Here is a 144,179-nt window from a genome sequence, read left to right as displayed (position 1 = left end):
ACTTGAGGGGATTGAGGTGGCTGGGCGGGAGTTGAAAATAGCATTGTATGCTGATGATATCCTCATCTACTTGTCTAATATACAAAGAAACTTACCTATTCTTCTGTCAACTATACAACAGTTCGGTTCTTTTTCGGGATACAAGGTAAATATAAAGAAATCTGAACTTCTTTGGATTAGGCAGACAGATAGCTCTCCTATAAATGTACCTTTCTCCATAGTGAATGACTCATTTAGATACCTGGGAATAAATGTCTCAAGTAACCCTGACTCTTGGTACTCCCTTAATATTCTTCCTGTGTTGAATAAAGTTAAACTAGCCTTTAAGAATTGGCAGACTTTACCTTTATCTTTATCTGGACGCATAGCAGCTTATAAGATGATCTTATTGCCAAAAATATTATATATCCTTCAAAACACTCCCTTGATTTTAAGAAAGAATGATTTAAGTTTATTTAATTCACAACTCCGGTCCTTCTTGTGGCAGGATAGGAAACCCAGAACATCAGTTGCAAAACTATCCCTTCCAATAGGATCCGGAGGCTTGGCCTTACCTGATCTAAGAGCGTATAATTATGTTTTTTTAATTCGTATTCTGGTGGACTGGTTATTTAGTCGTAACTATGTTACAAATAATGATTTAGAGAACAGTATCGTGTACCCTCTCTCACCGATTGCGCTTATTCATGTGGATACTATTCATATCCCACCTCAAATTAAAAGATACAGATCTATATATAATATAATCTTAGCTTGGAAAAAGATATGTAACTTGTTAGGATTAGAACATCGGGTATCAAGATTCCTAACTTTTTTGGGGAATCCACAATTTCAGTCTGGAACACCATCTCCAATCTTCTTAAAGTGGAAGACCCAAGGGTTTGTTAATGCTCTCCAGATGCTTGACATAGAGAAAAGATGTGTGAAATCATTCGATGCTCTTAGGTTGGAATTTAATATTCCGCAGAGAAACTTCTTTGCTTATCTTCAGGCTAGACATTATGTTACAAAGTTATTGAATGAGTATGGCTGGAACTGGTCACTGGGACATTTGGAGAACTGGTTTACTTTGGCTAAAAATGGACTTATGTCAATATCTCCATGTTATTTGATTCTTGTCTCCGACAGAGGCATAATTAATCTTGATAAAATTGCTATTAACTGGGCAATATCGTTATCTCAGGAAATAGATTCTAAAATACCTTCTCTCTCAATTCAAGAGGTTGCTTGGACAACTCTCTCTGCTACATGGAGAGAATCTCACCTGAAGCTGTTACATATGACATACTTTACACCAGAAAAAGGAATTAGATGTGGCAAAACGAATTTCACTATTTGTCCCAAGTGTTTGTTCCCTTCTGCAAATCTTCTGCACATGTTATGGATCTGCCCAAAAATTAAGAACGTATGGTCATCATTCATAAAAGCTTTTTCCCCCACTGAAATTGAATATCTGATATATCCTTTACGCAATTCTGAACTAGTCCTGTTAGGGAGGTGGTGAATGGTTCTCTTCTATTACTCTCTTTCTTCTTTCCCCACTATATCCTTATTTCCCTTTTTCCTCCCTTTTCTTCCCCTTTTCCCCTCCCCCCCCCCTTTTTTTTTTTTTCTTTAAATTTTTGTTGTGTCTTTTGTTGTTGGATTTGTAGTGATGTTTGTGTAAAATCAAAAAATCAACAAGGTACAGAGTATAAAGAAGCATACTGTTATCCCTTGGGTTATTTTTTCTTTTCTTTTTTCTTTTTTTATTTTTTATTCTCCCTATCTTAGGCCTAGATTTGGAGTTTGGCGGTAGCCGTGAAAACCAGCGTTAGAGGCTCCTAACGCTGGTTTTAGGCTACCTCCGGTATTTGGAGTCACTCAAAATAGGGTCTAACGCTCACTTTTCAGCCGCGACTTTTCCATACCGCAGATCCCCTTACGTCAATTGCGTATCCTATCTTTTCAATGGGATTTTTCTAACTCCGGTATTTAGAGTCGTGTCTGAAGTGAGCGTTAGAATTCTAACGACAAAACTCCAGCCGCAGAAAAAAGTCAGTAGTTAAGAGCTTTCTGGGCTAACGCCGGTTCATAAAGCTCTTAACTACTGTACTCTAAAGTACACTAACACCCATAAACTACCTATGTACCCCTAAACCGAGGCCCCCCCACATCGCCGCCACTCGATTTTTTTAACCCCTAATCTGCCGACCGCCACCTACGTTATCCTTATGTACCCCTAATCTGCTGCCCCTAACACCGCCGACCCCTATATTATATTTATTAACCCCTAACCTGCCCCCCACAACGTCGCAGCCAGCTACCTACAATAATTAACCCCTAATCTGCCGACCGCAAAGCGCCGCTACTTAAGTTATCCTTATGTACCCCTAATCTGCTGCCCCTAACACCGCCGACCCCTATATTATATTTATTAACCCCTAATCTGCCCCCCTCAACGTCGCTTCCACCTGCCTACACTTATTAACCCCTAATCTGCCGAGCGGACCGCATCGCTACTATAATAAAGTTATTAACCCCTAATCCGCCTCACTAACCCTATAATAAATAGTATTAACCCCTAATCTGCCCTCCCTAAAATCGCCGACACCTAACTTCAATTATTAACCCCTAATCTGCCGACCGGAGCTCACCGCTATTCTAATAAATGTATTAACCCCTAAAGCTAAGTCTAACCCTAACACTAACACCCCCCTAACTTAAATATAATTTAAATCTAACGAAATTAATTAACTCTTATTAAATAAATTATTCCTATTTAAAGCTAAATACTTACCTGTCAAATAAATCCTAATATAGCTACAATATAAATTATAATTATATTATAGCTATTTTAGGATTAATATTTATTTTACAGGTAACTTTGTATTTATTTTAACCAGGTACAATAGCTATTAAATAGTTAAGAACTATTTAATAGCTAAAATAGTTAAAATAATTACAAAGTTACTTGTAAAATAAATATTAATCCTAAAATAGCTATAATATAATTATAATTTATATTGTAGCTATATTAGGATTTATTTGACAGGTAAGTATTTAGCTTTAAATAGGAATAATTTATTTAATAAGAGTTAATTAATTTCGTTAGATTAAAATTATATTTAATTTAGGGGGGTGTTAGTGTTAGGGTTAGACTTAGCTTTAGGGGTTAATACATTTATTAGAATAGCGGTGAGCTCCAGTCGGCAGATTAGGGGTTAATAATTGAAGTTAGGTGTCGGCGATGTTAGGGAGGGCAGATTAGGGGTTAATACTATTTATTATAGGGTTAGTGAGGCGGATTAGGGGTTAATAACTTTATTATAGTAGCGCTCAGGTCCGGTCGGCAGATTAGGGGTTAATAAGTGGAGTTAGGTGGAGGCGACGTTGAGGGGGGCAGATTAGGGGTTAATAAATATAATATAGGGGTCGGCGATGTTAGGGCAGCAGATTAGGGGTACATAGGGATAATGTAAGTAGCGGCGGTTTACGGAGCGGCAGATTAGGGGTTAAAAATAATATGCAGGGGTCAGCGATAGCGGGGGCGGCAGATTAGGGGTTAATAAGTGTAAGGTTAGGGGTGTTTAGACTCGGGGTACATGTTAGAGTGTTAGGTGCAGACGTAGGAAGTGTTTCCCCATAGACAACAATGGGGCTGCGTTAGGAGCTGAACGCGGCTTTTTTGCAGGTGTTAGGGTTTTTTTCAGCTCAAACAGCCCCATTGTTGTCTATGGGGGAATCGTGCACGAGCACGTTTTTGAGGCTGGCCGCTTGCCTAAGCAACTCTGGTATCGAGAGTTGAAGTTGCGTTAAAAATGCTCTACGCTCATTTTTTGGAGCCTAACGCAGCCATTCTGTGGACTCTCAATACCAGAGTTATTTTTATGGTGCGGCCAGAAAAAAGCCGGCGTTAGCTTTTCGGGTCGTTACCGACAAAACTCTAAATCTAGCCGTTAGTTCGTTAGAATAATGTACACCTAAAGAGTCTATGTGTAGTCAGAACTTACAATTGAATGTTCAATGTATATATATTATCTGCATATTTGTTATACCCAAGATTTGGGTTGAAAAAGTCTTGTTTTCTTCTTTCAATGTTTATGTTTTTTTTCGCTATTTGATTGTCATCTTTCCTTGTTGGATATAAATAAAAAAAAAAATATGAATCAAAAAGAAATATGAAAGAAAAAAAATGTGTTTTATGTCCCTTTAAGTTACAAGTTTTTTGTTTTGTTTGTTTTTTTAAATGAATAAACTAATGTTAATCGTGCTTACAGAGTTGTCTCTCTCTCTACCAGCAGAGCTGTGGGAGTGTTTATTATTAACTAGTAAGCATTAGAAGGAAGTAGAAAACAGATGATGTTGTTTTGGTTTCAATGTAAATTTAAATACCTTTCACTGAACATTTCTTCAGACAGAACAACAGAACTATGTTTTCAACATGTTTAAAGGGACACTAAAGTCAAAAAACATTTTCATGATTCAGATTGAGTATGTAATTAAAAATAAAACTACTTTCCAGTTTTCTTCTGTTATCAAAATGTGCACAATCTTTTCAAATGAAGACTTTCTGAGGAGTCAGCCTCTATGGAACATGTGCATGAATTCACAGTATCTACATATATCCGTTTTGTGATTGGGTGATCGCTGTCACATGATACAGGGGGCAGGTAAAATGGAAGTAACCTCATTTGTAATTCAGGCACAAGGGTTGATTTATTAAATGTCAAGCGGACATAATTCGATGTAGCGAATCATGTCCGCTCGACATCGCATACGCTGTCCGCATTTTACATTGCACAAGCATTTCTGGTGAAATGGTTGTGCAATGCCGCCTCCTGGTGAAATGCTTGTGCAATGCCACCCTAGCATGGGCTGTCAATCATCCCGATTAGATCGGATCAGGATGATTTCAATCCACCACCTAAAAGGTGACAGGTTAAGGAGCAGCGGTCTTACCACCGCTGCTTCTTAATTTACGTTTCAGGGATGTGCCTCCGAAGCAGCATCCGCTGCTTCATAAATGGCGCCCTCAGGCTGCTTTTTCATTGTTGTAATTAATTATTGTTTGCTATAAACCATGCATTTTTAAAGTTTAACACTTAAATGGACTCACTGGGTGGGTTCAGCGAGCTTGTGGTAGCAATTAGCGCTAATAAAATTAACCATAGAACTGATAACTGTGCCCCAAATGTCCCCAAAATACAGTGTAGTGTAGTTAAAATTAAAAATTGTAGCATCTTTATTTTTGAATAAAATAAGTGTACTCATCAGTATCTTGGGGGTAAAGTTGGCGGAAGTGGGGTGTTAGAAAAAAACGTCACTGAAAAGTGCCTTTACATTGTGGTCTATGGGATAATCATACACATATATATTTACAACTTGCTGCCATCGCTGCATGACTTACCCCCTTTGCTGCTTAAGTTCTCATGCTGTGTCTCACGGCATGAAAATAAGGCTCCTATTGGAGCCTATGGAAGCGCGCTCTTGTGAGCGCTATGCTTCCAGCAATGCAAACGCGAGCTCGTGTTCACATTGCTCTCATCCTGTAATACCAGTGCACATTAGTGTGTGCTGGTATTACTCAGTGGAGCGCTTTCACGATCAGGACCTAAATACATTTTATAAGCATAGTATTGAGGTTATTCTCTAGCTCCTGTTAGTCGTGGGTGTCGCCAGGTTGAAATTGACCTTTTTTTGCATTCCAGTGCTGATGTGTTTGCACATGTGCAGTAACTCTCCTTCAGATATCTGCAGTGTAACTTAAGTTCCAACATGGCAGCACCCATAATTAGTGGAAGGTGCATGAAATATATTTAGTGTTTAATGTTCTTTTAATGTCCATCAGCAGTTTACATTGTCCCGATTTTCTCACTTTGCACTTCCGAAATCTTATTTGTGGTTTACCCTTAGCATCTCCTACGGAAATCAATGCTAATTGCTTACACTGTACTACACTATAGTATTGTTTTACCCCTGATGAAATTGACCAAAGCTTACGTTTCTCACTAATAGATGTTAAGGCACAAAGAGTAGGCAAAATAGTGTGAAAGAATACCCAAAACCAAATACCTTTGTACAGTGTCTAAGGTAAAACATCTTTGCATGTGTAAAACGTAAAAGTGAAAAACTTTTTCAATCCGACTCTATCTCGAGAAGTGTTAAACAATCAGTTTATTTCCATTTGTATATAGGCATGATGGGTATACTGAGCATGTTTGCCCAATGATTATATTTATTCTAACTCTTTTTCTTTAATTAGTCTTTTATCAAGGTTTTTAGAAGATTGTTACATATAGCTTTTGCTATGACACACTAAATACAATCTCAGAAAATTTTCAGAATGAAACAGCAAGATTATCACAAATTTACAGGCAAGTCTACAAAAAAGTTATACCATTATAACAGAAATCTCCATTTTAGTGATCTAGAGGCCACTCCTGGGTCTATATATATTTACAAAAGGACATGTAGGAAATCTAGCATGTCTCTGTGACCACTTATGGGCCTAGAAGGTTAATAAACACAATAAGTGACGTTATATTTCTAAGTATCTTAATCGACTTGAAAGATACATAAGAAATAATGTCAACTATAAAATATTTAGTCAAAATTATTATAGCTCTCAAGTAAATAAGTCAACAATGTAGTTTATAGGTAAGAGTCTTGGGAAGTGGAGTGAGTGTATGTGAGTGGTTCTGGGTTTACAACTTTGTTGCAGTTCTGGGAGGTTTCACTTCCAGTTTAAAGAATCCTGAGGCTCTCTTTCTCCTTCTGGACGCCGTGAAGCTTCTCCCTCCCACCCTTGTATGGCGGCACTAGTGTTAGTAATTATATTGTCCGGACAGGGCAAGTCAACTCATAGATCTTTGGTAAGCCCAGAACTGATAATTTACCAGCTCCCCCTTTGTTGCAGTATGCTCGTTCGACTCACTGATCTGGGGCCTTTATGATTGGAGAGGGGTTACACCCTAGCGTTAGTCGGCAGTCTTGGCCCAGGCTACAGGCAGAGAGCGGAGAGGAATGACGTCATTGCAGGGGGAGCGACGTCATTGGGTGCATGCCTAAGGGTGCTTTCCTTGAGTTTGCGGTGGACCGAACAGCTCTAATTATTTCCTCTGTCTGGTAGGGCATCATAACTAGGCTCTGCACTGTGTCAGTTTGCCTGGGCCTGTGAACTGCTAGGTAAGGGTTAGGTTAGGAATCAATTGCTGAGTGAATGAAAAAATGTAGTAGTGTGATGGTTCTCTGCAGAGTCAGACAAAAGCTTAACCCACGATATCACATTAATCTCCCAAAGTGTGATAAAAAATCAATAATGTAAAAGTAGGTTAAAGGGAAAAGCGCTCTATGAGGAGAGCTGTCTGAAAAAATTCTCACAAATAAATATCTTCTACAATAGTGAGTAATAGGTAATAAATGATTTAATAATAATAATAATAATAATAATAATAAAATATGACATAATGATTTAATAATAATAAAATAATAATAATAATAATAATAATAAAATGACATCATTTTTATGTCATATTTTATTATTCAATCAAATTATTCAATTAAATCATTTATTAGCTACAGTCACTAGTCCTAAAGCCTGTGTACATGGGCCAATTTTTGCAGTACAGCGGTTCCACCCCTTGCTCTCTCTCTATCGCCCCTCTCTTCTGCTCTCTCTCTACCCCCTCTCTTTTGCTCTATCTCTCCCCCCTCTCGTTTCCTCCCTCTTTTACTCTCTCTCTCCCCCTCTCTTTGCGCTCTCCCCCCTATCTTTTGCTCTCTCTCTCCCCCTCTCTTTTGCTCTTTCTCTTCCTCTCTTTTGCTCTCTCTTTCCCCCCTCTTTTGCTCTCTCTCTCCCTCTCTTTTGCTCTCTCTCCCTCTCTTTTGTTCTCACTATCCCCCCTCTTTTGCTCTCTCTCTCCCCCTTTCTTTTGCTCTCTCCCCCCTCTCTTTTGCTGTCTCTCCCCCTCTCTTTTGCTGTCTCCATCCCCCCTATTTTGCTCTCTCTTTCTCCCCCCTCTTTTGCTCTCTCTCTCTCCTCTTTATTTTGCTCTCTTTCCCTCCTCTCTTTTGCTGTCTCTCTCCCCTCTCTTATGCTCTTTCTCTTCCCCTCTATTTTGCTCTCTCTCTCTCCCCTCTCTTTTGCTCTCTCTCTCTCTCTCCCCTCTCTTTTGCTCTCTCTCTCCCCTCTCTTTTGCTCTCTCTCCCCCTCTCTTTTGCTCTCTCTCCCCTCTCTTTTGCTCTCTCTCCCCTCTTTTGCTCTCTCTCTCTCCACCTCTCTTTTGCTCTCTCTCCCCCTTTCTTTTGCTGTCTCTCTCCCCCTTTCTTTTGCTGTCTCCCCCCTTTCTTTTGCTCTCTCTATCCCCCCTCTTTTGCTTTCTCTATCCCCCCTCTTTTGCTCTCTCTCTCCCCCTCTCTTTTGCTCTCTCTCTCTCTCCCCCCTCCCTTTTGCTCTCTCTATCCCCTCTCTTTTTCTCTCTCTCTCCCCCCTCTTTTGCTCTCTCCCCCCTCTATTTTGCTCTCTCTATCCCCCCTCTCTTTTGCTCTCTCTCTCCCCTTTCTTTAACTCTCTTTCCCTCCTCTCTTTTGTGGTCTCTCTCTCCCCTTTATTTTGCTCTCTTTCCCCCTCTCTTTTGCTGTCTCTCTCCCCCTCTCTTTTGCTCTTTCTCTCCCCCTCTCTTGTGCTCTCTCTCCCCTCTATTATGCTCTCTCTCCCCTCTTATGCTGTCTCTCTCTTCCCTCTTTTGCACTCTCCCCCCTCTTTTTTGCTCTCTCTCCACTTTCTCCCCCCTCTCTTTTGCTGTCTCTCTCCCTCTCTTTTGCTGTCTCCATCCCCCCTATTTTGCTCTCTCTTTCTCCCCCCTCTTTTGCTCTCTCTCTCTCCTCTTTATTTTGCTCTCTTTCCCTCCTCTCTTTTGCTGTCTCTCTCCCCTCTTTCTTTTGCTCTCTCCCCCCTCTCTTTTGCTGTCTCTCCCCCTCTCTTTTGCTGTCTCCATCCCCCCTATTTTGCTCTCTCTTTCTCCCCCCTCTTTTGCTCTCTCTCTCTCCTCTTTATTTTGCTCTCTTTCCCTCCTCTCTTTTGCTGTCTCTCTCCCCTCTCTTATGCTCTTTCTCTTCCCCTCTATTTTGCTCTCTCTCTCTCCCCTCTCTTTTGCTCTCTCTCTCTCTCCCCTCTCTTTTGCTCTCTCTCTCCCCTCTCTTTTGCTCTCTCTCCCCCTCTCTTTTGCTCTCTCTCCCCTCTCTTTTGCTCTCTCTCCCCTCTTTTGCTCTCTCTCTCTCCACCTCTCTTTTGCTCTCTCTCCCCCTTTCTTTTGCTGTCTCTCTCCCCCTTTCTTTTGCTGTCTCCCCCCTTTCTTTTGCTCTCTCTATCTCCCCTCTTTTGCTTTCTCTATCCCCCCTCTTTTGCTCTCTCTCTCCCCCTCTCTTTTGCTCTCTCTCTCTCTCCCCCCTCCCTTTTGCTCTCTCTATCCCCTCTCTTTTTCTCTCTCTCTCCCCCCTCTTTTGCTCTCTCCCCCCTCTATTTTGCTCTCTCTATCCCCCCTCTCTTTTGCTCTCTCTCTCCCCTTTCTTTAACTCTCTTTCCCTCCTCTCTTTTGTGGTCTCTCTCTCCCCTTTATTTTGCTCTCTTTCCCCCTCTCTTTTGCTGTCTCTCTCCCCCTCTCTTTTGCTCTTTCTCTCCCCCTCTCTTGTGCTCTCTCTCCCCCCTATTATGCTCTCTCTCCCCTCTTATGCTGTCTCTCTCTTCCCTCTTTTGCACTCTCCCCCCTCTTTTTTGCTCTCTCTCCACTTTCTCCCCCCTCTCTTTTGCTGTCTCTCTCCCTCTCTTTTGCTCTATCTCCCCTCTTTTGTTCTCTCTATCCCCTTTCTTTTGTTCTCCCTCCCCCCTCTCCTTTGCTCTCTCTATCTCCCCTCTTTTGATCTCTCTCTCCCCTTTCTTTTGCTCTCCCTCCCCCTCTCTTTTGCTGTCTCTCTCCCTCTCTTTTGCTCTCTCTATCTCCCTTCATTTGGTCTCTCTCTCCCATTTCTTTGCTCTCCCTCCCCCTCTCTTTTGTTGTCTCTCCCTCTCTTTTACTGTCTCTATCTCCCCTCTTTTGATCTCTCTCTCCCCTCTCTTTTGCTGTCTCTCTCCCTCTATTTTGTTCTCTCTATCTCCAATCTTGATCTCTCTCTCCCCTTTCTCATGTTTTCCCTACCCCCTCTCTCCCCTCTTTTGAGCTCTCCGCACGGTCTTTCCAATTCACTTCTATTATCAAATTTTGCACATTCCTTTTATATACACACTTTCAGAGGCACCCGCTCCTACTGAGCATGTGCACAAGTTCACAGGGTATAGGTATACTAGTCTGTGATTGGCTAATGGGTGTAAGTAAGGGGCCAATTTGTTAAAGTGCAGGCGGACATGATCCGCTGTAGCAGATCATGTCCGCCCCACATCGATAATTATCATTACACAAGCATTTTGTGTGAAATGCTTGTGCAATGCCGCCCCCTGCACATTCGCGGCCAATCGGCTGCTACCAGGAAGTGTCAATCATCACGATTGTATTCGATCAGGATGGTTGCTGTCTGCCACCTCAGAGGTGGCGGACGAGTTAAGAAGCAGCGGTCTTATGACCGCTGCTTCTAAGGCTTGCACGGAAACAGCAGCATACGCTGTTTCCTAAATTGGCCCCTTAGTGTTATTGCATTGTCTTTTCATTATGTACTTATTAGTTATGCAATTCTACTGTATTTAGTGGTCCTTTAACAAAATTAAATGCAAATTTGGCACACAGTCAAATAACTGCAGCGGAGTCTCCAGGGCTCGTCTCAGACTCCAGTACATAGAGGGAGCAGTAGCAAACAGGGCAAGCACACCCCCATCATGTTTTGGGGCTCCATGGTGCTGCATGTTTTGGTAAGCAGACCTTTCCCGCATGGGCCCCTGTCATACTTAAACCTTGCAGTATCTCCTCATGTAGTATACAGAAGATTAGCCACCTCTTGATTTTGTGAACAACTTGTACTCCACTACAGAGGGTCAGTCGCATCCCTCCCTATTGAGGCAGGTATTAAAGATAGGCACTCCTCCATCTCACCGAGATTCCATAGAAGGCAAATAGGGTCTGTCTCAATGAAACAATGTCTCCCACACGGCTACGTAGCACTGCGGTGCGCAGTAAAATCCATCTCCTCCGCCAAGTTAGCCTCATAATTATCTCCTTCTGTTTATTGGACCCTTGTTATCAGCATAAGACTATTGAATCTACTGTGCATCTTACGTTCAAAGTCGTCAAGCAGTGTTTACGTCATTATATAGAAAACCTCCATGTTCAAACAGATAAATAGAGATTTAACTTTCTCTTCATGCCCAGTTTACCTGGGGGGGGGGGCTGAGGTTCTCCTCCTGTAGAGCCACCAAAGACCTCAGTCATCTAGCCTGGGAGGGCTGGCGGTATAAAAGAGAGGTGTCACCCAATCCAGCATGATATTCTCTTTTTATCAAGACAATGTTCTGCGCTGGATGGCATTAAATAGAAAGGATTACATGGTGGTATGCAAATTTCCCTGACAGAAATTCCAGTTTAGAGGCAGTATTCGGCCATAGCCCACACATGCCCCCCCATATTTATTTAACTTTTTATATTTTAAAAGTTTTTTTTTTAAATGTATTTTTCATCACTGATTGTAAAAATAGCTTTTCCTGTTTTGATGAGGTTGCAGAAGAAAGTGCCTACAGCTATTCTCATCCTCTTAAATGGGATTTTCACATTTCCTATACTGTAAATTGTGAAACTGCTAAGTAACGAGGTTTTAAATATAGTCTAAAGTTGCATAACTCACTGTACAAACCATGATTTCAAAAACTCACTGTACAAACTATAATTTCCAAACTCACTGTGCAAACCATGTTTTCCAAACTCACTGTACAAACCAGGTTTTCCAAACTCACTGTACAAACCATCGGCTAGATTTAGAGTTTTGTGTTAGCCGTCAAAAGCAGCGTTAAGGGGTCCTAACACTGCTTTTTACCACCCGCTGATATTTAGAGTCAGCCAGGAAAGGGTCTACCGCTCAATTGCGTATCCTATCTTTTCTATGGGATTTGCCTAACGCTGGTATTTGGAGTCTTGGAAGAACTGAGCGGTAGAGCCTCTACCGACAAGACTCAAAGCGCAAAAAAAAGTCAGTAGTTAAGAGCTTTATGGGCTAACGCCGGAACATAACGCTCCTAACTACTGTGCTATAAAGTACACTAACACCCATAAACTACCTATGTACCCCTAAACCGAGCCCCCACCCCACATTGCCAACCCTCTAATAAAAAAATGTAACCCCTAATCTGCCGACCGGACACCGCCGCCACCTACATTATCCCTATGAACCCCTAATCTGCTGCCCCTAACATCGCTGACACCTATATTATATTTATTACCCCCTAATCTGCCCCCCCCCAATGTCGCCGCTACCTACCTACACTTATTAACTACTTAATAAATGTATTAACCCCTAAACCGCCGCACTCCCGCCTCGCAAACACTATAATAAATTTTATTAATCCCTAATCTGCCCTCCCTAACATCGCCGCCACCTACCTACAATTATTAACCCTTAATCTCCCGCCCGCAACATCGCCGCTACTATCATAAAGTTATTAACCCCTAAACCTAACCCTAACACCCCCCTAAGTTAAATATAATTTTAATTAAAAGAAATAATATTCCTATAATTAAATAAATTATTCCTATTTAAAACTAAATACTTACCTATCAAATAAACCCTAATATAGCTACAATATAACTAATAGTTACATTGTAGCTATTTTAGGATTTATATTTATTTTTCAGGCAACTTTGTATTTATTTTAACTAGGTAAAATAGCTATTAAATAGTTAATAACTATTTAATAGCTACCTAGTTAAAATAAGTACAAAATTACCTTAAAATAAATCCTAACCTAAGTTACAAATACACAACACTATCATTAAATTAAATTACCTACAATTAGCTAAACTAAAATACAATTACACTAAATTACAAAAAATATTACAAGAAGTTTAAACTAATTACACCTAATCTAAGCCCCCTAATAAAATAAAAAAAAACCCCAAAATAAAAAAATGCCCTACCCTAAATTACAAAAGTAATCAGCTCTTTTACCAGCCCTTAAAAGGGCTTCTGCGGGGCATTGCCCCAAAGTAAGCAGCTCTTTTACCTGTAAAAAACAATACAACCCCCCCAAACATTAAAACCCACCACCCACATACCCCTACTCTAACCCACCCAAACCCCCCTTAAAAAAAACCTAACGCTAACCCCCTGACGATCTCCCTACTTTGAGTCGTCTTCACCCAACCGGGCCGATATCTTCATCCAAGGTGCACAGAGGAGGTCCGTCATCCGTCATTTTTTTATTTTGGGGGGGTTTATTTTATTAGGGGGCTTAGATTAGGTGTAATTAGTTTAAACTTCTTGTAATATTTTTTTATTTTTTGTAATTTAGTGTTTGTTTTTGTTTTTATTATAGATTAGTTTATTTAATTGTATTTTAGTTTAGCTAATTGTAGGTAATTTATTTAATTAATTTAATGATAGTGTAGTGTTAGGTGTATTTGTAACTTAGGTTAGGATTTATTTTACAGGTAATTTTGTACTTATTTTAACTAGGTAGCTATTAAATAGTTATTAACTATTTAATAGCTATTGTACCTAGTTAAAATAAATACAAAGTTGCCTGTAAAATAAATATAAATTCTAAAATAGCTACAATGTAACTATTAGTTATATTGTAGCTATATTAGGGTTTATTTGATAGGTAAGTATTTAGTTTTAAATAGGAATAATTTATTTAATTATAGGAATATTATTTAGTTTAATTAAAATTATATTTAAATTAGGGGGGTGTTAGGGTTAGGGTTAGAGTTAGGTTTAGGGGTTAATAACTTTATTATAGTAGCGGTGACGTTGAGGGCGGGAGATTAGGGGTTAATAATTGTAGGTAGGTGGCGGCGATGTTAGGGAGGGCAGATTAGGGGTTAATAAAATTTATGATAGTGTTTGCGAGGCGGGAGTGCGGCGGTTTAGGGGTGAATACATTTATTATAGTGGCGGCGAGGTCCGGTCGGCAGATTAGGGGTTAATAAGTGTAGGTAGGTGGTGGATACGTTGGGGGGGCATATTAGGGGGTAATAAATATAATATAGGTGTCAGCGATGTTAGGGGCAGTAGATTAGGGGTTCATAGCTATAATGTAGGTTGCGGCGGTGTCCGGATCGGCATATTAGGGGTTAATAATAAAATGCAGGTGTCAGCAATAGCGGAGGCAGCAGATTAGGGGTTAATAAGTGTAAGGTTAGGGGTGTTTAGACTCGGGGTTCATGTTAGGGTGTTAGGTGCAGACTTAGAAAGTGTTTCCCCATAGGAAACAATGGGGCTGCGCTAGGAGCTGAATGCTGCTTTTTTGCAGGTGTTAGGTTTTTTTTCAGCCAGCTCAGCCCCATTGTTTCCTATGGGGATATCGTGCACAAGCACGTTTTTCCAGCTTACCGCTACTGTAGGCAACGCTGGTATTGAGAGTTGAAGGGAAGGTAAATTATGCTCAATGCTCCCTTTTCTGAGCCTAACGCAGCCACTCACACAACTCTAAATACCAGCGTTGTCTTAAGGGTGCACTGGAAAAAAAAGCAGCGTTAGCTACGCGGGTCTTTACCGACAAAACTCTAAATCTAGCCGCATGATTTTAAAAACTCACTGTAGAGACAGTGTTTTAAAAAACTCTGTACGAAACATGATTTAAAAAACTTATTGTACAAACCGTGGCCTAGATTACGAATTGTGCGTTAGGGTTAAAAAGCAGCGTTAAGCGGTCCTAACGCTGCTTTTTAACGCCCACTGGTATTACTAGTCTTGAAGGTACAGGTGTGCCGCTCACTTTTTTGGCCAGACTCCGAAATACCGCAAATCCACTTACGTCAATTGCGTATCCTATATTTTCAATGGGACTTGCATAGCACCGGTATTACGAGTCTGATCAAAAGTGAGCAGTAGACCCTCTCCTGTCAAGCCTGGTACCGCATTTGAAAGTCAGTAGTTAAGAGTTTTACACTACAACGCCGTAGCATAAAACTCTTAACTAAAGTGCTAAAAAGTACACTAACACCCATAAACTACCTATTAACCCCTAAACCGAGGCCCTCCCACATCGCAAACACTAAAATAAATATTTTAACCCCTAATCTGCCGAACCGGACATCGCTGCCACTATAATAAACATATTAACCACTAAACCGCCACACTCCCGCCTCGCAAACATTAGTTAAATATTATTAACCCCTAATCTGCCACCCCCAACATCGCCGCCACTATATTAAATGTATTAACCCCTAAACCTAAGTCTAAACCTAACACCCCCTAACTTAAATATAATTACAATAAATCTAAATAAAATTAATACAATTAACTAAATTATTCCTATTTAAAACTAAAAACGTACCTATAAAATAAACCGTAAACTAGCTACAATATAACTAATAGTTACATTGTAGCTAGCTTAGGGTTTATTTTTATTTTACAGGCAACTTTGTATTTATTTTAACTAGGTACAATAGTTATTAAATAGTTATTAACTATTTCATAACTACCTAGTTAAAATAAAGACAAATTTTCCTGTAAAATAAAACCTAACCTAAGTTACAATTACACCTAACACTACACTATAATTAAATTAATTACCTAAATTAAATACAATTAATTACAATTAAATAAAATTATCTAAAGTACAAAAAAAAATTTCAGAAAATAATAAAGAAATTACAAGATTTTTAAACTAATTACAGCTACTCTAATCCCCCTAACAAAATAAAATAGCCCCCCAAAATAAAAAAAGCCCTACCCTACACTAAATTACAAATAGCCCTTTAAAGGGCCTTTTGCGGGGCATTGCACCAAAGTAATCAGTTCTTTTACCTGTAAAAAAAAATTACAATTCCCCCCCAACATTAAAACCCACCACCCACACAACTAACCCTACTCTAAAACCCACCCAATCCCCTTAAAAAAACCTAACACTAACCCCTTGAAGATCACCCTACCGGGACATGTCTTCACCCAACCGGGCAGAAGTGGACCTCCAGACGGGCAGAAGTCTTCATCCAACCTGGCAGAAGTGGTCCTCCAGACGGGCAGAAGTCTTCATCCAGACGGCATCTTCTATCTTCATCCATCCGGCGCGGAGCGGGTCCATCTTCAAGACATCCGACGCGGAGCATCCTCTTCATCCGACGGCCGACGACTGAATGAAGGTTCCTTTAAATTACGTCATCCAAGATGGCGTCCCTTCAATTCCTATTGGTTGATAGAATTCTATCAGCCAATCGGAATTAATGTATAAAAAATCCTATTGGCTGATGCAATCAGCCAATAGGATTGAGCTGGCATTCTATTGGCTGTTCCAATCAGCCAATAGAATGCCAGTTCAATCCTATTGGCTGATCCAATCAGCCAATAGGATTTTTTCTACCTTAATTCCGATTGGCTGATAGAATTCTATCACCCAATCGGAATTGAAGGGACGCCATCTTGGATGACGTCATTTAAAGGAACCTTCAATCAGTCGTCGGCCGTCGGATGAAGAGGATGCACCGCGTCCGATGTCTTGAAGATGGACCGGCTCCACATCGGATGGATGAAGATAGAAGATGCTGTCTGGATGAAAACGTCTGCCCGTCTGGAGGACCACTTCTGCCCAGTTGGATGAAGACTTCTGCCCGTCTGGTGGGTCCACTTCTGCCCGGTTGGGTGAAGACGTCTCCCGGTAGGGTAATCAAGGGGTTAGTGTTAGGTTTTGTTAAGGGGGATTGGGTGGGTTTTAGAGTAGGGTTGGTTGTTTGGGTGGTGGGTTTTAATGTTGGGGGGAATTGTAATTTTTTTTTACAGGTAAAAGAGCTGATTACTTTGGGGCAATGCCCCGCAAAAGGCCCTTTAAAGGGCTATTTGTAATTTAGTGTAGGGTAGGTCCTTTTTTTATTTTGGGGGGCTTTTTTATTTTGTTAGGGGATTAGAGTAGGTGTAATTAGTTTAAAAATCTTGAAAATTTCTTTATTATTTTCTGCAATTTAGTGGGGGGGGGTTTCGTACTTTAGATAATTTTATTTAATTGTAATTAATTGTATTTAATTTAGGTAATTAATTTAATTGTAGTGTAGTGTTAGGTGTAATTGTAACTTAGGTTATGTTTTATTTTACAGGTAAATTTGTCTTTATTTTAACTAGGTAGTTATTAAGTAGTTAATAACTATTTAATAACTATTGTACCTAGTTAAAATAAATACAAAGTTGCCTGTAAAATAAAAATAAACCCTAAGCTAGCTACAATGTTACTATTAGTTATATTGTAGCTAGCTTAGGGTTTATTTTATAGGTAAGTATTTAGTTTTAAATAGGAATAATTTAGTTATTTGTAGTAATTTTATTAAGATTTATTTTAATTATATTTAAGTTAGGGGGTGTTAGGGTTAGACTTAGGTTTAGGGGTTAATAACTTTATTATAGTGGCGGCGACGTTGGGGGCGGCAGATTAAGGGTTAATAAATATAATGTAGGTGTCGGCGGTGTTGGGGGGCGGCAGATTAGGGGTTTGTAAGTATAATGTAGGTGGCGGCGGTGTCCGGAGCGGCAGATTAGGGGTTAATAATATTATGCAGGTGTCGGCGATGTTGGGGACGGCAGATTAGTGGTTAATAAGTGTAAGATTAGGGGTGTTTAGACTCGGGGTTCATGTTAGGGTGTTAGGTGTAGACATAAATTTTATTTCCCCAAAGGAATCAATGGGGCTTAGTTAGGAACTTTACGCTGCTATTTTGCAGGTGTTAGTTTTTTTTTCAGCTGGCTCTCCCCCATTGATTCCTATGGGGAAATCATGCACAAGCACGTTTTACCAGCTCACCGCTAACGTAAGCAGCGCTGGTATTGAGGTGAGATGTGGTGCTAAATTTTGCTCTACGCTCACTTTTTTGCGGCTAACGCCAGGTTTGTAAAAACCCATAATACCAGCGTTGTCTGCAAGTGAGCGGTCAGCCTAAACTGCTCATTAGCACCGCACAGCCTCTAACGCAAAACTCGTAATCTAGGAGCGTGATTTCAAAAACTCACTGTACAAACCCCGATTTTAAAAACTCACTGTACAAACTGTTATTTCAAAAACTCTCTGTACAAACCATGATTTAAAAAACTCACAGTACAAACAATGATTTAAAAACTCACTGTATAAACCATGATTTAAAAACTCACTGTACAAACCATGATTTAACAAAACCCACTGCACAAACCATGATTTCAAAACTCACTGTACAAACCATGATCTCTTAAACTCACTGTTTAAAAACTCACTGCACAAACTGCGATTTCAAAATCTCACTGCACAAACCGTAATTTCAAAATCTCACTGCAGAAACCATGATTTCAAAAACCCACTGTGCAGATTGTGATCTCAAAAACTCCCTGTACAAACGTGTTTTCAAATACTCCCTGCACAATCCATGATTTCAAAAACTCACTGCATAAACCCAGATATCAAAAGTGCACTGGACAAACCATGATTTCAAATACTCAATACACAAACCGGGATTTCAAAAACTCACTGTACAAACCACAATTTCAAAAACTCACAGTACAAACCATGATAATGATTTCAAAAACTTATTGTACAAATCGTGATCTCAAAAACTTACTGTACAAACAGTGATTTCAAAAACTCATTGTACAGATTGTGATCTCAGAAACTCACTGTACAAACCATGATTTCAAATACTCACTGCACAAACCGTGATTTCAAAAACTCACTGCATAAACCCAGATTTCAAAAACTCACTGCACAAACCACAATTTCAAAAACTCACTGTACAGTTTGTGATCTCAGAAACTCACTGTACAAAGCATGATTTAAAAAACTCACTGCATAAACCCAGATTTTAAAAGTCCACAGGACACACCATGATTTCAAATACTCACTGCACAAACCGGGATTTAAAAAACTCACTGTACAAACCACAATTTCAAAAACTCACAGTACAAACCATGAAAATGATTTTAAAAACGTATTGTTCAAACCGTGATTTCAAAAACTCACTGTACAGATTGTGATCTCAGAAACTCACTGTACAAACCATTATTTAAAATACTCACTGCACAAACCATGATTTAAAAATCTCACTGTACAAACCATAATTTCCAAACTCACTGTACAAACCCTCACCTAGATTACGAGTTTTGCGTTAGAGGCTGTGCAGTGCTAACGAGCAGTTTATGCTCACCGCTCACTTACAGACAGCGCTGGTATTACGGGTTTTTACAAACCAGACAAGAAGTGAGCGTTGAGCAAAATTTTGCTCATTACCGCACTCAAATACCAGCGCTGCTTACGTTAGCGGGGAGCTGGTGTAACCTGCTCGTGCACGATTTCCACATAGGAATCAATGGGGAGAGCCGGCTGAAAAAAAAGTCTAACACCTGCTAAACTCCTTAACGCAGCCCCATTGATTCCTATGAGAAATTAAATTTTATGTCTACACCTAACACCCTAACATGAACCCCTAGTCTAAACACCCCTAATCTTACACTTATTAACCCCTAATCTGCCGCCCCCGACATCGCCGACACCTACATTATAATTATTAACCCCTAACCTGCCGCTCCGGACACCACAGCCACCTACATTATACTTATGAACCCCTAATCTGCTGCCCCCAACATCGCCGACACCTACATTATATTTATTAAGCCCTAATCTGTTGCCCCCAATGTCGCCGCAACCTACCTACACTTTTTAACCCCTAACCTGCCGCCTCCAACGTCGCTGCCACTATAATAAACATATTAACCCCTAAACCTCCGCACTCCCGCCTTGCAAACATTAGTTAAATATTATTAACCCCTAATCTGCCGGCCCTAACATTGCCAACACCTACCAACATTTATTAACCCCTAATCTGCCATCCCCAACGTCGCCGCCACTATATTAAAGTTATTAACCCCTAAACCTAAGTCTAACCCTAAACTTAACACCCCCTAACTTTAATATAATTAAAAGAAATTGAAATAAAAATTCCTATCATTAACTAAATAATTCCTATTTAAAACTAAATACTTACCTATAAAATAAATCCTAAGCTAGCTACAATATAACTAATAGTTACATTGTAGCTAGCTTAGAGTTTATTTTTATTTAACAGGCAAGTTTGTATTTATTTTAACTAGGTACAATAGTTAGTAAATAGTTATTAACTATTTAATAACTACCTAGATAAAATAAATACAAAAGTACCTGTAAAATAAAACCTAACCTAAGTTACAATTACACCTAACACTACACTATAATTAAATTATTTCCATAAATTAAATACAAATAAATACAATTAAATAAAATTATCTAAAGTACAAAAAAAAACAACACTAAATTACAGAAAATAATAAAAAAAATTACAAGATTTTTAAACTAATTACACCTAATCTAATCCCCCTAACAAAATAAAAAAGCCCCCCCAAAATACAAAAAAAGCCCTACCCTACACTAAATTACAAATAGCCCTTAAAAGGGCCTTTTGCGGGGCATTGCCCCAAAGTAATCAGCTTTTAACTGAAAAAAAATTACAAATCCCCCCCAACATTAAAACCCACCACCCACACAACCAACCCTACTCTAAAACCCACCCAATACCCCCTTAAAAAACCTAACACTAACCCCTTGAAGATCACCTTACTGGGAGAAGTCTTCATCCAACACGGGCCGAAGTCCTCAACGAAGCCGGGAGAAGTCTTCATCCAAGCCGGGCGAAGTGGTCCTCCAGACTGGCAGAAGTCTTCATCCAGACGGAATCTTCTATCTTCATCCATCCGACTCGGAGAGGGTCCATCTTCAAGACATCCGACGCGGAGCATCCTCTTCATCCGACGGCTCTTCTGGAATGAAGGTTCCTTTAAATGACCCTTCAATTCCGATTGGCTGATAGAATTCTATCAGCCAATCGGAATTAAGGTAGAAAAAAATCCTCTTGGCTGATGCAATCAGCCAATAGGATTGAAGTTCAATCCTATTGGCTGATGCAATCAGCCAATAGGATTGAGCTGGCATTCTATTGGCTGTTCCAATCAGCCAATAGAATGCAAGCTCAATCCTATTGGCTGATTATATGTAAGTTAGGGGGCGTTAGGGTTAGGGTTAGACTTAGGTTTAGGGGTTAATACATTTCGTATAGTGGCAGTGACGTTGGGGGCGGCAGATTAGGGGTTAATAAATGTAGGTAGGTGGCGACGATGTTAGGGACGGCAGATTAGGGGTTAATAATATTTAACTAATGTTTGCGAGGCGGGAGTGCGGCGGTTTAGGGGTTAATATGTTTATTATAATGGCGGCGACGTTGGGGGCGGAAGATTAGGGGTTAATAAGTGTAGGTAGGTGGCGGCGACATTGGGGGCGGCAGATTAGGGGTTAATAAATATAATGTAGGTGTCAGCGATGTTGGGGGCAGCAGATTAGGGGTTCATAAGTATAATGTAGGTAGTGGCGGTGTCCAGAGCGGCAGATTAGGGGTTAATAAATATAATGCAGGTGTCGGCGATGTCGGGGACAGATTAGGGGTTAATAAGTGTAAGATTAGGGCTGTTTAGGGTGTTCGGTGTAAACATACATTTTATTTCCCCATAGGAATCAATGGGGCTGCGTTACTGAGTTTTACGCTGTGGTTTTGCAGGTGTTAGACTTTTTCTCAGGTGGCTCTTTCCATTGATTCCTATGGGGAAATCGTGCACAAGCATGTACGACCAACTCACCGCTGACTTAAGCAGCGCTGGTATTGGAGAGCGGTAAGGAGCACAATTTTGCTCAACGCTCACTTCTTGCCTTTTAACGCGGGGTTTGTAAAAACCCGTAATACCAGCGCTGTAGGTAAGTGAGCGGTGAGAGAAAACTGCTCGTTAGCACTGCATAGCCTCTAACGCAAAACTCATAATCTAGCAGCATGATTTTAAAAACTCATTGTAGAGACAGTGTTTTAAAAAACTCTGTACGAAACACGATTTAAAAAACTTATTGTACAAACCGTGATTTAAAAAACTCACTGTATAAACCCCGATTTTAAAAACTCACTGTACAAACTGTTATTTCAGAAACTCACTGTACAAACTGTTGTTTAAAAAACTCACTGTACAAACCATGATTTAAAAACTCACTGTACAAACCATGATTTAAAAAACTCACTGCACAAACCATGATTTCAAAACTCACTGTACAAACCATGATCTCTTAAACTCACTGTTCAAAAACTCACTGCACAAACTGTGATTTCAAAAACTCACTGTACAAACCACAATTTAAAAAACTCACTGCACAAACCGTAATTTCAAAATCTCACTACACAAACCGTAATTTCAAAATCTCACTGCAGAAACCATGATTTCAAAAACCCACTGTACAAACCTTGATTTAAAAAACTCCCTGTACAAACCACAATTTCAAAAACTCACTGTGCAGATTGTGATCTCAAAAACTCACTGTACAAACGTGATTTCAAATATTCCCTGTACAAACCATGATTTCAAAAACTTACTGCATAAACCCAGATTTCAAAAGTGCACTGGACAAACCATGATTTCAAATACTCACTGCACAAACCGGGATTTCAAAAACTCACTGTACAAACCACAATTTCAAAAACTCACAGTACAGACCATGATAATGATTTCAAAAACTTATTGTACAAATCGTGATCTCAAAAACTTACTGTACAAACAGTGATTTCAAAAACTCACTGTACAGATTGTGATCTCAGAAACTCACTGTACAAACCATGATTTCAAATACTCACTGCACAAACCATGATTTCAAAAACTCACTGCATAAACCCAGATTTCAAAAAATCACTGCACAAACCACAATTTTAAAAACTCACTGTACAGATTGTGATCTCAGAAACTCACTGTACAAAGCATGATTTCAAAAACTTACTGCACAAACCCAGATTTCAAAAATGCACAGGACACACCATGATTTCAAATACTCACTGCACAAACCGAGATTTCAAAAACTCACTGTACAAACCACAATTTCAAAAACTCACAGTACAAAACATGAAAATTATTTTAAAAACTTATTGTACAAACAGTGATCTCAAAAACTCACTGTACAAACAGTGATTTCAAAAACTCACTGTACAGATTGTGATCTCAGAAACTCACTGTACAAAGCATGATTTAAAAAACTCACTGCATAAACCCAGATTTTAAAAGTCCACAGGACACACCATGATTTCAAATACTCACTGCACAAACCGGGATTTAAAAAACTCACTGTACAGATTGTGATTTCAGAAACTCACTGTACAAACCATGATTTAAAATACTCACTGCACAATCCGTGATTTCAAAAACTCACTGCATAAACCCAGATTTCCAAAACTCACTGCACATACCACAATTTAAAAAACTCCCTGTACAGATTGGGATCTCAGAAACTCAAACCGGGATTTCAAAAACTCACTGCACAAACCGCAATTTCAAAAACTCATTGTACAAACTTCAATTTCAAAACTCATTGTACATACCCTGATTTAAAAACTCACGGTACAAATCCGATTTCAAAAACTCACTGTACAAGTCTTTTTTTTTTCTCAAAAACTCACTGTACAAGCCGTGATTTCAAAACTCACTGTACAAACCATAATTTCAAAAACTCACTGTAAAAACTGATTCCAAAACCTCACTCTTACTGTACAGAATGGGGATTCTATAACTGTAAGAAGAACATGGTTTTAAACAAACAAGACTGAATGGTAAAAAAAAAACATTCTTAAGTTGAGAATACTGTTCTTTACAATCCCCAAAAAAGTATGAAATTAAATTTAAATATTGTAATAATGGGTTTGCTAAACACCATTTGTGGAGATGTTGCAGTTAGGGTTTCTGGTTTCTAGTGGTTCTTATAAACCATGTTAGCTGTACAAGATACCACGTATATGTACACGTACAAGCCATTTTATTAGGTACACCTTGCTAGTACCGGGTTGGACCCCCCTTATGCCTTCAGAACTGCCCTTATTCTTCATAGCATAGATTCAACAAGGTGTTGGAAACATTCCTCAGAGATTTTGGTCCATATTGACATGATAGCATCACGCAGTTGCTGCAGATTTGTTGGCTGCACAAACATGATGCGAATCTCCCGTTCCACCACATCCCAAAGGTGCTCTATTCAATTGAGATCTGGTGACTGTGGAGGCCACTGGAGTACAGTTAACTCATTGTCATGTTCAAGAAACCAGTTTGAGATGATTTGAGCTTTGTGACATGGCGCATTATCCTGCTGGAAGTAGCCATCAGAAGATGGGAACACTGTAGTCATAAAGGGATGGACATGGTCAGCAACAATACTCAGGTAGGCCGTGGCTGAAATCGAGACTCATCAGACCAGGCAACGTTTTTCTATTGTCCAAGTTTGGTGAGCCTGTGCGAACTGTAGCCTCAGTTTCCTTTTCTTAGCTGACAGAAGTGGCACCCGGTCTTCTGCTGCTGTAGCCCATCTGCTTCAAGGTTCGACCTGTTGTGCATTTAGAGATGGTATTCTGGATACTTTGGTTGTAACGGTTATTTGAGTTACTGTTGCCTTTCTATCATCTCGAACCAGTCTGCCCATTCTTCTCTGACCTCTGACATCAACAAGGCATTGTTGTCCACACAACTGCCACTCACTGGATATTTTCTCTTTTTCGGACCTCTGTAAACTCTAGAGATGGTTGTGCATAAAAATCCCAGTAGATCAGCAGTTTTTGAAATACTCAGACCAGCCTGACTGGCACCAACAACCATGCCACGTTCAAAGTCACTTAAATCCCTTTTCTTCCCCATTCTAATGCTGGGTTTGAACTTCAGCAAGTCGTCTTCACCACGTCTAGATGCCTAAATGCATTGAGTTGCTGCCATGTGATTGGTTGATTAGTAATTTGTGTTACCAAGCAATTGAACAGGTGTACCTAATAAAGTGGCTGGTGAGTGTATATAAAATACATATACTTATGTTAATATCTGTCCCACCCACTACCTACGGACCATACAAAAGCAATCATGTCTTGCACAGTCAAAACTAAGGGATTAATGGATAATGTTTGCTTAATACCTGCTGAGTTTTTCAAAAGCTGATAAAACATAATGCAAAAATATAAAAACTGTGTGTTAAACGGTAGACAAAGCAGGATTATGAGAGCTGAAATTATTAGCACTTTAAAACTGTTGATTATCGGTAACAATCAGGTAGATTACGAATTGTGTGTTTTTGTTTTAACGCTGAAAAACTTGTCATTTCAGCGTTAAAACAGCAACACAGCCATAAAGTCTTGTTGGTATAGCTGTACCATAAGCCTTTAAGCCTGTAACGCAACGTCAGTCCCGCACTCAAAAAAATGACGTTTTTTTCATGGGACTTCCATAGCGCTGCCACTACGAGTTTTGCGGTGAGGCTAAAAAGCTTGCGTTACACCCTATAACGACAAGATCCATACCACCATCTGAGATGCGTTTTACGCAACAAAAGTGTTACAAACTACACTAACACCCATAAACTACCTATTAACCCCTAAACCGAGGCCCTCCCACATCGCAAACACTATTTTAAAGGTATTAACCCCCAATCTGTCACTCTCGACATCGCCGCCGCTAATAAAATTTATGAACCCCTATTCCGACGCTCCCCGACATCGTCGCCACTATACTAACGTTATTAACCTCTATTATTATTATTATTATTATCAGGTATTTGTAGAGCGCCAACAGGTTCCACAGCGCTTCCCTGCACCCCAACATCGCCCACACTATAATAAAGATATTAACCCCTATTCCGCCGCTCCCGGACATCGCTGCCACTAAATAAAGTTAATAACCCCTAAACCTCTGGCCTCCCACATCACTACTACTAAATAAACCTATTAACCCCTAAACCGCCAGCCCCCACATCGCAACAACATAAATTAAACTATTAACCCCTAAACCTAACCCTAAACCTAACCCTAACCCTAAACCTAACCGTAACCCTAACCCTAAACCTAACACCCCCTAACTTTAACATAATTAAAATAGAGCTAAATTAAAGTTACAATTATTAACTAAATACATACTTACTTGTGAAATAAAACCTAAGCTAGCTACAATATAACTAATAGTTATATTGTAGCTAGCTTAGGTTTTACTTAACAGGTAAGTTTGTATTTATTTTAACTAGGTAGACTAGTTAGTAAATAGTTATTAACTAATTACTAACTACCTAGTTAAAATAAATACAAACTTACCTGTGATGTAAAACCTAAGCTGCCTTACACTAAAATCTAACATTACAAAAAAAAAAAACTACCATTACAAAAAATAACAAACGAAATTATCCAAAATAATAATTATTCCTATTCTAATACCCTGTTTAAAAAAAAAAAAATACCCCAAAATAAAAAACCCTAATCTATAATAAACTACCAAGGGCCCTTAAAGGGCCTTTGTATGCCCTTAAAAAGACCTTTTGTAGGGCATTGCCCTAAAGAAATCAGCTTTTTTCCTACAAAAGAAAAACAAACACCCCCTAACAGTATACAAACCACCACCCCTAAAACCCACAAAATAAAAATAAAGTAAAACCTAATCTACCCATTGCCCTGAAAAGGGCATTGCCCTTAAAAGGGCATTCAGCTCTTTTTCCCCAAAACAAAAAAAAATACATTATCCAAAATAATAAACAAATTATCCAAAATAATAAAAATTATTCCTATTCTAATACTTCTAATGAAGTCCCGCTTGAACGATCTTAAAGGGACATTATACACTCATTTTTTCTTTGCATAAATGTTTTGTAGATGATCTATTTATATAGCCCATAAAGTTTTTTTTTTTTAAATGTATAGTTTTGCTTATTTTTAAATAACATTGCTCTGATTTTCAGACTCCTAACCAAGCCCCAAAGTTTTATTTGAATACCGTCAGCTACCTTCTCCAGCTTGCTCCTGTTTGTGTAAAGGGTCTTTTCATATGCAAAAGAAGGGGGAGGGGGGGAGGGTCTTATTTCCCACTTGCAGTGGGCTTTCCAGCTGCCTTTTCAACAGAGCTAAACTAAGAGGTTCTAAGTAAGTTTTTAAACATTTTTATACTGGATTTTTATATCAGTATCTGTGCATCTTATTCTTTATAGTAGTGTCAATTACATGCAGTTATATGAAAATGAGTGTATACTGTCCCTTTAATCCCGACGGCTCCATCTTCATCCAGGCGGTTTCATCTTCATCCATCGTGGGACCGGCATCTTCTTCATCCCTGCGGAGGCGGAGCGGTCAATGCGCGGAGGCGGAGGTCCAGGCAAAGGTCCAAGGCGGAGGTCCAAGCGAAGGTCCAAGACGGAGGTCCATCGATCCGACGTGGAGGTCCTCTTCATGCGATCGTCCGATGCACACTGAGGATTGAAATGCAAGGTACCCCTTTTATACTGGGGGTATCATTGCATTCCTATTGGCTGAAAAATTTGAATCAGCCAATAGGAATTAGGGCTGTTGAAATCCTATTGGCTGTTCAAATCAGTCAATAGGATTTAAGCAGCTCTCATTCCTATTGGTTATTAAATTAGGGCTAGGGTTAGGTTTAGGGGTTAATAGTTTAATTTAGGTTGTTGCGATGTGGGGGCTGTCGGTTTAGGACTTAATAGGTTTATTTAGTGGTAGTGATGTGGGAGGCCAGAGGTTTAGGGGTTAATAACTTTATTTAGTGGCGGTGATGTCGGGGAGTGTCGGACTAGGGGTTAATATCTTTATTATAGTGTGGGGGCGATGTTGGGGTGCGGGGGAATAGGGGTTAATAACTTTAGTATAGTGGCGGCGATATCAGGAGCGGCAGATAAGGGGTCAATAGATTTATTTTGGTGGTGGCGATATCGGGAGCGGCAGATTAGGGTTAAATAAGTTTATTTAGGTGTCGGCGATGTCGGGGGCAGCAGATTAGGGGTTTATGTTAGGGTGTTAGGTTTAAACGTATCATTTTTTCCCCCCATAGATATCAAAGGGGCTATGTTACGGAGCTTTTCATTCCGCAATCGCAGGTGTTAGGTTTTTTTCTAACACGCTCTCCCCATTGATGTTTTGTGCAGTATGGAGCTCAAAGCAACTATATAGCACGCACAAGCCGGCTTTTCTAAAACTTGTAATGGCAGCGCTATGGAGGGGGAAATAACGCAACTTTTGTTGCGTTTGTTAAATACCCTCTTTAGCGCAAAACTTGTAATCTACCTGAATGTAAACAGGGTCCAAGTGTTATTGTATTGTGTTTTTTAGTATGTGCTTGTTGATTATTAGTCCCTTAAATCATTTTAGATAGGCTCAGGAGCTGATTGGCTAACCCTTGTGCATTGCTGTTTCTATAACAAAGAATATCAAGAGAATGAAGCAAACTATTTAATAGAAGTAAAGTTGTATAAATTGTATTCTATATCTGAATCATGAAAGAAAAATGTTGGGTTTCATGTCCCTTAACCCTTTAAATGCTAAGCACTTTCCAATCTGGGTGCTAAGGTTTTCTTAAAGGGTTTCTTATTTTTAATATTTAAAAAAATATTTTTTATTACTTTATTTTTATTTATTTCTTGGGGGTCTGTAGCTGCTTAGATGCCTGAGATACATGGTGACGTCATCACGTTTATTGCGCGTGACGTCACCACGCAAAACGGAAGCCCCGGCGATGCCTTTCATTATGCAGCACCGATCGCCGGGGTAGGAGCGGGTGGGAGCCCCCAGATCTCCCTCAAGTTGGGAGAGTGCTAGTGACGGCTCTGAGCCGTAATTAGCACCAGAGTGGGAAACTCTGTGACGGCTCAGAGCCGTCATTAGCACTCAAGGGGTTAAAGGGACACTGTACCCAAATTTTTTCTTTCGTGATTCAGATTGAGCATGACATTTTAAGCAACTTTCTAATTTACTCCTATTATCAAATTTTCTTAATTCTCCTGGTATCTTTATTTGAAATGCACGAATGTAAGTGTAGATGCCGGCTCATTTTTGGTGAACAACCTAGATGATTGGTGGATAAATTCATCCACCAATAAAAAAGTGCTGTCCAGAGTACTGAAACCAAAAAAGCTTAGATGCCTTCTTTTTCAAATAAAGATAGCAAGATAATGAAGAAAAATTGATAATAGGAGCAAATGAGAAAGTTGCTTAAAATTGCATGCTCTATCTGAATTACAAAAGAAAAAATTTGGGTTCAGTGTCCCTTTAAGGATTTTGCTCACAGATAATGTAATAATTTGTATTTTTATTTTGCTTCTCTGTAACATAATTGTGTTGCCTTTTGCTTTAGATGTAAATATTGAATAATCTGGGATAAGTGTTATCAGAGGGACTTTTAGGCTGCTTCCCCAGAAATTCTCACATCTCCCTCCATTTCAACTCCCACCCAACAGCTGCACCCACAGATCCCCCAGGGGAACGGCTGCTGAGAAATGAACAGCCCAGTGATCTACTCTGCGCCACCACTTCCTCACTGTAACCTGCTTCACACTCACTACAGGGACCAGTGGAGGATGTTGCTCATCTTCATTCTCTGTTTGTTCTCCCCATCAAGACCCCACATTTCAGAGGACCCTAAGGTTGTCACTGTGCCCATTGCAGGTAGGAGAACAGAGAGGGTAGGGTGACTCCTTGTTCACACAGGATTGTGCTGTCTATGACTCGCTGCATCTTTTATTCCTTTAAACTCTGTGTATTTTGATGTTACATTTACATGGATTAGTCAGAATTGTGTATTCTATAACCTGTGAGGTATAATCTTCAAAGCATCTTGTACACCACAATCTTTACCTAATGTTACCCCAGGATTTGTTCTACCTGTGCCCTCTAAAGATTTGTGTTGTGATCATTACTGACTCTACTGTGATCATTACTGACTCTACTGTGATCATTATTGACTCTGTATTGTGATCATTACTGACTCTGTACTGTGAACATTACTGACTCTGTAATGTGATTATTGCTGACTAGTTATTGTGATCATTACTGACGTTTTTATGTGATTATTACTGACTCTGTAATGTGATCATTACTGACTCTGTATTGTGATCATTACTGACTCTGTATTGTGATCATTACTGACTCTGTCATGTGATCATTACTGACTCTACTGTGATCATTATTGACTCTGTATTGTGATCATTACTGACTCTGTACTGTGTACATTACTGACTCTGTATTGTGATCATTACTGACTATGTAATGTGATTATTACTGACTCTGTATTGTGATCATTACTGACTCAGTATTGTGATAATTATTGACTCTGTACTGTGATCATTACTGACTCTGTAATGTGATTGTGTTGTGGTCTTTATTGACCCCTCATGATTTCTTCTGCTTGTGCTCTCTAAAGACTTCTAAATATTACTATGACTCTCTATACATGTCTGTGTTGCCTGCTCTACATATTGTCAAACTCTCTCTGCACCTTCCTTTTAATGTATGTGACTCCCTGTGCTATCTGATGATATGTTGCCACTACTGTGACTCCCTGTGCTATCTGATGATATGTTGCCACTACTGTGACTCCCTGTGCTATCTGATGATATGTTGTCACTACTGTGACTCCCTGTGCTATCTGATGACATGTTGTCACTACTGTGACTCCCTGTGCTATCTGATGATATGTTGCCACTGCTGTGACTTTCTGTGTTATCTGATGATATGTTGCCACTACTGTGACTCCCTGTGCTATCTGATGATATGTTGTCACTACTGTGACTCCCTGTGCTATCTGATATGTTGTCACTACTGTGACTCCCTGTGCTATCTGATGACATGTTGTCACTGCTGTGACTCCCTGTGCTATCTGATGACATGTTGTCACTACTGTGACTCCCTGTGCTATCTGATGATATGTTGTCACTGCTGTGACTTCCTGTGCTATCTGATGATATGTTGTCACTACTGTGACTCCCTGTGCTATCTGATGACATGTTGTCACTACTGTAACTTCCTGTGCTATCTGATGGCATGTTGTCACTACTGTGACTCCCTGTGCTATCTGATTATATGTTGTCACTGCTGTGACTTTCTGTGTTATCTGATGATATGTTGTCACTACTGTGACTCCCTGTGCTATCTGATGATATGTTGTCACTACTGTGACTCCCTGTGCTATCTGATGATATGTTGTCACTACTGTGACTCCCTGTGCTATCTGATGATATGTTGTCACTACTGTGACTCCCTGTGCCCACTGATGTCCTGTGCTCTCCATTAAAGGGACAGTTTACTCAAAATTTTTCTCCCCTTTAATTTGTTCCCAATGATCCACTTTACCTGCTGGAGTGAATTGTTTATGTTGTTTATGTTGTCACTACTGTGACTCCCTGTGCTATCTGATGACATGTTGTCACTACTGTGACTCCCTGTGCTATCTGATGATATGTTGCCACTGCTGTGACTTTCTGTGTTATCTGATGATATGTTGCCACTACTGTGACTCCCTGTGCTATCTGATGATATGTTGTCACTACTGTGACTCCCTGTGCTATCTGATATGTTGTCACTACTGTGACTCCCTGTGCTATCTGATGACATGTTGTCACTGCTGTGACTCCCTGTGCTATCTGATGACATGTTGTCACTACTGTGACTCCCTGTGCTATCTGATGATATGTTGTCACTGCTGTGATTTCCTGTGCTATCTGATGATATGTTGTCACTACTGTGACTCCCTGTGCTATCTGATGACATGTTGTCACTACTGTAACTTCCTGTGCTATCTGATGGCATGTTGTCACTACTGTGACTCCCTGTGCTATCTGATGATATGTTGTCACTGCTGTGACTTTCTGTGTTATCTGATGATATGTTTTCACTACTGTGACTCCCTGTGCTATCTGATGATATGTTGTCACTACTGTGACTCCCTGTGCTATCTGATGATATGTTGTCACTACTGTGACTCCCTGTGCTATCTGATGATATGTTGTCACTACTGTGACTCCCTGTGCCCACTGATGTCCTGTGCTCTCCATTAAAGGGACAGTTTACTCAAAATTTTTCTCCCCTTTAATTTGTTCCCAATGATCCACTTTACCTGCTGGAGTGAATTGTTTACAAGTAGCTCCTTTACCCTTATATTGGCATTTGAAATTGTTAATTTAGCATGTGGTATCCCCACCTATTCTGAAAGTTTGTGGCCGCGCGTACCAGCTATAAATAAGCTTTGTAAACACAGCCATCAGAAGAAATTACACTCCGAGTGTGATAAAGCAGAGATAAGGTAATAAAATGTTGATTTTCCATTGTTCTCTCAAAGTATTGGTGATTGTTTTAAGGACAGATATAAGATAAAGAAGCAGGTATATGTGCACAATGTGATACAGTAATGAGATCTGATTATACCTTCAAGCTCAACCTATTTTATTAGGCTGTGGCTTCAAAACACAAAATCAGAGCTTTAATATACAGAAATAAACCTTAAAAAGCTAATTTTCATACATTTTTTACTCTGCAGTTGGTAAAAAAAGCAATTGTAAACACATTAAGGGAAAAACTATTTTACAGTATACTGTCCCTTTAAGACTGTGCTGTCTGATAATGTGTACCCACAATTGTGACTCTCTGTGACCTTAGATGTCCTATACTCACTATTGCAACTCCATGTGGCCTCTGATAACCGGTGCTCACTATCGTGACTATCTGTGTCCTCCTATAACTTGTGATCACTTATGAACTATACCATCCTACTTTCAAATTGTTATCCTATGACTCTATGTGCTTAATACTCTGAGCCCTCCCTTATTCTTTTCTCTGAGTCCCTTCTCTTAAAAGTAATCTTGCTACCTGTTCTTTCCCTCCCTGATCAGTGTTAGTCTGGGTCTCCTTCTTTGTCTATATCTATTAAAGTTGTTTAATCTCATATGTGCTCCCTAACGCTTAGATTATCTTGGTTGTGTTAACTCATTATACTCCTTTGTACCCTGCACAGTACGCTCCTCATTCTAATTACATTAATTACTTGTTCTATAAATGTCATTGTCCCAGTACACGTTCCATTGATGGACACCCCCATGTTTACTGGAGTCCTAGCTAAACACCAACACTGATGGTTCTATCACATTTAAAGGATCATGAAACCCATATTTTATTTCATGATTAAGAAAGAGCATGTGATTTTAAATAGCTTTCCAATTTACTTCTATTATTTAATTTGCTACTTTCTCTTGTTATCCTTTGCTGAAAGGTTTGTCTAATTAAGCTCAGGAGCAGCAAAGAACCTAGGTTCTAGCTGCTGATTGGTGGCTGCATATTTATACCGATTGTCATTGGCTCACCCATGTGTTCAGTTAGAAACCAGTAGTGCATTGCTGCTCCTTCAACAAATGATACCAAGAGAATGAGGCAAATATGATGATAGAAGTAAACTGGAAAGTTGTTTTAAATTGTACGTTCTACCTAAATTATTAAATAATTTTTGGGGGGTTTCCTGTCCCTTTAATACAGAAAAAAGAGAAGTTTAGAATTTATGTTCACCTTTATTTTAGTTGTAGCCAATATGATTTATGTAAAAAGAAAATATAAAATATAAATATTTTCTTGTTTTACTTGTATTGCCCCATCATAGTCATACTGTGTAGAGCAACTGTAGTTTTCGTTTCCTTTGTGCATTTGTTAGTGTGGATTTTTTTTAGTTTGAATTTGTTTTGTAAGGTTTTGAATGTGTTTTTGTGATGCCGGTGAACAGCGAATCCATTGTTGAATTAAGTCTAAATGAGCTGAACTAGTAACTTAAGGCAGTGACAAAGGGGGTTGCACATCTTTATGAATTTGGAGATTTTCTGGTTGCAATGTTACAGGAAGATTTATTAGTTTCAGAAGTAGATTTTAATGAATCTAGGCTATAGTCGGACATGACTTGATCTCACTCCAATAACTGATTTTGTTGTGTGTTTCCCTATGCTCGTACTTTGCTGATTGTAATGTTCTTTTTAGTTTCATTTCCTCTTTTAATCTGTGATATTTTAGTTACTATACACTTCCCCTCTTTGTTTATATGTACTTTCATATGTATTTATTTCATTCAATAATTATATTTTAATATTAAAGGAACAGTAAAATCAAAATTAAACTTTCATGATTCAGACAGAACTTGCAATTTAAAACAACTTTCAATTTACTTCGGTTATCTAACTTGTTTCGTTCTCTTTGTATACTTTGTTGAAAGGCATACCTAGGTAGGCTGAGGACAGCAGTGCACTACTGGGAGCTAGTTGGTGATTGGTGGCTGCACATATATGCCTCTTGTCATTGGCTCACCCAATGTGTACATCTAACTCCCAGTAGTTTATTTCTCCTCCTTCAACAAAGGTTATCAAGAGAATGAAGCAAATTAGTTAATAGAAGCAAATTGGAAAGTTGATTACAATGATATGCTATATCTAAATTATGAAAGAAAAAAATTGGGTTTCATGTCCCTTTAAGCATTATGTAATATAATTCATAACACTTGGGCTTATAGCAGCCAAATATTAATTAAAAGTTTAAATTTTTGATATTCAAAGAGTAGTTTAGACCAGTGTATATTATTATTAATAATATGATTATTATTGCCTTCTTTGTAAATACTTATATCTTTTTTTTAGGTAATGCCCTTTTACCTTGCGGTGAAGCTGATTTGCCTTTAAATGTAAATTTTCAATTGGAGGGAAAAAACAATACCTGGCTAAAACTTGAAGCAAATTATACAACCCAAGATCTAGATTTCATATTACCAAATCTGCTAATGCTACAGAATCAGAGCCTGGAGGATTATGGGAACTTTTCCTGCTTTGCAAACAATCAAACAAAGCTGACCAATGGTAAGAGCAATGCAGAATGTCACTGTTCCTATACTGTAAAGGGAACTGTGGATTTCAGTATGAGTCATTGTATGTACTTTTTGTTATGTTACTTCAAAAATATATGCCATGAAAGATATCAATAACCACATTAAACTTGCAGTCTTAGCTTTACTTGACCTTTTATGTTGTCAAGTTCCGGCCCTTACACACAAAAAACAACTGAATACTATTTTGCAAACAACCTAAACCCATAAATAAAGACATCAGACTTAGCGTTGGTGCAAATTGGCCGCAGCTCCTTTATTTAATAAATAACTTTAGAAAAACTTTAATAACTCAATAAATAACAGTGCAAATAATTGTAATCACGTTACACATAAACAGCGGTGCTAGTCCACCCTACTTTCTTTGTATATATGGCCATCACTCTATCCACTGGACCCAACCGTGCAAGTGATTGAGCCTGTCAGCGATAATCAACATAAGTCTCTAAGGAACCCCTTGCCCTTAGAGACCCCCATCTTGAATTCCCCCCATGGGAATGCAAAATACCATCACACTAACAATTGGCATAATCTCCTGTAATTGTATGGGCTAGCACCCCCGCCAACCAACTGCGATAATAACATCAATAAAAGACAAAGAACAAACAAAAAAAATAAAAAAACAGGGATGGGTGGGAGGGAGATGCTTCTACAAATTTTCAATAAACAACTGCTGGCTTTTCCGCTCAGTCTCAAGGCTAAATAACCTCACCAGCTCCGCATCTAACTCCTCCTATCCTCCCCCAGGCCTCTTCCTCCGCGGTCAAAGCTCCCTCTGGCTAAGCTTTGCACTGCCTACAGGAGCCACTTGACTTTTTATGTTGTCAAGTTCCGGCCCTTACACACAAAAAACACCTGAATACTATTTTGCAAACAACCTAACCCCATAAATAAAGACGTCAGACTTAGCGTTGGTGCAAATTGGCAGCAGTTCCTTTATTTAACCCCTTAATGACCGCAGCACTTTTCCATTTTCTGTCCGTTTGGGACCAAGGCTATTTTTACATTTTTGCGGTGTTTGTGTTTAGCTGTAATTTTCCTCTTACTCATTTACTGTACCCACACATATTATATACCGTTTTTCTCGCCATTAAATGGGCTTTCTAAAAATACCATTATTTTTATCATATCTTATAATTTACTCTAATTTTTTTTATAAAATATGAGGAAAAAATGGAAAAAAACACACTTTTTCTAACTTTGACCCCCAAAATCTGTTACACATCTACAACCACCAAAAAAATCCCATGCTAAATAGTTTCTAAATTTTGTTCTGAGTTTAGAAATACCCAATGTTTACATGTTCTTTGCTTTTTTTGCAAGTTATAGGTCCATAAATACAAGTAGCACTTTGCTATTTCCAAACCACTTTTTTCAAAATGAGTGCTAGTTACATTGGGACACTGATATCTTTCAGGAATCCCTGAATATCCATTGACATGTATATATTTTTTTTTAGAAGACATCCCAAAGTATTGATCTAGGCCCATTTTGGTATATTTCATGCCACCATTTCACCGCCAAATGCGATCAAATAAAAAAAATTGTTCACTTTTTCACAAATTTTTTCACAAACTTTAGGTTTCTCACTGAAATCATTTACAAACAGCTTGTGCAATTATAGCATAAATGGTTGTAAATTCTTCTCTGGGATCCCCTTTGTTCATAAATAGCAGACATATATGACTTTGGCGTTGCTTTTTGGTAATTAGAAGGCTGCTAAATGCCACTGCGCACCACACGTGTTTTATGCCCAGCAGTGAAGGGGTTAATTAGGGAGCATGTAGGGAGCTTGTATGGTTAATTTTAGCTTTAGTGTAGTGTAGTAGACAACCCCAAGTATTGATCTAGGCCCATTTTGGTATATTTCATGCCACCATTTCACCACCATATGCGATCAAATTTAAAAAAACGTTAAATTTTTCACAATTTTAGGTTTCTCACTGAAATTATTTACAAACAGCTTATGCAATTATGGCACAAATGGTTGTAAATGCTTTTCTGGGATCCCCTTTGTTCAGAAATAGCAGACATATATGACTTCGGCGTTGCTTTTTGGTAATTAGAAGGCCGCTAAATGCTGCTGCGCATCACACGTATATTATGGCTAGCAGTGAAGGGGTTAATTAGGTAGTTTGTAGGGAGCTTGCAGGGTTAATTTTAGCTTTAGTGTAGAGATCAGCCTCCCACCTGACACATCAGACCCCCTGATCCCTCCCAAACAGCTCCCTTCCCTCCCCCACCCCACAATTGTCCCCGCCATCTTAAGTACTGGCAGAAAGTCTGCCAGTACTAAAATAAAAGGTTTTTTTAATTTGTTCTTTTTTTTTTTTTAGCATATTTACATATGCTGCTTTGTAGAATCCCCCCTTAGCCCCCAACCTCCCTGATCCACCCCCAAAACAGCTCTCTTACCCTCCCCCTCTGCATTATTGGGGGCCATCTTGGGTACTGGCAGCTGTCTGCCAGTACCCAGTTTCAAGAAAAAAACGTGTTTTTTTTAAAAAAAAATAGAAATTCTGTAGTGTAGCTTCACCCCCCCTCACAGACAAACCCCAACACCTTAATTGATTATTAAAAAAAAACTTTTATTCCCTTTTTTTTTGCATTTTTTTTTAAACTTTTTTCTGTAGTGTAGCGGTTCCCACCCGCTCCCTCCCCGTGCACGCGCCCGCCCCCGCCCTTCCGTGCACGCGCGCGCGTCAGTGCGCGCGCCCGATCACCCACGCCCACGATCCCGCCCCTCCTGCACGTCGCCAAGGCCATCGATGGCCACCACCCGCCTCCCACCAGCCTCCCACCCACCAACGCGGTAAGCCAACAATCTCCGGTGCAGAGAGGGCCACAGAGTGGCTCTCTCTGCACCGGATGGCTTAAAAATGTTATTGCAGGATGCCTCGATATCGAGGCATCACTGCAATAACCGGAAAGCAGCTGGAAGCGAGCAGGATCGCTTCCAGCTGCTTTCCACACCGAGGACGTGCAGGGTACGTCCTCAGGCGTTAACTGCCTTTTTTTTGAGGACGTACCCTGCACGTCCTCGGTCATTAAGGGGTTAATAAATAACTTTAGAAAAACTTTAATAACTCAATAAATAACAGTGCAAATTTTTTTAATCACATTACACATAAACAGCGGTGCTAGTCCACCCTACTTTCTTTGTATATATGGCCGTCATTCTATCCACTGGACCCAACCGTGCAAGTGATCGAGCCCGTCAGCAATAATCAACATAAGTCTCGTAGGAACCCCTTGCCCTTAGAGACCCCCATTTTGAATTCCCCCCCATGGGAAGGCAAAATACCATCACACTAACAATTGGCCATAATCTCCTGTAATTGTAAGGGCTAGCACCCCGCCACAGACTGGCCTGAAACCTCAGCCCAGTCCCGCCAACCCAGCAACTGCACACACAGCCTGCTTAAAGTCGAGGAAAAACAACTGCAGACCAAAGTCATTTAAATGCACCCCATCCGGCAAATAAAATTCACCCTGTCCCACCTCTGCTAAGTCCGGATGATAAACCACTGAACCACCAAGCCTCCTGACAAATGACCCCATAAGCTTATTAACCTTGCATCTGCTTTTGTCTAAACGCACCAGGTCCCAAGCCGCCCTCCAAACCATCCTGGGCAAAATGTCAGACCATACAATCCTCAGTTTAGGGAATAATTCCTCCAACCTCCAAATGTCCCTCTTCATGCTTCTCACCAACTCCCTCTGGGACATAAAACCAAGATCATTGCCCCCAGCGTGGATTAACAACACAGTCGGAGGCTGAAAACATCTGCAGTAATCCACCACCAAAGGCAACAACCTGTCCCAACGAAGCCCCCTGACACCGAACCATTTAACATCACAGCGTGACTTGGGGATACCCAACTGTAATCCATCCACTTTCACCGAAGCCACTCTCCGAGCCCAATAAATAAAAGAGTGGCCGACTAACCACAAACGCTCCACACCTAGAACACAGAAAATAGAAATAACAACACCACCAAATTATACACCCAACTCTGGACGGACATACAGGCGGAACCGTCCAGATCCCCACCGGCCAATGCCTTTAACCACCGAATCAGATAAATCCCTCACTAAAGCCTCAGTTGCCGCCCCTATGCGGAAGGAATGGGACCCGAAATCTCCGGTACTGAAACCCAAATGACTCAATGACTTGTTAAGAACCGCCCTAAACTGGAATTGCGACAAAGGCCTAACATCTCGGTGGACCAACAATGAACTCCCCATCACAGGGCGAACACCCAAATAATCCCGCAAACAAAGCCAAGGACAAACTTCTGAACCACTGGGAAAGAGGACAACCGTCCTACCCTTTCCAACCTGATTGGCTGCCACTGAAAGTGAGAGAGGGAGTCTGCTATAGAACTACAAGCACCAGGAATATGTTTGGCCTTAATGCAAACATTCATCCGCAAACATTTCAGTACAAGCAAACGCAATGATCTCAACACAGGCAAAGATGTAGCCGTCAATGTATTCAACGCATACACGACTCCCATATTATCCGTAGAAAATACCACTGACTGATTACACAAATCAACCTCCCAGACAAACAGGGCAACCACAATCGGGAACAACTCCAAAAACACCAGGTTCTTAACCAAACCCACAGTAAACCATTCAGCCGGCCACTTAGCAGCACACCAGTGGCCCATGAAATAGGCCCCGAAACCACAACCACCTGCCGAATCAGTCACAAGTCCCAATTCCTCATTAGAAACCCTCACAGCCTGAATCAACGTCGAGCCATTAAAATCCAGAAAAATATGAAGAAAGAGAAGCGCAGCACGCTCTAAGTGTAATCTGTTTGGTAGTTATCAATTATCAAAACCCCCTTCCCTGGGTATTACTCACAGGATCGTTCTGTATGATGTGCGCATCAGGTTGTATACAACCATGGAGTTTGTTCCTCAGATAACCTCCCTCAGTGACGTCTGGAAAGCCTGTCCAACCGGAGAGATTGTTTCACTTTCCCACAGCAGTCCACAATCAAACATGGAAGGGATACCACTCCAGTGTTTAAAGTATAACACGTTTATTATGAAATAAAATATAAAAAACTTACAAATCTGTGTCTCTCAGCTCACCCAATAGGTGCCCACAACATCTGAGCCCTGGTAGCCTCCCTGAGACAATAACTTTAAAAATAGAACTTCTCTACGTACGTTTCGTTTCTATGCCAGAAACTTTTTCAAGAGTATGTTCCTTAAACAAATGTGCTCCTTATATACCCCCTTGCTTGCACAGGTGTCCTGATTTGAATTGATTCAGTTAACCCTGCATACATTTGATGTCATTTTATCTACAATCAACAAATTTGTATTTTTCAAATATTTCGTTATACATTTGAATTATACCACTTGTTGTAATAATTAAATCAATACACTATTAAAATCTGTATATGCTTATAAACTAACAAAATCGTAAAACTTTACCTTAAGATCAAAATACTTAAAGTGTTTAAAATATTTTGCCGCAGTCAGAATCAAACTCGCTGCTATTCTGTTATGAGGCCGTTATCTTAACCATTAGACTGCAGCCGCCCTTATAAATTATTCTTAAATTTATGCAGTAATATAAAATCTTTTTTTTTTTTTTTTTTTTTTTTTAAAAACTTAATACAAACTAAAATAACATATTTTGTATATATAAAACCCAGATGGATATAATTACAAAATACATAGCTGAGGATGGATTCGAACTTGCTTCCTTCAGATTGTGAGGCAGTCAACCTTACCATTAGACCACAGCACCCTTAATACATATGCTTAAAAACATTGAATGTATGTTATTAAAAAACCCTACAAAAATACCCAACTATTATTTAAAACACTCTAAAAACTTTTCCTGAGATTATTTATAATATAATTTAATGATCTATTTATCACAGTCTTGTGTATTACCAGAGGTACATTATATAACTAGACCCTATTATATTAGAAATGCTTGTATATCTAAGTCCACATTAAGTCCTTTTGGTTGAAGACAGTCTAACTTTTTTATCCAGTAAGTTTCTCTCTGTCTAAGTTTAAGTAATCTGTTGGTGTCCCAAATATTGGGGGGTATCCATTCTATTATTTTAATTTCTAGATCACTTATGTCATTTTGGTGGGCCATTTTAAAATGTATAGGTACACTATGGGTATCCAGATTATTTTCAATATTTGTTAAATGTTCTCTAAATCTATACTTTATTTTTCTTTTTGTTCTCCCTATATAAAACAGATTACACTTGCACTTTAACATATATACAACATGTGTGGTCATACATGTGCACCTACTTGTGATCTTATATTCTTTATGGCCATCAGAATTTGTGAACACATTGTTTCCTTTTTTCAGGTGGGGACACATGGCACAATCTTTTACTCTACATTTGAACGTGCCAGTATTACCTCCCCTCTCATTAAAATCCAACAAAAACCACCTCCAAACCCTCAAATCATCTTTTAGCTCCTTAGAGAGCCGCACAAAATGGTGCTGCTTCACAATCCCAACAGTAGCCAACGATAACCTCCTGCAGAAAACCCTCCCAATCGGGATAATTCTGCATCCAAAATTAAACTTGCCCACCAAGAATTGTAGCTCCCGGAGCGTAACCTTCTTCGTCAACAAGAAGCGGTCGATAACCTCCAAAAGATCAGAGACCTTATAACTGGGAAGCCTACATTCCATGTTAACCGAATCAATTGTAATGCCCAAAAATTCAAGTGACGTAACTGGTCCCTCAGATTTTTCAAGTGCAATGGGCACACCAAAATCAGACGCCACCTGATAGCAAACGTCCCTCAAAAGCCTACAAGCCCCCGAACCAGCTGGACCCACAAACAAAAAATCATCAAGGTAGTGGACCAATGACGAAAGGCCTGACCGTTCTGCGACAACCCATTCAATAAATGTGCTAAACTGCTCAAAAAGTGAACATGAGATGGAACATCCCATGGGCAAGCACAGGTCAACATAGTAAAAGCCATCAACACAACAACCCAACAGATGGTGCGACGTCAATTTTTGCTAACAAAGCCAAAGGACCAGCCTCCCTAACTAAGCTAACCGCCTGATCAAAAGATGCATATTTGACAGACGACAACTCCTGAGGAATACCATCATTAACCGATCCCCCTTTAGGAAACGATAAATGATGTATTAGCCTGAACTTTCCAGGCTCCCTCTTTGGAGCCACCCCAAGCGGTAAGATCCTCAAATCTGCAATGGGAGGACAATCAAACGGACCAGCCATTCTCCCCAAAGACACCTCCTTCTGTAGCTTGTCAAGGACTACCCCCGGCCACAGGCGAGCTGACTTCAAATTACCGTGAAAAACCCCTCAACCCCCTTGGGATGGGATCACGAAACCAAACTGAAAACCATGAAATAATAAAGCCGCCTTCTCAAGACAACCCCGACGCCTAGCGTACAGGGCGAGCCAAGGTTCCATCGCGCCGAGCTTCACCAGAGTCGCCTCCTTTGTCAGACGCATCCCCGACTCCGCCTGGTTTGCCTTTGCAGAAACACTTTGCATAGGGGTGGGAGCCCCCTCACCCAGAGCATTCGTGTTTAAACTTGCACGCGGCTCCCCATTTACAAAATTTTTCGTTAAATGCAAAGCAGTATCCCTTCTTAACCGTCGCCGGCGACCCACTGACGGAGGAGCCCCCGACTCCCGACCGACCGAAAGGACTGGGAAGCTCTCAAAGGTGTCATTATTTTGAGCCACAACCCCATGTCATGGTCGTCCCACCTCATATCTGGTTTAACCGACAGGCCATGCCCGTGGTTTAACCACCAGGCCATGCCCCTGTACGTCCGCTGAGCAGCTGCAACCCTGTCAAGGTAACAAAACAATGCCCCACCATGGTCCAGAAACATATTGGTCAACACACTTGCATATATTACAAAAGCCTGGAACCAATTAGTAAATGTTTTAGGCAACTTTCTATATCGCTTTCTCCGCTCTTCTTCCTCCTTCTTGGCCACGTCTTTCTTAGAGTCCTCAGGGATCTCAAAAGACTGCTCAAGCGGGAGAAGGGAGAACAATTCAATAAATTCCCTCTTATATATTTTTTCCTTCACCTCCGAAGTCAAATGCATCCCCAAAGGCCCGATGGAGCAGAGGCTGACATCGCTGTGTCAGACACCTTTAATTCTGCCCCCTCACCCTGCTTAGGGCCGACACTAGAAGGCACCCCTGATGGCCCAGAGTCCTGGACTACAACAGGGACGCCACCATCCTTGACTACGGGGACCGCATCACTGTGGACCTCGACCCTCCCCAACACTGGAACGCCCGTCGTCCTGACAACCAGGACCACACCCTCTCCACAGATGCTCCAGGAGCGGGCACGACTCCTTCCAACTTTGATAGCAACTCCTTCAAACCAGCCACTACTCTACCAGTCACAGAATCACTTTCAACACCCCTAACACAACTCTCTACTACATCCCTCCCCCGCACATCTAACAACCCTATCTCACCTGCTGAAGTTTCCTCCGAATGCTGACCACCTGAAGAACTGTCGAAGGCCGCCTGGAGCCCGCCTACGCATTGCTCTGTACTCCTTTGGACACCTCCTTGCATTGTGGCAGCCGTCCGTCCATGTTGATCCAGCTGCCGTGTTTTTTCCTGAAAAACAGTAGCACGTGAACCCATATCCAGGGGAAGAAAAACTCTGCCTCCCCGTTCCCCCCTATGCAGACTGGTACCCCTAGCCGTAAGCACTCCCCTCCCCTTTTTGGGAGCTCCACCTCCATCACCTCCAGACCATGCAGCTTCTGCCACCGGCCGTCCCCTAGATCTACCCCTAGTTACACCAATGTGGCCACCAGGTCTATTCGGCCATCTGTCACCCCCCCCACCACCCTACCATCAGGCCTATTCGGCAGTCTGTCACCCCCCCCCCTACAACCTGGCCCCACTCTGATCCCTGGCCATCTCCAACACCCTGTTTATAACACCCCGCCTCACCTGGCTTCCACCAACAGGCCGAACCTCCTGCTGCATGCTGTCATCAGGCTCCAAACAAATAGAGTCCGTCCAGGAGCCATGCAAGCCAGAGAAATCCTCCTCAAGGCCGTCAAAAACATCTGCCATCGCGAATGGACCAGGCTGAGACCTTGGCCATTGCCCAGCAAGACTAGGTTCTATAAAAGAAAAACTGACATGTGAGTCACCCACATCACCATCCTTCACCACCCTGGCAGAAAAAGCAACCCCTGGAGGAGGATGAAATCCTACAGGCCTACCCTCAGAGGATGACTTATCACCTGACCCCCCAAAACGGCTAACCGGTTTACCAATTGACCCAGGAGAGGGGGACACTTACTCTTCATCAGAAGAGTTTAAAAATAAATCCACTGACCCAGGGTCTAACTCGAATTCCTCCCCTTCCTCCCCAGACCCATACTCCAAATCCACTAGGACCCCCTGAGGCCTAACAACTTGATCACCCACACTTAAGTGAGCACCCTCAAGAGGCCTGGGGCTTAACACGCTTAGGCCGGATCGATCCTTCCCCTCCCAGCCACACTAACTAAGGATGATTGAGCAGTGGCCCACAAACCCTCCCCCTCACTACCACTATCGTCAACCACCCCCCCAAAGGAAAAAGGAGGCCCACCAGGACCGTCATAAACACCCTGCCCAGAAGGCCCCTCCCCCTCCGAATCAGGCCCATCCGGACCGTGAGCCACCTTACCAGTACCTCCTTCTGACATGATGGCTGGGCCAGAAAAGGCCCTCTGCTCCGGATCCCTGCCGCTCCCCCTCACTGATGACTTCACCGCCGCGGGCCCTGCAGGAGCTGAAGAAACCACCACCACCTTCGGATCTGCTCTCCTCCTACTGGCACACGAACCGGACCTTCTTCCTCCAACAGACCGCCGGCTCTCCTCAGGACTGAGCCTTGATGGAGGCTTAGATCGCCTTGTGGACTTCTTCCTGGCGACCGATTGCGCCTCCACCGGATTCAACACGGGAGCCCCCAACAAAGAATGGACCTGAGCCTCCAACCAGGTAGGTCCTTTTTATTTTGCAGCCTCCCGGAGCCTTTTCAGGAGCTCCTCAACAGCAGCCATGACGCAGGCTGGGCGGGGAAGCCACGCAGCTAGAGATGCTTCTACAAATTTTCAATAAACAACTGCTGGCTTTCCCGCTCAGTCCCAAGGCTAAATAACCTCGCCAGCTCCGCCTCTAACTCCTCCTATCCTCCCCCAGGCCTCTTCCTCCGCAGTCAAAGTTCCCTCCGGCTAAGCTTTGCACCGCCTACAGGAGCCACTTTGTGACATTTCAGGCTTTTTTTTTCTTGTTGTTGATACCTATAGAGACAGTTAAAGGCACAGTAAATCCACTGTCATGCATATAAATGAGTGCTATTTGCACTTGTAAAAAAAAATAATGAACCAAATTTTTGTGTCTTTCATGACTTAGGTAGAGCATATAATTTAAGCAACTTTCCTATTTACTTCTATTATCGGTAACCTTTCTTGAAGGAGCAGCAATGCACTACTGGGAGCTAGCTGAACAAATTGGGTGATACAGTGACATCTCACAAAGGGTAAACATCTATCTGTCTTACCATCTTTATGTAGGAAAGTTTATTATAGCTTATAGTTTACTGATTTATTTGTCATGCAATCTGTTGACACAGTAGCCACTTTACAGCCAGATCTTTTATATGTTTTTGCAATTCATTAAGAAAGAAGTGGTCAACACATTATTATACTGCAATGTATTGTTAAAGGTAGTACAGTAAAGTCATAATTAGACATTTATGATTTAGACAGAGCATACAATATCAATCAACTTCCCAACGTACTTATTTTATTTAATTTGCTTCCTTCTCTTGTTATCCTTTGCTGAAAGGTTTATCTAGCTAAGCACAGTAGCAGCAAAGAACCTAGGTTCTAGCTGCTGATTGGTGGATGCATATATATACCGATTGTCATTGGCTCACCCATGTGTTAATTTAGAAACCAGTAGTGCATTGCTGCTCCTTCAACAAATGATACCAAGAGAATGAAGCAAATTTGATAATAGAAGTAAACTGGAAAGTTGTTTCAAATCGTATGTTCTACCTAAATCGTGAAATAAATTTTTTTGAGTTTCATGTCTCTTTAAGATGAAAATTAAATTAAAAACAACACACATTTAATTTATTATGTATAATCAACTGGCAACATAACCAGGATGACCAGAGGTATGTGCAGCCTACAATTAGAATCTAGTTCCCAGGAGCATTGCTATATATGTATATATACCATTCATATGGAATAAAACAAAGTAAACCCAGCAAACCTGGAATAGCCTGATCCGGCTAGGTGCACGTAAGTCCAGCTGGCGACCTCCAGCCATACAATAATGTATAATAGTAATTCCACAGGACCTTTTTCAAAGTAAAATGTCCTTTATTAGAAACATTTGGACAAAAATGTATGCGACGTTTCGGGAACGCAGTCCCTTAATCATGCATGATTAAGGGACTGCGTTCCCAAAACGTTGCATACATTTTTGTCCAAATGTTGCTAATAAAGGACATTTTACTTTGAAAAAGGTGCTGTGGAATTACTATTATACATTCATATGGAATAGGCACTCCAAGGGTTAAATATATGCCATGTCCTTGTATGTAGATTATATATATATATATATGGTCAGCTTTCTGTAGCGCTGGGTGCGCATGCGCAGTTGTGCTCCACGGATGCTGTGGGAGCTGATGTATTTAAAAATATGAAGAACATTTTCGGTGAATAACATAGGAATGTAAAGTATTCCTATTTCCTAATGCACCTTTAGCATAGTTGATCTAGCGCAGTGTCAGGTTAGAGCGCGAGCGATAACTAATAGACATTTCTTCAGTGGGCCCCATAGAACTCTATGGTGCGAAGGAATTAGAGTGGTATCTCCCAAATGCTGAAGTTCTGAAGTTTGCAGTCCTCGGTCTTTCACTTGCATGCTAACTTTTTACTTTCAACTAGTAACACGCTCACTAATTTTTTTCTTTGAGCAAACGGGGAAAAGAATTTGCACGCCACTGCTAATCTGGCCCATAGACTTGCGCAGGGCCATAGACTTGTGTTAGAGCATGTAGTTTTTTGTAATAAAATTGACCATTTAAAGAATTTTATAGCCAAGAAGACCTACAGTATTTGGAGAGTGAAAGAAGAAAGAGACATTACTGGTAGCAAACATAAGATCCAAAAGAAGAAAAAGAGAGGATAATTAAAGTGACCAAGCGTATAACAAACGCTAGAATTTACGATTACTAAAAATAAACATTAGCTTCATTCATCGATTCGTAAAAATGATGTTAAACTCACCCTATCTGTAAGGAAAATAGATTGCTAACTCAATGGCTCTGGCCGCCCACGGCACAGCACTTTCTCCATTGAGGTAACGTTTCCACCTCTAGACCAATAGCCGTGTTAGGATGTCAGTTGACACGCACGGCTATTGGTTTAGAGGTGGAATCATCACCTCATTAAAGAAAATGCTGTAATGTGGGTGGCTGTAGCCACGGAATTAGCGATCTACTTTCCTTACAGTGAGTTTAACATTGTTTTTTACAAAACAATGACTGATGGTAATGTTTATTTATAGTGATGGTAAATCCTATAATTTGTTATACGCTTGGGTTTACCATCAATTTAACCTTTAAGTGTAAAGAAATAGATTTATCAGTATTTATAAATCTTGTTTTCTCTCACACACACCTTTTGGTGGTATTATATTCAGTTGCTAGTGGGATCCTTTTCAAAGTTACCCAAGGGTCATTTGTCCAACCTTTTCATTTAGGATCCTTATTCTTCAGGGTAGAGTGGTGGAAAATGATCTTTGAAGAATACCCTGAGAGTCTATCACCCAAATGTTGACCATGAAAAAGGGAAATAATTAAATTGATCAAATGTAGTGTGCAAGGAAGACCATTTTACTGCCTTCCAAATCTGCTCAAATGAGGGCTCATGATACGTGGTCCACAACTAAAACATATCAGCTAAATCATCTCTGATTAAGGTCTACTCATACAGCATGTGCTACTCTCAGCTGGCTTCTATCTGCTGGTATTAAGGCAAATTGTATTGATACAGAAGTTTGATAAAAGCCATTTCTCAATGACATGCATGGGTACCTGTTTAATGAATCCTCTCAATATACTAATGTATTTGAAAGACACAGGATTTAGATAAATCTATTATTGTTTTTAGTCTAATGGCTCAGACCCCGTAACTAAGGAACTATATAGATTGGATGCAAATGCTGGATTAGTTCTCAATTCAAGCACTTGGGCAAGCACCTACTGTCAATTTATTTCTCCAATGAATATCCGTAGCTTCAATATTCAATCAATCTCCCACCCCCATTTAATCACACTTGTGCCGGGCCAAAAGTCATTACATTTCTAAATATCACCACAGCAAAGTAATAGCCAAACGGGTCAATAACTCACGGTATGACGATTAATGGCTGGATTTCAGCTCTACCATTCTAAGCTACCTGCTCGGATAGCGGATCTTCGTAGAGACTCTAGCTCTTCCGCAGATATCCAGGAGCTACATGTGGCAGAATTATTACTAACCCACAATTTCTTTGCTTTTGAGGGTGAATTTTACCTCCAGAGGTGTGGGACAGCTATGGGGGCAAAGTTTGCCCCCTCCTACGCAAATTTGTTTATGGGATGGTGGGAGCTGTCCCACATCTTTGAAGGGGTTTACCCTGAAAAAGATTGTATAGTCTATTACCGTAGATATATTGACAATCTGATTTTTATCTGGTGTGGTGGAGCTTTGGAGGCAAGGCGGTTTGTGGAGGATCTTAATGAAAATGAAGCAGGGAATACATTTATCTTTGAATTTGGCACATATAGTATAAACTACCTGGATTTGACTCTGAAGGGGAGCAAGACAGGAAAAGTAGACATTGAAGTGTATAGAAAACCAATATCGGGAAATACTTTATTACATGCCCACAGTAGCCACCCCAAGAGAGGGTTCAACTCAGTTCTGAGAGGTCAGTTTATAAGATTAAAGAGGAATTGTACTAATATAGACAGCTACAATAAACATGCTGCTGATCTAACAGGGAGATTACTGCAAAGGGGATATAACCCCAAGTATATCAAGCTAGTCAGAGCTAACATTGATGACAAAGACAGGTCTGAATTTTTGAGATCCAAGTGTGCAAAGGGAAATAGGGAGTTTAAAGGTATTACATTTGTTACTCAATATAGCAATCAATTTTACCAAATCTGTTAAACTATTAGGAAGAATCTGTCCATGCTTAGGGCAGATGAAGGGCTAGAAGAGATTACTTCCAAAGGATGTAGATTTGCATTTAGGAAAGGAATGTCTATCGGTAATAAAATAGCACTCACCCAACTTAAACCCAAAGTAGAAAGAGCATGTTCTTGGCTACATCACAAAGGAGTGTATAGGTGCAGTAACTTTCAATGTAAAGCCTGTGACAGTCTAGATAGAAGAGAAGGCTTCAAAAGCTGTGTCACAGAGGAATCCTTCAAACATCAACTTTGTACTAATTGCAGGGCCACTTATTTAATATTTTTGCTAACTTGCATAGACTGTGAAGTACAATATGTAGGCCTCACTACAAGGGAGGTCAGGTATAGGATTCGTGAGCACCTGTCAAGTATAACACTGGGAAAACTAACCACACCATTGGTTCAACACTTTAAGAACTTACATAACAAAGACAGCCATTCTTTGAGATGAACTATTGTTGAAACAATCGTTTCAAACAATAGAGGTGGTGATAGGGAGTCCATCCTAGGCAAAAGAGAGCTGTTCTGGATACACAGACTGAGGACCAGGATACTGTATGGCCTAAACTCAGAACTTGATGTGATTAACTTTTGACAATAGGCTGTTTTGGTCTTAAGTTCTGTGTGTCCAGAACACCTACTCACTTTTGAGTTTATACTCACTATTGAGTTCACACTATACTTTGTCTGGTGTGATGAACCTAGATAGTGGAATACAGTAACAGTATGTATATGTCATTGGTATTAGCCCTGCATATGTGTATGTATGTATATATATATATATATATATATATATATATATATATATATATATATATATATATATGTGTTTTGAGCACTGGTTGTATAAGCAAATTAAGAAGCAATAGACATGATTTTTATATTTGTCTTGTGATTTGAGTGGTAGACCAGCACCTTGGAAATGTGTGTGTATATATCTACATTTCTATATATATACACATATGTGTATATACATGTATGTAGTTGTCTTGCAATAATTAGGCTGCACTATTCATGCATTCATTTTTAACTCTTCATTTTATTAAGTTTTTCAGAGATTGCCCCGTAACCTGTTATATTGCTGTCCCCCTAACCCTGGATTTCCAGATTGGGAATATTAATACCATCTATACAGCTATTATTATCAAAATAACTACTTTAAAGTATCGATCACTTGCCTTCATTTTAACTCCTAATTCAGTTTAGGAATATATTAGTTAAATCTGTATTTATTAATTGAATATTTGTTTATAGCATATTTAAAGTGAAGGTAAACTTTGATGAATGAAAGCCCGGTTTTTAAAAATACTATCAAAAACAGGGGCACTTTCATTCATCAAAGTTTAGAAAGCAGCCGTTTTGTTTAAAAACGTACCTTTCTTATTTTCACAGCCAGAGCAGCTTCCCCCGTGTGCAGATCCTCTCTTCACACGTCAGGAATGACTAATCCGGCTTCCTCCATGGCATGGCCTCAGGCAATGATTCCCCTGGGGGGGAAATCCGTGATTGGAGAAAGCCGGATTAGTCATTGCTGACTTGTAAAGAGAGGATCTCCAGGTGGGGGAAGCTGCTTCGGCTGTGAAAAGAAGAAAGGTACGTTTTTAAACAAAACGGCTGCTTTCTAAACTTTGATGAATGAAAGTGTCCCTGTTTTTAATAGTATTTTTAAAAATCGGGCTTTCATTCATCAAAGTTTACCTTCACTTTAAGCATATGTTCAACATTTGTATAAAGGTGGTTTATTGTATTACTGCTGTATCATATTTCCATGTTTCCAATGAATTACTGTAAAATGAACTTTGCATTGTATGTTTTAATGTACTGTAATTCGTTCACTTTTCTACCTCTCACTGTTGTAGGAATTGTATAATTGAAAGTATTCATAAAGCTATATCTATAAGGATGAGGAACAATAGCGTTAAATCCCAATTTGGTTTTAATCCAATCAGATGATACCTTTTAATTTAAAAGGGGCCGAATCAGGCCAACTGACCACACTATGACTACGGCTGATAAGCCGAAACCCGTCAGTGGCTCACTGGGATTTCATTTACTCACTATTCTTCCCACCATTGCTGCTATCTCTGATGATATTTTATTCTTTTGATCATAATAAAAGTTAATTTTGAATCGTCCTTTGGAGGTGCTCCTTTCATAACATTGTTGCTGGATTAGTTCTACCTCATACAAAGGACCATCCACATTCATGTACATTTTTTTTCCAATAAATACAAAACCACTTAAATAAATATGGCTAACAGAGGGTAGAATGATATCTACAACCACCATGTTCGCAGGAAACATTTTCATTGGATTGCAGAAGTTTTAAAGGACCACTAAACACAAATTGTAAACTACATGATTTTGAACCTTCATATCTGAGAATAAGTTTGCAATGAAAACTGCAACTTTATTTTGTCAAATGAGCATATTGTTTTTTGTTTATTCATTTCAATGATTTCCCTGTCCCCCAAAACAAAAGAATCCTTACTAACCAATCACAAACTAATATTCAGATATAGCACAAACTCTCACCTAGATTACGAGTTTTGCGGTAACAGGGGTGCGGTGCTAACAAGCAGTTTTCCCTCACCGCTCACCTACAGACAGCACTGGTATTATTGGCTTTTACAAACCCGGCATTAGCCGCAGAAAAGTGAGCGGAGAGCAAAATTTTGCTCCACATCTCACCTCAATACCAGCACTGCTTACGGTAGCGGTGAGCTGGCAAAACGTGCTTGTGCACGATTTCCCCATAGGAATCAATGGGGGAGAGCTGGCTGAAAAAAAACCTAACACCTGCAAAAAAGCAGCGTAAAGCTCCTAACGCAGCCCCATTGATTCTCATGGGGAAATACTTTTTATGTCTACACCTAACACCCTAACATGAACCCCGAGTCTAAACACCCCTAATCTTACACTTATTAACCCCTAATCCGCCGCCCCCGACATCGCCGACACCTACATTATATTATTAACCCCTAATCTGCCGCTCCGGACACCGCCGCCACCTACATTATACTTATTAACCCCTAATCTGCTGCCCCCAACATCGCCGACACCTACATTATATTTATTAACCCCTAATCTGCCACCCCCAATGTCGCCGCAACCTACCTACATTTATTAACCCCTAATCTGCCGCCCCAACGTTGCCGCCACTATATTAAAGTTCTTAACCCCTAAACCTAAATCTAACCCTAACCCTAACACCCCCTAACTTAAATATAATTTAATATAATTTAAATAAATCTAAATAAAATTACTACAATTAACTAAATCTAAATACGTACCTATAAAATAAACCCTAAGCTAGCTACAATATAACTAATAGTTAAATTGTATCTAGTTTAGGATTTATTTTTATTTTACAGGCAACTTTGTATTTATTTTAACTAGGTAGAATAGTTATTAAATAGTTATTAACTATTTAATAGCTACCAAGTTAAAATAAAGTCAAATTTACCTGTAAAATAAACCTAACCTAAGTTACACTACAATTAAATTAATTCCCTAAATTAACTACAATTAAATACAATTAAATACAATTATCTAAAGTACGAAAACAAACACTAAATTACAGAAAATAATAAAATAATTATACGTTTTTTAAACTAATTACACCTAATCTAATCCCCCTAATAAAATAAAAAAGCCCCCTAAAATAATAAAAGGCCTTACCCTATACTAAATTACAAATAGCCCTTAAAAGGGCCTTTTGAGGGGTATTGCCCCAAAGTAATCAGCTCTTTTACCTGTAAAAAAAAAGTACAATACCCCCCCAACATTAAAACCCACCACCCACACACCCAACCCTACTCTAAAACCCACCCAATACCCCCTTAATAAAACCTAACACTTTTGCTCTGTAAGCTTGAAAAAGCTTACAGAGCGAAACGATCGTCTGAACTTTTAACTCTCTCTGCGTCTTAACACTTGCTCTTGCACCGGAAGGAGGAGCTACTCCCATCTGTGGTCAGGTTGGACGGTTTAGCGGTTAAGTTTCTGCTGCCCGAATCCGCTTGCATCCTTCAGTGGAGTTTGCTTTTGTGAGCAATAATAAGCATTTAGTGCTCTATTAACCTCTGTGAAAGGTGTTATGTTAAGCATTTGTGACGCTTTTATTGTATTTTAATAAATTCTTTTATACTACACTGCCGTGAGAGTACTGTTTACCCACCAGTATAAAGTGGGTGTGCGCATTTCCTTGAGCTTGGGCATAAGCTCTAATCCATGTGAGTAATCATTTGGCTACAAGTTTGGTATATATTCCGGATATTGTTACAGAATCACACTATGTTGCAATTCGTTTTCTATTTTCTCTGAGAGATTCTAAGGATACAAAGAAACAGAAGATTTCCAGCAAGAATACACATATCCTTATATGAACTTTATGTTATTTTTTTCACGTTCTTTTTATGTTGTTTTTATGATTCTTTCTGAGTCATCACATTTATTTCACTTTGATCTTGTTTTGTGATGTTTGGTATTTTTGTATCATTTGTAATTATATTTAAGTTAGGGGGTGTTAGGGTTAGACTTAGATTTAGAGGTTAATACATTTAATATAGTTGCGGCGACGTTGAGGGCAGCAGATTAGGGGTTAATAAATGTAGGTAGGTGTCGGCGATGTTAGGGACGGCAGATTAGGGGTTAATAAAATTTAACTAGTGTTTGCGATGCAGGAGTGTGGTGGTTTAGGGGTTAATATATTTTTTATAGTGGCGGCGATTTCTGGTTCGGCAGATTAGGGGTCGAAATTTTTATTTTAGTGTTTGCGGTGTGGGGGGCCTCGGTTTAGGGGTTAATAGGTAGTTTATGGGTGTTAGTGTACTTTTTAGCACTTTAGTTAAGAGTTTTATGCTATGGCGTTAGCCCATAAAACTCTTAACTACTGACTTTTAAATGCGGTACCAGTCTTGACAGGAGAGGGTCTACCGCTCACTTTTTGGAAGACTCGTAATACCGGCATTAGGCAAATCCCATTGAAAAAATAGTATACGCAATTGGCGTAAGTGGATTTGTGGTATTTTCGAGTCTGGCCAAAAAAGTGAGCGGTACACCTGTACCTTCAAGACTCGTAATACCAGCGAGCGTTGGGACCTCTCAGCGCTGCTTTTTAAGGCTAACGCAAGACTCGTAATCTAGCCGTCTGTTTGCACATGTGCAGTTAAGAGAGACTGGGGAAGCTTGTCCTTATCTCTTCCCTTAAGGTGGTTTAGCACTGATTCAACTTAGTTACTATTGAAAAGAATGCTTCTCCTATTATGATTGTTGATGCAAAACTGATAATCCACCTTTTACAAACATGTGACTGATGAGAATCTTAGGGGAAGGGTGAAGTAAACAAAAGCTTGCATAAATTGCCTAATATTATTATTAACCTAAACCTCCCTGGGAAAAAGTGAAAAAAAGCTAAATTTTTAGATGTATTTTAAAGCAAAAGGCAGCAAAATAAATAATGAATCTATATTGCAATAATGTTTTACTTGCAATAATGAAACATTTTATACATTGCTAAAATTTCAAGTTTAATGGTTCTTTAAGGACAATAAATGTAGTCATATGAAGAAGTGACCTATAAGGTATTCAAGGCATGAGCAATTCAACTTCCAGCTGTATTAGTGCATTTGTCCATATATGCTGTTTTAAGAACATTATTACCATTATTGCAATAGTGATATTTCCCAATGCTCTAATTCATACAGCTTCACAGAAAATAGCACAGCTCTTCAGAGACCTCCACACTCACACTGCTGAACAGATACACAATAAAGAATCCCAAATGTGGTGTCAAGAATTAAAACATCAATTACTGAATAAATATGAATACAAGCCAAACAGTCTCAGTGGGGAAAAAAGGTATAAACATATTAACAAATTTCACACTAGGATTTTTGCCATACTTTTGTGCATATGTTCAGGAGTGCGATTGAGGAGGTACAGATTATCTAGCAACTCAATACTGTAAAGGTCCCTCAATAAATTTTAGAAAGGCAAATTTTAGCTTGAGAGATTTTTATCCCAGAGACACATCAAGCTAGTTTACAAGTGGAGTTCCAAATTTGCCCGTTTGCGGGCGCACTAATTAATCAGCCATTACAAGTGAGGTCACATTCGCATTGCTGACAACTTGTAATACCAGGCGCACATTAGCGTGCGCTGGTATTACACAGTGGAGTGCAAATATTGTAATCTGACCCATATATTACAATATAATACTCAAAACAATATTTTGAGCAATTTCTCTTCATGTGGGTGAATTATCACCCGAACATCTCTTTGTAAAAAGGGAAGATATTTTAACTCAATATTTATTCAGCTCACCAGAGTAAGTGCTCTGTGAACAGTTGCACTTCATCTACTATAAATCTGCAAGTTGGGGGGGAAAAAAACCCAGTAGCCAATCAGCATCAGCAGTGCTGAGTTTATGCATTGCTTTGCTGTGAACTCGTGAGATTTCACTTAAATCTCATGAGATTTCACATTAAACTGAATAGGAAAATTATATGACTGTTCCTGCGCATGCCAAATGCACACTCCTTTCTGGGACTAGTATTCTTTACAGTGGGGTGTGAATACTTTGGAAATTTTAAGGTACATATATTCCTTTTTTACAAAGAAATATATAGGTGATATTTTTTAGTCAGCTTTTTACAGCTATGCTGTATCACTTTCAAATGCTTCAACATTTGGGTATCATTTCCCTTTAAGAACTAAGCAGTGAATTCTATCCCTGTAAGATAAAAGAAACAAGAGAGGCGCCTGTGTGTACCAGTAGATAACCAAATGATAATTTTCAAAGAGACTTAATCAGGGTACTCACATTTGCAAAGAGCACTCAGACATTGCTATTGGAAACAGGCTGGATGTTTGACAGCAACCCAGCTCACTGATTGTAGAAACAAAATGACATCAAATCTGGAGAAGATGAGACAGTAATAAACCAAAAAGATATCAGTGTAGATTCTCATTCAGTATACTCACATTTGTGAAGAGCACTCAGACAGTGCTATTAGGCACAAACTGGATATTTAGCAGCAAAAAAGCTTACTGATATGATGGTAACACCGGCACTGTAACACAGGGACACAGGAACACAGGTACTCCAAAATATATAGAAGAGTCTCAAAGGATAGAGACTATCCTATGTACATTTTGTTCATTATACATTGGAACCGTGCCTTTCCTACCTACCTGTTACTCCTTAGGGAGTTATAGGCTGCATTTGTTGCAGTCTATTCTGCAGTTTTAGTTTATAGTCTCTATCCTTTGAGACACTTCTATATATTTTGGAGTACCTGTGTTCCTGTGTTCCTGTGTTCCAGTGCCTGTGTTACCATCATATCAATAAGCTGGTTTGCTGCTAAATATCCAGCTTGTACCTAATAGCACTGCTATTACAGTGAGTATACTGAATGAGAATCTACACTGATATCTTTTTGGTTTATTACTGGTACACACAGGCACCCTGTTTTGTATTATCTTCTCCAGATTTGATGTCATTTTGTTCCTACAATCAGTGAGCTGGGTTGCTGTCAAACATTCATCCTGTTTCCAATAGCACTGTCTGAGTGCTCTTTGCAAATGTGAGTACCCTGATTAGAGCTCTTTGAAAATTATCATTTGGTTATTTACTGGTACACACAGGCACCTCTCTTATTTCTTTCATCTTCCAGATTCTTTGACATCCACATGTGAGGAGAGTGCAGCATTACTGTATCATCGCCATCAGATCAAACCAACAATTGTCTTCACCTATCCTTGGCTGAACTACACAGATCTTATTGGACTTTGTTGCTTGTAAATGGTTTTGTCCATATATAGCATTGGAATATTATATGTATATGTCTATTGTACCTAGAATTGTGGGTGTTAACGATACTACCACTGGTACTCACATATAACTGTTTTTGTGTGTGTGTATAGTGTGCATGCACATTGGTGTGTGTATACTTGTGTGTATATATATATATATATATATATATATATATATATATATATATATATATATATATATATATATATATATGTATGTATGTATACACATATATAATTAATTTTTCACATAAATGTGTGTGTATATGTGTTGGTAGATGTTTTTGTGTTGATGTGTAGCGCTTACACACTCATTTATCATTTTCCTAATACACTTATTATAGTGCCCCCTATTTAGAGCTAGTTTATATTAGTCTATTCAACAATCAATTCTATCCCTGTGACAGAACCAACTTAACTCACTTGTCTCTTTATTTGCAGAGGCTTACAACTACACAAAGGACACTGACAATGTAGTGTTCATTTCCTGCCCCGATCCTCAAGACTGGACCAGCCTGTCCTGGATGAAAAATTTGGAAGTTATTATGACATTCAAGAGGGGGAGCACGGCAAATCGATTACACATGGGGTTGTATAAAGGGAAGTTGTACCTGTTTATACCCACTGTAACCACTGACGATGCTGGGATTTATATCTGCATCCAAGGAGATAATCAGACAACAAGAGTGATGCTGAATATTACTGGATATTTGGAATTGTCCCATAATAGGACAGGTGGGATACTTTGACTAAATACACAATGCTATGCTGGACCAAAACGCTATGCTGGACCAAACAAAATGCTCATAAATTGCATAAATAGCCAACAATTCATTAGTGTACACGCACACATTCTGCCTGCATGCACAGACACACAATCTATTATATCATGCATTAAGCACATTACCAATGGCACACATATCAAAATATGATAACAAAATATATTGGATGTCCCATTAGTACAGCATCATAAGAACCATTTTACACAATGGAAATATATTCCCATGCCTCGCAACATTTACATTTTGTACTGGCTTCTGGTGGAGTCTTGACAGCCCCTGGAGCAATGCTGAGTGGACCAGGGCAGAATTAGGGAGGTCTATGGCAGAATCAGGGTGGTCCATGGACACAGTCAATGTGCTCAATGGATGGGGAACAGGGTAGTCTACAAGCAGGGTCTATGTCGTCTATCAATGGGGTAATCGTGGTTCATTGACAGAGCCAATGTGATACAATGTGATACAGGGGGGGATTGGGTTTGTCAATGGGCGGAATAAGGATGGTCTTTGGAAGGAGTTAGGGTGGAGTCTATGGACTAAATCAGGGTATTCTATGTGTGGAGTCAGGAACGTCCATGGGAATTGGGAATCCATGATTGGGAAGTTCAGGCATGGCTGAGCATTTTTGGGATGCATAGCTGGTTACATTAAAAGAGGACAGAGGGACAGTATTTTTCCTGTGATGCTTATAAGTCACCTTGTACAATGACAAGCTAATAATATGGGCTCAATTACCAAGTCTACTCTTAGTTTACCAGAACGTATAGAACTTACTGTTCAGTAGTGTTGCTGGATTCTGAACTCACTTGGTTGTCCCCAGAGACACCCCCTACAATCCCATATTCTGAGACCAGTTATATGTCATATAAACCCACAGACAACAGTTATACACACTGCAGTAACAGCTATCATTACTAGTGATTAGCACCAGCTTCTAAGGAAGATACCTATATATGTATGTACATCAAAAGGAAGCTAGTCTATACTGGAAAATACTCAGAACTTAATAGCTTCTTCTGTTTATTCGGAATGTGATTGAGTTACCCCTGCTGTTAAATGGACATTAAACTCAAACTGAATCCCCCATAAAGCGCTATTTAATACTCCCACTCAAGCATTAACTGCGCTAGAAGTAAGCTTTTTGCATGCATCGAGTTGCGCGTGTATTATAAGTTGAAAGTATACTGATTTTGGACGTAAAAAGTTGAACTTAGTATAGCGCATGTGTGATAACCTGTTCCCCCATAGAAGTCAATGGAGCAAAAAAAAAAAAGTGCGCTAACCCGACATGAAATATTAATATTTTACATTCCCATATTCTTCACATAGCAGAATATGTTCTCTTTATTCATAAATACATACATATAATTTATTTATTTTGTGGTACAATATCTACTATATATATATATATATATATATATATATATATATATATATATATATATATATATATATATATATATATATATATATATATATATAGGTATAGACATATAAAGATATCTATACTGTGTATAGGGATATCTATTTATAAATACATAGAACATATTCTGCTATGTGCAGAACATTGGAATGTGAAATATTTACAGTAAATACACAATATAAGTTATATAACATTTTATTAAATATGAATAGTGCATAAATATATTTTTCACATGTTTTCATCTACTTAACTGTAAAGGGCTCCAATGCACATATATACTGTATGTATGTATATATATATATATATATATATATATATATATATATATATATATATACACACACATACATCTATAGACATGTATATGTATGTATCTCTATCTTAAAGTGCTTTGCTGTCCTTTTTTTTCTAACACCTGAGACCTCATATCTTTGAGCCCTTTTAACTTTTTTGCAATATTTTTTTTAATAATTTTATTAAACAGTGTGATTGTGATATAAAAATGAAAGTATTTTGCATAGGTTTTTTTACTACATCATTTAAATATCCCTTTATACGCCAATCTGTGTCAGTACCATACATACAACATTATTTATTCATTCAGCTTACTCTCTGTGCTTCTTAACAGGTTTTGAGATATTTCTGAACGATGGATACTGGATCATCAGTGCTGTTTCTCTGGGTTATTTGGCATTTTGCTCTACGATAATGGGATGCTACATGCACGTGAGACAGAGTGCGTTATATTTCTGTGTTTTAGAATTGTTATAATTTAAATTGCATATAGAAAAACATAATTTAAATTGCATAAAAAAATGTGAAATAACCAGCAGACAATCATAAGAAAGAAGGGATGGTGAGCCATAAGAAGGAGCGGGTAGACAATCATGACAAAGAAACTAGATATCTAAGAAAGATCATGTACACAATCCTGAGACATAAGAGATAGAAATCCATTAGGAAGGACAGGTGGCCAGTCATGAGAAAGAAAAGATAAATATCTATGAGAAAGAAGAGACAGGCAGTCATGAGAAAGGAGCTTTATATAGCCAGGAAAAAGAACAGGTAGAAGGTTATGAGGAAGAAGATATAGAGAATCATGAGAAAGAACAGGTAGACCATAATGTGGAACAGGGTAGATAGTTATGAGAAAGAAGAGATATATATCCAACAGAAAGAACATGAAGACCATTATGAGGCAGATCATCATTAGAAAACAGAGATAGATATCAAAGGAAAAAGAACAGTTAGACAGACGTAAGAAAGAATAGATATATATCTATGAGAAAAAACAAGTAATGGGTCATGAGGAAGAAGAGATAGATATCATTAAGAATGAACAGGTAGACCATTATAATTAAGAAAGGATATATATCAATGAGAAAGAACAGGTAGACAATCATGAGATAGAAAAGAGAGATACAGTATCTCACAAAAGTAAGTACACCCCTCATATTTTTGTAAATATTTTATTATATCTTTTCATGTGACAACACTGAAGAAATGACACTTTGCTACAATGTAAAGTAGTGAGTGTACAGCCTGTATAAAAGTGTAAATTTGATGTCCCCTCAAAATAACTCAACACACAGCCATTCATGTCTAAACCGTTGGCAACAAAAGTGAGTACATCCCTAAGTGGAAATGTCCAAACTGGGCCCAATTAGCCCTTTTCCCTCATGTGACTTGTTAGTGTTACAAGGTCTCAGGTGTGAATGGGGAGCAGGTGTGTTAAATTTGGTGTTATCACTCTCACATTCTCTCATACTGGTCACTGGAAGTTCAACATGGCACCTCATGGCAAAGAACTCTCTGAGGATCTGAAAATAAGAATTGTTGATCTACATAAAGATGGGCTAGGCTATAAGAAGATTGCCAAGACCCTGAAACTGAGCTGCAGCACGGTGCGCAAGACCATACAGTGGTTTCACAGGACAGGTTCCACTCAGAACAGGCCTCACCATGGTCGACCAAAGAAGTTGAGTGCACATGCTCAGCGTCATATCCAGAGGTTGTCTTTGTGAAAAGGATGTATGAGTGCTGCCAGCATTGCTGCAGAGGTTGAAGGGGTGGGGGGTCAGCCTGTCAGTGCTCAGACCATACGCCGCACACTGCATCAAATTGGTCTGCATGGCTGTTGTCCCAGAAGGAAGCCTCTTCTAAAGATAATGCACAAGAAAGCCTGCAAACAGTTTGCTGAAGACAAGCAGACTAAGGACATGGATTACTGGAACCATATCCTGTGGTCCAATGAGACCAAGATAAACTTATTTGGTTCAGATAGTGTCAAGCGTGTGTGGCGGCAACCAGGTGAGGAGTACAAAGACAAGTGTATCTTGCCTACAGTCAAGCATGGTGGTGGGAGTGTCATGGTCTGGGCCTGCATGAGTGCTGCCGGCACTGGGGAGCTACAGTTCATTGAGGGAACCATGAATGCCAACATATACTGTGACATACTGAAGCAGAGCTTGATCCCCTCCCTTCGGAGACTGGGCCGCACCATCATGAGATAGAAAGGATAGATATCAACGAGAAAGAATGGGTAAACCATTATGAGAAAGGAAGGATAGATATTAATTAGAAAGAACAGGTAGACCATTATGAGAAAGAAGAGAAAAATAGCAATGAGAAAGAACAGATAGACCATCATGAGATGGAAAGGATAATTATCAATGAGAAAGAACAGGTAAACCATTGTGAGAAAGAAAGGATAGATATCATTAGATATAATAGATATACCATTATGAGAAGGAAGAGATAGATATCATTAGATAGACTAGGTAGACCATCATGAGAAAACAAAATAGATAAAGAGCAATGAGAATATTATATTCAATAGAAGGAAGAGATGGAAAGTCATGAAAATAATGAGATAGACCCTCATAACAAGGAATAGTTAAACAGTCATGAGAAAGAAGATACAGACTGCTATAGAAATAATCATAAGAAAGAGGTGATAGATAGAAGTAAATGGTATAAGTTTATGTGATCATAGTAGTATCACACGCACTAAAGTCATTTGTGTTGGATAGCGCAGATGCTGAAAGCTGTATTAGCACAACACTTCGTCTCAGCTAACGAATTTCTGTTATGGTGAACATTAAAATTGCGAATAATTAAACCACAGTTGCTTTATTAGAACAAAGGTTAACACAAAACAGTGTAAATAGGGGCGCTATCACTTTAAAATTGTGCAATTCTGCACAAGTAAAGACTCAGATGCTTGGTGTGAATAGATACTCAAAGTGTCTTTTAAACACAATAAAGTGTAAAAAGGGGCACTATCACTTTAAGATTAGCCAATCTGCAATGACTGGGGAAACAAATAATTGATATAAATTGCTACTCAGAATTGCAATAAGTGATATGTAGCTATGTAATGTGTAAATACAAATTACAATAATGCATATATAAAATATAACCTATAGATATACTTCAAGGTGCAAAAATTAGAAAAAAGGATTATATATTTGTAAATAAAAGTCCAATTAAAATGTGTGTTTTTGGAAACACACACAGAGTTTATCAGGCTGCTCTCCTCAGGGTAATGGCCGTCCACTTCAAAACAGATCTATAGAAAAGGGAGAAGGCGTCAACATAGCGTGATTCTGCAAATATATGCTAGATATACAATTTTGAATCAAATATACTAACATGTATTCAAGCACTGTAATGTAGTGCAAACTAAGCAGACTGGATCCTCTGAGTTGTCCAGTGAACTCTCTCCAGGTATATATGACAGGAACAACTGCAAGGATTGTGTTTCTCTCTGCTGTGTGCTCTATAAATATAAGAGACAATCCCCACATAGCATAATACTGTATGAATAAAAATATTTTGCCAATAGGAGGATAAATTACACTCACTTGTGGTCTAGCACTGTAATGTAGTGTAGACTAGGCAGGCCAGAGCCTCTGAGCTGCCTGGCAAGCTCTCGTCCACGATCAAGTGAAACCAGGTGTATGGTGTATCTTTCAGCTTGCTTGCAGAGTTCAGGGTGTGGTTAACAACCACAAAAAAAAGGTTTGTTATTGTGAATAAAAAAAGTGGATCATAAATAGCAAGTAACTTTGGAAAACTTAAAAACAAGTGTTTATTAAACGCATAGATAAAATACAGTGACGCGTTTCTCAGTAATGTTACTGTTTCCTCAGGCTGATAAAAATGGTAATTACTTGCTACATTATATACACATAGCTGACCAATCGGAGAGCCAGAAAGATACACACACCCTTACTAGTCACATGACTTAGTAATAGGGATAGGTGTAACATGATAGTTTCATGCAGCATACAAACTATATATCTCTTATTTGTTTAAAATTGTTTTGGTGCATGTTGAAACTAAAAATACATTAGTTTAGAAATTGACTAAACTAATGGAGACCATATTGTCTTATCTAAAATATATATTTGTATATATATATACACACAACCTATTGCACATGTCTGACACACATCTGCAGGTACAAACTAAATGATAATAGTTGGCGTTATTTTCACTTATTATATAATAAAATAAAGTGAAGTACCGTGTTGCAATTCCTTGTACAGATGTATATTGAATTATATTGTATAAGCTATTATGAAACATTCAACGCTATTGAGCGTAACATCAAACTGTCAGCAGATCACTTTTTTGATCAGTATTGTGTAATTCTAATCTACTATCAAATATATGTGAAAATGGTTGTTGCTACGTGCACTACATTTGAGTGTCTTAAACTAATCAGGCAAGATAAATGTGCACTTATTCTATGATTTATAACACATTTATCTAAATGATTTGCTGCAACTGTGCACTTATCCTGTGATTTTTAACACATTTATCTTGCCTGATTAGTTTAAGACACTCAAATGTAGTGCACGTAGCAACAACCATCTCAACAATACTATGATAAGAACACTAACTAACTCTCGGCTAGATTATGGGTTTTGCGTTATGAGTCTAATGCTGCTTTTTCCCTACCGCCGGTATTACGAGTCTTGTAGATACAGCTGTACCGCACACTTTTTTGGCCGTCACGTAACGTAACTACCGCTCCTTTCAAAAAGACCTTTTTCAATGGGACTTCCACAGCGCCAGTATTACGAGTTTGCCTGTCCGGCCAAAAAGTGAGCGGTACAGCCTATAACTACAAGATCCGTACCGTCATCTGAAAGTCAGTAGTTATGGGTTTTATCAGCCAATAGAATGCGAGCTCAATCCTATTGGCTGATTGGATCAGCCAATAGGATTAAAGCTCAATCCTATTGGCTGATTACATCAACCAATAGGATTTTTTACCCTTTAATTCCAATTGGCTGATAGAATTCTATCAGCCAATCGGAATTCAAGGGACACCATCTTGGATGACATCATTTAAAGGAAACTTCATTCTTCAATAGCCAGCAAAAGAAGAGGATGCTCTGCGCCGGATGTCTTGAAGATGGAGCCGCTCCGCGTTGGAACGATGAAGATAGAAGATGCCGTCTGGATGAAGACTTCTGCCCGCCTGGAGGATGACTTCTTGCAGCTTGGATGAAGACTTCTCCCGGCTGGATGAGGATGGATGTCCGGTCTTCAAAAACTGTAAGTGGATCTTCGGGGGTTAGTGTTAGTTTTTTTTTAAGGATTTATTGGGTGGGTTTTATTTTTAGATTAGGGACTTTAGGCAATGTAAAAGAGCTAAAGGGGTTTTACTGTTGGGGGGTTGTTTGTATTTTTTTTTTACAGGTAAATGAGCTGATTTCTTTGGGGCCATGCCCCGCAAAAGGTCCATTTAAGGGCCATTGGCAGTTTAGTGTAGGCTAGGGGGGGAAGGGTTGGGGGGGGGTTATTTTGATAGGGCCATTAGATTAGGTGTAATTAGTTTAAATATTTGATCATTTCTTTTTTATTTTGTGTAATTTAGTGTTTATTATTTTTTGTAATTTAGATAAATGTTTTTTTTGTAATTTAATTTATTTCATTTTAGTGTAATGGTAGGTTTTAGTGTAACACAGGTTAGGTTTTATTTTACAGGTAAGTTTGTATTTATTTTAGCTAGGTAGCTAGTAAATAGTTAATAACTATTTACTAACTAGTCTACCTAGTTAAAATAAATACAACCTTAGCTGTGAAATTAAAATAAAACATAAGATAGATACAATGTAACTATTAGTTATATTGTAGCTAGCTTAGGTTTTATTTTACAGGTAAGTATTTATTTAGTTTTAAATAGGGATTATTTAGGTATTAATGGTAATTTTTATTTGGAATTATTTTAATTATGTTAAAGTTAGTGGGTGTTAGGGTTAGACTTAGGGTTAAGTTTAGGGGTTAATAACTTTAGTATAGTGGCGGCGACATTGGGGGCAGCAGATTAGGGGTTAATAAGTGTAGTTAGGTGGCAGCGATTTTGGGGGCAGCAGATATGGGGTTAATAATAGTAATGTAGGTTGTGGCGATGTTAGGGACAGCATATTAGGGGTTAGTAAATGTATGTAGGTGGCGACGACATTGGGGGCAGCAGCTTAGGGGTTAATAAGTGTAGGTAGGTGTTGGCGATGTCGGGGACGGCAGATTAGGGGTTAATAAGTGTAATATAGGTGGCGGCGATGTCGGGGGCATCAAATATGGGGTGTTTAGACTCGGGGTTTATGTTAGGGTATTAGGTTTAAACATAAATTTTCTTTCCCCATAGGAATCAATGGGGCTGCGTTACGGAGCTTTACGCTCCATTATTGCAGGTGTTAGGCTTTTTTTTAGCCGGCTCTCCCCACTGATGTCTATTAGGAAATCGTGCACAAGCACGTCAAAACAGCTCAAAGCAGCGCTGGTATTTGTGTGCGGTATGGAGCTCAACGCTGCCATATTGCCCACAAACGCCGGTTTTTGGAATTCCTGTAATAGCAGCGCAAGTTAGTACCGAGCCAGCCATAACGCAAAACTCGTAATCTAGCTGTCTATAATTTAGCACTTCACCATGTTTGATAGTAGATTAGAATTACACAGTACTGATCAAAAAAGTGATCTGCTGTCTGCTAACAGTTTGATGTTACCCTCAATAGCGTTGAATGATTCATAATAGCTTATACAATATAATTCAATATACATCTGGACAAGGAATTGCAACACAGCCACTTTACTTCACTTTATTTTATTATATAATAAGTGAAAATAAAGCCAACTATTATCATTTAGTTTGTACCTGCAGATGTGTGTCAGACATGTGCAATAGGTTGTGTGTGTATATATACAAATATATATTTTAGATAAGACAATATGGTCTCCATTAGTTTAGTCAATTTCTAAACTAATGTATTTTTAGTTTCAACATGCACCAAAACAATTTTAAACAAATAAGAGATATATAGTTTGTATGCTGCATGAAACTGTCATGTTACACCTATCCCTATTACTAAGTCATGTGACTAGTAAGGGTGTGTGTATTTTTCTGGCTCTCCGATTGGTCAGCCATGTGTATATAATGTAGCAATTAATTACCATTTTTATCAGCCTGAGGAAACAGTAACATTACTGAGAAACGCGTCGTTGTATTTTATCTATGTGTTTAATAAACACTTGTTTTTAAGTTTTCCAAAGTTACTTGCTATTTATGATCCACTTTTTTTATTCACAATAACAAACCTTTTTTGTGGTTGTTAACCACACCCTGAACTCTGCAAGCAAGCTGAAAGATACACCATACACCTGGTTTCACTTGATCGTGGAGGAGAGCTTGACAGACAGCTCAGAGGCTCTGACATGCCTAGTCTGCACTACATTACAGTGCTAGACCACAAGTGAGTGTAATTTATCCAACTATTAGCAAAATATTTTTATTCATACAGTATTATGCTATGTGGGGATTGTCTCTTATATTTATAGTGCACACATCAGAGTGAAACACACTCCTTTGCAGTTGTTCCTGTCATATATACCTGGAGAGAGTTTACCGGACAACTCAGAGGATCCGGTCTGCTTAGTTTGCACTACATTACAGTGCTTGAATACATGTGAGTGTATTTGATTCAAAATTGTATATCTAGCATATATTTGCAGGATCACGCTATATTGGCGCCTTCTCTCTTTTCTATAGATTTATTATAACAGCATTTTCTGGTGTATTAGGAAGTATGACAACAAGCACAAATAGTTAATACCAGGTTTTCCAATGCATTTATTTTTGCACATTTACTATTTGGTCACACAAGAGCAGGGCCTGTCATTCACCCCAGACAGTCTCACAACCTCTTCTTCTTAGCTTGTGGTTAGCAGACTTGCCTGCTTGATAACTGGAGACCATTGTGTGTACAATTAACTCTTTCCTTATCATTTTATCTCAGTATAAGATTCTCTATTTTATTATTTTAATGAATGAAGAAGTTATTGTGTTTATTAAAGAGATATCCAAGTGTAAAAGTAAAATACTCTATTTCCCAATTTCCATTTTTGTTAAACACATTGGGCTAGATTACAAGTGGCGTGCTATAGGTTAGTGCGGGACACAATAAACAATATTGCAACTGCGCTAACTAGCACACATATTACAAGTTGAATGTAAACGGTTGTGCTTGAGTACAAACAGAAGTTGTGCTCAACTGATTAGGGGGCATGAAAAGCTAGCGTAAAGTGTAAGTGTTAAACAAAATGTTCACCAAACAAATCAAAAACACATTAAAATAAACTATTACATTTATATATACACTTTCAGATAAACAATTTCAAATAAATATTAATACAATTTTTTTTTACAAGGGTTAAATAGATATAGTCTATGGCAAGGTATTTGACTGTAAATATGTGTAAGTGTGTGTATACATATATATATATATATATATATATATATATGTGTGTGTGTGTATGTATGTATTTATGTGTACATATACATATATATATACATATATATATATATATATATATATATATATATATATATATATATATATATATATATACATGTATACACATATAAACACATATATACACACCTTTTTGAGCTGGTTAAATACCTTTAAACATAAAATATCATTGTTATTTAATTTTTATATTTTTTGTTTTTGATCTTGTTTTGAATAGAAATACTTTACATTTCAATGTTCTTCACATAGAAGAAAATGTTCTTTTTTATTTTTATATATGATTAAGGCCACAAGCCGAAACATGTTAGACCATTTTTCACTGAGCTTTTTTCTATTTTAAGCTGTATCATTAAAATTTTGGATTTTATAAAGAAGATTTGTGCCGACTTCTTTTCATCTACTTTATATATATATATACCATTAATTGAAATATAAAGAACATTTTTTCCTAAGTTAAGAACATTGGAATGTAAAGTAGTCATAACTATCATCAGGTTTAGTGCTGTTAATGTGGTGTTGGGTTAGCGTGCAAGTGATAAGTGTTAGTTGTTGTTTTTAACAGCGTGCCCAATTGAAGTTTATGGGAGAAGAAGTTAAAGTGATGGTAAACGATGCTAACACTACTTTACAAAAATCAATACCTTTGAGTTTATGCATTATTATTTGTTTTAAAAAGTGAGTTATAAAAGAAATAATGACCATTTAATTACCTGTCACTCAAATTTCATTCCTCCGCCTTTTGTGAGGTATCGTGCTTCAGCGATGTGACGTGCACAGTGGGTTGTACTGCACTGCACTGCACGTCATTATAGGGTGTTGCTAATTGAGTTGATTGACAGCGCGCTTGAGGAGAAACTAATCATATTGGATACTTAAATCGCTTGTCAGAGACGATTCTGCACATGCGTTTATCAAGCTATGTACTATTACATAGCTTTAGGGCTGTCAATTGACACACGATTTGATTGGTGGTAAAAGGAAAGCCGAAAAATATATATATATATATACTGTCGAGTAGGGCCAGAGTGCGAATGGTACTTACAATATGCAACAGAGCAATATTGTAAGTAATAGAAGCTAAATAGTAAAGGGAAAAAAAAGGAAAATATTGTTTTTATATAATCTTCTTTCATTTGCAACTTAGTAGTTTGGCAGTGTTTATCATCACTTTAAGATGGTTGCGATACCCAAGTCTTGAAGTTAGTGTGCATCGGGTTTCGCTCACACGCAATATTTTTTCTGATGAATTGGAATAGAGAGGGGTCTGAATAACACGTTAATGTTGCACCAAAGACTGCAAATTGTGTTCTATGACATGATGCCTACCTATGTATATACTTTTGTAATATTTTATTACAAATCAATGAACCCTGGTTGTCTATAACCCATCCTTGTGTCCCTGGCCTACAATTGTAAAAAATATATGAGGAAAATAGGACTAATATTGTTGGTGTCTGGGGTTCGGGGGCAGCAGATTTCCCAGTACAAATCGGGAAACAAAAACTAAATACACCACTTACGTTTTTTTATTTAACGATAGCTTATTATACCATATCTATTATTATTTTATTATTATACTTTATTTATAAAGTTCCATCATATTCCGCAGCGCTGTCCATGGATACCGATCATTTAAATAAAACAATAATATAAAACTTCTAAGACACAGTGACAGGACAAAATTTACAAACACATACAGGAGGAATTGAGGGCCCTATTCCCGTGGGAACTTACAATCTAGAAGGGTAGGGGGTTGAGAAACAGGAGGTGAGGACTGCAAGATTGAAAAAGATGTTAATGCAGAGTTAGAGGAGGGAAATGTTGTTAGGTAAGAGAAATATTATTGAGTTGGGTGGTAGGCTTCTCTGAACAGAAAAGTCTTCAGAGAGCATTTAAAGGAAGAAAGATTTGGGCAAAGCCTGACAGCACGAGGGAGAGTGTTCCAGAGGGTAGGTGCTGCACGACAGAAGTCCTGCCAGTCTAGCATGGGAAGAGGTGATAGTCGCAGAAACAAGGAGAAGGTCATTGTTGGATCTTAGTGGGCGGCTAGAGTATACTTGTTGATTAGAGAGGATAGGTAGAAGGGAGCGCTGTTGGTGAGCGCTTTGTTTGCAAGGGTGAGAATTTTGAATTTAATTCTGCTGTGTATGGGGAGCCAATGAAGGGACTCACAGAGAGGTGCAGCAGATAAAGAGCGACGGGAAAGGTGGATCAGCCTGGCAGAGGTATTTAGGATGGAATGAAGAGGGGAGAGGCGGGAAAGAGGAAGGCCAGTAAGTAGGTTATTGCAGTAGTCAAGTCGGGAAATAACAAGGGAGTGGATTATTTGCACAGAAAAGGTAGAATCTTCGAAATGTTGCGTAGATGGTTGCAGCAGGAAAGCGATTGGATATGGGGCGAAGGATAGATTTGAGTCAAGTGTAACACCTATGCAAACATCTATACGAGTAGACTAGAACAAGAGCCGGCTCATCCATTAGGCAAATCTAGATGGTTGTCTATGGCATAAAACTCTTAGAAGCACATTCCAACCTTTTATACTGTGGCATCTTTAGAAATATATTATTGAGGGGGCACTGCCCAGAGGCCCACCAGTGTTTTGTGATGGGAGCGGCAGGGCCTGGCATTCTGTGGGCGGGACTGGGAATTCTTTTTGAGGGCCTGGTGATTCATGGGCAGGTTTGGATGATCTGAGGAAAGCAATGACTACAGTTGAGGGTACATGAGGAGCCAGTAATTATTCTGGGGGGCTAGTGCCCCCCTGGCCCTCCCCTGGTGATTCCACTGCTTGTATACATGTGAAGATGTAAATAGATTGTATTAGGCCTTACTTACATTTGCTTGCCTGCCAGTCTGTTGCTTTTGTCTTTATTGTTCAGGCCAATGAAAAACTGTAATGACAGCTCCTGCACAAGAAACAGACCTACTGAGGGTGATCAATATATACGCAAATGGATGTTACAGAACACAATATTAAGTCTTGTCTAGGGCACATAAAACCCTTTAGCAGGCCCTGAATAGAACGTACCCCTTTGTTTACTTATATTTTAGTTTGCTCTGCTAGAAGAGAAGTCTCTTAAATTGAGAGTGATAAAGCTCTGAATAATACATTAGAGTTTGGATGTTTCTGCCAAGATAAAAAAATAAAACAAAATAAAACTGCACTATATCACTATAGAATTGTAATTTTTCTTAACCATTTTCCCACTGTGGGTGCTCATCTGCCCATATCACTTACCTCTTAACATTTGTTGCTTGGTATTAGGAACTCAGGGGCCCATCGCCGTTTTGTGGTCAGACTGTGTTGGAAGGGGTGGGGCTGCAGGTGATGAGGGGGTGGGATTGTGGGGGTGTCAGGGTGGTTTGTAGGCATATCTGGATATCTCATAATTAGGGACTGCCCCTCTCTTATAGGGATAGCTGGGAGGTCTGATAATTTTGTGGGGCGCACCAGCAGTGATTTTTTACCATTATTTACAAGCTGCTAAAGAAACATTACTATTAGCAATTTATGGGAGTTAAAGGGACATGAAACACAAATATTTTCTTTTAGGATTCAGATAGAAACTACAATTTAAAACAACTTTCCATTTTACTTCTATTATCAAATTTGTTTCATTCTCTCGGTATCCTTTGCTGAAAGAGCAGCAATGCACTACTGGGAGCTAGCTGGAGGCCAATGACAAGAGGCATTTTTGTGCATCCACCAATCAGTAGCTTCTGAGTCTACCTAGGTATACTTTTCAACAAAGGATACAAGGAGAATGAAATAAATGAGATATAAAAAAAAATGTGGAAAGTTATTTAAAATAATATGCTCTATCTAAACCATGAAAGAAAAAATGTGGGTTTCATGTCCCTTTAAACTTTTTACTTTTTTGTCCATTTATAGTTCTATAGCTTATCTTTTTCTAAACTAACGTCTGTATTTGATGATAATATACATCAACTTTAGTTTCAATATTGAGTGTAAATCTGTGATCTTTCTACCTGTTACAGAACTGAGGACAAGGAGAGAGGCAAAAAACAGGTATGTATGTTATACAATCATTTATCTCTAAACCCCCCACATTCACCTGTAAGGACAAAGGAAGTGTTCGGATACATTCTCTGGATCTATAGGGGCAAAATCAGTCTCTTATAGGGGCCAGAATGAATGTTCATCAACCTCTTAGAAACCTTAAATGAACATAGATTTAAAGAGATATTAAACATTTTTTGAGATGGTAATATAAATTATATATATACTGTATATATGTATATATGTGTATATATATATATATATATAATCTACAATATACTTTCATGATTTATTTTGTCCCCTTTTCCTGTAATTCTTTTCTGAAATTGTGAACTTTTCAGTTCCTTTTAGAAATGGAAGTGCAGAACACATATTCCACAGAGCCATTGGCTGTACACTCTAGTGATCTAATTATATTATAAAGTATATTTGTCCGATGCAGTCATGTGCAGTAGAGATTGCACGAGGACAAACATACTTGGCCTTAACCACAGGCGCGAGATAGCTTCAGGAAGTTCCAGCACTCTCAGCTGTTAAGTTACAGCCGAGAGCTGGAGCTCCTGAAGCTCCAGACATATGCGGCATATGGAGCCAGAGCGCGATCGATGCTCCGCCTCCATATGAGGGCAGATGCCTGATAGTTACAGACACTGTGTGTGTCACCGTCTGTAACGATCTCCTGCTGGTGCTGGCAGGAGGTGTGGGCGGGAGGCGGGTAGGCGGCTCAGCAGTGGAGGGGGAGGGAAGGGGAGGAAGTGGGAGGGACCTACACTACAGAAACAGGGAACAGGGAGGGATGGGGCAGCTACACTGCAGAAAAGGGGTTTTGGGGGTGGAGGGGAATAAATGGTGATAGTGGGAGGGGGGAGGTGGTGGGACCACTACACTACATAAAAAAATAATTAAAATAAAAAATAATAATATAAAAGGGAGTTTATAGGTACTGGCAGACAGCTACCTAAGATGGTGGCAATAGTTAGAGGGTGTATGGTTAGAGAGCTGTTTGAGGGGGGATCAGGGAGGATGGAGGGTAAGGGGGATCCTACACTGCAGAAAAATAAAGAGATAGAGGGATATAGATAGAGGGATCGAGATAGAGGGATATGGAAAGATGGATAGGGATAGAGATAGAGGGTTATAGGGATAGAGGGTTATAACTTATAGGGATAGAGGGATAGGGATAGAGGGATAGAGATAGAGGGATAGAGATAGAGGGATAGAGATAGAGGGTTATAGGGATAGAGGGATAGGGATAGAGGGATAGATGGATAGAGGGATAGAGATAGATAAATAGAGGGATAGATGGATAGAGATAGAGGGATAGGGATAGAGTGATAGCGATAGAGGGATAAAGGGTTAGGGATAGAGATAGATGGATAGAGGGATAGATGGATAGAGGGATAAAGGGATAAAGATAGAGGGATAGATGGATAGAGGGATAGGGGTAGAGGGATAGGGATAGAGGGATATAGATAGAGCGATAGATAAATAGAGGGATATGGATAGAGGAATATAGGGATAGGTATATTTCTTTCCTTAAACATTTTGGCCCGTGTACATGGGCTTTAACACTAGTTTTGTCAATAGACAACTAATTTAACTTTAAAAAATGCATCTACATGTAATTCTCAGACTAATTTTTTCTTTGAATGCATCATTCTGTCTAGCATTTATTTAGTGTTTAATGTCCTTTTAAGAAATCTTAAAAGCACAATAAAATACTTTGAAGTGTTAGAGTATATTTCCTGCTAAACATACAGGGCCAGTTTACAAGTGACACGCTTTTTAGCTCTTTCGTTTGCATGCAAACACAGATAGAAGTAAATTTTTAACATGTAAGTAAATTTTTTGTGCACATACAAAGCCTGATGCATGCTAGCTTCAGAACGGATATTGCGACCGTGCTAACACATTCGCCCCACAGAATTCAATGGAGCATGTTATAAAGAAACCTAACACTTAGCACTACCATGCCAACCCAACACTGCATTAATCCTACAGCACTAAGCTCTATGGTTGTTATGCATATTTTACATTCCAATGTTCTTCACATAGTAGAAAGTTATTTGTATTTTGAAATAAATATTCCTATACTGTATATATATGATTAATTTTAGACAATATATATTTATACATATATATAATATATATATATATATATATATATATATATATATATATATATATATATATATATATATATACATACATACAGGTATAGATATACAGATATATATAGAAATATATATTTAAAAATCATGTCCGACAGACATCGCTGAATACGGACAGCATACGCTCTCTGCATTCAGCATTGCACAAGCAGTTCTGGTGCAATGCCGCCCCCTGCAGATTCGCAGTCAATCGGCTGCTAGCAGGGCGTGTCAATCAACCCGATCGTATCTGATCAGGTTGATTGCTGTCCGCAGCCTCAGAGCAGGCGGACATGTTATGGAGCAGCGGTCTTTCGACCTCTGCTTCATAACTTCTATTTTCTTCTGTTTCTGGTGAGTCTGCAGGCTCGCCGGAAACAAGGGGCATCAAGCTCCGTTCGGAGCTTGATAATTCGGCCCCTATATATTATGTGAAGAACATTGGAATGTAAAATAGTTTCAGTGCATGCACAGTAAAACACATTTTTAAATATTAAAATTCAATAAAAAGGATGTTTCATGTTTTAAGGTATTTGAGTGGAAAGGGCTCCAAAGTTTAAATATACAGTATATATGTGTATATGTGTTCATATGTATGTGTATATATGTATTTATATACATATACACTTATATAAATACATAAATTCACATATATATATATATATATATATATATATACACATACACATATTTAGACACATATATATACTGTGTATATATATATATATATACATACATACACAGTGTCTCACAAAAGTGAGTACACCCCTCACATTTTTGTAAATATTTTATTATATCTTTTCATGTGACAACACTGAAGAAATGACACTTTGCTACAATGTAAAGTAGTGAGTGTACAGCCTGTATAACAGTGTAAATTTGCTGTCCCCCTCAAAATAACTCAACACACAGTCATTAATGTCTAAACCGTTGGCAACAAAAGTGAGTACACCCCTAAGTAGCAATGTCCAAATTGGGCCCAATTAGCCATTTTCCCTCCCCAGTGTCATGTGACTCATTAGTGTTACAAGGTCTGAGGTGTGAATGGGGAGCAGGTGTGTTAAATTTGGTGTTATCGTTCTCACATTCTCACATACTGGTCACTGGAAGTTCAACATGGCACAAAATGGCAAAGAACTCTCTGAGGATCTGGAGAAAAAAAATTGTTGCTCTATATAAAGATGGCCTAGGCTATAAGAAGATTGCCAAGACCCTGAAACTGAGCTGCAGCACGGTGGGCAAGACCATACAACGGTTTCACAGCACAGGTTCTACTAAGAACAGGCCTCACCATGGTCGACCAAAGAAGTTGAGTGCACGTGTTGAGCGTCATATCCAGAGGTTGTCTTTGGGAAAAAGATGTATGAGTGCTGCCAGTATTGCTGCAGAGTTTGAAGGGGTGGGGAGATCAGCCTGTCAGTGCTCAGACTATACGCCGCACACTGCATCAAATTGGTCTGCATGGCTGTCGTCCCAGAAGGAAGCCTCTTCTAAAGATGATGCACAAGAAAGCCTGCAAACAGTTTGCTGAAGACAAGCAGACTAAGGACATGGATTACTGGAACCATGTCCTGTGGTCCGATGAGACCAAGATAAATTTATTTGGTTCAGATGGTGTCAAGCGTACATGGTGGCAACCAGGTGAGGAGTACAAAAACAAGTGTGTCTTGCCTACAGCCAAGCATGGTGGTGGGAGTGCTATGGTCTAGGCCTGCATGAGTGCTGCCGGCACTGGGGAGCTACAGTTCATTGAGGGAACCATGAATGCCAACATGTACTGTGACATACTGAAGCAGAGCATGATCCCCTTTCTTCGGAGACTGGGCAGCAGGGCAGTATTTCAACATGATAACAACACCAAACACACCTCTCTAATATCTACCAGCTCTGTGATGTTGTTCATGGACGGAGTGGAAGAGGACTCCAGTGGCAACCTGTGAAGCTCTGGTAAATGCCATGCCCAAGAGGGTTAAGGCAGTGCTGGAAAATAATGGTGGCCACACAAAATATTAAAACTTGGGGCCCAATTTGGACATTTCCACTTAGGGGTGTACTCACTTTTGTTGCCAACGGTTTAGACATTAAAGGGACATTAAACCCAAACATTTCCTTTCATGATTCAGATAGATTATACATTTTTTAAACAACTTTCCAATTTACTTCTCTAATCAATTTTGCTTTATTTGCTTGGTATCTTTTATTGAAGAAGCAGCAATGCACTCCTGGGAGAAAGCTGAACACATTTGTAAGCCAATTAAAATGGGCATACAAGTTCATCCACCTATCAGCAGCTAGCTCCAAGCTCCTGAGCCTATCTAGATATGCTTTTCAACAAATCATTTCAAAGGAATAAAGCAAATTAGAAAATAGAAGTAAATTGTAAAGTTGTTTAAAATGGTATGTTCTGTCTGAATCATGAAAGACAAATTTTGTGTTTCATATCCCTTTAATGGCTGTGTGTTGAGTTATTTTGAGGGCACAGCAAATTTACACTGTTATACAGGCTGTACACTCACTACTTTACATTGTAGCAAAGTGTCATTTCTTCAGTGTTGTCACATGAAAAGATATAATAAAATATTTACAAAAATGTGAAGGGTTGTACTCACTTTTGTGAGATATATATATATGTCTAAATATACAGTATAGCCCTTTCCATTCAAAAACCTTGTAATTTACCATATACCTTTTAACCCTTATAAAATTGTATTCATATTTATATGAATAATTTTCATCAGATAGTGTATATGAGTGTAACAGTTTATTTTAATGTGTTTGGTGCACATTTTTTTTAACACTTAGCCATTACGAGAGGTCTTCAGTTGCGCTAACCAGACGAGAGCAAAAAATGTTTGTTCTTGAGCAAACGTGTTAAATTTCAAGTTGCAATAAACGCACACAAGTTAGCACGGTCACAATATTGCTTATCACGTCTTGCACAAACAATAACGCACCACTTGTAATCTAGCCCACTGTTGGTTAATGTTTAAGGCATAATAAAGTGAGGGTGGGGGGTATTGCATAAACCTAAGCACTAACACTTTTTACTGCCACTGAACCACTGAATTTTTTGTTTCTGGGAAACATTTCTGCAGATGAATCACACCTTCACGCAAACTGCAATCAGGTGACATTAAAACAATGTTACATAAAGCTGTTCAAATTTAAATTGAACCTAATACAACTTCCAACCAGCAACACTCTCCTGCTGCACGTTGACGCTAACATTATTATGGTTGGAGAAAATCTTCTGTAGATGCCAATGTGTGAAGGTATATGCACACTGCACCAAGTGGCACAAAAAAAAAGTTAAAGGACAGTCTACTTGAAATTTTTTATTGGTATCCCCCATTATTTCAATAAAGGAATACCAAGAGAGCAAAGTAAATTTGATGATAAAAGTAAATTAGGAAAGTTGTTTTCAAATTGGATGCCCTATCTGAATCTATGAAATCATGACTAGACTTGTCCTTTAAGTAAAGCTGTTAAAGGGACACTAAACCAAAAAAAAATGTCCATGGTTCAGATAGAGCATGCAGTTTTAAGCAACTTTTCTAATTTACTCCTATTATCAATTTTCTCTTCGTTCTCTCCTATCTTTATTTAAAAAGCAGCGAATGTGATGCATAGGAGATGGCCCATTTTGGTTGAGAAACCTGGGTTATGCTTGCTTATTGGTGGGTAAATGTAAGCCTCCAATAAGCAGGCGCTATCCATGGTTGCTGAATTCTAAAATGGACTGGCTGCTAAGATTTACATTCCTGCCTTTTAAAATAAAGATAGCAAGAGAACGAAGAAAAATTTATAATAGGAGTAAATTAGAAAGTTGCTTAAAATTTCATGCTCTACTTTTGAATCATGAAAGAAATGTTTTGGGGTTCAGTGTCCCTTTAACATTTAAATTGAAACTAATGCAGCAAAAACTGTTTTTTTACTTTCTTCTAATGCTCATTTGCGGATATGAAGAAACTCCCACAGCTCAATTGGGGGACAAGGAAGTGTATCTGCAAGACTGACAAGAGAACATATACTTACAGTAGATTTTTTGCTATTTTCAGATAACAAAATACATTGAATATATTTTGAATTTACATCTTAGATTAAATAAAGAAAAAAATATTGAAAAATAAATAGCTAATTATTCATTTAATGATAATTAATAAAAACATTATACAGGCTTTTTAGTGAAAATAATTGCCGAGTTGCATTTACTGAAAATATTTATGGAAGCACAAGATAATTAAAATAAGGCAAATAGGTCGGATTTAGACTGTGCACACATTGATACAGTAGTCAAGATTATTGTGTGATCATATCATTCCTTTTTAATACCCCAGGTTCTTCAGGGTCAATACAGCACGGAATCTGTACACAAACTCCTTACTCAGCCAGATACAAGGTGGAGTTTTTGCATCCTCCTATTGTGTATGTATTTAAAGGGACATTAAACACTGAGATAGTTATATAAAATGATAAATCGTATACATAATAAAAAAACTCTGCAATATACTTTCATTATTTATTTTGTCCTCTTTTCCTGCAATTCCATTCTGAAATTGTGAGCTTTTCAGTGCCCGTTAGAAATGGAAGTGCAGAATACTGTTATATTCTACACAGCCATTGGCTGCACACTCTAGAGACCTATTTATAACTGTCCCCCTAATTGGCCGCAGCAGAGAAGGTAACCTAAGTTACAACATGGCAGCTCCCATTGTTTTATAGGCACTAAAAACTTTACACTTATTTTGGCAATATTTAAAACCAGCTAATGAAACTTTAAAAAATATGTCACATTATATTCTCAGACTAATCTTTTATTTGAATGCATCATTCTACCTAGGAATTTATTTAGTGTTTAATGTCCCCTTTAAGAGAGAAATGTGTGTACTCAATTCTTGTGACGTTAACATGACAGTCATGCTGAGTATCCTACATAAAATTGCAAAAATGTTATCAACAATTAAAATATTGCAATCAACAATAGCAGCTTAAAGAATTGTCAGCACATGTTAAAGGAACAGTAAAAACCACTGAGATTGTACTTTAAAATGTTTAGCGATGTAGTGAAATTTGCAATAAACTTTTTCATTATGAATTATGTCTCCTTTTGCTGTAATTTCATTCTGAAAATTTTGGGCTTTCCAATTCTTGTTAAAAATGGAAATGCAGACTCCAGACTTAGCACTACAGTTATTGGTTGAACAATCTAATTACCTATTTATAGCTGTCTCTGATTGGCCACAGCAGAAAAGGTACAACATGGCTGCACCGGTTGCTCTAGGAACACTAAAACCTTACGTTCATTTTTCAGTATTTAAACAACGAATATTTTAAAAATGCATTTGCATATTATTTTCAGGCTAATCTTTGCTTTGATTGTGTCATTCTATGTAGCATGTATTAGCGTTAATGTCACTTTAAAATGATGAACATGAAAAAAACCCACACAAACAATTTATTTGATTCAATTAATTAAAATGTTTTTAAGGATAAGATTAGAGTTAGTTTCACTTATGGTAAATTCCTTGGCTGCAATTTTTTTGGGAAGGGTTTAACAAGAGATTTCTACCGTTACGTTATACTTTATGTGTGGAGTAGTTTTATTTTGTGACATTTCAATTACACTTACAATTTTTAAAAAAAATCTATAGTCACTAATTTGACTTAGTTTCTTTTTCGAAAAGATACTGATATTTTACTGTGATATTTTTATAGCATATTTTCATCCAGTCAATGTTCAATTTAAAGTAAAGCTTCTATTAAAGGGACATAAAACTTCATTTTTTTCCATTCATGATTCAGATGAAACAAATTTTCAATTTACTTCTAATATCAAATTTTCTTTATTTTCTTGTTATCCTTTGTTAAAAAGCAGGCATGTAAGCTGAACTATATGGCAACTGTTTTGCAACAATGTTTTACATTCGCAAGAGCACTAGATGACAGCACTATTTCCTGTCATGTAGTGCTTGAGAAATGTGTGCGCTACATACCTAGGTATCTCTTCAAAAAAGAATAACATGAGAACAAAGCAAATTTAATAATATGAGTACATTTTAATTTTTTATAAATTATAATTCTCTATCTGAATAATGAAAGATAAATGTGGGTTTCATTTAACTTTAACATTGACGGAAATCCTTTTTTTTAAAGTTACAGGGCAGTTTCCATGATTAAACTTTGACTGTAAACTACTCACAGCTTCCTTTTGAAGCAGATTTAAATACTTCCTCATGCCCATTTCACAACATTAACCTGACTGTATAAAATACTTGTTTAATACATTCCCACCTTTATCTGTTATCAACTCAGCCGCAATAGACATACAATACCTGTATATTTAAAAATATTTAGTAAACAGCACCTGTTCCAAAACACCAGTGGATTGTATATGGGGTGTTTTTAGATATTAAAAAGATAATAATATTTATTTTTTTATATGTTTGATAAATGTTATATATTTTTTTGTAACTATGGTTTAGAAAATATATTCTTTCTATATATAGTAGCTGTATACAGTTTATGAACATTAGTTTTTGTAAGGTTACTTATACCAGTTTTTAATGTTACAGTACCACTTATCAGTGCCTTTTTTAGATGTAAAAAGAAAAACAATTCCTTTAAGGTCCCTTTAATATTTGGACTACTGCAGAATACAAATATTTTAGATGACACCGAACCTTTCGATTGTCACTACATCATCTGTCCCTATAAATGTGTGAATACAAAGATGGTTTGTGTCAATGGGACCTGTAACATGGACATATTAATAATTAGGCAGTATCTGATTTTTTATTTTATTTTATTAATACTAGGTACTAATGTGAAACTAACAGAAATCACATACCAGAACTGCACAGAGGTTATTCAAAAGGAGGTTGATAATGACCACTACTCTGACAAAAGTTCCTTTATGGATGAATCTTTGGGTGAGTATTTCACAGTGATAACAAGCATTTTCAATAATATTTTTTTTATTTTAGGCCTAAATAGCTCCACTGAGAACTGGCTAAAAGTTCTGATGCCAGCAGAAAGTAAATTAGACTATTACAATATATAGTAATTAAAATGAGGCATCTCCAGTACTTAATATACTGCAAAAGTGTAGACTCAAATAAAGTTTTGCACTAGTCTATCTGTTGTTAAGAGAAGACGTGTGTCATCTTTGATATAGCAGAAGCGAAATGCGTTAGATGACGCAAATGGGGTCAGTGAAGCATGCTAAATTGTAAGTGTATTTTAAAACTTTTGTAAAATAAACAGATGTATTTTTAATGTTTTTTTGAGTCTCCTACTAACAACAGATTATTTGGGCTAGTGCAAAACTTTCTACACATTGCAGTATAAAAAGTACAGGAGATGTCTGATTTTTAATTAAAGCGTTAATCCACATTTCAGAAATTTGTTCTGATATAGCGTGAGACTGTTGGCTGTGGTGGACCAGGCTGAAGTGGTATACCTGTCTATCATTACGTTATGTCTACAACTTAAAGGGATATGAAACCCACATTTTTTTCTTTCATGATTCAGATAGAGCATGCGATTTTAAGCAACTGTCTAATTTACTCCTATACACCAATCAGCAAGCACTACCCAGGTGCTGAACCAAAAATGGGCCGGCTCCTAACCTTAAATTCCTGCTTTTTAAATAAAGATACCAAGAGAACAAAGAAAAATTGATAATAGGAGAAAATTAGAAAGTTGCTTAAAATTGCCTGCTCTGTCTGAATCATGATATGGGCTTCATATTCTTTTTAATAACTATAACAGTCAAGGTTTTGTAATATTACATTACATAGCAAAGACACCACCCAGACTTTAGTACATTGAAAAAATTAAATAAACACATTGGGCAACAAACAATGCTTTGAAGCCATTGCAGGACAGGTTCGCTCATGCGAACACAGTGTTAGGTGAAGCTGTCACATATATTGATGCATCAATTTCCATGTTACCATATCACTGTGTATTATATTATTTTGCCCTGATAATATAACACACATTTGTGAGGAATATTATTATTCTGCCTTATAATATACATTGCACCATTTCTTTTGCTTGTGTGACAGCTGTAACTCTGATAGTCAGAACAGAAGAGGAAGTGAAGTCCGAGCACTGAGTCATGTTTGTCTCTGATATGCATCAAAAAATCCACAAAAAAATCATAATCCAAAAATAAAACTTGGGGGTGTGCAGACATAAAGTGCATCCTTACAAACACAAGTGAAATATTGTATTTAAATAGTTTTAATAACAAAACATAGACAAAACCTTGGTTACCAGATGTCCAGTATTTAAAGGGACATTGTACTGTACATTTTACTCCACTTTAATGTGTTGCCAATTATGTTTTAGATTACAAGTGGAGCGCAATTGATAGCAAGGGGGGATCAATCAATATTGCTGGACCACGATAGGATTAGTGTGCAAATTGGTATTACAAGTAGTGATGGGCAAATGTGTTTATATTCAAATTCGAATGTTAGAACGAATGTTATTGTAGAAAATTCGATTTACATAATAGAATGTTGAATTCAAATATAACATTTATACAACACAGTTGTAGACTAGAAATTCTATTTCGAATTTGAATGTCACAATTGAATTTGAATGCCACATTCAAATTCGAATATTACATTTATAAAACACAGTATTAGACTAGAAATACTATTTCGAATTTGAATGTTACATTCAAATTCGAATATAGCATGTGAATTTGAATATTACATTTATTAAACACAGTTGTAGACTAGACATACTATTTCGAATTTGAATGTGACATTGGAATTCGAATGTGACATTTGAATTTGAATATTACATTTAAAAAACACAGTATTAGACTAGAAATACTATTTCAAATTCAAATGTGACATTCAAATTTGAATGTAGCATATTACATTTATTAAACACAGTTGTAGACTAGAAATACTATTTCGAATTTGAATGTCACATTCGAATTCGAATATTACATTTCGAAATTGAATGAAAACATAGCTAAGCATTCTATTATTCGAACAAATATTCTTGAATTTTATTGAAAAATTCGAAAACGAAAATTCGAAAATAGAATGTTAGAATGTTATATAAACATTTGAAATTCGATTTGAACGAACGAATGTATCAAAATTCGTTTTAAATTTCTAATTTTTAGAAACATTCGCCCATCCCTAATTACAAGTCCATGCTAAAGAGGAATTACCAGAGAATGTTTAGATCATCCAACATCCCTTAAGCACGCTTGAGCGCAATACATTACAGCACAAAAAAAAATTAGAGTGACTTGAAACCTGAAGTGTTAGGGCTCTAATAAAAGTTTAACAAAACACATGGAAAACATATTAAAATAAAGTATTACACCCACACACATATATATATAGTGTATATATATATATATATATATATATATATACACAGTATATACAGTATATATATATATATATATATATATATATATATATATATATATATATATATAATATATATATATATATATATACGGTTAATATATATAGCAACCAATAACGAAATGCACTCTCAGGGTTTTTCAAAAAGTGTAGGTCAAACTGTATTTGACGTTTCGGGGAAGGTTACATCCCCTTCCTCCCTTTTTTGTTTATGTATATATTTAAAAATATATACACTTTTGAGCCCTTGCCAATCAAATACCTTAAAGTAAAAGTCAATCCTAGCGTTTTTGAAATGCTAGGATTGACCATTGGAACAAATAAAGTAAAACATGTGTGCTCAAGTTCTTCTTGTATCTGAACTCACAATGCAGAGCGTCTTCCTTATAAGAGCAATACACCTATTAAAGAATCACATACAACAGACTGACTGAATGGATAATAATAAGTGTGTCCAAAATTTCACTTGGGAAAAGTAAGAGTAACTCCATGAGATTCAAGCTAGATATTGATCATCCAATCTACACAAGAGATAGTCACCAAAGGACAGAAAACAACGCAGACACCTTCAAAATGTTTGCTTGAGAAAGATCAACTTTACAGTTCATGGAATCCTTAAAGGAAATAAATACAGAGAGAAGCAATATGCCAGGAGAATTTTCTTGAAGTAAATCATTCTGATCCTGCCTAACAAGGTAAGACCAGACCCAATATTCCAGGCAATTCTTCTCTGAACAAGAGAAATGGCAACCTGAGACGGCTGTTTTGGCTTCCTTTGGGCCTCATCAGTTAGTGGCAGCCATATCCCTCTAGGCACATTGGGCAAGGAGTCTACGTCTGGTTTCCCCCATCATCCTTAGGGAGAATTACCCATAGGCTATAATACAAATACATACAGAAAGAGAAGCAATCTGCCAGGAATGAACAACAGCTCAGTGGCTTGTTCTATGGCCTGGTTGTCATTGGTAAATGAAGTGTCATCCTCAAATGGAAAAGTGGTTCTATTTATTCTTCCTAAATAAGAACTGAAATAAACAGAAAAACAAGTTGTATATTTTTATAAAAGTGTTATCAATATAGTAATGAGATTATGTACTTTTTCTGTTTGCTGCAAAGTCAAGAGAATGAACTTTCTGTTTCCTTTTGAGATGTAGCCTGTAAAGTTAGCCAGGATTTCTCTTACATTCATAGTGAGACATCCATATAATATGAATATTTACCCCTAGGAAGAAGAAACATGGTTATTATGCTTGTCAATTCTTGAGAATGCTGGGATTAGTATCATTCTAACTGATGGGGAAACACACAGTTTTACTCTTGAGAACATGTACCTGCTATTAATATTTTTATGGGAAAATATGGAAACGTTTACTAACACATTAGCTTCTCATAAAGTAAATTAATTGTAAGATAGTTGAAGATAATGCTTACAACAATTCTCTAACTGGCTCTATAAGTATTTAGATCTGTTATGTAGTGTTAACAAATCGGACAGTATTGGAGACCTGGGTCATATGTAGGCAAGGGTAAATGTTTCTGCGTATTCATTAAAATTCTTCATTCATTCAGATATTTATTAATTCATTGTTATGAAAAGTGAATCTTAAATATCTGGCATTCATTTTATATTTCTTTTTTTCAATTAAATGGTACAAGTTGATTTCATCAAATATACTGTATATTTAATATCACATTTAACTCAAAAATTAAAATGTTTGAGATAATAAAAAATTTGATTGATGAAGTCTCGTAGACTGTGATGTAAGTCTATGATATTCAACAATTAAAAGTCTCTTTTGGTACTTTTAATGCATTTTTTTTCTTTTTTTAATCTGAATGACACATTCAATAAACGATTGTTACATCTAATATAGCAAAGTGTAACTTTAATATGTAAAATAATGTTACATTTATTATATAGAAACATCTGAGTGGTAGCACAGATTCAAGCCGAGCAAAAACGTATTCCAAGGGGCCGATTTATTATGCTGCAAATGCAGCAGTTTCCGCACGTGCCTTCAGGCTCGCCTGAAACATAAATTAAGAATCAGCGGTTTTAAGACCGCTGCTCCTTAACTCGTCCACCACCTCTGAGCAATCATCCCGATTGGATACGATTGGGATGATTGATACCCCCTGTGCATGGGGCGACATTGCACAAGCATTTAACTAGAAATGCTTGTGCAATGATAAATGCCGACAGCGTATGCTTAATCGGCCCCCAAGTCTTTTTGGCATCATACCTGGGTGGCTTTCAAATTAAATTATATCCCATATACAGTCAATATTGTATTTGTATTACAGGTGAAGCTTCATATCTGGAACCAGATAAGGATAAATTGTCTCAAGGTAAGGAGAGAGATTGCAATGCGTGTAGTTATCCCTCTAGAATGGATGTTGGTCAAGCTAAACATTCCCTGGATATTCAGTTTTACTGTGGAACAGATTGTGTGCTAATCCTAGCAAGGTTCCGCAATATTGAATATACAGTATATAAATGTGTGTGTATATATATATATATATGTATGTGTATGTATATATATATATGTATGTGTGTGTATATGTGTTTGTGTGTATAGGTATTATTGTTATTGTATTTGTATGTACAAATAAAGAATTACTACACTACTAGTCCATCATGCAGATTCTAGCACTCCCCAGACTATTCCTCAAGAAATAAAATATTACTTATTAACTTGTAATATGAATAAAAGAATTAAAGCACTATTGATGTAACTGAGAGGAGCAGCTGCCATTAGGATTTCTCAAAAGTTTAAAGGATATCCATGGCTAGAAGGCCAGCAACAATAGAATAGATAGTTGTTTATAATAATGGTCCTTTGCTTTTGGTCTGCTACCCAAAAAAACTGTATTTCTTTCCAATGGCATGGAGAGTCCACGAATCCATTCCAATTACTAGTGGGAATTCAACTTCTGGCCAGCAGGAGGAGGCAAAGAACACCATAGCAAAGATGTTAAGTGTCGCTCCCATTACCCATAATCTTCAGTCATTCTTTGCCTTGTACATCTGGGAGGATGTGCGAAGATGGTGTCTGAAGAAAATCACATTTTTAATCCTTTAATGGGTATTTTCCCTGCAAGCAAGGAATGGGGCAATGCTGTGTCCATGTAATCCTCTTTAGTAAGAGTAATGGTGGCTATTAGCGGCTGGAGGTCGGTAAGGTAGTCCTTACTTTAACTCCAACGTTCATGCTAACCCCTATAATAGAAAACCATGGTTGGTTACACTGTTTTTTTATGTATCTTCAGGTCCCTGTCAGCAGTCAGATGAGGCTAACAGACCTGTAGCTGCTGTGACTGCTCCGCAGCAGAAGACCCTGGAGGGTAAGTCCTTTCTTATATTTTCAAAGGGATATGAAGTATCAGAGGAAGGACTGGGATTATCAGGGACCTACTGGGACCTGCTACCCTCAGGAAAAGTTTGTATTTAACATGTATATCCTCTGGTATAGGATATCTTATGGCTGAGCAGCTACCTGGTCTAACCAGTGAAAATGGATGCCATTTTTTCCAACCTTATGACGGGTCTTATGTTCTGTGTAAGGACCCAGGCTTATGCTATGGGGATTATTCCCTATCGCTCCTATCCCGGCCATACCCGTTATTTTAGTGGCTAGAGCTTCTCAAGGGGACTCAGTCTTGGAGGGGTCAGATCCCTCATGTACTTTTAATGAGCAATTGTACAGATTCTACTTGAAACCCTGTAACAGTTTTCTGCGCGTTTCAATGGTGCAGGTTATGGCCTTATAGTTATCGAGCCATTATTCCTGTGAGTCTTTCCCTTTCCTTAGAGGTAGGGATCGCGCCGCGGTAGTCAGACCGCTTCAATTAAATGTGGGTACATGATGAGCTTGTGTGAGACAAGCCATATATATGAGACATATTGGCAGAGTATTTATGGGACAGTTAATCTGTCTCTGTTGGCGCCCTGCTTCCCTTAAGGGGATAACTCTGATGCTGCTGACGGGCTGTTCTAGTTAGACAGTGGGGATTGTGCAGCAAAATACTTAAAGGGACAGTCTAGTCAAAATAAAACGTTCATTATTCAGATAGGAAATGTCATTTTAATCAACTTTCCAATTTACTTTTATCATCAAATTTACTTTTTTCTCTTAGTATTCTTAGTTGAAACTAAACCTAGGCAGACTCATATGCTAATTTCTAAACCCTTGAGGGCTGCCTCTTATCACATGCTTTTTAAATTCCTTTTTAACACAAAGAGACTGAAAGTACACGTGGGCCATATAGATAACACTGTGTACAGGCACAGGGAGTTATTTAAGATTTAGCCCAACACAATGCTAACTGCAAGACAATAAATAATAAACAGTCATGTGATCAGGGAGCTGGAAGAAGGTTCTTAGATAGAAGGTAATCACAGATGTAAAAAGTGTATTGGTTGTGCAAAACTGGGGAATGGGTAATAAAGGAATTATCTATCTTTTAAAACGATAACAATTCTATTGTAGACTGTCCCTTTAAGAATAAATCTTTATTTTACTAGCGAGGGGCTGATCTCTAAGTCCCTTAGACTTAAGGCGCCTATCTGTTCTGCGGGAGTTATGGGTTAATCCCTTCCCGCGGCGAGACAGATTTTATGAAGCAATTTTTTTCTGTAATGGCGTCTCCTGCTAGGACACTGATTGATGCGCTACACTGAACATGGTCTCTACTTAAGGAGAGACAGGTGCCGTTAGCATTGTTTCGCTGTGAGTGTTTTAGGAGCTCTGTATAGCACATATGTATACCATGCAGGCTGCCACATCTCATTTTGCCTTTTTTAAGGCTATAATTGTTGTTTATTGGTTTCTTGCGTACTGCGAAGCCTTTTAGTACTTTGTGTAATTGAGTCAGAAGTCACTGGCTTTTGAGTTCAACAGCACAGGTGTTTTGTGTGTACTATAATATTTTCCAAAGGGTCACTCTCATATCATTGTATAGAGTGTATTTAAAATAGGATTTTCCTCCTGCTTCTGACTTGTCATGAGGTCTGGACCTAATGTATAATCGTATTTAAGGAATATAATCATTTCCAGTTTTTTTCCCTTCTTTTTAGAGACTAAAGTATATTCTGAATTTTTGAATATATTTCTCCCATTATCTGTATGTTTTAGGGAATATTACAATTGTCATGGTTCATCCGTATCCTATAAAGTTCAAGTATATATTAGATAGTGTTATAAGCATTCTCTGCTTATCTTATGTTAATTATCATTTTCTGGTGCCCTGCAGATAGGATACTACCCTCAGGTTTAGAGGTTAATCCTGGGGATGTTTTTAATAATTAATAGCATTTACCCATGGCATTTACCCCCATTTGGTGGTAGTCTTAATGAATATCATCGGTTTTTATTTTATCATGTATAAGGGTGCAATACCTTTTTTATCTCATTCTGAGGAGTTTTTCTTCCTGTATTGGTATTTTGTATATGCATACAATTTACTTACTTTATCTAAGTGATCTAGAGACACTGTCATGTTTTATTTATAAGGACTCAATAAAAATTCCTTTTATTATACCATGACATATATATAGTACAAAATAAGGTTTTCTGTGTTATACTGTTTTGTACAGGGAATCTGTATATTTATCTCTCTCATATTGAGATGATGTTTATTTAATGTTTGTGACATGTATGTTGTCGTATTTTATGTATAGTAACCTATCTTTCTCTTATTGAGGTGATATTTATTCATGTCTGTGACATTCATTGTTCCATAGGACTCATATTTGTCTGGAACATCATATTTTGTCTGTTTTATGTAAAGAGCCTAGTACCTTTTGGACTCTAGGATTATTATTTTCCTTTTTCCCTCATGAGGAAATTTTTTCTTATGCCTATGACCTCTTATGGTTCTAGGTCATATGTTTTTTCCTTAGTAATCTTGGGAATATTTTTGGAGTGGTAGTCTACAGATTAGACTAACTGCCTAGTAAGTGGCCAATGTAGCCAAGTGGTTATCTCTGTGGCTTTGCACCTCGAAGGTTGATGATTCAAATCCAGCTGCTGGTGCTGGATGTCAATTTTAAATCCTTTTACAGTTTGTTGTTCCTTGAATGTGTGGGTTCGTATTATTTTCTTTCTATTTTTTCTAGATAGGATCCTTTAATACTTTTTCATTTAAGAAGGTATTAGGCCTAGGACTGTTGCATTGCAAGTAGTCTTGGCATTTCAATCATTTTTCTTGATCCAAGAGTGAGATGTTTTAGATCTAAAATACCTCTATAAATTTCTAGGATCCATTCTTCTCATGGGAGACTATTAGTCCTTTCTCTCTTTAGTTCAGGAGGGTCAGTTCATGTCTACTTTCAACCTGAAGGATGCCTGTCTTCAGGTTCCTTTCCACAGGGAATATTTCCAATTCCTGCAGTTTGCCTCTTTGGACAAACACTTCCAATTTGTAGCCCTTCCCTTTGGCCAAGAAATTACAGTGGTTCTGTTCCTGGACGATATCTTGGTCCAGGTGCCAGTTTTTCCTTTAGCAAGATCACATACAGATTCTCTGTTGTTGATACTCTTCTCTCTTGGGTGGAAGGAGAATCTGGAAGAGAGTTCCTTGGTGTCAAATTCCAAGGTATGTCTTTTGGGGACGATCATAGACTTGATCTCATTGAAGATTTTCCTGACGGAAGTAAGGTAATCCAAATTTCTTGCTGTCTGTCTTTCTCTTCAGGTCCTATGTAAGTTCATCAGTGGCACTGTGTATGTAAGTAATTGGTCTCATAGTCGCTTCCATGGACATTACTCGGTCCTCTTTCAGAGGATAGTAAAAAACAAAAAAGACAAGAAACTATTTGTCTTGGTGGATCTCCCAGGACTATCTGTCCTAGGGTTCATGCTTCCTGAAACCATCTTGGGTTGTGACCTCGGATACCAGCCTTTCAGGCTGGGGAGCAGTTTTGGGTTCCTTAACAGCTCAGGGACTTTGGTCTCAGGAAGAGTCTGTCCTTCCTATAAATATCCTAGAATTGAGAGCCATCTACAATGCGCTAATAGCTTGGCATCAATTAGGTTTGTCCTGGTTTATCCGATTCTAAGGGACAACATCACTTTGGTGAAGTATTTTTCAGTGGGCGGAGTTTCACAATTGTCCCCTTTCTGCCATCCACTTCCTAGGGGTGGACAACTGGGAAGCATATTATCTGAGCAGGCAGACTTTTCATCCAGAATGGGTTCTCCATCTGGAAGTATTTTCAACGATAACTCTCAGGTGGGGAGTTCCGGAATTGGATCTGATGGCATCTAGTCTAAACACTAAGCTTCTGAAATACGGATCAAGATCAAGGGATTCACAAGCAGCTCTGGTCGATGTTCTGGTGGTACTATGGGACTTTGGTCTAATTTATCTGTTCCCTCAGTTTGCCCTTCTTTCTCGGGTGATAGCCTGTGTCAAACAGGAGCAGACTTCAGTGATGCTAATTGCTCCAGTGTGGCCTCGCAGAATTTGGTTTGTGGACCTGGTGAAGATGTTTTTTTCCCAGTTAAATTGCTTCTGAGAAAGGACCTTCTACTTCAGAGTCTCTTCCTACATCTAAATCTAGATTCTCTGAAGCTGACTGCTTGGAGATTGAAAGCCTAGTTTTGTCTAGGTGTAGTTTTTCAGAAAAAGTTAATTGATACTATGCTTCAAGTTCTTCTTGTATCTAAACTCACAAAGAAGAGTGTCTTTCTAATAAGAGCAATACACCCAATAAAGAATCACATATAATCGACTGACTGAATGGATAAGAATAAATGTGTCCAAAATGTCACTTGGGAAAAGTTAGAGTAACTCCATGAGATTCAAGCCAGATATTCATCATTCAAACTACACAAGAGCTAATCACCAAAGGACAGAAAGAAAAAAAATGCTAACTATTTCAAAATGTTCGCTTGAGAAAGATCAACTTTACAGTTCATGGAATCCTTAAAGAAAATACATATAGAAAGAGAAGCAATATGCCAGGAACGAAGAACAGCTAAGTGGCTTGTTCTTTGGCCCAGCCTGGACATAGCTTCTTTTAGCCCAATAGTGCTTTTCACAAAGAAGTACTTTCTGGAAGTATATTAGTCTGATCCTGTCTTACACGGTCAGTCCAGACCCAAAATTCCAGGTAATTCTTCTCTGAACAAGGGAAATGGTAACCCCAGACAATCATTTTGGCTTCCTTTGGGCCTCATCAGAGAATTGCAGCCATATACCTCTAGGCAAGGAGTCCACGTCTGGTTTCCCCCATCACCCTTAGGGAGAATTTCCCCATGGATCATAATACAAATACATACAGAAAGAGAAGCAATTTGCCTGGAACGAACAACAGCTCAGTGGCTTGTTCTATGGTCTAGTTGCCGTAAAGGAAGTGTCATCCTCAAATGGAAAAGTGGTTCTGTTTATTCTTCGTAAATAAGAACTAAAATAAACAGAAAAAAAGTTGTATATTTTTATGAAAGAGTTATCAATTGAAATGAGTTTATGTAGTTTTTTTTGTTTGCTACAAAGTCAAGAGAATGGACTTTCTGTTTCCGTTTAAGATGTAGCCTGTAAAGTTAACCAGGAATTCTAATAGTGAGACATCATTATAATATGAATATTTACCCCTAGAAAGAAGAAACATGCACCTAGATTACGAATTTTGCGTTAACAGGGGTGCGGTGCTAACGAGCAGTTTAAGCTCACCGCTCACTTGCAGACAGCACTGGTATTACAGGTTTTTAGAAACCGCAAAAAAGTGAGCGAAGAGCAAAATTTTGCTCCACATCTCACCTCAATACCAGAGCTGCTTACGTTAGCGGTGAGCTGGTAAAACATGCTCGTGCACGATTTCCCCATAGGAATCAATGGGGGAGAGCCGGCTGAAAAAAAAACCTAACACCTGCAAAAAAACAGCGTTCAGCTTCTAACGCAGCCCCATTGATTCCTATGGGGAAATACTTTTTATGTCTACACCTAACACCCTAACATGAACCCCGAGTCTAAACACCCCTAATCTTACACTTATTAACCCCTAATCTGCCGCCCCCGACATCGCTGACACCTAAATTATAATATTCACTCCTAATCTGCCCCTCCGGACACCGCCGCCATCTACATTATAGTTATGAACCCTTAATCTGCTGCCCCCAACATCGCCGAACCCTACAATATATTTATTAACCCCTAATCTGCCATCCCCCAATGTCGCCGCAACCTACCTACATTTATTAACCCCTAATCTGCCGCCCCCAACGTCGCCGCCACTATAATAAACATATTAACCCCTAAACCTAAGTCTAACCCTAACACCCCCTAACAAATAAAATTTAAATAAATCTAAATAAAATTACTACAATTACCTAAATAATTCCTATTTAAAACTAAATACTTACCTATAAAATAAACCCTAAGATAGCTACAATATAACTAATAGTTACATTGTATCTAGCTTAGGGTTTATTTTTATTTTACAGGCAACTTTGTATTTATTTTAACTAGGTAGAATAGTTATTAAATAGTTATTAACTATTTAATAACTACCTAGTTAAAATAAAGACAAATTTACCTGTAAAATAAAACCTAACCTAAGTTACACTAACACCTAACACTACACTATAATTAAATAAATTACCTAAACTAAATACAATTACAATTTTAAAAAATTATCTAAAGTACGGAAAAAAAACAACACTAAATTACAGAAAATAATAAAATAATTACAAGATTTTTAAACTAATTACACCTACTCTAATCCCCCTAACAAAATAAAAAAGCACCCAAAAATAATAAAAAAAAGCCCTACCCTACACTAAATTACAAATAGCCCTTAAAAGGGCCTTTTGCGGGCATTGCCCTAAAGTAATCAGCTCTTTTACCTGTAAAAAAAAAAAAGTACAAATACCCCCCAAACATTAAAACCCACCAACCACACAACCAACCCTACTATAAAACCCACCCAATCCCCCCTTAAGAAAACCTAACACTAACCCCTTGAAGATCACCCTACTGTGAGACATCTTCACCCAACCGGGCAGAAGAGGTCCTCCAGACGGGCAGAAGTCTTCATCCAGACGGCATCTTCTATCTTCATCCATCCGGCGCGGAGCGGGTCCATCTTCAAGACATCCGACGCGGAGCATCCTCTTCATCCGATGGCCGATGACTGAATGAAGGTTCCTTTAAGTGACGTCATCCAAGATGGCGTCCCTTCAATTCCAATTGGCTGATAGAATTCTATCAGCCAATCGGAATTAAGGTAGAAAAAATCCTATTGGCTGATGCAATCAGCCAATAGGATTGAGCTTGCATTCTATTGACTGATTGGAACAGCCAATAGAATGCAAGCTCAATCCTATTGGCTGATTGGATCAGCCAATAGGATTGAACTTCAATCTGATTGACTGATTGCATCAGCCAATAGGATTTTTTCTACCTTAATTCCAATTGGCTGATAGAATTCTATCAGCCAATCGGAATTGAAGGAACGCTATCTTGGATGACATCACTTAAAGGAACCTTCATTCAGTCGTTGGCCGTCGGATGAAGAGGATGCTTCACGTCGGATGTCTTGAAGATGGACCCGCTCCGTGCCAGATGGATGAAGATAGAAGATACCGTCTGGATGAAGACTTCTGCCCGTCTGGAGGACCTCTTCTGCCCGGCTTGGATGAAGACTTCTGCCTGTCTGGAGGACCACTTCTGCCCGGTTGGGTGAAGACGTCTCACGGTAGGGTGATCTTCAAGGGGTTAGTGTTAGGTTTTTTAAGGGGGGATTGGGTGGGTTTTAGAGTAGGGTTGGTTGTGTGGGTGGTGGGTTTTAATGTTGGGGGGGTATTTGTACTTTTTTTTTTAAAGGTAAAAGAGCTGATTATTTTGGGGCAATGCCCCACAAAAGGCCCTTTTAAGGGCTATTTGTAATTTAGTGTAGGGTAGGGCTTTTTTATTTTGGGGGGCTTTTTTATTTTGTTAGGGGGATTAGAGTAGGTGTAATTAGTTTAAAAATCTTGAAAATATTTTATTATTTTCTGTAATTTAGTGTTTTTTTCTTTTCGTACTTTAGATAATTTTTTTAAATTGTAATTAATTGTATTTAGTTTAGGTAATTAATTTAATTATAGTGTAGTGTTAGGTGTTAGTGTAACTTAGGTTAGGTTTTATTTTACAGGTAAATTTGTATTTATTTTAACTAGGTAGTTATTAAATAGTTAATAACTATTTAATAACTATTGTACCTAGTTAAAATAAATACAAAGTTGCCTGTAAAATAAAAATAAACCCTAAGCTAGATACAATGTAACTATTAGTTATATTGTAGCTAGCTTAGGGTTTATTTTATAGGTAAGTATTTAGTTTTAAATAGGAATAATTTAGTGAATTGTAATAATTTTATTTAGATTTATTGTAATTATATTTTAGTTAGGGGGGGTTAGGGTTAGACTTAGATTTAGGGGTTAATACATTTAATATAGTGGTGGCGACGTTGGGGGCGGCAGATTAGGGGTTAATAATTGTAGGTAGGTGTCGGCGATGTTAGGGCCGGCAGATTAGGGGTTATTAATATTTAAATAGTGTTTGCAATGTGGGAGTGCTGCGGTTTAGGGGTTAATATGTTTATTATAGTGACGGCGATGTCCGGTTCAGCAGATTAGGGGTTAAAAATTTTATTTTAGTATTTGCGATGAGGGGGGCCTCGGTTTAGGGGTTAATAGGTTGTTTATGGGTGTTAGTGTACTTTTTAGCACTTTAGTTAAGAGTTTTATGCTACGGCGTTGTAGTGTAAAACTCTTAACTACTGACTTTAAAATGCGGTACCAGGCTTGACAGGAGAGGGTCTACCGCTCACTTTTTGTCAGACTTGTAATACCGGCGCTATGCAAGTCCCTTTGAAAATATAGAATACGCAATTGACGTAAATGGATTTGCGGTATTTCCGAGTCTGGCCAAAAAAGTAAGCTGTACACCTGTACCTGCAAGACTCGTAATACCAGCGGGCATTAAAAAGCATCGTTGGTACCTCTCAACACTGCTTTTTAACCCTAACGCAAAACTCGCAATCTAGGTGTTGGTTATTCTGCTTGTCAATTCTTGGGAATGCTTGGATTAGTATCATTCTAACTGATGGGGAAACACAGTTTTACTCTTGAGAACATTTACCTGCTAGGAATATTTTTAGAGAAAAATATGGAAACACATTGGCTTCTCATATTGTAAATTAATTGTAAGATAGTTGAAGATAATGCTTACAACAATTCTCTAACTGGCTCTATAAGTATTTAGATCTGTTATGTAGCGTATTGGAGACCTGGGTCATATCTGTAGGCATGGGTAAATGTTTCTGCATAGTCATTAAAATTCTTCATTCATTCACTTATTTATTCATTCATTGTTATGAAAATTGAATCTTAAATATCTGGCATTTATTTTATATTTCTTTTTTTCAATTAAATGGTAAATAAAAGTTGATTTTATCAAATATACTGTAAATTTAATATCACATTTAACTCAAAAATTAAATTGTTTGCGATAATGAAAAATTTGATTGATGAAGTCTCAGACTGAGATTTAAGTCTATGATATTCATCAATTAAAAGTCTCTTTTGGTACTTTTAATGCATTTTTTTTATCTTTTTTAATCTGAATGACACATTCAATATACGATTGTTACATCTAATATAGCAAAGTGTAACTTTAATATGTAAAATAATGTTACATTTATTGTTTAGAAACATCTGAGTGGTAGCACAGATTCAAGTCGAGCAAAAACGTATTCCAAGGGGACGATTTATTATGCTGCGAATGCAGCAGTTTCTGCACGTGCCTTCAGGCTCGCCTGAAACATAAATTAAGAAGCAGCGCTCCTTAACAAGTCCGCCACCTCTGAGGCGGCGGACTGCAATCATCCCGATTGGATACGATCAGGATGATTGACACCCCCTGCTAGCGGCCGATTGGCCGCAAATGTGCAGGGGGCGGCATTGCACAAGCATTTCACTAGAAATGCTTGTGCAATGATAAATGCCGACAGCGTATGCTAAATCGGCCCCCAAGTCTCTTTGGCATCATACCTGGGTGGCTTTCAAATTAAATTATATCCCATATACAGTCAATATTGCATTTGTATTACAGGTGAAGCTTCATATCTGGAACCAGATAAGGATAAATTGTCTCAAGGTAAGGAGAGAGATTGCAATGCGTGTAGTTATCCCTCTAGAATGGATGTTGGTCAAGCTAAACATTCCCTGGATATTCAGTTTTACTGTGGAACAGATTGTGTGCTAATCCTAGCGAGGTTCAGCAATATTGAAAGTGTGTGTGTGTATAAATATACTGTGTATATATATATACAGTATATATATATATATATATATATATATATATATATATATATATATATATATGTGTGTGTGTGTTTGTGTATATATATATATATTTATGTGTGTGTGTATGTGTTTGTGTGTATAGGTATTATTGGTATTGTATTTGTATGTACAAATAAAGAATTACTACACTACTAGTCCATCATGCAGATTCTAGCACTCCCCAGACTATTGCTCAAGAAATTAAAATATTACTTATTAACTTGCAATATGAATAAAAGAGTTAAAGCACTGTTGATTTAAATGAAAGGAGCAGCTGCCATTAGGATTTCTCTAAAGTTTAAAGGATATCCATGGCCAGAAGGCCAGCAAGAATAGAATACATAGCTTTTTATAATATTGGTCCTTTGCTTTTACTCTGCTACCCAAAAAACTATTTCTTTCCAATGGCATGGAGAGTCCACAAATTCAGTCCAATTACTAGTGGGAATTCAACTCCTGGCCAGCAGGAGGAGGCAAAGAACACAATAGAAGAGCTGTTAAGTGTCACTCCCATTACCCATAATCCCCAGTCATTCTTTGCCTTGTACTTCTGGGAGGATGTGCGAAGATGGTGTCTGAGGAAAATCAAATTTTTAATCCTTTAATGGGTATTTTCCGTGCAAGCAAGGATTGGGGCAATGCTGTGTCCATGTAATCCTCTTTAGTAAGAGTAATGGTGGCTATTAGCGGCTGGAGGTCGGTAAGGTAGTCCTTACTTTAACTCCAACGTTCATGCTAACCCCTATAATAGAAAACCATGGTTGGTTACACTGTTTTTCTTGTATCTTCAGGTCCCTGTCAGCAGTCAGATGAGGCTAACAGACCTGTAGCTGCTGTGACTGCTCCACAGCAGAAGACCCTGGAGGGTAAGTCCTTTCTTATATTTTCAAAGGGATATGAACTATCAGAGGAAGGACTGTGATTATCAGGGACCTACAAGGACCTGCTACCATCAGGAAGGGTTTGTATTTAACATGTATATCCTTTGGTATAGGATATCTTATGGTTGAGCAGCTACGCGGTCTAACCAGTGAAAATGGATGCCGTTTTTTCCAGCCTTATGGCGGGTCTTATGTTCTTTGTAAGGACCCAGGCTTATGGTATAGGGATTAGGGATCGCCCCTATCCCGGCCAGGCCTGTTGTTTAGTGGCTAGAGCTAATCAAGGGGACTCAGTCGTGGAGGGGTCAGATCCCTCATGTACTTTTAATGCGCAATTGTAAAGAAGGGGTAGATTCTACTTGAAACCCTATAACAGTTTTTCACGTGTTTCAATGCCACAGATTATGGCCTCATAGTTATCAGGCCATTACTCCTGTGAGTCTTTCCCTTTCCTCAGAGGTAGGGACCGCGGTAGTCAGACCACTTCAATTAAATGTGGGTACATGATGAGCTTGTGTGAGACAAGCCATACCTGTGACACATATTGGCGGCGTATTTATGGGACAGTTAATCCGTCTCTATAAACGCTCTGCTTCCCTTAAGGAGTTAACTCTGATGCTGCTGATGGGCTGTTCTAGTTAGACAGTGGGGAATGTGCAGCAAAATACTTACAAATAAATCTTTATTTCTTTCCTAAGATATGGTGAGTCCACGGAATCATCAATTACTGTTGGGAATATCACTCCTGGCTAGCAGGAAGAGGCAAAGAGCACCACAGCAAAGCTGTTATATGTCACTTCCCTTCCCACAATCCCCAGTCATTCTCTTTGCCTTTGGTGCAAAGAGGAGGGGAAGTTTTGGTGTCTGAAGAAGATTTCACTTTATTATTTTAAAAGCCAGAGTAGGTTTGGTCTGACCTTTCCTCTCAAGATTGGGTCTAGCTGTACTCCACGTTAGTCTCTTCAGTAGGGCAGTGGTGGCTTTAAAGCAGTTAGGAACTTGTAAGGTGGGCCTTGCTGCATTTTCCTAACATATTTGGTGCCCATGATATAGAAAGCCAGAGAAGGTTTACGCTGTTTCTTTCTTTTTTCTACAGGTCTCTATGAGGAGCGGCATTCTCTCATACCTAGTAAGCTGTCCTCCTGCCGGACGGCCAGACTGCAGGTAAGTGCCTTTGTCTTCTGAGGATAGGAGACTCTGCACTTCATAAGATTCAGATGCAGCTTATATGGGGCAAATGTATCCTTGGTAAGAATATTGACAGGCAGGGAGCAGGCACTAAGTTGTGACTGGAGACAGGGGTTATGACTTTTTATGTTTTAATGTATAATCCTTTTTTCTCATTGTGGGTTCTGCTAGCAAGCTGTAGTTTTTTAGTAGCCTTTCTGTAGGTGGTCCACATAACTGCTTTATATGACTTATGCAGTCTGGATGCCTACTTTCCACACTTAAACGGTTGTGGAAATTTCTTTCATATTGTGTCTTATAGGCTGAGAATGTATTTACACAGAGACCGCCATACTTCTAAGACAGTTGGGCTGTATAGCGTCTGAATGCTACGATGTGTTAATTTGCTGTAACAACAGGGAATGATGCATGTAATGATGTTTGAAAAGACCAAATCTCCATGATCCTTGTGATCATTACTTTATTCTTTTGGCTGTCCGCCATTATTTTTAGGGCGGGAAGAGACACTATATGGTTAGAGATTGTAAGCGTGCCCTTGTATGTGATTCAATTTTTTTTTGGCGGTTTACGTGACCCATTTCTCCGCTTTGCTTTAGACTTGTGGTAGAAGTCAGTTAGCGGAGTGGAGTACAAAATGATATGTTATTAATTTCATTCTTGATCACTACACACGTAGATTGGTTGTGCTTCCAGGGCTGAGTTAGGCTGGGGAAAGTTTTTAAAAACAGAGATTTTTTAATATGAATTGTCCTACTTCAGTTAAGCTGAGATGTTTGAAAATGGTCTGGTTTTTCTAGCTTAGCACTAGTATCGTTCTCAGAAGCCCTATTTACATAGTTACATATGTACATATTTGTATGTTTTAATAAAAGTTTTTCTTTTCATTTACTTCTGCATCAAGAACATCTGTCTCTTGTTCTTTATGTTATTTGTTATAGTGCAAATGCTGCTTGCTTAGCTACTAATTTCTTATGCTGAGATAGGTTTTTGTCCTGAACCCAATGTCTCTCAGGTAGATGCTGTCTAGGCAATGCCACAGCTTTCTCCTTAATCGTCCCAAGCCTCAATGGCGTCACATGCGGTTCCCTGCAGTTCCTCTCTATCTCCTGGAGGAGTGTATTTGCCTACAGATTTTGCAGTTCAGGTATCCTCTGCGGTATCTGCGGCTTCATCTGTTCTTTTCCTTACCTACAGGGAAAACGCAAGAGGATATTTAAAATTCAGATAGTAAGGTTTCTGTTCCTCATTTTGCTACACAGGTCGCTCTCTCTTCTAAGTCTGGTGAGGAGGATTCACCTGTAGATTCTGAGGGTAAAATCTCAGATTCGGACAGTATAATTCCTTCATCTGATGCTGAAGTGGTCTCCTTCAGATGTATGCTTGCACACCTCGTGTACTGTTAAAGGAGGTTTTGGCTACTTGGAAGACATCCCCTGTCGTTGTCAACCTTTGAAAGTTTTGTGAACTTTATCATTTCTATGATGTTCCTTCCTATGAGGAGGTGTTTTCTAGACGTTCCTTGGATGTTTTTACAGGAAAAGGAGAAGCTAGGGATACCTTTCTTCCTGTTTCCCGTCCTTTAAAGGATTTTCCTGTCGCTGACTCCGTTAAAATGCATGGTGCCTTAAGTAGAAGGGAGCTTTTCTACTATGGCTCAGAGAACTTTGATCCCTATGGAGGATAGCTGCTCCTTTACCGATCCATGGATAAGAAGCTGGAGGTTTAATTGTTCATTTAGAGCAATGCCTTGTCTTATTAGACTTGCTGCACTAGCCAGTCGGGCTTGTGGCTGAAATTTTGGAAATCAGCTGAGAAGCTTACCTGTGGCTTACTGGTTCAGCCTGGGCTTTCTAGTTCTGCAGTTGCAAGTTCTTATTTTATGTTTCCTCCTAATCCAAACTTCTAGCATTTCTTTTCAAGGATGAGACCTTGTTGGGACTTGGTCTGGCAGAATTATCCTCTGACTTTACAGGAGAAATACCACCCGTCAAGAGAGTAGACTAAAGGAAAGTTTTCCTTTTCCTATTTCTGCAGGGTCAGTAATGTCTTTAGGAAGCCAACCAAACTTAGTCCATTCTAAGATTCCTCCAGGGGTAGATTTCTCCTTCTCGAGTATCTGCAATCCAAGTATGATGAGAAGCATTCCTTGAACTGGGTTCAGGACCTTTTCTGGGAGTGACAGTCCTAGTCCCAGTCTGGGAACGGGATCTAGGTATTTACCTCAAGTTTCTCAGGTTCTGCCCTTCAAAGTAGTTTTCATTCTCCTTTGCTGCAAGTGGGCCTGTTCATAACGAACATAGACCTGAAGGATGTGTATTTATTGTTCCCATGTTTTGGATCTTCTCAAGTCTCTGAGTTTCGTCTTCTTAGAAAGACTTTTAGGTCTTGGGGTATTGAAAGGGTGCTTTCTGGACAATATATGGTTCAGGTGTCATCCTTCCTTCCAGCAAACTCTCTTTTGGGAGATCTTGTCCAATTTACTTTCCCATGGATGGGAAATGAATCTGGAGCAGAGTTCTCGTGTTCCATCCACAAGGGTGATTTTTTTTGGAGGACCTTAATAGATTCTCTATCTAGGAGAAGATTCTATCAGCTAATCAATGATTTATTCCTTTTCCTCTCTGTGCTGTCTACAGTCCGGCCAACAGCAAGCTCTAATGGTCCGGTTGATAGCTTAACCATCTTGCAACCAGAGGGTTGAGATTTTGAATCTAGGGTTAGGATTCTTAGGATTTTGCCCTTTCTACAGGAAGGTCTGGAGTTTTGTCAGTCAGTTCTCTAAAGGGTCAGATTTCTGCATTATCTTTCTTGCTGCAAAAGCGTCTGGCGGACGTGCCAGATGGGCAATTTTTTTGTCAGGCCTTGGTCAGAATCAGGCCTGTGTTTAAGTCTGTTGCTCCTCCTGGAGCCTTAACTTTTGTTCTTAAAGTTTTGCAGCAAGCTCCGTTTGAGCCAATTGCATTCCTTAGATATTAAGTTGTTATCTTGGAAGGTTTTCTTTCTTATTGCTATCTCTTCTGCGTGGAGAGTGTTTGAACTCATCTTTGCAGTGTGATTCACCTTATCTTATCTTTCATGCCGATAAGGCGGTTCTTCGTACTAAGTTAGGTTCCTTTCTAAAGTGGTTTTGGACAGAAATTTTAATCAGGAAAAATTGCTGTTCCTTCTCTTTGTCGTAGTTCTTCTTTTCTGAAGAACATTTGTTGCACAACTTGGTGGTTGTGCATGCTTTAAAATGTTATTTACAGGTGACTAAGGATTTTCACCAGTCTTCTGCCCTATTAGTTTGTTTCTCTGGGAAACGTAAGGGTCAGAAAGCTTCAGCTACTTCTCTTTCTCTCTGGTTGAGAAGAATAATTGGCTTTGCTTATGAGACTGCTGGGCAGCAGTCTCCTGAGAGAATTACAGCTCATTCCACTAGGGCTGTCTCTTCTTCTTGAGTTTTCAAAAATGAAGCTTCTGTGGAATGGATTTGCAAGGCTGCAACTTGGTCTTCTCTGCATACCCTGTCCAAATTTTACAAATTGGATTCTTTTGCCTTGGCTGAGGTTCTTTTGGGAGAAAGGTTCTTCAAGCAGTGGTGCCTTCTGTTTTTTTTTACCTGTCTTGTCCCTCCCTAATCATCAGTGTCCTCTAGCTTGGGTGTTGGTTCCCAACAGTAATTGATGATTCCGTTGACTCACAGTATCTTAGGAAAGAAAACAAAATTTATGCTTACCTGATAAATTTATTTATTTCCGGATATGGTGAGTCCACGGCCCGCCCTAGGACACTGATTGATGCGCTGCACTGGTCTCTACTTAAGGAGAGACAAGTGCCATTAGCGCTGTTTTTCTGTGAGTGTTTTAGGAGCCCTATATAGCACATGTGTATACCGTGCAGGCTGCCGCATCTCATTTTGCCTTTTTTAAGGCTATAATTGTTGTTTATTGGTTCCTTGCATACTGCAAAGCCTTTTATTACTCTGTGTAACTCAGTCAGAAATCACTGGCTTTTGAGTTCAACAGCTCAGGTGTTTTGTGTGTACTATAATATTTTCCAAAGGGTCACTCTCAGGGGCGTAACTATACAGGGTGTAGGATTCGCCATTGCGACCGGGTCCATCGCTTTAGGGAGCCCACAGTCACTGCTGCCTCAAAGCTGTGCTCTTACTAGTACAGTTCCCTTCAGACCCGCGCAAACGTATTTTCAAAGAGAGCACAGGATCTGGATGGTGTGTGCTCTCTCTCTCTCTCTCTCTCTCTCTCTCTCTCTATATATATATATATATATATATATATATATATATATATATATATATATATATATATATATTATGGCGCAACTGAGGGTCCAGCAGAGAGTAGCACATCTTAATGTGCACTACTTACTTAGGGCGGACTGTTTAGAAAAAGGCGCGGTCTGGAGTCATTTGTTGAGTGATTGCCAGCTATCATTCATGTTGTAGAGCTTTTATTTAACAGCCTGAGCCTCCACTTTATTGGGGAAGACAAGGGATGAACACCGGCATTTGTGCACACACCTCTCATTAAAGGGACATTCCAGCCAAATTTGGAAACCACATGGATGCATTTCAGTTTTGAATAGAAGCATTTTTGTAATATACATGCATTAGCAAAAATGCTTCTAATAAAAGCTCTAGCTGTTTCAAAAGTGTATTTAAGTATGCACCGTGCACCAGCATTTTAAACACAGCACTTGCCCAGAGAGCCTAAGGTGCTTATATCATCTGGTAATTACTCATTATGTTAATTGCTAACATAATACAAGCCCCACTGCTGCTCTGAGCAGCTGCAGTATTTAAAATGCTGGTGCACAGAGAATATCTAACTTGTGGCATCTAGTGCAGCTGAGGCAGACAGCAGATTCAGTTCTGCGGGGCTTACTACAGCCCTCTCTAGCACTGCTGTTTTTGTTTACAGAGTAGTATTTCTGCCATACAGGGCATGTAGCGTGTTCTTCCTCACTGAGGCTGGAATCTCTTCAATAGCTTAAAAACATAATTTATGTAAGAACTTACCTGATAAATTCATTTCTTTCATATTAACAAGAGTCCATGAGCTAGTGACGTATGGGATATACATTCCTACCAGGAGGGGCAAAGTTTCCCAAACCTTAAAATGCCTATAAATACACCCCTCACCACACCCACAAATCAGTTTAACGAATAGCCAAGAAGTGGGGTGATAAGAAAAAAAGTGCGAAGCATATAAAATAAGGAATTGGAATAATTGTGCTTTATACAAAAAAATCATAACCACCACAAAAAAGGGTGGGCCTCATGGACTCTTGTTAATATGAAAGAAATGAATTTATCAGGTAAGTTCTTACATAAATTATGTTTTCTTTCATGTAATTAACAAGAGTCCATGAGCTAGTGACGTATGGGATAATGACTACCCAAGATGTGGATCTTTCCACACAAGAGTCACTAGAGAGGGAGGGATAAAATAAAGACAGCCAATTCCTGCTGAAAATAATCCACACCCAAAATAAAGTTTAACAAAAAACATAAGCAGAAGATTCAAACTGAAATCGCTGCCTGAAGAACTTTTCTACCAAAAACTGCTTCAGAAGAAGAAAATACATCAAAATGGTAGAATTTAGTAAAAGTATGCAAAGAGGACCAAGTTGCTGCTTTGCAGATCTGGTCAACCGAAGCTTCATTCCTAAACGCCCAGGAAGTAGATACTGACCTAGTAGAATGAGCTGTAATTCTCTGAGGCGGAATTTTACCCGACTCAACATAGGCAAGATGAATTAAAGATTTCAACCAAGATGCCAAAGAAATGGCAGAAGCTTTCTGGCCTTTCCTAGAACTGGAAAAGATAACAAATAGACTAGAAGTCTTACGGAAAGATTTCGTAGCTTCAACATAATATTTCAAAGCTCTAACAACATCCAAAGAATGCAATGATTTCTCCTTAGAATTCTTAGGATTAGGACATAATGAAGGAACCACAATTTCTCTACTAATGTTGTTGGAATTCACAACTTTAGGTAAAAATTCAAAAGAAGTTCGCAACACCGCCTTATCCTGATGAAAAATCAGAAAAGGAGACTCACACGAAAGAGCAGAAAATTCAGAAACTCTTCTAGCAGAAGAGATGGCCAAAAGGAACAAAACTTTCCAAGAAAGTAATTTAATGTCCAATGAATGCATAGGTTCAAACGGAGGAGCTTGAAGAGCTCCCAGAACCAAATTCAAACTCCAAGGAGGAGAAATTGACTTAATGACAGGTTTTATACGAACCAAAGCTTGTACAAAACAATGAATATCAGGAAGAATAGCAATCTTTCTGTGAAAAAGAACAGAAAGAGCGGAGATTTGTCCTTTCAAAGAACTCGCGGACAAACCCTTATCTAAACCATCCTGAAGAAACTGTAAAATCCTCGGTATTCTAAAAGAATGCCAAGAAAAATGATGAGAAAGACACCAAGAAATATAAGTCTTCCAGACTCTATAATATATCTCTCGAGATACAGATTTACGAGCCTGTAACATAGTATTAATCACGGAGTCAGAGAAACCTCTATGACCAAGAATCAAGCGTTCAATCTCCATACCTTTAAATTTAAGGATTTCAGATCCGGATGGAAAAAAGGACCTTGAGACAGAAGGTCTGGTCTTAACGGAAGAGTCCATGGTTGGCAAGATGCCATCCGGACAAGATCCGCATACCAAAACCTGTGAGGCCATGCCGGAGCTATTAGCAGAACAAACGAGCATTCCCTCAGAATCTTGGAGATTACTCTTGGAAGAAGAACTAGAGGCGGAAAGATATAGGCAGGATGATACTTCCAAGGAAGTGATAATGCATCCACTGCCTCCGCCCGAGGATCCCGGGATCTGGACAGATACCTGGGAAGTTTCTTGTTTAGATGAGAGGCCATCAGATCTATCTCTGGGAACCCCCACATTTGAACAATCTGAAGAAATACCTCTGGGTGAAGAGACCATTCGCCCGGATGCAACGTTTGGCGACTGAGATAATCCGCTTCCCAATTGTCTACACCTGGGATATGAACCGCAGAGATTAGACAGGAGCTGGATTCCGCCCAAACCAAAATTCGAGATACTTCTTTCATAGCCAGAGGACTGTGAGTCCCTCCTTGATGATTGATGTATGCCACAGTTGTGACATTGTCTGTCTGAAAACAAATGAACGATTCTCTCTTCAGAAGAGGCCAAAACTGAAGAGCTCTGAAAACTGCACGGAGTTCCAAGATATTGATCGGTAATCTCACCTCCTGAGATTCCCAAACTCCTTGTGCCGTCAGAGATCCCCACACAGCTCCCCAACCTGTGAGACTTGCATCTGTTGAAATTACAGTCCAGGTCGGAAGAACAAAAGAAGCCCCCTGAATTAAACGATGGTGATCTGTCCACCACGTTAGAGAGTGCCGAACAATCGGTTTTAAAGATATTAATTGATATATCTTCGTGTAATCCCTGCACCATAGGTTCAGCATACAGAGCTCAAGAGGTCGCATGTGAAAACGAGCAAAGGGGATCGCGTCCGATGCAGCAGTCATAAGACCTAGAATTTCCATGCATAAGGCTACCGAAGGGAATGATTGAGACTGAAGGTTTCGACAGGCTGTAATCAATTTTAGACGTCTCTTGTCTGTTAAAGACAAAGTCATGGACACTGAATCTATCTGGAAACCCAGAAAGGTTACCCTTGTTTGAGGAATCAAAGAACTTTTTGGTAAATTGATCCTCCAACCATGATCTTGAAGAAACAACACAAGTCGATTCGTATGAGACTCTGCTAAATGTAAAGACGGAGCAAGTACCAAGATATCGTCCAAATAAGGAAATACCACAATACCCTGTTCTCTGATTACAGACAGAAGGGCACCGAGAATCTTTGTGAAAATTCTTGGAGCTGTAGCAAGGCCAAACGGTAGAGCCACAAATTGGTAATGCTTGTCTAGAAAAGAGAATCTCAGGAACTGATAATGATCTGGATGAATCGGAATATGCAGATATGCATCCTGTAAATCTATTGTGGACATATAATTCCCTTGCTGAACAAAAGGCAATATAGTCCTTACAGTTACCATCTTGAACGTTGGTATCCTTACATAACGATTCAATAATTTTAGATCCAGAACTGGTCTGAAGGAATTCTCCTTCTTTGGTACAATGAAGAGATTTGAATAAAACCCCATCCCCTGTTCCGGAATTGGAACTGGCATAATTACTCCAGCCAACTCTAAATCTGAAACACAATTCAGAAATGCTTGAGCTTTCACTGGATTTACTGGGACATGGGAAAGAAAAAATCTCTTTGCAGGAGGTCTCATCTTGAAACCAATTCTGTACCCTTCTGAAACAATGTTCTGAATCCAAAGATTGTGAACAGAATTGATCCAAATTTCTTTGAAAAAACGTAACCTGCCCCCTACCAGCTGAACTGGAATGAGGGCCGTACCTTCATGTGAACTTAGAAGCAGGCTTTGCCTTTCTAGCAGGCTTGGATTTATTCCAGACTGGAGATGGTTTCCAAACTGAAACTGCTCCTGAGGACGAAGGATCAGGCTTTTGTTCTTTGTTGAAACGAAAGGAACGAAAACGATTGTTAGCCCTGTTTTTACCTTTAGACTTTTTATCCTGTGGTAAAAAAGTTCCTTTCCCACCAGTAACAGTTGAAATAATAGAATCCAACTGAGAACCAAATAATTTGTTTCCCTGGAAAGAAATGGAAAGTAAAGTTGATTTAGAAGCCATATCAGCATTCCAAGTCTTAAGCCATAAAGCTCTTCTGGCTAAGATAGCCAGAGACATAAATCTAACATCAACTCTAATAATATCAAAAATGGCATCACAGATGAAATTATTAGCATGCTGGAGAAGAATAATAATATCATGAGAATCACGATTTGTTACTTGTTGCGCTAGAGTTTCCAACCAAAAAGTTGAAGCTGCAGCAACATCAGCCAATGATATAGCAGGTCTAAGAAGATTACCTGAACATAGATAAGCTTTTCTTAGAAAAGATTCAATTTTTCTATCTAAAGGATCCTTAAACGAGGTACCATCTGATGTAGGAATGGTAGTACGTTTAGCAAGGGTAGAAATAGCCCCATCAACTTTAGGGATTTTGTCCCAAAATTCTAACCTGTCAGGCGGAACAGGATATAATTGCTTAAAAACGTTTAGAAGGAGTAAATGAATTACCCAATCTATCCCATTCCTTAGCAATTACTGCAGAAATAGCATTAGGAACAGAAAAGACTTCTGGAATAACCGCAGGAGCTTTAAAAACCTTATCCAAACGTATAGAATTAGTATCAAGAGGACTAGAATCCTCTATTTCTAAAGCAATTAGTACTTCTTTAAGTAAAGAGCGAATAAATTCCATCTTAAATAAATATGAAGATTTATCAGCATCAATCTCTGAGACAGAATCCTCTGAACCAGAAGAGTCCAAAGAATCAGAATGATGGTGTTCATTTAAAAATTCATCTGTAGAGAGAGAAGATTTAAAAGACTTTTTACGTTTACTAGAAGGAGAAATAACAGACAAAGCCTTCTTTATAGATTCAGAAACAAAATCTCTTATGTTATCAGGAACATTCTGCACCTTAGATGTTGAGGGAACTGCAACAGGCAATGGTACATCACTAAAGGAAATATTATCTGCATTAACAAGTTTGTCATGACATTTAATACAAACAACAGCTGGAGGAATAGCTACCAAAAGTTTACAGCAGATACACTTAGCTTTGGTAGATCCAGCAGGCAGAGGTTTTCCTGTAGTATCTTCTGGCTCAGATGCAACGTGAGACATCTTGCAATATGTAAGAGAAAAAACAACATATAAAGCAAAATAGATCAAATTCCTTATAAGACAGTTTCAGGAATGGGAAAAAAATGCCAAACATCAAGCTTCTAGCAACCAGAAGCAAATGAAAAATGAGACTGAAATAATGTGGAGACAAAGGCGACGCCCAAAATGACACCACATCCGGAACGCCGACATTTTTGGCGCAAAATAACGTCAAAAATGACGCAACTTCCGGCGACACGTATGACGCCGGAAACGGAAATGAATTTTTGCGCCAAAAAAGTCCGCGCCAAGAATGACGCAATAAAATGAAGCATTTTCAGCCCCCGCGAGCCTAACAGCCCACAGGGAAAAAAGTCAAATTTTTGAGGTAAGAAAATATATGATAATTAAAGCATAATCCCAAATATGAAACTGACTGTCTGGAAATAAGGAAAGTTGAACATTCTGAGTCAAGGCAAATAAATGTTTGAATACATATATTTAGAACTTTATAAATAAAGTGCCCAACCATAGCTTAGAGTGTCACAGAAAATAAGACTTACTTACCCCAGGACACTCATCTACATGTTTGTAGAAAGCCAAACCAGTACTGAAACGAGAATCAGTAGAGGAAATGGTAAATATAAGAGTATATCGTCGATCTGAAAAGGGAGGTAAGAGATGAATCTCTACGACCGATAACAGAGAACCTTATGAAATAGACCCCGTAGAAGGAGATCACTGCATTCAATAGGCAATACTCTCCTCACATCCCTCTGACATTCACTGCACGCTGAGAGGAAAACCGGGCTCCAACTTGCTGCGGAGCGCATATCAACGTAGAATCTAGCACAAACTTACTTCACCACCTCCATCGGAGGCAAAGTTTGTAAAACTGATTTGTGGGTGTGGTGAGGGGTGTATTTATAGGCATTTTAAGGTTTGGGAAACTTTGCCCCTCCTGGTAGGAATGTATATCCCATACGTCACTAGCTCATGGACTCTTGTTAATTACATGAAAGAAATCCAAGCCGCTTGTCAGTGTTTGCAGTGCTGCTGTTCAGCAAGCAAGTGTATCTGAAGTTTCCTCCCACGGGTAAAAGGTATGTGCTGTGTTACTTTCCCAACTATTATTATCACTTGTGCAAGTATAATTTAAAGGGATACTGAACCCAAATTTTTTTCTTTCATGATTCAGATAGAGCATTGCAATTTTAAGCAACTTTCTAATTTACTCCTATTATCAATTTTTCTTCGTTCTCTTGCTATCTTTATTTTAAAAAGAAAGTCCAGAACCCTGGACAGCACTTGTTTATTGGTGGATGAATTTATCCACCAATCAGCAAGAACAACCCAGGTTGTTCACCAAAAATGGGCCGGCATATAAACTAACATTCTTGCTTTTCAAATAAAGATACCAAGAGAATGAAGAACATTTGCTAATAGGAGTAAATTAGAAAGTTGCTTAAAATTGCATGCTCTATCTGAATCACACAAAAAAAAAATAGGTTCAGTGTCCCTTTAACAACCTTTGTCCTGCTGCTGCTAATTATGAGGTTTGAGGTCGTAATACAGGGCAATATTTATCCCCTTTGCCATGCCGTTTTGACCAGCCTCTCTCTTAGCACTTTAACTATTTCACTGCTAGAAGGACTTGCAGTCTGCAGTTAAAATGAGTGAAATCAGTTGACTAAAAATCGTACAATTACCTCCCAGCTCTCAAAAATGTGAAAACAAATGTAAATATTATTTAATAGACACACCAAGAAAAAGAAAAATGAATAAAAATCCTCTGAATCCCATTTATGAAAAATAAATAAATAAAACAATTCACTCCAAAACATCCAGTCTGGCTACGTATATTTCCCTCCTGTCACTCAATAAAACACAAGTATATATATTTTATTAATCTAATGTCTTTGTGCATGTCTGTGTTCCTGTGTTTCTGCTTCCCACTAGTAATTGGAATGGATTTGTGGACTCTCCATGCCATTGGAAAGAAAACAAAATGAATGCTTACCTGATACATTTATTTATTTCCTGGAATGGAGAGTCCACGACCCACCCTTAATTCGATTTAAGATGGCAGTTTTTGTGTATAAACCTCAGGCATCTCTATACTCTTGTGTCATCTTCTATTTCCACTTTCCTTCAACCGAATGACTGGGGATTATGGGTAATGGGAGTGACACTTAACAGCTCTGCTGGGGTGTTCTTTGCCTCCTCCTGCTGGCCAGGAGTTGAATTCCCACTAGTAATTGGAATGGATTCATGGACTCTCCATGCCAGGAAAGAAATAAATTTATCAGGTAAGCATACATTTTGTTTTCTCTGCTGTCAGCAACAACAGAAGATAAATGCAGGAGAAAACATATGAAAGTAGTTTATATAGGTCCTAATGTCACCCCTTTTTAACAGAAAGTTACTTTGTGAACTATTGTGGGGCCATAATAATTCTCACTAGAATGTCCTTATTAACAGAGTCAGAGAAAGACAGTGACAGAACAGAAGGTAGAGAAGAATGACAGAGATATTAGCAGATTAAGAGGACATGAGCACGTGAGGGTACAAACTGACACCTGCTGTCTTTTCAACAGGAGAATCTTATGAAAATGCAAACCAGGAAACCGTGGATGAAGTGAGTTTAGAAGGTAATGCGATATCATGAGACAGACAGAAAAATACCAGCGAGGATAGGGGCCTTAAATGATGTACTAGATTTAAAAAGACACATTCGCTTATGGCTGGTAATCCAATCAATGGTGGCATATATGCATTTTCTCCAATCACTGACCAATTTATAAATACTTAGGGCCAGATTATAAATGGAGCATTATTTTACGTTCCTGCTCACACACTAACTCCGCTAGAAGTAAGGGTTTTTTTGTGCGCAAAAAGCCGTACATCGAATATTGTGATTACGTTGACGTATTCCCGCATAGAAGTCAATGGAGCAAAAAAAGTGGAAAAAAAACCCCAAAACTAACACCCTACTCGCACGCAAACCCAATCGCATATTTTCAAGTGCACTAACCAAACTTGAAAATATTAATATTTCACATTCCAATGTTCTTCACATAGCAGAATATGTTCTATTTATTCATAAATACATATTTCTACATATATCTGATGGTATCTTGGTACATTATATTTCTATACCTATATATACATGATTATATATAGGTATAGATATATATAGGAATATCTATTTAGAAATACTTAGAACATATTCTACTATATGCAGAACATTGTTATGTGAAATATTTGCAATGAGACATAGCATGAGAACTAGCGCAGTGAAGGGGGTAAGTCGTGCAGCGATAGGCAGCAAATAAAAAAATAAAATAAAACGCTCATATATTTTATTTGCAAAAAGGTACTACACAATTTTTTGGGGGGCAGTTGGGGCCAGTGTTCCCTCTAAGGCCAGTTTTGTGAGCGACTCAGCAGTGAAACAGTTAATTAAAGCAATTAGCAAACACTTCACAATGCAGACTGCAAGGTGTGATTCCCTTATTAACTGTTTTACTGCTGGGTCGCTCACAAAACTGGCCTTAGGGGGAACACTTGTTGGGGCACATTTTAAAAACTAACCAGAGGTCTGACTGGTTAATTTTTTGAGCGTCAATTGCTTGGTTATTTATCGAGCTGGTTATTTATCGAGCGCCCGTAAACGGGCAAATTAATTAGCGCTCAACTTGTAATCTAGCCCTTAATATATGATAATTTTAGCTTAACTTCAGCTAAAATTTTATTTGGGTGGTCAGTAAAATCAGCCGGGTGGTGTGCCCATTAAATAGGTCCCAGGGAAAACACTGCAATGTATGTATTAAATTTACATTAATAAAATGCATTGAAATTCAAATTAAAAGTATACAGCAAAATGTGAATTTTAAGGGACAGTCTAGTCAAAATTAAACTTTCATGATTTAGATAGGGCATGCAATTTTAAAGGACCATTAAACTTGACATTTCAACAACGCATAAAGGGCTAGATTACAAGTGGAGCACTAAATTATTCCGCACCCGTAAACAAGCAAATTGACCCATTGCAACTGACTGGTTATTGCTACCGCAAGCTTGCGGTAGCAATTAGCACTCTGAAAATGAACCAGAGATCAGATCTCTAGTTTAATTTTCTAAATGTCCCCCAATTGCCCCCAAAATACAGTGGTGTGTTTGTTTTAAAAAATAAAAACAGTGAGAATCTGTATTTTTTAAGAATATAACTACACAAAGCAAAGTGGCGGTGCGGGTGTTAGGAAAAAACAGCACTGAAAAGTGCCTTTACATTGTGGTCTATGGGAAACTGTGTGTTTTCTATGGCCTAGATTTAGAGTTTGGCGTTAGCCGTCAAAACCAGCGTTAGAGGCTCCTAACGCTGGTTTTGGGCTACCGCCAGTATTTAGAGTCAGTCAGGAAAGGGTCTAACGCTCACTTTGCAGCCGCGACTTTTCCATACCGCAGATCCCCCTACGCCAATTGCGTATCCTATCTTTTCAATGGGATCTTTCTAACACCAGTATTTAGAGTCGTGGCTGAAGTGAGCGTTAGAAATCTAACGACAAAACTCCAGCCGCAGAAAAAAGTCAGTAGTTAAGAGCTTTCTGGGCTAACGCCGGTTTATAAAGCTCTTAACTACTGTGCTCTAAAGTACACTAACACCCATAAACTACCTATGCACCCCTAAACCGAGGTCCCCCCACATCGCCGCCACTCTATTAAAACATTTTAACCCCTAATCTGCCGACCGCAAACCGCCGCCACCTACATTATCCCTATGTACCCCTAATCTGCTGCCCCTAATACCGCCGACACCTACATAATATTTATTAACCCCTAATCTGCCACCCCCGCTATCGCTGACACCTGCATATTTTTTTAACCCCTAATCTGCCGCTCCGTACACCGCCGCAACCTACATTATACCTATGTACCCCTAATCTGCTGCCCCTAACACAGCCGACCCCTATATTATATTTATTAACCCCTAATCTGCCCCCCACAACGTCGCCGCCAGCTACCTACAATAATTAACCCCTAATCTGCCGACCGCACCTCACCGCTACTATAATAAAGTTATTAACCCCTAATCCGCCTCACTCCCGCCTCAATAACCCTATAATAAATATTATTAACCCCTAATCTGCCCTCCCTAACATCGCCGACACCTAACTTCAATTATTAACCCCTAATCTGCCGACCGGATCTCGCCGCTACTCTAATAAATGGATTAACCCCTAAAGCTAAGTCTAACCCTAACACTAACACCCCCCTAAATTAAATATAATTTAAATCTAACGAAATAAATTAACTCTTATGAAATAAATTATTCCTATTTAAAGCTAAATACTTACCTGTAAAATAAACCCTAATATAGCTACAATATAACTAATAATTACATTGTAGCTATTTTAGGATTTATATTTATTTTACAGGCAACTTTGTATTTATTTTAACCAGGTACAATAGCTATTAAATAGTTAAGAACTATTTAATAGCTAAAATAGTTAAAATAATTACAAAATTACCTGTAAAATAAATCCTAACCTAAGTTACAATTAAACCTAACACTACACTATCAATAAATTAATTAAATACAATACCTACAAATAACTACAATTAAATAAACTAACTAAAGTACAAAAAAATAAAAAAGAACTGTTACAAAAAATAAAAAAATATTTACAAACATTAGAAAAATATTACAACAATTTTAAACTAATTACACCTACTCTAAGCCCCCTAATAAAATAACAAAGACCCCCAAAATAAAAAAATGCCCTACCCTATTCTAAATTTAAAAAGTTCAAAGCTCTTTTACCTTACCAGCCCTGAAAAGGGCCATTTGCGGGGCATGCCCCAAATAATTCAGCTCTTTTGCCTGTAAAAAAACCCATACAATACCCCCCCCCAACATTACAACCCACCACCCACATACCCCTAATCTAACCCAAACCCCCCTTAAATAAACCTAACACTAAGCCCCTGAAGATCTTCCTACCTTATCTTCACCATGCCAGGTTCACCGATCCGTCCTCCGAAGTCTTCATCCTAGCCTCCGAAGTCTTCATCCAAGTCCAAGTGGGGGCTGGCGATCCATAATCCGGCTGAAGTCTTCTATCAAGCGGCGGCTGAAGAGGTCCAGAAGAGGCTCCAAAGTCTTCCTCCTATCCGGGCAGAAGAGTAGATCCGGACCGGCAACCATCTTCTTCAAAGCGGTGACCTCCGGCGCGGATCCATCCTCTTCTTGCGACGTCCTAAGTCCGAATGAAGGTTCCTTTAAGGGACGTCATCCAAGATGGCGTCCCTCGAATTCCGATTGGCTGATAGGATTCTATCAGCCAATCGGAATTAAGGTAGGAAAATTCTGATTGGCTGATGGAATCAGCCAATCAGATTCAAGTTCAATCCGATTGGCTGATTGGATCAGCCAATCAGATTGAGCTCGCATTCTATTGGCTGTTCCGGTTAGGATTTATTTTACAGGTAATTTTGTAATTATTTTAACTATTTTAGCTATTAAATAGTTCTTAACTATTTAATAGCTATTGTACCTGGTTAAAATAATTACAAAGTTGCCTGTAAAATAAATATAAATCCTAAAATAGCTACAATGTAATTATTAGTTATATTGTAGCTATATTAGGGTTTATTTTACAGGTAAGTATTTAGCTTTAAATAGGAATAATTTATTTAATAAGAGTTAATTTATTTCGTTAAATTTAAATTATATTTAACTTAGGGGGGTGTTAGTGTTAGGGTTAGACTTAGCTTTAGGGGTTAATCCATTTATTAGAGTAGCGGCGAGATCCGGTCGGCAGATTAGGGGTTAATAATTGAAGTTAGGTGTCGTCGATGTTAGGGAGGGCAGATTAGGGGTTAATAATATTTATTATATGGTTATTGAGGGGGGAGTGAGGCGGATTAGGGGTTAATAACATTATTATAGTAGCGGTGAGGTGCGGTCGGCAGATTAGGGGTTAATTATTGTAGGTAGCTGGCGGCGACGTTGTGGGGGGGGCAGATTAGGGGTTAATAAATATAATATGGGGTCGGCGGTGTTAGGGGCAGCAGATTAGGGGTACATAGGGATAACGTAGGTTGCGGCGGTGTACGGAGCGGCAGATTAGGGGTTAATAATAAAATGCAGGGGTCAGCGATAGCGGGGGCGGCAGATTAGGGGTTAATAAGTGTAAGGTTAGGGGTGTTTAGACTCGGGGTACATGTTAGGGTGTTAGGTGTAGACTTAGGAAGTGTTTCCCCATAGGAAACAATGGGGCTGCGTTAGGAGCTGAACGCTGCTTTTTTGCAGGTGTTAGGTTTTTTTTCAGCTCAAACAGCCCCATTGTTTCCTATGGGGGAATCGTGCACGAGCACGTTTTTGAAGCTGGCCGCGTCCGTAAGCACCGCTGGTATCGAGAGTTGCAGTTGCGGTAAATATGCTATACGCTCCTTTTTTGGAGCCTAACGCAGCCCTTCTGTGAACTCTAAATACCAGCGGTATTTAAAAGGTGCGGCCAGAAAAAAGCACGCGTAGCTAACGCACCCCTTTGGCCGCAAAACTCTAAATCTAGGCGTATATAAATATATATGTGTATGCTTATATACATAAATATGTATGTGTTAATATCTGTATATACACATACTAACACATAAATATATATGTATATACACATAGTAACACATAAATATATATGTATATACACATAGTAACACATAAATATATATGTATATACACATAGTAACACATAAATATATATGTATATACACATACTGACACATAAATATATCTGTATATACACATAGTAACACATAAATAAATATGTATATACACATAGTAACACATAAATATATATGTATATACACATAATAACACATAAATATATATGTATATACACATACTGACACATAAATATATCTGTATATACACATAATAACACATAAATATATATGTATATACACATACTGACACATAAATATATATGTATATACACACAGTAACACATAAATATATATGTATATACACATAGTAACACATAAATATATATGTATATACACATACTGACACATAAATATATATGTATATACACATAGTAACACATAAATATATATGTATATACACATAATAACACATAAATATATATGTATATACACATACTGACACATAAATATATCTGTATATACACATAATAACACATAAATATATATGTATATACACATACTGACACATAAATATATCTGTATATACACATAATAACACATAAATATATATGTATATACACACAGTAACACATAAATATATATGTATATACACATAATAACACATAAATATATATGTATATACACATAATAACACATAAATATATATGTATATACACATAGTAACACATAAATATATATGTATATACACATACTAACACATAAATATATATGTATATACACATAGTAACACATAAATATATCTGTATATACACATAATAACACATAAATATATATGTATATACACACAGTAACACATAAATATATATGTATATACACATAGTAACACATAAATATATCTGTATATACACATACTAACACATAAATATATCTGTATATACACATAGTAACACATAAATATATATGTATATACACATAGTAACACATAAATATATATGTATATACACATAATAACACATAAATATATATGTATATACACATAGTAACACATAAATATATCTGTATATACACATAATAACACATAAATATATATGTATATACACACAGTAACACATAAATATATATGTATATACACATAGTAACACATAAATATATATGTATATACACATAACACATAAATATATATGTATATACACATAGTAACACATAAATATATATGTATATACACATAGTAACACATAAATATATCTGTATATACACACAGTAACACATAAATATATAGTATATACACATAGTAACACATAAATATATATGTATATACACATAGTAACACATAAATATATATGTATATACACATACTAACACATAAATATATATGTATATACACATAATAACACATAAATATATATGTATATACACATACTGACACATAAATATATATGTATATACACACAGTAACACATAAATATATATGTATATACACATACTAACACATAAATATATATGTATATACACATATTAACACATAAATATATCTGTATATACACATAGTAACACATAAATATATATGTATATACACATAGTAACACATAAATATATATGTATATACACATACTAACACATAAATATATATGTATATACACATAGTAACACATAAATATATATGTATATACACATACTAACACATAAATATATATGTATATACACATAATAACACATAAATATATATGTATATACACATAATAACACATAAATATATATGTATATACACATATTAATACATAAATATATATGTATATACACATACTAACACATAAATATATATGTATATACACATATTAATACATAAATATATATGTATATACACATAATAACACATAAATATATATGTATATACACATACTAACACATAAATATATATGTATATACACATAATAACACATAAATATATATGTATATACACATAGTAACACATAAATATATATGTATATACACATAGTAACACATAAATATATATGTATATACACATAATAACACATAAATATATCTGTATATACACATAGTAACACATAAATATATATGTATATACACATAGTAACACATAAATATATATGTATATACACATATTAACAACACATAAATATATATGTATATACACATAATAACACATAAATATATATGTATATACACATAGTAACACATAAATATATATGTATATACACATATTAACAACACATAAATATATATGTATATACACATAATAACACATAAATATATATGTATATACACATAGTAACACATAAATATATATGTATATACACATAGTAACACATAAATATATATGTATATACACATAATAACACATAAATATATATGTATATACACATAGTAACACATAAATATATATGTATATACACATACTGACACATAAATATATATGTATATACACATAGTAACACATAAATATATATGTATATACACATAATAACACATAAATATATATGTATATACACATAGTAACACATAAATATATATGTATATACACATACTGACACATAAATATATATGTATATACACATAGTAACACATAAATATATATGTATATACACATAATAACACATAAATATATATGTATATACACATACTAACACATAAATATATATGTATATACACATAATAACACATAAATATATATGTATATACACATAGTAACACATAAATATATATGTATATACACATACTGACACATAAATATATATGTATATACACATAGTAACACATAAATATATATGTATATACACATAATAACACATAAATATATATGTATATACACATACTGACACATAAATATATATGTATATACACATAGTAACACATAAATATATATGTATATACACATAATAACACATAAATATATATGTATATACACATAGTAACACATAAATATATATGTGCATAATCATATACATATATATTTAAGATCTGCTGACCATCACTGCGCGACTTACCCTCTTCGCTGCCTAGTTCTCATGCCGTGCCTCAGGAAGCACGCTCGCATTGCACCTAACTTTTACGTGCGTTGGTATTACTAAGAGGAGCGCAAATATCGCCCTTGTGAAAGCCATATTTTGCGCTACACTTGTAATCTGGCCCAAAATATTTCATTATTGCAAGTGAAACATTATTGATATATACATTCATTATTTATTTTGCAGCCTTTTGTTGTAAAACACATCTAAAAAATGTGTTTGTTTCACTTTCTCCCAGGGAGGCTTTGGTTAATACTTTAAGGCAATTTATGTGAGCTTTTGTTTACTTTTCCCTCCCTCCCTAAACTTCAGTGGTGTCACGTGCTTTTAAATGGTGGATTATCAGTTTTACATCAACAATCAAGATAGGCAAATTATTCTTTACAATAGTAACCAAGTTTAATCAGTGCTAAACCACCTTAAGGGAATACAAGAGTGCAGTTTATCCCAATCTGCACATGTGCAAACAGAATTTGTGCTATATCCGAATATTAGCTTGTGATTGGTTAGCAGGGTTTCTTTTGTTCTGGGGGGCAGTTCACTTGGTATTCTTTGTTGAAAGCTAAATCTAGGTAGTCTCATATGTTAATTTCTAAGCCCTTGAAAGCCGCCTCTTATCTGAATGCATTTGACAGCTTTTCACAGTTAGAGGGTGTTAGTTCATATGTGCCATATAGATAACATTGTGCTCACTCTAGTGCACTGATTGGCTAAAATGCAAGTCTGTCAAAAGAACTGAAATAAGGGGACAGTCTGCAGAGGCTTAGATACAAGGTAATCACAGAGGTAAAAAGTATATTAATATAACAGTGTTGGTTATGCAAAACTAGGAAATGGGTAATAATGGGATTATCCAACTATTTAAACAATAAAATTCAGGAGTAGACTGTCCCTTTAAAAAAGACATGAAACCCACATATTTTCTTTCATGATTCACACAGAGTATGCGTTTTTAATAACTTTTTAATTTATTTCTATTGTCAAATTTCTTTCATTACCTTTGTATACTTTGTTGCTTATTGGTGGCTGCACATATATGCCTCTTCTCATTGGGTTTCACCCAGTAGTGCATTGATGCTCCAAAACAAAGGATACCAAGAGAATTGGGCAAATTAGATAAAAGAAGTAAATTGGAAAGTTGTTTAAAATTGTGTGTTCTATCTGAATCATGAAAAAAAAAATGTGAGTTTCATGTTCATTTTAAGTCATGCAGCATAATATTTAATGTACACAGGAATCTTATTTAAAGGGGGAATACATTTTAGCATTTTTAAAACGCTAGCCTGAATCTATGGAATAAATTAAATGGACCTTAATTCATGATTTGGAATTGAATATGCGCTAAAACATAATTTTATTTTGTTCATCACCCCCTCTGGCTGCCCACCACAAAACTAGCCATACAGTTACAGCACTCAGCCAGCTTGTTGTGTAACAGCTTTTACCTGTTGTCTTGTGCTCAGACTGCAGCTGGATACAAATCATACACTAATAGTTGTGTTCTTTATTTTATCTAGATGAAGATTATGAGAATGCAAACGAAGAAATAAAAGATGGATCTGAGGGTAATCGTATATAATATGTCTGCATTATGCTTTTCTTTTTTCTGTTCTGTGTAATGGGAGCACTTTTTTTTAAAGGGACATTAAGGGAACATGAATGTCAAAATTAAAGGGATACTGAACCCAAATTTTTTCTATCATGATTCGGATAGAGCATGCAATTTTAAGCAACTTTCTAATTTACTTCTGTTATCAATTTTTCTTCGTTCTCTTGATATCTTTATTTGAAAAAGAAGGCATCTAAGCTAAGGAGCCAGCAAATTTGTGGTTCAGAACCATGGACAGCATTTGTTTATTGGTGCTATCCAATCAGCAAGGACAACCCAGGTTGTTCACCAAAAATGGGCCGGCATCTAAACTTAAATTCTTGCTTTTCAAATAAACATACCAAGAGAATGAAGAAAATTTGATAATAGGAGTACATTAGAAAGTTGCTTAAAATTGCATGCTCTATCTGAATCACAAAAGAAAAAATTTGGGTACAGTGTCCCTTTAAGCTTTCATGGTTCAGAGAGAGCATGCAATACTGGGCACTACTGGGAGCTAGCTATTTATTGGCGGCTACACGCATATGCCTCTTGTCATTGGCTCACAAGATGTGTTCATCGAGGTCCCCATAGTGCATTGCTGCTGACTTTAACTACGTGTTTAACCCATTTGCGGTAGTAAAACCTAGTTATATACAAGCAACTGTGCAATAATAAAATGTATTTCAGCATATTCTTTTAGCGCCTTGTTTCATTTGCATGATAGAAAATAGTTGAATTTAATACCCCTTTAATTGTAAAACTAAATAGATACATTTTGAGTAGGGTACACCCAATATGTTTATATTGTGTAATGCACAGTCCTCTAAATAAAGATTTTTTTCCTATTTAAAGGGGCAGTCAAAACCAAAAATCACATGCTCTAATTTGTTAAAGCATTCTATTTTGCATTATTGATGCGAGATCTTTATAAATTAGGGTTAAACACACATGTAAAGTCTCGTTCAGGAGCATTGCAGTTCCTGAGCAGGACACAGTACATGATGCTACTGATTTGCTTAGTTCAGCAGAGCTTGCACCCTTCTGTGGGACAGTAAAGATATCTGTAAGGTGACAGCCTACCCTGGTGCATTGCCTCACTTGTGTTTCAGCATCCTCTGCTTAAATGGCTCTGTCAGCTGCAATGTAAGTTTATTGCATTGGCGGGTGAGAGAGACTGGTCTCTATATGAACTGCATTGGTACAGAGAGCCCCCCTTTGGTTGGATAAACAGCCGCAGATGCTTAGAAGACAAAATGCTGCCGGTTTGAGGGATAAAGAAAGCACCCTGCTGGACTAATATCATAAAGGCCATTTTAAAATTGGGTACAATATTCTGCTTATGATTTATAGATATTCTAACTGTTTTAAAGGAAACTTAAAGGGACAGTAAACACCTTGGGGGAGATTTATCAAGCAGCGGATGTTGCTTGCTCCGCCCGATGTTTCTGGCTTGCCCCTCACATTTTTGTAAATATTTTATTATATCTTTTCATGTGACAACCCTGAAGAAATGACACTTTGCTACAATGTAAAGTAGTGAGTGTACAGCCTGTATAACAGTGAAAATTTGCTGTCCCCTCAAAATAACTCAACACACAGCCATTAATGGCTCAACCGTTGGCAACAAAAGTGAGTACACCCCTAAGTGGAAATGTCCAAATTGGACCCAATTAGCCATTTTCCCTCCCCGGTGTCATGTGACTCGTTAGTGTTACAAGGTCTTAGGTGTGAATGGGGAGCAGGTGTGTTATTTGGTGTTATCTCTCTCATACTGGTCACTGGAAGTTCAACATGACACCTCATGGCAAAGAACTCTCTGAGGATCTAAAAAAAAGAATTGTTGCTCTACATAAAGATGGCCTAGGCTATAAGAAGATTGCCAAGACCTTGAAACTGATAAAGAAGAAAGAATCCTCAGAGCGTGCGCTGATGCTGTCCGATCGATTGTAGTCAGATGAGACTTCCAGAAAATGGCCGCACTCCCAAAGAAAATCTTGATGGATCTCAAGCTGTGAAGGATAGAAGAAGAGAGGCGCCACAAAACATAAAACAGTATCGTACGTCCAGATAAAACCCCTACGTTAGATGGTCACCCCGTGATACCAAATACTCACAGACAGAGTGGCACCAGAATCGTGCCTCAATGCGCGAGTCGGGACTGTTCAGAGTCGCCCGACAGACACACCCCAGCCAGTGAACGTCACTCCGTGTCTACCAATCAGACGTCGGCAATCGGCGAGCCTCCACAAATTCCGTGTGGCTACGATCGGTGCTCCTACCGCTGCAGGTAATGGGTGAAGGTGGAGGTGGAGATATTCACTCGTAGGGAATAGGAAATGGTGATGGTTTAAATACACACAGGAACAGAACAGGTACAAAAAAAGTCCGTATTTATTTGTTTAAAAGAAAACAACAGCAACGCGTTTCCCGGCTAGATATGCCGCTTCATCAGGCTGTTCTAAACATAGCTCTTGCTGCCAATAAATACCTTGCCTACACCTGTTAGTGGGCGTTCTAACAAGCTGTACCTGTCTTCCTGTTCTAAATTTAACTACTTCATCACCAGAAGTATATACATTCATGAGAATACTAACAGAACAAAATATTAGGACACACTAAATAAAATTAGAATTCCTATATCATTCACTCTATATATATGTAAATTGTACAGAGCATAATATTTGACATCACGATAAAAATGAAATTAAAAATATAAAAATATATAAAAACAAATTATATAAAAATTGTTTTCCACATGGGAACATAATTGTGTACAAATTTAAAAACATCCCATTATTGGACACCAATGGTGAAGATACTTTAAAATCATCTTAATAAGATAGAAATGACGGATAGTACAAAGTGGACCACCTTTACACCAAATGAGGGATTATAACCAGAACTATAATGCGGGCCGTTACATATGCAACTAGCAGGTGGTGATAGAGAAAAAGATGATAAATGTTATTTGTTAGAGCTGCATTTATTCAGAGGTAAATTAATTTCACAGCAGGCTTTAAGCAATCTCCTTAAGGTAAGCAAATGTCCATACATATGCACATTGACGGTTTTGTTGTATTTTACAAACCAAAAGTAACCGCCTTTCTGTATAGAATGTAAGACATATTACCGTAATGTCCAAGCAGCTGTAAACCGGATCGTCCGTTTCGTCTGAATGAAGACCGCCGTGCACTGTTCTCCTTTCAAAGTGCATCAACTCCGGACAGCCTTGTTCGGTTTACCTCTTTACCCGCTTGCAAGCGGTAATGGCAGCAAACTCCAGCAGCGTTCAGTCACAGTAACTCTATCACTCACGCTGCACAACCCGGAAGCTCCTCCCTCCAGTCTCCGGTCTCAGGATAGCAGCTGTGAGATCCCAGTAGGTAGCTATGCACACATCGAGTTGAATGGAGTCCCAGCACTCCACAGTGAAATAGAAAAAAGGTACAATGTGTTTCTTTTGCTCCTTAAGTAAAACACAGTGCAGAGTAGAGATAAAAGCAAAAAAGACTTTATTCGGTATATTCCATAAAACAGAGAAGTGTTCCTCAAAAGTTAAAAATGCGGTACAGAGAAAGTTTGACCGGTTTCGGTCATTGCGACCGTAGTCATAAACCTAAAAACAATTTGCCATCCTAAGGCTTTTAATCAGACTGTTGTTCTCCTATTGGAGAATCCAGTCACTCCCAATTTTAACTCTTTGTTAACTATTAGTAATACCAGACACAAGATATGATATGACCTTATGTTTAGAAAAAGGACATAGAAAACAATAGACAAATATAAGAATATACAAGGCATTATAAACATAATATAAATAGTATAATGCTTGATTTTCTATATTTAGCAAAATGCAAGATATTTGTACCTAAAAATCAAAATTAAGTGAAAAGTACAAAAAAAGGGCAATAGAAAAAGAAAAAGCAACAAAAATTTCAACAAGACCAACATTTGGTTTTAAATACTCATCTAGTGTATATAAATTGGATGTTAAATCCACATATGTGATCAAAGTATATCCAATCATGAATCAAAAATCAAAAAAGGGGGGAACAAGAGGTATAGCATACTGCTAATATTACAGTGAGTTTATATATAATGACCACAACATATTATATACACAGATAGCAAATTAATAAATAAATAAATAAATAAACCTTCCAACCTCAACACTTACAATTTAAGATGTTTCTTTTTCAATTTTAATGTGAATCATTTAATATGATGAATGGATGGGTAAAATCTAACCAGGTAGCAAAGGGATATTATAATTATATGTATTATGGTAAATGCCCAATGCCAAAAGAAAATATTTACTATATAATATATATTGCTACCACCAGTATGTTTGAGGGGAGAACCTATAAGACCTAATCCTCTAGACAAAGTATGCAAAAATGATTACGATAATTTGCAGAATGGACATATGAGGGTATGTATATTAATGAACATCTATACAGTCCTAGGAAATATTCATTACCTGTTCCAGTAATTAATGATGTCAAATTCAGAGTTGAATCCCACAGGTAGCAGGCTACCCAATTTATGTATCCAGAAAATCTCTTGTCTAGAGAGTATTTGAAACTTATCTCCTCCCCTTGGGGGTTTCTGGATCTGTTCGATAGCCTGCCACCTGAAGGATCCAACATCACCATTGTGTGTCTCCAAAAAATGTCTGGACAGGGCTGATACTGGCCTTTCACCATTGATATGGGCCAAGTGTTCTTTGACCCTCGTGCCCACCTCCCTGGTCGTCCTTCCTACGTACTGCCTGTTGCAAGAAATGCACTCTATTAAGTAGACCACAAATTTACTTTTGCATTTGACGCAGCCTCTTGTCTCAAATCTTTCACCAGTTGTTGCAGAAACAAAAGTTTCTTTAACATAAATGTGGTCACAAGATTTACAGTTACGTTTCCCGCACCTGTAAGTACCCTTGAAGTGCAGCCAGGAGCTTTCAGGCTTTTTATTCCTTAACATGCTTGGGGAAAGAATATTGCCCAAAGTCATGTTTCTCTTGTAAATGAACTGACAACCTTCACTGATGAAGGGCCTTAACTGTCTATCTCCCCTAAGAATAGGAAGATTCTTGCGAATAATATTGGAGACTTGGTAATACTGGTTAGAAAAGGCAGTCACAAACAGAGGTTTCTGTTTGTTACTATGTTGCTTTTCTTTTTTGCCTACTTTGCTAGAAGTAAGTAATTGACTTCTATCAATAGTCTGTACTTCTCTGTAGGCCCTGTCCACAATTCGCCTGGGGTAATCCCTGGCTAACAATCTACTTCTTAGTTTTTCACTCTCTCTCCTGAAATCTCCATCACGTGTGCAGTTGCGCTTCACCCGCAAAAACTGTCCTTTTGCTATTCCTTTGAAAACATGCCCAGGATGATTACTATGGGCATGTAGAATTGAATTACCTGTGATCGGTTTCCGGAAGAGAGAGGAAACTACACTCTTACTCTGATGATCAGATTTTAAGATGACATCAAGATAATGGATATTGGTACGGTGCCACTCATATGTAAACTCAAGGTTTACTGAATTGCAATTCAAGTAGGCCACAAACTCTTCTGCCATTTGTGGACCACCGGACCAAATAATCAAGATGTCATCTATGAATCTCATATACTTGATGACATTCCCAGAAAAAGTATTTCCATCCCCAAAGACGTGGAACCGCTCCCACCATCCCATAAATATGTTGGCGTAGGAGGGGGCAAACTTGGCCCCCATAGCGGTTCCACGCCTCTGGAGATAGAAATCATCTGCAAACCTGAAAAAATTGTGCTTAAGGAGAAACTCTATCACCCTGAGTATGTATTGTTGATGGTCACTTGACAATCCTGTATACATCTCTAGATGGAATTTAACTGCCTCAAGTCCAAACTCGTGTGGTATTGAGGAGTACAGTGAGACCACATCAATGGTCATCCAACTGTACTCCTCCTCCCACACCACTCCTTCTAGCTTGGACAGGGTATGTGTGGTATCCCTCAGATAGCTAGGCAGTCTCCGCACCAATGGTTGCAGAAACTGGTCTACCCATCTCGAGAGTGGTTCCATCAGTGAGCCGATGCCTGCCACTATCGGGCGTCCCCTAACATTATCCAGGCTCTTGTGGACCTTTGGAAGATGGTGGAAGATGGGCATCACAGGATTGTCAACCATAAGGCAGTCAAAGCTCTTCCTGTCAATAATGCCCATCTCCAAACCATCATCCAAAAGGTCCCTGAGCAACTCCTGGAATTGTACGGTCGGATCTCTGCTGAGAGAGGTGTAGGCTTCAGGATCACTAAGCTGCCTATGGGCCTCGCCCACATACATGCTCTTATCAAGGACCACCACACTACCCCCCTTATCAGATTGTCTAATGACTATACTGTCATTATTTTGTAATTTGGTCATGGCTTCTCTCTCCCTCCTAGTCAGGTTAGAGGGACCTTTGTGTTCTTGTTTGGAAAGAGTGGTCAGATCTTCGACCACCCTTTTGTGAAAAACTTCCAAACTTTTCCCTCTAGCCTGAATAGGATAGAAGTTTGACCTAGATCTCATCGTCACTGTATGGTTCTCAGGGCCTGTGTTTGGTCCACTGTTATGAGAAAGTTCCTCTAAATCTGTTAAAGAACAGATATCTTGGAATGTCATACCATCAAAGTTAGTATCAGCAGTTGACCCCTCTAAATTTAGTTCTCTCTCACTTGTTTCTGTGTTGGGAAAGTATTTCCTGAGCGTAAGATCTCTCACGAGTCTGTTCACATCTAATATGGTCTGGAAAAGATCAAAATCCCGTGAGGGAACGAATCCAAGACCATAATTCAATACTTTATTTTCAACTGGCGTTAGAACATATGAAGAAAGATTAATAACAGAATCCTCTTTTACTGGTACTTCTGTCTCGCAACATTCCTGTTGCCCCTCACTGGGTAACGATGCTCTTTCGACTCTACTTGTGGAGGGTGTGTATTGCCTCTGCCCCCTCCCCCTTGTGGTTGTCGGGTAGCCCAGTGAAAAACCTGAGTATCTGGGGCATTGGTATTTTGCTCCTGCCTACTACTTCTGGTGCCCATATGATAGTGGGATCTCCCACGTCCCCTACGGCCACCCCTCTTAGGTCTAGCCCCTTGATTTTGATGGTCTTTCAAAATACCTTTGATTGGTTGAGTGGGAATATTTACCTCCTCAACCCTTAACTGATGTGTAGACATTCCATTATCCTCTGATTCAGAGCCTGAATAACCATCTGTTTCAAAGCTTGAAGCAAATCTTTCTTCATCTGTTAAATCAGGCTCTGAATCAGAGAATGCCACTCTCTTTGGGGTTTCTTCCACCTGTGATCTAGACCTCCAATTACAATCAACAATACATACTCAGGGTGATAGAGTTTCTCCTTAAGCACAATTTTTTCAGGTTTGCAGATGATTTCTATCTCCAGAGGCGTGGAACCGCTATGGGGGCCAAGTTTGCCCCCTCCTACGCCAACATATTTATGGGATGGTGGGAGCGGTTCCACGTCTTTGGGGATGGAAATACTTTTTCTGGGAATGTCATCAAGTATATGAGATTCATAGATGACATCTTGATTATTTGGTCCGGTGGTCCACAAATGGCAGAAGAGTTTGTGGCCTACTTGAATTGCAATTCAGTAAACCTTGAGTTTACATATGAGTGGCACCGTACCAATATCCATTATCTTGATGTCATCTTAAAATCTGATCATCAGAGTAAGAGTGTAGTTTCCTCTCTCTTCCGGAAACCGATCACAGGTAATTCAATTCTACATGCCCATAGTAATCATCCTGGGCATGTTTTCAAAGGAATAGCAAAAGGACAGTTTTTGCGGGTGAAGCGCAACTGCACACGTGATGGAGATTTCAGGAGAGAGAGTGAAAAACTAAGAAGTAGATTGTTAGCCAGGGATTACCCCAGGCGAATTGTGGACAGGGCCTACAGAGAAGTACAGACTATTGATAGAAGTCAATTACTTACTTCTAGCAAAGTAGGCAAAAAAGAAAAGCAACATAGTAACAAACAGAAACCTCTGTTTGTGACTGCCTTTTCTAACCAGTATTACCAAGTCTCCAATATTATTCGCAAGAATCTTCCTATTCTTAGGGGAGATAGACAGTTAAGGCCCTTCATCAGTGAAGGTTGTCAGTTCATTTACAAGAGAAACATGACTTTGGGCAATATTCTTTCCCCAAGCATGTTAAGGAATAAAAAGCCTGAAAGCTCCTGGCTGCACTTCAAGGGTACTTACAGGTGCGGGAAACGTAACTGTAAATCTTGTGACCACATTTATGTTAAAGAAACTTTTGTTTCTGCAACAACTGGTGAAAGATTTGAGACAAGAGGCTGCGTCAAATGCAAAAGTAAATTTGTGGTCTACTTAATAGAGTGCATTTCTTGCAACAGGCAGTACGTAGGAAGGACGACCAGGGAGGTGGGCACGAGGGTCAAAGAACACTTGGCCCATATCAATGGTGAAAGGCCAGTATCAGCCCTGTCCAGACATTTTTTGGAGACACACAATGGTGATGTTGGATCCTTCAGGTGGCAGGCTATCGAACAGATCCAGAAACCCCCAAGGGGAGGAGATAAGTTTCAAATACTCTCTAGACAAGAGATTTTCTGGATACATAAATTGGGTAGCCTGCTACCTGTGGGATTCAACTCTGAATTTGACATCATTAATTACTGGAACAGGTAATGAATATTTCCTAGGACTGTATAGATGTTCATTAATATACATACCCTCATATGTCCATTCTGCAAATTATCGTAATCATTTTTGCATACTTTGTCTAGAGGATTAGGTCTTATAGGTTCTCCCCTCAAACATACTGGTGGTAGCAATATATATTATATAGTAAATATTTTCTTTTGGCATTGGGCATTTACCATAATACATATAATTATAATATCCCTTTGCTACCTGGTTAGATTTTACCCATCCATTCATCATATTAAATGATTCACATTAAAATTGAAAAAGAAACATCTTAAATTGTAAGTGTTGAGGTTGGAAGGTTTATTTATTTATTTATTTATTAATTTGCTATCTGTGTATATAATATGTTGTGGTCATTATATATAAACTCACTGTAATATTAGCAGTATGCTATACCTCTTGTTCCCCCCTTTTTTGATTTTTGATTCATGATTGGATATACTTTGATCACATATGTGGATTTAACATCCAATTTATATACACTAGATGAGTATTTAAAACCAAATGTTGGTCTTGTTGAAATTTTTGTTGCTTTTTCTTTTTCTATTGCCCTTTTTTTGTACTTTTCACTTAATTTTGATTTTTAGGTACAAATATCTTGCATTTTGCTAAATATAGAAAATCAAGCATTATACTATTTATATTATGTTTATAATGCCTTGTATATTCTTATATTTGTCTATTGTTTTCTATGTCCTTTTTCTAAACATAAGGTCATATCATATCTTGTGTCTGGTATTACTAATAGTTAACAAAGAGTTAAAATTGGGAGTGACTGGATTCTCCAATAGGAGAACAACAGTCTGATTAAAAGCCTTAGGATGGCAAATTGTTTTTAGGTTTATGACTACGGTCGCAATGACCGAAACCGGTCAAACTTTCTCTGTACCGCATTTTTAACTTTTGAGGAACACTTCTCTGTTTTATGGAATATACCGAATAAAGTCTTTTTTGCTTTTATCTCTACTCTGCACTGTGTTTTACTTAAGGAGCAAAAGAAACACATTGTACCTTTTTTCTATCTTAATAAGATGACACTAATACTCTATAGTAATTTTATTACAGAAAATTATAAGTGCAAATACGTCCCAAGATGATCAGACTATAAACTCTACCTGGTCATCATATACTGTCACTTATACATTGACCTATATGTAGGACCACCCTATATATATTTAGTAGTGTATGGGATAAGCCAGGTTATTAATAGAATATACTAAAGGCCCTATTACATGTGAGGAATGGCACTACATATTGTTGTAATCATAGTGCTCATGAGTTTAATACCTCTAGAGCATATGTATATAGGGCGTGTTGCTTGATAATTGGGAGGACTAACTGAATACTCTAAACTCAGTTGACCAAAAAGTTACACTGAACAAGGGCAGAGGGAGACTCACTGGACTCCAAAATTATCTCAAAAGGCTGCCAAATCTATATTAAGGTTAAGGCCATTAGGATGTAAAGTTTTGAGAGTATGGATCCAGTAAGTCTCCCTCTGTCTCAATCTAGATAATCTGTTATATAAATGAGATACAGGAATAAATTCTATGGGACATATATTAAAGCAATCAGTATGACCATTATGGTGATAATTACAATGCCTAGGGACACTATGGTTCTTTTGATTCTTTTTCATATTTCTCAGATGTTCTGACCATCTAATACTCAATCTTCTGGAGGTTCTGCCTACATACTGAACCCCACAAACGCAGGATAGTAGATAGACTACATATCTAGACGCACAGGATATGTGGCCAATAATTGAAAAATGTTTGCCTGTGACATTTGATTGGAATCTCATTTGCTTATGTCTAATTCTAGTGCACAGTTTACAATTCTTCATATTACATCTATAAGAACCTATTGGTAAAGTGCCAACCCTATGATGTTTATTCAGGATTTTATGTTTCACTATCTTACTAGGAGCCAACATTGATTTCAAACTGGGTGCCTTTTTGTATACTATATTAGGTTTATCTGTCAAAATCTTCCCCAAAATGGGGTCTTTTTGGAGAATTCTCCAATGTTTATTAATTATCTGACGTATTTTCTTATGATGACGGTTGTAAACCGTAATAAACGGAGTAAATGTCTCCATAAAATCTTTCTGATCTTTTTTTATTAGTTTATATTAGTTTTTATTTGCACTTATAATTTTCTGTAATAAAATTACTATAGAGTATTAGTGTCATCTTATTAAGATGATTTTAAAGTATCTTCACCATTGGTGTCCAATAATGGGATGTTTTTAAATTTGTACACAATTATGTTCCCATGTGGAAAACAATTTTTATATAATTTGTTTTTATATATTTTTATATTTTTAATTTCATTATTATCGTGATGTCAAATATTATGCTCTGTACAATTTACATATATATAGAGTGAATGATATAGGAATTCTAATTTTATTTAGTGTGTCCTAATATTTTGTTCTGTTAGTATTCTCATGAATGTATATACTTCTGGTGATGAAGTAGTTAAATTTAGAACAGGAAGACAGGTACAGCTTGTTAGATTGCCCACTAACAGGTGTAGGCAAGGTATTTATTGGCAGCAAGAGCTATGTTTAGAACAGCCTGATGAAGCGGCATATCTAGCCGGGAAACGCGTTGCTGTTGTTTTCTTTTAAACAAATAAATACGGACTTTTTTTGTACCTGTTCTGTTCCTGTGTGTATTTAAACCATCACCATTTCCTATTCCCTACGAGTGAATATCTCCACCTCCACCTTCACCCATTACCTGCAGCGGTAGGAGCACTGATCGTAGCCACACGGAATTTGTGGAGGCTCACCGATTGCCGACGTCTGATTGGTAGACACGGAGTGACGTTCACTGGCTGGGGTGTGTCTGTCGGGCGACTCTGAACAGTCCCGACTCGCGCATTGAGGCACAATTCTGGTGCCACTCTTTCTGTGAGTATTTGGTATCACGGGGTGACCATCTAACGTAGGGGTTTTATCTGGACGTACGATACTGTTTTATGTTTTGTGGCGCCTCTCTTCTTCTAACCTTGAAACTGAGCTGCAGCACAGTGGGCAAGACCATACAGCGCTTTCACAGGACAGATTCCACTAAGAACAGGCCACACCATGGTCGATTAAAGAAGTTGAGTGCACCTGTCAGCGTCATATACAGAGGTTGTCTGGGAAATAGATGTATGAGTGCTGCCAGCATTGCTGCAGAGGTTGAAGGGGTGGGGGGGTCAGCCTGTCAGTGCTCAGACCATAGGCCGCACACTGCATCAAATTGGTCTGCATGGCTGTCATCCCAGAAGGAAGCCTCTTCTAAAGATGATGCACAAGAAAGCCTGCAAACAGTTTGCTGAAGATAAGCAGACTAAGGACATGGATTACTGGAACCATGTCCTGTGGTCCGATGAGACCAAGATAAACTTATTTGATTCAGATGGTGTCAAGTGTGTGTGGTGGCAACCAGGTGAGGAGTACAAAGACAAGTGTGTCTTGCCTACAGTTAAGCATGGTGGTGGGAGTGTCATGGTCTGGGCCTGCATGAGTGCTACCGGCCCTGGGAGCTACAGTTCATTGAGTGAAGCATGAATGCCAACATGTACTGTGACATACTGAAGCACAGCATGATCCCCTCCCTTCGGAGACTGGGCCGCAGGGCAGTATTCCAACATAACAACCCCAAACACACCTCCAAGACGACCACTGCCTTGCTAAAGAAGCTGAGTGTAAAGATGAACTGACCAAGCATGGCTCCAGACCTAAACCCTATTGAGCATCTGTGGGGCATCCTCAAACGGAAGGTGGGGGAGCGCAAAGTCTCTAACATCTACCAGCTCCGTGATGTCATCATGGAGAAGTGGAAGAGGACTCCAGTGGCAAATTGTGAAGCTCTGGTAAACTCCATGCCCAAGAGGGTTAAGGCAGTACTGGAAAATAATGGTGGCCAAACAAAATATTGACACTTTGGGCTCAATTTGGACATTTCCACTTAGGGGGTGTACTCACTTTTGTTGCCAACGGTTTAGACATTAATGGCTGTGTGTTGAGTTATTTTGAGGGGACAGCAAATTTACACTGTTATACAGGCTGTACACTCACTTCTTTACATTGTACATAGTTGCACCCAGGTGGCTGTACCAGGAGGGTGGAGCCGCTCTCTGCAAATGTTCATATATATATATATATATATATATATATATATATATATATAATACATACATATACATCTTTAGACATGTATCTCCATGTATCTCTATGTTAAATCCCTTTGCAACCCTTTTTTCTAACACCTGAGACCTCATATCTTTAAGCCCTTATACAGTGTTATTATGAGCGTAACTGAGTTCTGAAGTCGTGCTATCCCAATGCGCGTTAAATTCAATTGCGCTCAAGTGAATGTGTTTTCATTTCAACTCGTAATACTTGCACTACTTCTGACACTTGTAAAGGGACACAATAAACCCCTTATTGCTCGCGTTCAACAGTTAGCGTTATACTTGTGATCTAGCGCATAGCTACATAAACATTGTTGAGGTATTAAAATGGATAATAGCACCTGAAATGAGGGTTCTAACTGGTATGTGTCATTTTAGGATCACAGTCTTATGAGGACATGAAGGGTTCCATATACCTTAAGCCGACACCCAATGAAACGGATGAACAAGGTGAAGGTGAGATTTTTTTAATAGATTTTTTTTAAAAAACTTTTCCAACCTTCTGAAAGGGAATAAAAATGTTTATTTAATGTCTTTATTAATATGTTTACCCTAAAAAAGAGATATTCATTTAATTGTGAGAGATATGAATGTGATGTTCCTGTATTGAAGCTTTTGGTGAGGTTGATTTCAAAATGTATTAAAAGGTAATGGGTTGGCCCGGCGCTAGTAATTACACCTACAGCTCTCTTCAATAGGTTGCCTAGTCAGCCTACAATGTGTAGTTAAAGAGACACTGAACCCAAATTTTTTCTTTCGTGATTTAGATAGCGCATGCAATTTTAAGCAACTTTCTAATTTACTCCTATTATCAATTTTTCTTCGTTCTTTTGCTATCTTATTAGAAAAAGAAGGCATCTAAGCTTATTTCTTGGTTCAGGACTCTGGACAGCACTTTTTGATTGGTGGATGAATGTATCCACTAATCAGCAAGGACAACCCAGGTTGTTCACCAAAAATGGGCCGGCATCAAAACTTACATTCTTGCATTTCAAATAAAGATACCAAGAGAATAAAGAAAATTTGATAATAGGAGTAAATTAGAAAGTTGCTTAAAATGTCGTGCTCTATCTGAATCACAAAAGAAAAAATTTGGGTTCAGTGTCCCTTTAAGTAGATAAATGAAGTGAGCGCCAGTAAGGCAAAGGTGAGAATATATAATGTTACAATTATTTTATTATACACAATGAAGTATATTGCAAACAGGAAAAACAAAATGTAGAACATATTAAAAATCATGGATCCATGAATATAAATAATAAATATAAGTGACATATATAAATACATAAAAAGTCAAAGATAAAAATATATCCACAAATGTTTAAAACCACGACATTTTTACAAGAAGAATTGCTAATAAATGATACTTCTTGAGGTAAGTGTCCCAGATAAGAATAAATAAAAAGAGAGAAGCGCTCAACCTGGAAACGAACAAAAGCATAATAGCTTGTTCTATGGCTAGTTACCACCCAAGAAGCAGCCTCTTTTTGCTCAACATGTGCCTTTCACAGAGAAGAACTTTCCTGAAGCATATCAGTCTGATCCTGACTTCACAGTACAGTCCAGCCCCGAAATACCAGGCAATCCCTCTCTGAACGAGAGAAACAGCAAAACCCCAGATGTACGTTTCGGCCTATTGTGGGCCTCGTCAGTGAGGTGCAGCCATATCCCTCTAGGCACACTGAGCAACGGGTCCTAGTCTGGATTCCCGCATCACACTTAGGGAAACTTCCCAAAATGTCATAATTTGCATAAATAAAAAGAGAGAAGCGCTCAACCTGGAAACGAACAAAAGCATAATAGCTTGTTCTATGGCTAGTTACCACCCAAGAAGCAGCCTCTTTTTGCTCAACATGTGCCTTTCACAGAGAAGAACTTTCCTGAAGCATATCAGTTTGATCCTGACTTCACAGTACAGTCCAGCCCCGAAATACCAGGCAATACCTCTCTGAACGAGAGAAACAGCAAAACCCCAGACGTACGTTTCGGCCTATTGTGGGCCTCGTCAGTGAGGTGCAGCCATATCCCTCTAGGCACACTGAGCGACGGGTCCACGTCTGGATTCCTGCATCACACTTAGGGAGACTTCACAAAATGTCATAATTTGCATAAATAAAAAGAGAGAAGCGCTCAACCTGGAAACGAACAAAAGCATAATAGCTTGTTCTATGGCTAGTTACCACCGAAGAAGCAGCCTCTTTTTGCTCAACATGTGCCTTTCACAGAGAAGAACTTTCCTGAAGCATATCAGTCTGATCCTGACTTCACAGTACAGTCCAGCCCCGAAATACCAGGCAATCCCTCTCTGAACGAGAGAAACAGCAAAACCCCAGACGTACGTTTCGGCCTATTGTGGGCCTCGTCAGTGAGGTGCAGCCATATCCCTCTAGGCACACTGAGCAACGGGTCCACGTCTGGATTCCTGCATCACACTTAGGGAGACTTCCCAAAATGTCATAATTTGCATAAATAAAAAGAGAGAAGCGCTCAACCTGGAAACGAACAAAAGCATAATAGCTTGTTCTATGGCTAGTTACCACCCAAGAAGCAGCCTCTTTTTGCTCAACATGTGCCTTTCACAGAGAAGAACTTTCCTGAAGCATATCAGTCTGATCCTGACTTCACAGTACAGTCCAGCCCCGAAATACCAGGCAATCCCTCTCTGAACGAGAGAAACAGCAAAACCCCAGACGTACGTTTCGGCCTATTGTGGGCCTCGTCAGTGAGGTGCAGCCATATCCCTCTAGGCACACTGAGCAACGGGTCCACGTCTGGATTCCCGCATCACACTTAGTGAGACTTCCCAAAATGTCATAATTTGCATAAATAAAAAGAGAGAAGCGCTCAACCTGGAAACTAACAAAAGCACAATAGCTTGTTCTATGGCTAGTTACCACCCAAGAAGCAGCCTCTTTTTGCTCAACATGTGCCTTTCACAGAGAAGAACTTTCCTGAAGCATATCAGTCTGATCCTGACTTCACAGTACAGTCCAGCCCCGAAATACCAGGCAATCCCTCTCTGAACGAGAGAAACAGCAAAACCCCAGACGTACGTTTCGGCGTATTGTGGGCCTCGTCAGTGAGGTGCAGCCATATCCCTCTAGGCACACTGAGCAACGGGTCCACGTCTGGATTCCCGCATCACACTTAGGGAGACTTCCCAAAATGTCATAATTTGCATAAATAAAAAGAGAGAAGCGCTCAACCTGGAAACGAACAAAAGCATAATAGCTTGTTCTATGGCTAGTTACCACCCAAGAAGCAGCCTCTTTTTGCTCAACATGTGCCTTTCACAGAGAAGAACTTTCCTGAAGCATATCAGTCTGATCCTGACTTCACAGTACAGTCCAGCCCCGAAATACCAGGCAATCCTTCTCTGAACGAGAGAAACAGCCATGGAACAAGCTATTATGCTATTGTTCGTTTCCAGGTTGAGCGCTTCTCTCTTTTTATTTATCCCAGATAAGAATGTTTGCAAACAGTCCAATTTAGAGAATCCCAAATCCCCTGTTTGCAATATACTTCATTGTGTATAATAAAATTGTAACATGATATACTCTCACCTTTGCGTTACTGGCACTCACTTCATTTATCTACTTAAAGGGACACTGAACCTAAAGTTTTTCTTTTGTGATTCAGATAGAGCATGACATTTTAAGCAACTTTCTAATTTACTCCTATTATCAAATTTTCTTCATTCTCTTGGTATTTTTATTTGAAATGCAAGAATGTAAGTTTAGATGCCGGCCCATTTTTGATGAACAACCTGGGTTGTCCTTGCTGATTGGTGGATAAATTCATCCACCAATAAAAAAAAGTTCTGTCCAGAGTTCTGATCCCAAAAAAAGCTTAGATGCCTTCTTTTTCAAATAAAGATAGCAAGAGAACGAAGAAAGTTTGATATTAGGAGTAAATTAGAAAGTTGCTTAAAATTGCATGATCTATCTGAATCACAAAAGAAAAAATTTGGGTTCAGTGTCCCTTTAACTGATTTCAAAATTTAGTAGGCAGTATATATTTTTTAATATTTATACTAGAAAATTAGACGACAATTTAGACTGAAAAAAAGTAATGTGTAATTTGGGAAAGTCTAGATATTTATTAAGTAATTAAAGGACCTTTATAGTAAATTTTAAGACATGTAATTTTAAGACTATCGACCCTATACTACTGTGAGTTTAACAGTCACAAAGGGGTTATGAACACACAGTAGACATATGAATTGCGCCACTAGAACAACTTTTGTAAATGCGCATGCACAAACAATTATAGTATGATTGGTAATAAAGGGAGTCAATTTTTGTAAATTCCTGTATTGTGGTTTAAAAGTTTGTTGTTATGTTGAATGTATGGAACTCTGATAAAACAACCTGTCTAGCCAAATAACATCTTGGGGCTTTTTCTTGGAACTGTTTTGCCTACGTGAAGGGAAATTAAGAGCATTTTAATTTGTTTTTTTTATTTTTGAGTATATTAATTCAGATATGAATTGTGCGATCTCTTTTAGGATTTCGTTTTTTAGGAAGTCCTTTGTTGTAGTTTTTATAGTTGTTCTATAGCAGTATTTAAAGGGACATGAAACATGATTCCCCCCCCCCCCCATTTATGATTCAGATAGAGCATGTGATTTTAAATATTATCTAATTTGTTTTGTTCTCTTGGTATCCTTTGCTGGAAAGGATACCTAAGTAGGCTCAGGATTGGTGGCTGCACATATATGCCTAATGTTATTGGCTCATCCGATGTGTTCAGCTAGCTCCTGATAGTGCATTGTTGCTTCTTTAACAAAGGATACCAAGATAATGAAGAAAATTAGATAATAGAAGTAAAGTTGGAAAGTTGCTGAAAATTGTATTCTCTATCTGAATACAAAGAATAAATTTGAGTTTTATGTCCCTTTAAGTTACTAAACTTTTCAGTATACAATGGGCAAAATCAGCTATTTCATATGACAGAATAAATGAGCTGTTTGTAAATATTTTAATACATTCCAGAGGATTAAATAGATAATTGAGAACACATTAAAGTAGAGAGAAAATTATTGTACATTTTCCCTTTAAGCTCCAGGTATTTCTGAATAATCTACATGATCTACTGTTTTTGTGTTACAGATGCCGACTCTTATGAAAACATGGATGCTGCAATATTCTCCAATCCAAACCACTCTTTGGACTCACTCAAGAAAACACCAGAAGTGCTACCAGCTGACGTGTGCCAGGAAAAGAGCCTATCCTGTAGACTCAAAGAAGCAATAAATAGTCACCATCAAGAGCGAATGGGCACTGAGCTTACACAAGAAAGTGAGTTTGGACTTCTCTAGTTGCGGCCAATCCATGCAAGACCAGGGTTTTATAGAATTCCTCAGGGCACACTAACAACCCAGATTTTTAGAATATCTGAACTAGAGCACAGGTGAAATAATCAGCTTATCAGTAACCACGGTTATTAACCTACTTTCACTCATCAGCTACTCATTTTACCTGTGCTCTTGTTCAGATATCATGAAAAACAAAATGTATGCTTTTTAATTAATTTCTTTCATGATGGTGATAGCCCACGAGTAATCACGTGTGGGTATTTGCCCTGCTGATCACTAGGAGAAGACAAAAGATCCCCCCCCCAACACACCAGAGCTTTAAATCCCTCCTACTGCCCATGATCCTCAGTCATACCTATAGCCAAGTAGATAAGCAAAAAAAGAAAAGCAGGAAAGGTAAAGCAGGGCAAAGAAGTGCAAAAACAAGTACTGCTGCCACCTGAACAAAAAGAAAGGGCGGGGTTTCTGGACTCATCATGAAATAAATGAATTTATCAGGTCAACATACATTTTGTTTTCTTTCATCAGATGGTGAGAATCCACAAGTCATATAGGAATTAATACCCAAGCAGTGAACAGGGGGGTCAAACGGTAAAGGCAGGATGTTACTTTTCAGGCACTATGGCCGCCAAAGGCAGCCTCAGAAGAAGCATACACATTAAAGTGATAAAACTTAAAAAAAATGTATAAATAAGGCCAACTTGTTGCTTTACAAATCTGATCAATAGAAGCCTCATTACAAAAGGCCTAGGAAGTAGCGACTGCGCTAGTGGAGTGAGCAGTAATGTGTAGAGGGGGAGTTTTCCCTGTGACCAAATAAGCCTTGCAAATTAAATAACAGACCTTTGTGAGGCCCAAAACAATAAAAAAAAAGAGAAGAAGAAAGTTTGAAATCTTTTGTGGCTTCCAGATAATATTTGAGGGTTCATCCAAGAAGATGTTATGCATAGGCTCAAAAGGAGGAGTTTAAAGAACTCTCAAAACCAGATTAAGATTCTATAGAGGAGAAACTGGACATAAAACTGTTTTAATTCTAATCAGAACTGAACAAAGGCCTGAAAGTCAGGAATTTTAGCAATGTTGTTATGAAATAAAACAGAAAGAGACAAAATCTGAACCTTGTCTGAAGAAACTGAGGCACAATCTGAGTGTGAGACACAGCCAGATGAAAAGAGGAAGCCAAAACCAGAATGTTGTCCAAGTAAAGATCTACAGACATTCCTTGAGCTCAAGCTACAAACAACATAGATCCCAGTACGTTTGTAAAAACTCTAGAAGCTGTAGCCAGACCAAAAGGGAGGGCCGGGAACTGATAATGCTTGTCTAAGAAGGCAAATCTCAGGAAGTTGTCATGATCCCTGTGAATAGGGATATGCAAATAAACATACAGTATTTTAAGTCTATGGTAGACATAAACTGACCTCCTGCACTAAAGGAAGTAAAGTGCAAATTGTCTTCATCTTGAAAGTAGGAACTTTCAGGAATTTGTTCAATATTTTGGGATCCAAAAAGAGGTAGATAAGTACCCTCTTTCTTTGGTACTATAAAGAGATTTGAATAAAACCTGGTTTAAATCTGGAGTTGGAACTGGAGCAATCACTCCCATAATTCTAGATCTCTCACACAAGCCAAGAAAGCTTGGGCATTTAAAGGATCTATCCAAAGGAGGCCATGAACAGAAGCTTATTCAAAACTGTTGGGAAATTATTTGCAATACCCAGGGATCCTGAACAGTTCTCTTACAAGGTAGCTTGTAAGGTTAATTTTAGCTTTAGTATAGACATTACCCTCCCACCTGACACCTCCCATATCCTGATCCCTTCCTGGTCCCTCCCAAACAGCTCTCTTCTCTCCCTAACACCCACTGGGCACCAACATCTTAGGCACTGGCAGACAGTCTGCCAGTATGCAGTTTAGTTTTATTATTATTATTATTACTATTTTTATATTATTATTTTTTCTGCAGTGTTGTGATCCTCATCAACCCTCCCGTCTCCCTCATCCCCCTCAAATAGCTCTCTAACCATCCCCCTCATCGCTGCCATCTTTAGTACTGGCAGCTGTCTGACAGTACCCATAAATACTTATCATTTTTGTTATTTTTGTATCTTTTTCTGTAGTGTAGCGTGGCTTGAGGACTAGAATCAAGAAACACATTCTCTAGAACAACACAATCAACTGCACCCTTTTTTATATATTTTTATGTGTAAAAAAAACAATATGTGTTTATACTAATTATAAATTATATTTTTTTTTCTTGGGAAATTTTCAAACAACTCAAAACGCATGTTTCCTATTGGTCTAACTGTTCTGCTTCTTTTCTGACAGATGGAGATTTTTACATGCCCTATGACGGCAGGAAAGTATGAGAACACAGCAGGTAGGAGTGGAATAATAAATGCAGAATCCGAGGAAATTAAGACAATCAGCAGAGCATTGCAATCCTAGAGTATTCATTGGAGAAGATGACAATCAGTATAAACTGCTATGGGCTACAGATTATTGCTCCATCGTGCTCTGCCCTGCATGAAGCTCAGCCCTCAAATTCTGCACACAGTGCAGAATATCGCGGCATCTATTGATACACTGCAAGAACCTGTAGATCATCACATTTTGCAGAACGTTGGTCCATCGTGTGCTATAAAAACCTGAGAAGTAACGCACCATTGAAGTCTGCACTGCTGGATAGTGTACAACACTTATCGAAATCCGCAGAGCATATCTCTGTTAAGCGAGGCGGAAGTTCTAGAGCTTAGAAAATATATTTATCCCTCAAAGCCTGGTTCAAGAATTCGGTTCTAGAGCAGTTAGCATTTCATCTGCATGTAATGTACTGGATAAATAAGAGGCGATCAATAAGTCAGTTGGACATTTCCTCTGAACCCTCCCCCCCCCCTCCACTCTCCTGAAGCAGGAAAGAATGTACAGTTTTTTTATCGTCAGAAAATGTAAAAAACGATATTTTATCATTACTCTCTGCTCCCCCTACCCCCTCACAGAGATGTAAATATTTTTTTATATAATTTTATTAGTTCTAAAGGTGCAGCCTATATTTGTGTCCTACTATAACTTTCTTGGACTCTATCAAAAGATTGTTTCTGTAATTTAAAACAAAAGTTACGTAGAAGTTTGTTGCAATGATTCCCACTGAGCTTTTGATAAATTCTGAGCCTATATAACAGTAAACATACATAGTTTGACTGAGGGTACACAGGGCATATGCACATATGCTCTGTGCACAGTAACCGGTATCAGTAAAACTGTCAGATATCTTAATAGAAGCTTTTCTGCTAAATAAGTTGCATTACAAAAATGCTTCTACTCATAACTGAAATACATTCATGTGTAAATAAACTTACAGTTTTATGTTCCTCTTATGGAAATACATAAAAAAACAACACTCCGATCTTGTATTAATTCTACATGATCATTTAAATTTGCCAAATAATCTAGTAGTGATCACAATGCTTCTGAGCTTTACAGTAGGGATTTATCTGTATCACAGACTTCATTTTTAAGTATTGTTTTTGTGTTTGATCTAAATGAGTCAAACATTTAATTTGTCACCAAACACAGCTAATCTTCCTCGTAGAGGTCCCAGACCAGTTGCCAACACCCAGTCAGGGGCCAAGCCCTCTTCCAGTGGGCCCCTGACTGGAATCACCCATTTCACCCCCTGATGGCGGCCCTGCTTACCAGGGACATTTCCGGGGACATAATTTGTCCGGGGACAGTCTCCTCAATCCAGTGACTGTCCCCGGAAATCGTGGACATCTGGTCACCCTATCATAGAAGCATTTGAGTGTGTAGTACATGCGTACACCGCTGTATACCTTCAAACCTTATGGATAGGCAACAGAGCAGCGATCAGGCCATTGCGCTAGAGAGATTCCTTGTTACATGTGTACATCTACACATGTATGTGCAACCACAATGTTCTGCCTGGGCGCTAAATTATTGATGTCATGTTTGCCTCTATGAACATTATCATTCTAAAAAACTCTAAAATCTATCCTACTATGAATCATTGACTTTGCCAAATATTCCACAAAATTTACCATTTAGAAAAATAATGTAGGAAAAACTCCTGATTTTAAAATGTAGTAGGATTTTTCCATTAGGGACAGTGAACTCTATAAATTTCTATCATTACTATTTAAACCTGTGTAAAATATTTTTTTGCATGGAAAAAAGTTTACGTTAAAGGGACACTGAAACCAAATTATTGTTTTTCATGAATCAGATAGAGAATGCAATTTTAAGCAACTTTCTGATTTACTCCTATTATCAATTTTTCTTCGTTCTCTTGCTATCTCTATTTGAAAAGCAAGAATGTAAGTTTAGAAGCCAGCCCATTTTTGATTCACAACCTGGGTTGTGCCTGCTGATTGGTGGCTAAATGCACCCACCCATAAACAAGTGCTATCCAGTGTACTGAACCAAAAATTGGTTGGCTCCTTAGCTTAGATGCCTTCTTTTTCAAATAAAGATAGCAAGAGAACAAAGAAAAATTGATAATAGGAGTAAATTAGAAAGTTGCTTAAAATTGCATGCTCTATCTGAATCATGAAAGAAAAAAATGTGGGTTTAGTGTCCCTTTAAAGCTGTTTATTTTGATTTTGAAGAGATAACAGGAAGTGAATGTTTGTGTACAACTGAGCTGTTATTGGTGCTTACAGACATCCATCACAACAAGCATACATTTGTTTTTATCAGTATAGAGACTTCTGATTTACCAAAAAACAAAGAAAAAAGAAATAGATATAATATAAGATAATATAACCTCTTTTAAACACAACAAAGAAAAAAAAAATTCTTGTATTCTTAAAACGAACTTAATAATGAATTAAGGGGACTTACAAAAATTCATTTATGACTTTTTTTGTTTAAAAAAGCTTT

The 144,179-nt window shown here is 38.2% G+C and overlaps 1 protein-coding gene across 1 annotated transcript; it reads left to right on the top strand.

The window, feature by feature from the left end:
• The first annotated feature begins 29,544 nt into the window (after positions 1-29,544).
• CD19 (CD19 molecule) lies at positions 29,545-143,588 on the top strand. Its single transcript, XM_053694402.1, has 14 exons — positions 29,545-29,633; positions 34,628-34,843; positions 57,420-57,713; positions 59,809-59,916; positions 72,005-72,035; positions 78,514-78,575; positions 80,992-81,105; positions 85,885-85,929; positions 96,679-96,723; positions 111,357-111,410; positions 120,968-121,015; positions 134,342-134,419; positions 139,075-139,263; positions 141,609-143,588. The coding sequence occupies exons 1-14, from the start codon at positions 29,546-29,548 to the stop codon at positions 141,647-141,649; spliced, it is 1,413 nt and encodes a 470-aa protein (XP_053550377.1). The 5' UTR covers position 29,545; the 3' UTR covers positions 141,650-143,588.
• The last annotated feature ends 591 nt before the right edge of the window (positions 143,589-144,179 follow it).

This window comes from Bombina bombina, chromosome 11 (assembly GCF_027579735.1).
Source record: "Bombina bombina isolate aBomBom1 chromosome 11, aBomBom1.pri, whole genome shotgun sequence".
Lineage (NCBI taxonomy): Eukaryota > Metazoa > Chordata > Amphibia > Anura > Bombinatoridae > Bombina > Bombina bombina.
This window is presented reverse-complemented; position numbering and strand designations above follow the sequence as displayed.

Bases quoted from the DNA above. Each gene is read 5' to 3' on its own strand.
- CD19 (XM_053694402.1), top strand. From the start codon at position 29,546: ATGTTGCTCATCTTCATTCTCTGTTTGTTCTCCCCATCAAGACCCCAC. The intron at 34,844-57,419 runs GTAAGAGCAATG...CTTTATTTGCAG, and splicing joins TCAAACAAAGCTGACCAATG to AGGCTTACAACTACACAAAG. The intron at 59,917-72,004 runs GTGCGTTATATT...TACCTGTTACAG, and splicing joins CTACATGCACGTGAGACAGA to AACTGAGGACAAGGAGAGAG.